Raw genomic sequence first — 144179 nt, 5'->3', positions numbered from 1 at the left:
CTTTACAAACTATAAGGGTAATAATTTTATCAAATACAAGTTATAAATTGACTCAGACTTATTTATTAAATAACTTACCTTGTAATTTGGAGAAACATATATATCATATAAACCATTTTCGTTTTGAAAACATTTACGAATACTTTTGATTTTCAAACCTTTAAAAGGATTGTTATTAAGCTTTAAAATTTAATAAAATTAAACTTATCTTCTCTATCATTAGCTATATTTAATGAGGAAAGGTATGATCCCTTTAGGCTAGTGGTTAAGAGTTAATCTTTTTTTACTCATTTAAAAGTTAACATCTCAATAGACTACGTACTACTTAATAAGGTAAAAGCAAAAATCATAAGATAACATATCGAAACATACATCACACGGCCGTAAATAAATGTAACAAACTAAGATATTATTTAATTATATTTCCTAATCATATTTCTAGGTGAGAAAAATAACAAAACGATAAATCACTTGTTATCATATAATTTTTAACATACAAGTCCAACTAATTAAGTATTTAATTAGCGCATATGTATATTTCATGCCATGTCAATAATTTAGCGGTCTAGTATTTCTAATCATATTTTAATGGTCAAACAAGTTACGGAATTCATATTTAAACATATTCATTAACATTAGCATCACGAGTCTTGTACAATTAAGGAGGGATAGAAGAAGGTCGGGTTACCGAAGTTAGTGAAATAAGTGAATGTGCTTATTAATCCAATTTAATAAGAATTTTTTTCGTTATTAATAAAGTCACAAGTCCGTCTTGAATCCGTCATAAAAGCAGGAGAAGTCCAAGTCCGAATCCCGTCAATCAAACCTTGAATTACGAAAGGTCAAGTTAGTAAATCGGGCCAAACTCGTATCATTTAAAAGGAAGTGACATTGTGACTTAACATAAAAACTTAGAAATCCCCAAATCGATTTAGGGATTTAGGTCACCAACTTGAAACCTGCGGCGGCATCGATGCCAAGGGACGGCAGCAACAACAAGTGACGATGGTGACAAGGAGCAGCAAGCAAGGCGGCAACGGTGGTTTCAACAGCGGCTCTGCAGCGGCGGTTGAAGAGCAGAACAAAGGAGTAAGAGCAGCCTGAACGGAAACAAAAGAAAGAAAAGGAGGAAGAGTTCGAGGAAGACCGACTTACAGAGGTGGTGCTCTGACGATAGTGGTGGCTGGTACGGCGGTGAAGAAGTTCAGCAACGACGGCAACTGTGGGGTGGTCGAAAACAAGGACAAGAGTAAGAGAGGAGTAGGGAAGACGAAAACAAGGAAAGAGCGAAAAAGATAAGGAGGGTGAAAAGAAGGAGGCTCATTGGGGTGGTGTTGTTCTGACGGCAACATGAGTTGTCCTGATGGCAGCTGATAAATGCGCGCGAGATGACAGGGCCGATGGTTGTCTGTTTTCGAAACAGGGTGAAAATAGGGGAGCAAGAGTTGAGGTATGGTGCGGCTTCATCACAACATCATCAAGGCTTGACCTGGTGATCACGGTGGCGTATATGGAAGTGACTGGGTTCTCTGGTGGGTGTCGAAAGGCTCAGGACAAAGGAGGTGTGAGGAGTGTAGTTTAAAGTTGGTGGCGGTACCGATTCGGATTTGGGTAGCTTTAATGGAAATGGAGTGATGACGGTTGCACAATAAAGGATAGAACGAGTGGAGGACGATTGGTGGTCCGGTGGTGGAGTTCGTGGTGGTTAAACGGAGTTAAAATGCTATTTGGTGGTTGTTTAGTCGAAAGGGGATGGTGTTTGGTGTTTGACAGGTTTGTCAATTTTTGTTGTGCTGATGTCGACTCGGATTAGGTAGTTGTACGAAGGTAAGAAATGGTGAGGCTAGGGGACAACGATGATGATGATGATGAAACGGATGAAGGAGATGGTATAAGAGGAGTGCTATTGACAAAAAATATAAACAGGGATGTGTATAGTGTAGTTATAGAAGTTATCGAACACATGTGAAGGGTGAAGTGGTAGTGACAAACTATAAGCAAAGGGAAAGATACATGTGAATGTATAGTAAGATATGTGAACTTGTGAACTTGTAGTGATTTAGTGATGAAGACTATACACTACAGAACGATTGAGTCAAATGTTTGATACACTACAAAGTGAGTGAGGTAAAAGTTTGGGGTGATGTGAAGAAACATTATCGAATAAGGCAACGATTGTCATCGTATTTTTATTGAAGGCAAGCTTTTGATTATAGTTAAAATGAACGAAATCATTTATAAAAATGTGTGTTAATAAATTTAAATTTAGAATGAATTGAGATAAACGTAACTTAATATAATTGGGGAATTATAAAAGGAGTTTTTTAATTGTAATTAAATCAAATTAATTTGTAGCAGTTTGACACGGGGTGTTACATTATGTAAATCTTTTAGATTAAAAGTAAAATTAACTAAATTTCTTGTAAGATGTATGAATAATTCAAATTAAAATGGAAATGTGACGAAAATAATTTAAAATATGGGTGGAAAATTATAAAAGCAGATCCATATATAATTAAGTCAAATTAATCGGTAGTGATTTAATACGGGGTGTTACACTTTTGCCTCATCTAGATAAGAAAATTCAAGGGAGGGGGCAAGGGTTTGAGGTCTACCTTTGGAGAGTTCTTACCCTCAACTTCATCAAGAATGGGTGGTAAAGCTTCGTAGTCCTCTTCCAAATGCTCCCCCGAGCATTTATCCTTTGCATCTTCAATCAATTCCTCTAACATGTCCACTGCATAGACACTCTCAAACATAGGTTATGACATGGCCCCGGTTAAAGAAAATTCAACCACATTTCCTCCCACCTTGAAGGTGAGCTTCCCCTCCTTGACACTAATATTAACATCTCTGGTTTCTAGGAAAGGCCTTCCTAATATGATTGGTGTTTGTTGGTCTTCCGGAATATCAAGTACCACGAAATCCGCCGGGATATAGAAGTTTCCAACCTTAACCGTCGCATCCTCAATCACACCCATCGGTCTTTGGACCGATCTATCCGCAAGTTGTAATGTCATTGAGGTGGGAATCATGTCATAAAGCCCAACTTTCTTTGCAATGGGAAGAGGCAAGATGCTAACACTTGCACCAAGATCACAAAGTGCCCTCTTAATGTTCATATTACCCACCGTGCATGGGATGGAGAAACTACCCGGATCTTGTAGTTTCTCCGGCATGGGATTGAGTAAAATTGCACTACATTCTCCTTTAAGAGGGACTACACCATCTCCTCCAATACTTCTCTTCTTGGTCAAAACATCCTTCAAGAATTTTGTGTAGAGTGGCATTTGTGTCACTACCTCGGTGAAAGGCAATGAAACCTCAAGCTTTTTCAACATATCCACGAATTTGGAGAATTTCCGCTCCTCATTCATGGCTCTACTTCTATTGGGAAATGGTATTGGAGGGTTAATAGTCCTTTCGGGAGTTGTGACTTGCTTAGTGTTAGCTTCTTCATTAACTTCCTTCTCTTTATCTTGGTCTCTTTCAACCACTATTTCTTGGTCTCTTTCAACCACTATCTCTTCCAATACAAAATTGTCATCATCTTCAACATAGTCACCCACTTTCCCTTTCTTGGTATGATCAACCCGACTTGATGGTGAGGAAGGTGGACTCTCCTCACCATCTCTCATCACATCTCTCATCACATCTCTTTTTCTCTTGGCTTCATAGTCCTTGTAGGGATCCTCCAAGTCCTTCCCACTCCTCAAGGTCACCACATGAGCTTGTTGGTGTGGTGGTGGTCCATCCCTAGGATGAGAGCCTTGATGAGGCAATTAGTGAGGTGTCCTTTGAGAGGAAGAAGGGTTTTGGCTTGCCATATATGAATCAAATGTCCTTTGATGTGCTTGGACATTTGATAATTCGGTCTTCAAAGTTTTGAATTGATTATCCACTTTCACATCCATGTCCCTTAGCAATTTCTCATGGGAAGAGTTGGGATTAGGTGGTTCTATGTATTGTTGATTTTGTGAAGGTTGGTTGAAATTTTGTTGTTGTTGATATCCTTGTTATTGGTTGAAGGGTTGATGAGATTGTTGGTATGGAGGATTTTGGTTTTGGTTGCGGTAATTGTCTCTTTGATGAGGTGGGATGTAGTTTGAGTTGTCATGTTGCATTTGGCCTCGATAGTTAGAGCCTTGGCCTTGGTTTTGGTGGTATTGCCGAGAGTGGTCGGGTGTGGATGGAGGCATGTATTGAGCTTGTTGATATTTGGGATCCAACGGTTGTCCCGCACATGAAAGCTTCGGGTCTTGATTAGGAAAGGTACGGTAGAGGGTCTCATGACGTTGGTAGGAGACTCTAGGTGCACCTTGCCCTTGGAGAGCAAAACACTCTTGTTGTTGGCCATCTTCCGGTATAGATGAACAATACTCAATGGTATGCCCCACACCGCCACAATAATCGCAAAACATTTGAGGAGGATAGTGCATAGGTGGAGACCTTGGTTCTTGGACATAATAAACCTTGGAGTTACTAGGTCCACCCTCATTAGTGATAGCAGGGTAAAGTCGTCACACCCTTATCAAAAATAAATTTATAAAGCTCGATACCTAACTAGTAAAGTCGGGTAAGTCGAGGTCGATCACAAGGATGGTGGGGTTAGAATCGGGTTATAAGTCTCGGTCTTTGCTTTAGTCTAGTCAATCAATAATGAGAGGTTTAAACTAAACATATAATTGAAATGATTAAAAACATGAAGTAAATAACAAGACAATTAAATGAACTAACACGAATAAAGCAACTAAATAAACAAGTAAATGAGATTAACCTAATTTAAAAGGTGTTGGAGGATTTACGGGGTTATGCACAAGAAATAACTGTTTAAAGCGAGTAAAAGAAAGGACCAAGTCGGAAACCAAAGTGTGGATAGAGGGTCATGGGACGGAGTTCTCTCGAACCTCCGAGACCCAAAAGAGATAACTTCCCACTCTCATGGTGAAGTCACTCTACTAAGAACCCGGAATAAAGTCTACTCGCTGATAGTAGGGTAAAGTCGTCACACCCTTATCAAAAACAAATTTATAAAGCTCGATACCTATCTAGTAAATTCGGGTAAGTCGAGGTCGATCACAAGGATGGTGGGGTTAGAAATGATTTATAAGTCTTTGTCCTCGTTTTAGTCTAGTCGGTCAATAGCGAGAGGTTTGAACTAAACATCTAATTGAAATGATTAAAAACATGAAATAAATAACTAAACGACAATTAAATAAAACTAAGATGAATGAAGCAAATAAATAAACAAGTAAATGAGATTAAACTTAATTTAAGAAAAATGTTGGAGGATTTACGGAGTTCAAGCCAAGAGGTGATGATTTTCTAAAGGCTAAAAGATAGACAAGAATCAAGGTAAAAGTGTGCTAGTCAAAGGGGTATGGTAGACTCTCTCAAGCCTAACATAAAGCTAGAACAATCGTCCACTCTCGTGACCACAATGGCCCGCACCAAATCCCAACAAAGTCACCACTCACTCTCGTGACAATGGATCCTAAGTCCCCTCTCTTGATTCTCCCTTTCCCGACCCAAGTCTCCTTGCGGAAGGGTAGTGGTATAAAATGCGGGTCCTAGAGGCCTACTAGGTGCATTTAACAAACTAAACAATCAAGAAGGCTAAACCAACCATAAATTAACCTCAAAACTTCTTGATGAAATATTGACCTAGAGAAACCCATACATTCAAGGCATAAAATCCAACCTCCAACAAATAAAACTACTCACTAAACATGTGTAAAACTACACTAATCAAACAATCCACTAACAATATTGTATCACCAAACATGATTAAAACGATAAAGATAAGTACTTTAATCTAAACAAACATGATTGAAACAATAAAGGTAGGAACTTTAATCTAAACAAACAATTAAACTAGATTTGAATTAAAACAATAAAATGAGAAAAGGGAAGAAAGTTATACCATTGATGAATAAAGTAGGAAACTTGGTTGAATATGATGAGGATGAATCTCTTCTCCCTTCAATTAAAACCAATTAATCTAAATGTAAACTATTGATAATTGTGAATATTGAATGAACTAAAGAGTAATTAAATTAATGATGAAAAAAGATAAAGACTTTGATTAATGAAAATTAAAAGAAGAAATATTAAGGTTCTTGTTACAATAAGGGAGAGACTAATTTTTCTAATCTAATTTTGAGAGAGAGAGAGTATTCTGATCTAGGGTAGTCTAATCTAATGTAGTGTTGTAGTTCTAAGGGTAGTTTCTAATTGTATAGTAAGAGTATCTTAATATACTAGTTTAATAATAATAATAATAATAATAATAATAATAATAATAATAATAATCTAAAATCCCATAAAGGGCAAAAGACACCGACTAAAAACAAGGAGAAGGGGGAATGTTAACGGTTATTGAAGCTAAGCAAAACATAAGGGCAAACACGGAAAACGGAGCACGAATTCCAGGCAAAGGGTTTGGGAGCCGGTCCACCGGCCACCGGTCAAGTGACCGTCTGAGAATCCCCTGGAAACTTCAATGAATTTTGATGTGCTCTCAGCCGGCGGTGGTGGTGATGTCGACGGCTGGTGGACCGTCTGGGAGAACACTTGATGCGAGAATGCGTTGCGAGCCGGTTGGCAGGCAGCCGATGGGCCGGCTAGGAGTGCAAATTGTGCTGATTTGTTGATGTTGAGGCTGTCGTGGTTGTCGAAGATTGCAGGTGTTGATGCTGGTGGTGATTTGTCGGAGATGGATGAAGGGTGGACACGAGCAGGTGCCTCGTGATGGTGGTGTGTACTGGTGAGTGGCAGGAATGGCGGAGATCAGTGGTGGAATTGAAGTTGTCCGAGGTTGAGTGATGAAATGATGGTGTGTAGAGGTTGGTTATGGTGTTGATAAATGAATGTCAAGGGTGATAGACAAGAACAACGGGAATGGTGGAGTGGTGAAGCGGAAAACGCAGTTGCTTGATGAGCACAGACGATGCAGGTGATGGAGTCGGGTTATCGGGTTCGGAATTGATGATGGAACCGCTGCTGCTGCTTGATCTTGGTTGCCCGGTGAAGCAACAGACGCGAAATGGAGGTGAAGGAGGTTGTTAATGGTGATGGTGAATGAAAATGGAGAATGGAGGACTGGTTTGGTGATGAAGTGCATGGGGGTGGAGGACGATGATTAAGGTCTAGGTCAAGATTGGCTTGACTTTGACTTTGACTCATCTCCTCTCCTTGACTCGCTAATTCCGTCTTGCAATCCCGTCTTACCTACACATAATAATATTAATAAATAAGTAATACTAATAATAATACTAATGTAATATATACATACGACTAATTATTATAAATTAGTAAATAAAATGAGCTTTTTAATCATTTAAGCACGCAAAATCGAGTCGGAATAAGGTATAAACGTGGGGTAAAAAGCGACTAAAATACTACTCATCAAATCTCCCCACACTTAAACCTTACTCGTCCTCGAGTAAGCTCATTAAATAAACAAAGACCCGTAATATAAGAAACTAGCTAAACTAATAATATCTGATGAAAGGCAATTAACGGGCCTTCTCCGTCCCTTCAACTCACATTGAAAAAATGAGGTATGCATTCAATGCAAGGCAAGTGGGGGCTTGCGGAAAATTGGACACATCTTGACATGAAGCACATAACAAAAAAAAAAAAGATGCATCAACAAAAGTAATAGCCACTTCCTCATCAAATGGCGGAGTCAACTAAGAGGGAACAAATTTAAGAGCATATACTCCGTCACAAATACTAGTTCAACAAATCACTAAGGCTAAGAGGATGGCACTAAATCACCTCCAAATGGTGTTAAACTAGACTACTTTCGTCCTCAATTTCCAAATACTTTCGTCAAGAGCGATCGGATGGCGTGCAATGATGATCCCCATGATGCTAGTAGCATATGACATGACAAGTCTCGAGTTCTCTACAAAAGTAAAGGTCATCACATTCATCAACATGGGAGGTGGGATGCATATAAAGAACAAGCACAAGAATCATTTCCCAAATAACCACATGTATCATAAGAATATGAAAATGAAAATGCATGCACATCATTCTCAATTATGGAGGGAGGGTTAACACGATTTTGTTGAACATTTTGAACATAAGAGGGAGAATCAACCTCAACTTGTGGTTCAATCAATCGTGTCACTCTCCCAAACCCATAATTAGCATCCGTCTTAGCCACTTTCTCAAGCAAAGATCTTGCCTCATCATCACCCAAACTATCAAAAGCACCTCCGGCCGATGCATTTATCAAATCTTTAACGGCATGATGCAAATTGTTAAAGAAAGTTTGTGTGATTAGCCAAATTGGGATCCCATGATGAGGGCAAGCTCTCAAAAGTTCATTTAACCTTTCCAAAGCCTCACTTAAATTCTCAAACTCGCCTTGATGGAAAGTAAAGATCTCATTTCTTAGTTTGGCGGTTTTAGAAGGTGGAAAATATTTGGTAAGAAAGGCTTGAACAAGGTCATCCCAACTAGAAAATGTGCTAGGAAGGTGAGAATATAACCATCTTTTGGCTCCATCCCCAAGGGTAAGAGGAAAGAGCATGAGTTTTATAACATGTTCGGACACACCATTCTTCTTCACCAAAATGCATTTTCTATTAAACCTCTCCAAATGGTCCAACACATTCTCATTTGGTAGACCAAGAAACACATCTTTTTGAAAAATTTCAACCCAATCCGAATGCAAGTCAAGCTTCACATCCTCTCCAATATTAATAGGAGAGGCAAACAAGTTCGGATCGGGTCTACTATAATCACGTAAAGACATGGATGAAGACATTATTGAATGCAAGACACTAAATGCAAGACTTTATATGCAAGTGACTAACAACTATAACTAAAAATGCAAGTAAACAAACAACGTATTTTTTTCTTTTTTCAAATATTCATTTTTTTCTTTTCTTTTTCAAAAGCAATAAAATGACTAATCCTAAAACTAAACTAAGACTTATATCTAACAAGGCACCATCCCCGACAACGGCGCCATTTTAATAGCAGGGTAAAGTCGTCACACCCTTATCAAAAACAAATTTATAAAGCTCGATACCTAACTAGTAAAATCGGGTAAGTCGAGGTCGATCACAAGGATGGTGGGGTTAGAATCGAGTTATAAGTCTCGGTCTTTGCTTTAGTCTAGTCAATCAATAATGAGAGGTTTGAACTAAACATCTAATTGAAATGATTAATGATATGAAATAAATAACTAAATGACAATTAAATAAAACTAAGATGAATGAAGCAACTAAAATAAACAAGATTAAACTTTATTTAAGAAAGATGTTGGAGGATTTACGGAGTTCAAGCCAAGAGGTGATGATTTTCTAAAGGCTAAAAGATAGACAAGAATCAAGGTAAAAGTGTGCTAGTCAAAGGGGTATGGTAGACTCTCTCAAGCCTAATATAAAGCTAGAACAATCGTCCACTCTCGTTACCACAATTGCCGCACCAAATCCCAACAAAGTCACCACTCACTCTCGTGACAATGGATCCTAAGTCCCCTCTCTTGATTCTCCCTTTCCCGACCCAAGTCTCCTTGCGGAAGGGTAGTGATATAAAATGTGGGTCCTAGAGGCCTACTAGGTGCATTTAACAAACTAAACAATCAAGAAGGCAAAACCAACCACAAATTAACCTCAAAACTTGTTGATGAAATATTGACCTAAAGAAAACCATACATTCAAGGCATAAACTCCAACCCCCAACAAATAAAACTACTCACTAAACATGTGTAAAACTACACTAATCAAACAATCCACTAACAATATTGTATCACCAAACATGATTAAAACGATAAAGATAAGTACTTTAATCTAAACAAACAGGATTGAAACAATAAAGGTAGGAACTTTAATCTAAACAAACAATTAAACTAGATTTGAATTAAAGCAATAAAATGAGAAAAGGGAAGAAAATTATACCATTGATGAATAAAGTAGGAAATTTGGTTGAATATGATAAGGATGAATCTCTTCTCCCTTCAATTACAACCCACTAATCTAAAAGTAAACTATTGATAATTTTGGATATTGAATGAACTAAAGAGTAATTAAATTAATGATGAAGAAAGATAAAGACTTTGGTTAATGAAAATTAAAGGGAGAAATATTAGGGTTCTTGTTACAATAATGGAGAGACTAATTTTTCTAATCTAATTTTGAGAGAGAGTATTCTAATCTAGGGTAGTCTAATCTAATGTAGTGTGTAATTCCTCATCTAGGGTAGTGTTCTAATGTGTGTCCTTTTATACTACTAGTCTAATAATCTAATACTCCCTCCAATTTCATTTATTGTTTCCCTTTCTTTTTGCATAAGAAATAAGGGAATCAATTTGGACCACACAATACACATGACCCCACATCAAATTGATTTTGGACCACACAAAGTTGTATAAAAAGGGAAAGAGGGAACAATAAGAAAAATGGATGGAAAGGGAAAGGGAAACAATAAATGAAATTGGAGGGAGTAGTAATAATAATAGTAGTGTAATAATAATTCCAATTCTAATTCTAATTCTAATTCTAATTCTAATTCTAATTCTAATTCTAATTCTAATAATAATAATAATAATAATAATAATAATAATAATAATAATAATAAAAATAAAAAAAAAAAAAAAAAAAATAATAATAATAATAATAATAATAATAATTGATGAATAAAAGTTTGAAAAAAAAAAAAAAAAAAAAAATAATAATAATAATAATAATAATAATAATAATAATAATAATAATAATAATAATAATAATAATAATAATAATAATAATAATAATAATAATAATTGATGGGGCATATTCTACACCCGCTGACCGAGTCAACATATTGAGCAAGGTCAAAGCCAAAAGACAGAGCAAGGTCAAAGATATCCACAAAGAAGTCAACACCTTGACAACTAACCGACGCAAAATTGACTGTCATTGTCACTGGTCTCACTGGTCAATCACCACCGAGACACATCCGCGTACTCACATCCAAGACCCCTCGGCATGGAGTCAATAGGGCCCGCCGGCCTGCCATGGGTCCCCCGGCCGAGGGTAGAACAGTCTTTCCACCTGCTAAAGCCACTTGGCCACTACGTGACAAAAGGTGAAAGTCTATAAATACTCCTCAACCCTCATTGAGGAAAGGATCCGAAAATAATCAATTAAACATACTAATCTGGTATAAACTCCCTTATCTCTCTACAATATACTTTGTGCCAAGTAACACACAACTTAATCCCTTTAAGTTTACTGACTTGAGCGTCGGAGTGAGTTCGCTCGGTACCAAGCCGAGCCCTCAGTTTGTTCATTGTTTCAGGAGAGGCCGAAAAGAAGAGTCAAGCAAAGTCATCATTCTACAAGCTTACGTGGTAACAAATATGCTCTGGAACTACACCCGGAACAATTGGCGCCGTCTGTGGGTAACTCCATACTAAAAGCTAGTTAAATCCCTTACAAAAAAAAACACAAAACAAAACCCACCCAACAAGCTAAGAAGATGTCGAAACAACAAGAAGTAATTGTGACCGACGAAACTGCATTCTATCAGGATGACACACCACAATTCCCGAGATTGGGCGATCCCCACCGGCCGAGTAATTCAACCGCGTACGGGATGCCAATAATACCAAACACCGCGCCAATAAAGCATGTCACTTGTCATGGGACACGTGGTCGATGCAGCCAAACCGAAGTCGCTCCCGGACCTGATGGGTAATACGCCGATCACCCCCGCCGCAACGACGGTGACGGCAAAGACACCCGCAGCGACCAGGGCCCATAAAGTGACTCCGATCAACTTGACCGGAGCAATACAAGGAGCCGAGCATGCAAGGACGCCGGCGGTGCCCGTGGTGTCGATGGCACCAAAGTCCTTCCCCACCTCGCGGGAGGACAGCGTCGCCGCGGCAACAACGAGGCCACCCCGAAGAAACGAAGAAAGGAGCCCGACTCACCGTAGTCGGATAACAAGAAGCCCTTCCCGCTACGGGGAGAGAGAAGCCGGACTAGGAATGCGAGGAGCCGCCGATCGCCGCGTGTCATTCGGCACGTGGTCGACACCCCTCCATTACTACGTCCTCGAAGTTCCGTGCCGACCAAGTTGAAGCCGCCGTCCCTATCGTACAAAGGGGACACGACCCAACCGACCACGCCGAGGCTTTCGAGTCTTACATGTCGGTATGGGAGCACCCGATGAGATATGGTGCCGAGTTTTCCCATCAACCCCGCACGAGATGGCCCGAGTTGGTACAAAGGGCTACCTAATGGCTCGGTGTCTTGTTATGCCGACCTCGGGATAATTTCATAGCCCAAAGACGCTTGCAACAAGCGAAGGGCCGTGGAGACATCGGATTTCCGACTATCCGACAGGGGGATGACGAGTCCCTCCGGAGCTACGTCAAGAGGTTCGACGCTAAGGTTCAGCAGATTCATGAGCTAAACTCCGAACTGGCGGCCTTCGCACTGATGAAAGGCCTGCCGAGGGGCAATTTCAAAAATGAGCTCATCAAGTGCGAAGACCTCAATTTAGCCTCCGCCAGAAAGATGGCCGACCGAGCCATAAAGGTGGAGGACTACCACAAGACTTGGGTAGGCCACAGCGAAGCTGGGCAACCACAGAGGAGGAGCCGCCGGGAGAACACTGACGAAGGTCGCCGTGACAATAATCGGTCGCGACCTGAAAGATCTAACAGGAAACAGAACTCGGCGGGCGCCGGGGGGAGTTCGGGACCATACACCCAAAAGCGGTACCACGGTCTCACCCCCCTGGTAAAATCACCGGCCGAGGTCTTTGCCCTGAGCAAGAATGAGGGGCAGAAGTGGTCAAGGCCCCCCAAGACAAAGGCGGAGGGCGACGCAAGCCAATTTTGCGATTACCACGGCGATCCGGCCATAAGACCGACGATCGTCGGATCAAGAACGCCATCGAGGAGCTGATCCGAAAGGGGGCCCTCAGCAAGTATGTAGCTAGGCCCCCGGAATCAAGCTCCGACGGGGCGAATAGGAAATCGGTGTTCCAGAGGATAGGAGTGATCCAGGTGGTTATCGGAGGTAACGAGAACGGAGGGTCAGCTAATGGGCACAAACGGCACCTAAATGAGCTTTACCAAGCCATCAACTTTGTGCCCACCACAGCGATCCCCGCTTCCACCGTCCCCGATATAACCATCGGAAAGAAAGACTACGAAGGAGTCGTAGCCCCACACAGCGACCCGCTGGTGGTCCACCTTGACATAGCCAACCACTTGGTTAAGAGGTGCCTAGTTGATACAGGCGCCTACACAAACATCATGTTCAGGGAATGCTTCCTCAATCTCGGTCTGAAGATTGAGGACCTGAGCCCCTGTACCAACCCACTATACAGCTTCTCGGGGGCCGGCCTGGTACCCCTAGGATCAATCAAGTTGTTGGTGATGTTTGGCCAGGAGGATGCGGCCAAAAATGTTTGGTCTGAGTTCGTGGTCATTGATGGTTCGTCGGCCTACAACGTTCTTATAGGCCGAGTCACTTTGAGCGAGGCCGATGCTGTAATGTCCATCCGGGCCCTGACATTGATGTATGTCTCGGACCGGGGGGAGGCACAAAAGCTTGTCTCAAAGGACGAGAAAGACGAAATTGTCAATGTCCAAATATCTGCCAGAGGGTGTAACATGCAGTCCCTCAAAGTGGCGAAGAAATCAGAGAAGGGGAAGAGCCCATCCTTACGACAGGAGGGTGATCCGATGAGTACCAACAACGTCAGCATGGTTGAGGGGGCCGAGACCGAGCAAGTGGAAATTGACCCAGGACGCACCGTAACTGTCGGTGTCGGCCTGGAGCCAAAGTTTAGAGCCGATCTCCTAGACCTGCTGAGGAAGAACAAAGACGTCTTCGCGTACTCAGCCGCCGAGATGCCAGGAGTGAGCCGAGAGGTGATCGTTCACAAGCTGAACGTGCTCTCCAACGCTCGCCCTGTCAAACAGAAGATGAGGAACTCCTTGGCCGAGAAAGATGAGGCCATCAAGGTCGAGGTAGACAAACTATTAGAGGCAGACTTTATCATGCCTTGTACTTACCCCGAGTGGCTAGCAAATGTTGTAATGGTGAGGAAGTCATCGGGGGGGTGGAGGATGTGTGTGGATTTTACAAATCTTAATAAAGCATGTCCTAAAGATTGTTATCCCTTGCCTCGAATAGATAGTTTAATAGACGCAACAAAGAAGAGCTACACTATCTTGAGCCCGCTCGACGCCTTCTCGGGTACCATCGTATATTCATGGCCGAAGAAGACATGCCTAAGTGCGCATTCATCACCATACACGGCACATACATGTACAAAATGATGTCGTTCGGTTTGAAAAACGCTGGCGCAACTTACACTAGGCTGGTGGACAAAGTGTTTCAAGATCAAAAAGGGCGAAATATCGAGGCTTACGTCGACGATGCTATTGTAAAAAAGCAAGTCCGACAATGAGCGAAGCGTTAGCCGACTTGAGCGAGACATTTTGTTCACTAAGGAAATACAAGATGAAACTTAACCCAATGAAATGCAACTTCGGTGTCCGGGCAGGTAAGTTCCTCGGCGTGCTTGTCGGTGCTGGGGAATTGATGCCAATCCAGAGAAAGTCCAAGCAATACTGGACCTTCCGGAGCCGAGGAATCGAAAAGAGGTTATGATGTTGACCGGGAGAATGGCGGCTCTCGCCCGTTTCATCTCTCGGTCAGCTGACAAAAGCACCCCATTCTTCAAAGTGTTGAAGGGGAATAAAGACTTCATTGGGGGAGGAACGAGCACGCCTTTCAGCAACGAAAGCTCATCTTCAAACTCTCCCGACCCCGTCCAGCCGATCTTTGGGGAGACGCTATATCTATACATAGCGATTACCTCGGCCACGGTCGTGTCGTAATCGTCGAGAGAAGAAGACAAGCAAGAACACCCATCTACTTTGTCGCCATACATTGTTGCCCGCCGAAAGAAATTACCCACGATTGAAAAAGCGCTTTTCTTTGTCGTTGTTGCTTTAAGGAAATCAAACCTTACTTCGACGCGCATCCCGTGACGGTCTTAACCGACCAACCATTGGAGAAAGCATTGGAAAAATTTGAACAATCCGGCAGCTCATCAAATGGGCAAGAGAGCTATCCTGGCTTCGGATTCAATACAAGCCGAGGCCCTCGATAAAGGGACATGCACTTGCGATTTCCCGGCCGAGTGCATATATCAAGAAGAGCCAAACCCCGGAGTATGGGAAGTATACACCGACGGGTCCTCCACGGCGAACACTCAGAGCCGGCATCCTTATCATCAGCCCAAACGGGGACGAGTTTGAGTACGCCTTGAAATTTACCTTCTCGGCCTCAAACAACGAATCCGAATACGAGGCGGTGATAATCGGAGTCGAGCTAGCTAGAGTCGCCGGAGCGCGAACACATTGTGATGAAGACAGACTCACTATTGGTTACTAACCAAATCGGAGGAGAGTATGAGGCTCGAGACGACGGGATGGTAAGATACCCGGAAAGGGTAAAAGCCGACACGCCTAAATTGAAATCTTTCCAAATCCAATGCGTCCCTGTCCGAGAACAACCGAGTCGACGCTCTCTCAAAACTTGCCGATTCGAGCATCAAGAATGTCACCGGACCGTCTTTGGTGGATATCAGGAATGTTAAAAGCATCACTGAGACCGTCGGCATGGTAGGCGACATAGAACCCGAGACGACGTGGATGACTCCAATAATGAAATTCAAACTTACAAATGAGTTACCGGAGGACCGCAGTCTCTCTCAGAAGATAAGAAGGATCGCCGCAAGGTACTTGGTGTTTGAAGGAGAGTTGTATAGAAGGTCCGTAATAAGGCCACTTCTCGAAATGTGTCGGCCACCGACGCAGAGCTCATACTTGTGAGATTCACGAAGGCATCTGTGGACATCACATGGGGGCAAGAACACTAGCCCACAAAGCTCTCCGAGCCGGCTACTTCTGGCCTACCATGCTTGAGGATTCCAGAGCTAAGACCAAGAAGTGTAAAAATTGTCAGATGCATGCTCCGGTGATACATGCACCTTCTCGAGACCTGCAACCGGTGCTTAGTCCCCTTCCTTTTGCACAGTGGGGGATGGATTTATTGGGGCCATTTCCAACGGCCTCCGGAGGAAGAAAGTACCTGATTGTCGCCGTTGACTACTTCACCAAATGGGTCGAAGCTGTCGCGGTACCTGCCAAGACGACGACGGCCGTAAGAAAGGTAATCTGGGAGAACGTCATAACTCGATTTGGGTTACCCCAAGTCATGGTGTTTGACCACGGCCGAGAGTTTTGGAGTTACATTGTGATGAACTGGCTAGAAGAGCTCGGTATCAAGTTTGCATACTCCTCCGTCTGCCACCCTCAGAGCAACGGCCAGGCAGAGGCAGCTAATAAAACAATCCTAAACGGGCTGAAAAAGAAAGTTGAATATCTGAAGGGAAGGTGGGCTGATGAACTACCCGGCGTCCTATGGTCCCTTAGAACCACGGAGAAAGAAGCAACGGGGTATCGTCCATTCCACCTAGTCTATGGGTCTGAAGCCGTCCTACCAATTGAAGCATCGGTGCCAACATTCAGAAGGCAAACCTTTGACCCAGTCGAGAATGAGGAAGGTCTGAGAGTCTCCCTAGACCTGGTCGAAGAAAGTCGAGACACGGCACGGCTTAACTTGGCAGTATATCAAAATCGAATGAGAAGAACATACAACCGAAGGGTCCACAAAAGAGACTTAAGAGTAAGAGATCTAGTCCTAAGAAAGTCAGCCGCCACCGACAAAGGAAACATCCATGGCAAAATGACGGCCAACTGGGAAGGACCCTACAAAGTGGTTGAAGAAATGAGGCCGGGTACATACCGGCTGACAGACATGGAGGGAGTGCCTCTAATGAGCCATTGGAACACCGACAATCTTAGAAAATACTTCGTATAGCGGCGGAGGTGTCCAAGACCGTTGTGGGCACCCCAACGCTTGATTATATCTAATGAAGAATGTTCCAAGTTTTCTACCAAAATGAAGTGTCCCTCCCATAGTCATACCAAGATATTTACAACAGCAGTCAAAACGTAAACTCGATCACCTCGGCCAAAGCCGGGGGTGACGAGGGAAACGCGACTTGCCCCACAAAGATTGATTCAACATGCTTAGGAACGTATAAGTACGGTTGAGAAACGCAAATCGGACGCCTCGGCATGGCCGAGAGTGAAAGAGGAAGCGATCAACACGTCTCTGAATACGACGCGTTGTCGCGCGAACCCCGATTGCCTCGGCCAGACCGAGAGTGATGAGGACACAACGACCGATACGCTAACATGTTCACAACGGCGGTTGGGAAACGCAAATCTGACCGCCTCGGGCGGTGGAGGAAGCGACCGACACGCCAACATGTTTAAAAACGTTAAGTACAGTTGAGATACGCATTCTAACTGCCTCGGCCAAAGCCGAAGGTGGAAACAGAAAAGAAGTGCTCAATTAATAACGTAAGAAGACAACTCAGATAAAAATGAGAAAAAGACCTCGGCCAAGCCAGAGGTAAAATGAACAAACTCTTATTAAAAATGTTTACAGGTAATACAAAGAAGAAGTCGACGGCCGTCCCCAAAGGGATAGCCTAAACACTACCTACCAAAGTTTACAAAAAAGAAGGAACAGCAAAAGGGTACAGACATAAGACATGAAGTGCCAAAAGATGGCAGGGAGGAAAGGCTTAATAATTGGCCCCCGAACAGCTGAAGCTATCCGAAATGCCGGGTGAACCTGGTGACGACCGCCCGTCTCCCTATGCCTATTGCTGCTCGCCACCGGCGACATCAGCAGCATCATCTTTGGTGGGCGACCCAGAATCTGACTTGGCAGCTTCAGCTTCAGCTGCCTTTGCCATCTCAGCTTCCTCCCTTGCCGCCTTCGCCTTTTCAGCATGGGCCGCCTTCTCCGCAGCCTCCTCTTCCTCCTTCTTCACCTTTGCCTCCTCCGCAGCCCTCTCCTCCGCGGCCTTCGCCTTAGCATCAAGCTTATCATCAAACAGCTCGTCAAATCTTTGCCACGGGAAGGAGCCTTCAGGAAAGAGCTCTTCGATCACTTCCCTGGCAGCTTCTTCGGCCGGGTCCCGGTATTGGGCGCACATGTTAGGGAGGACGACGCTTTGGAGCGTCTCAATGTCCTCCTCCCTCTGGGTGAGGATTGCCTTTGTGTTCCTGTGTGACTTCGCCTGGGTCGAATACAGGCCCTTCCATTCCTCCCTCTTCTTGGCAGTTAAGTCGACGGCAGCCTGAAGGTGGTCACGCTCCTCCAGCAGCTTAGCGGCATCAGCCTCCGCAGCCTCAACCTTGGCTCTCTCAGCAAGGACCGCCTTTTCAGCGTCCTCCCTAAGTTTTCGCTCGCAAGAAGACCGCCTTTTCGGCCTCGACCTTGGCCCTCTCGACTTCCTTCTTCGCAGCAGCCGAGCTCAAGCTCGAGCCGCTCAAGCGTGGGGGCGCTTCGCCATGACCTTTTCTTGCTCCATAATATGAGCACCGGCCATGTCAGCCCACTTCGCCAGCATCTTCCTAATCTGGGCGGGGGAAGGCTTCGGGGAGGAGGAGATGACGGCGGCATCTTTATTACCCGTCTGCGCAGGTCGCTTCTCAATAAGTCGTTCAGTAGGACCGGTAGACGGCGGCGGTTGATCTACAAAAAATGCGGACAAAGCATCCATGTCAACATTCATTGACATGCCGGAGAGCCCGTCATCGAACGCCTAATGAACCAAATAAATCGAGCCACGGTTAGATCCGTACCGATCCTGGGCTTCTTAGACAGAGGGCCGACTGGCCCCTTCCCTTTGCCAGCCTCGGTAGCAGTAGCGGCGGCAGCAGCAGACGCTGTCTCTTTCCTCTTACGCAAAAGAGGAGATTCCTCTGCAACGGTGACCCCCTCATCGGTAATATCGACGACTACCACCGTCTCCTTTTGGACTGCAGGGATTGAAGGTTGAGCCGGAGTTGACGCCGTCGCCGCCATAGATATTGCCTTGTGCTTACGGCGCGGCACTTTACTGGCAACCTTCGCCTGGGCCACCGTCACATCTAGGGCCTTCAACTGCTAATCCATGAGGTCGTTTGGCGCCGGTCTGCGATCACGTGTCTCGGCCTTCGGATGCAACTCAACAACTTTCTTGTCCTTGTCAAGTCCCATCCTCTTGAGAATATCCGCAGACAGGTCCGGGCCAAAACGGTCTGCAAAGGAAACGAAGCAAGAGTTAAGTAAAAGAAATGAATAAAGGTTCAAAAACAGAAACATTAAAAGCAGAGATGGGCCTCAAACCGACCCCACTCACCCTGTTCGAGGGCCGGTATGAGGCCGACGTGGCAGAGCAGCTCATCCTGAAGAATGATCTGCGTCGGGGGCATCCATCCCTTCGGCGTCCCATCATTCTCAGCCTCAAACAGCTTCATCGCCCGCCTTTCGTCCTCATTGAGATGGACCCTAAAGGCATCCATCTTGAGCTTACTCCGGGAGACATATTTCTCACGCTCCCCCCGACTCTCACACCGCAAATTGACGCGGTCTTTGGAAGGACCGGGCAAAGGGATAATCCTTCGGAACCTCGACGTATACCCACCGCCCCTTCCGGTCCTTACAAGATGTAATTTTGGACACGGTAACGTAGCCCGGCTCCGTCTGCACGCTGTACCACCCCGTGCCACCGGGGGTTGATGGCCGAAGATGATGAAGCCGGCGGAACAAGTTAACCGTTGGGGCCTCCCCCTTGAAAAGACAGAGCCACACAAAGGAAACTATAGTCCTAATGGCCAACGGATGCAGTTGGGCCACGGCGACGTTCATGGCTTTAATTATGGCCATAACGTATTCATTCAGAGGAAACCGGAGCCCATACTCCAGGTGTCTGATGTATACGCCGATACAGCCCTTGGGAGGGCAACAGACCGCCTGACCTTCCTCAGGAATAACAATACTATACCCCCTGCCGAAGGAGAAATGATGTTCGAAAAATTCAGAACCAGAACAACTGGCGAACTTGTTGGTCCAAGCACGATCAGGGCCGATCTTACAGGTGTCGCCGTGGTCCAAGACCTGCGGCCTCTCCTCATTGGAACGAGTCGTTTCAACATAATCACCATCATCATCATCATCCAAGAAATCCTCCAAATACTGATCGTCAACCTCAGGAGAAGGAGACCTAGGGCCCCCGGATCTTATCGGGATGGCGGCCAGCGCCTCCTCTTCATCAAGACGCGACGGGGAGCCCCCCGGCGCACGGTTACTAGGTCCAGCATCAGCAGAAGACATGACAACAAATACTTAACAAATAAGAGTTGAAAAATTTGTTTGTTTACCTTGGAAAAGTGTTACGCCGAGTAACGCTTTGAAGACTAGAGAGAAGTTTCGTCAAAGAAGGCTAGAAAGAAGAAATTTTTTGAGAAAATGAGATTTTGGTGGCCAAAATCCCAGGCTAACTGCTCTATTTATAGAGCAAAGCTCATGAAACGGACCAATCAGGGCATACCCCATGAAGCGTCAACCAATCAACGCCGAGCCACGTGTCAAGCATGCAGCCATGGAATGTCAATCGACAAACAGTTACAAAACTTCATCAACACGCTCCTTGACAGAATGCCAATCGACGTATCTTCTTCAACACGCTTCTTGGTATCTACTTGCCAAAACGGCCCGCTGATTCAACCAAGCTTGGCGACCTACTGGGGGGCAATCAAAAGCACACGGCACTCACAACCTCGGTCTCGGCCAGCGCCATTTTCTTTTCCACATTTGATGCCCTTTACACATCCATGTGGAGGGGGATACTGATGCGGCCTAAGCGAACCAAGCCGAGGAAGAAGAAGCGGGCGAAATTTTTACTTGCGCAGAATACGCTCAACACTCATCGAAGGTCCATACCACGGCATAGACTACGCCGAGGCAAATTGATGGGGCATATTCGACCCGCCGACCGAGTCAACATATTGAGCAAGGTCAAAGCCAAAAGACGAGCAAGGTCAAAGATATCCACAAAGAAGTCAACACCTTGGACAAATTACCGACGCCGACGTCGGCTTCGTCATGTCACTGGGTCTCGGTCAATCACCACCGGGAGACACATCCGCGTACTCACATCCAAGATCCCTCGGCATGGAGTCAACAGGGCCCGCCGGCCTGCCATGGGTCCCCGGCCGAGGGTAGAACAGATCTTTTCCACTGCTAAAGCCACTTGGCTACTACGTGACAAAAGGTGAAAGTCTATAAATACTCCTCAACCCTCATTGAGGAAAGGATCCGAAAATAATCAATTAAACATACTAATCTGGTATAAACTCCCTTATCTCTCTACAATATACTTTGTGCCAAGTAACACACAACTTAATCCCTTTAAGTTTACTGACTTGAGCGTCGGAGTGAGTTCGCTCGGTATCAAGCCGAGCCCTCGCTTGTTCATTGTTTCCGGAGAGGCCGAAAGGAAGAGTCAAGCAAAGTCATCATTCTACAAGCTTACGTGGTAACAAATCGCTCGGAACTACACCCTAATAATAATAATAATAATAATAATAATAATAATAATAATAATAATAATAATAATAATAATAATAATAATAATAATAATAATAATAATAATAATAATAATAATAATAATAATAATAATAATAATAATAATAATAATAATAATAATAATAATAATAATAATAATAATAATAATAATAATAAAAAAATAATAATAATAATAATAACGGTTTTTAACCTATGCCCACTAAAAGATGTGGATAAAAACAAAAAAAATGGAAATAAATAAATGTATTTATTGTAAAGAAAAGTAAAAGTAATAGGATATTCCAATTTCCCATAAAAACATCAATTAATTCTTTCCATTTTTATTTTCTTATCCTATGCCTAGTGGGCATAGGTTAGAAAAACCGTAATAATAATAATAATAATTCACCCCAAATCCCCCAAACAAACAACAGAATACACGTGCTTAGAAAACCAAATCCAAGGGGAAGGGGAATATCGTGTAATAAAATACAAAAAGGAGAAAATAAAAAGGGGAAATCGAAAATCACGCGAGTTTGATACGCCTAGCCGGCCCACCGGCCACCGGTCAAGTGACCGTCTGGGAATCCCCTGGACAATTCAATGAATTTAATGGTTCTCCCAGCCGGTGGGGGTGTCGGCGGTCAGTGACCGGCTGGGAATGCAATTTGCTTGTTGCGAGTTGGGAGCCGGTTGGCCGGCAGACGGTTGACCGTCTGGGAGTGACAATTGAATGATGAATTGATGCGTGTTGTGAGCCGGTGGAGGGATCGACGGCTGGTGATGCGAGTTTGTTGCTAGTTTGTTGACGTGGTGATGGAGGTGGTGCTCGGTGGCTGGTGGTTTCACGATGGAAGTGTCAGCGTGGTCGTTGTGTTGCTGCTGTTGTTGGCCGTTGATGCGGCTGTGATGACGGAAGCACGAGCAGGGCGAGCAGCTGGTGATGGTGACGGAGTTGATGATGGAGCTTGTTTGGGGAATGGGTTGCGATGAGGTTGCTACTGCTGTTGCCCGTGGTTGTCGTTTGCAGGGGAGGTCAGGAATGGTTGGTTGTTAATGTGGGTTGAAAAGGTAATGTTGGAGTGTTGGTGGAGATTCAACGGAGGTTGGAAAGGAAGGTGATGAAATGGTGATGAAAATGAAGATGCAGGGATGATGACGGAAGTGTGACTTTGTTCAAGTCAAAGTCAGCCATTAACTTTATCATTTTATTACACTTGCTTCCTTCGATACTGAAATCCGCCTTGCTTTCCATCTCGCCTATACATAATATTAATAAAATAATTATGATACTAATATTATATAAAAAAAATATAATTAATTATTAATTATGATTAAGACGACTAATTATTGTAAATTAGTAAATAAATGAGCAATTTAGACAATTAAGCACACAAAACGAGTCGAAATAAGGTAATAGGACGGGGTTAAACTGTCCTAAATTAGGACGATCGCTCTCACGACAATAGACTCTAAAACCCACCTAAAGTGTGCTCACCGTGCCCTAAATCTCTTTGTCAACGGGGTTACATAAAGAATGAGACGCCTATTGGCCTCTAGGAAGTCTCAAGACAAGCAAATCCACTAAGGTGGTCAATCACACATGATAAGATTAGTGACTAAGCAACATGACTCAAATACCCACTAATTACCCATCATTCTTTGTACAAACCCCAACCTCCAACAAATAAAACAACTCACTAAACATGTGTAAAACTACACTAATCAAACAATCCACTAACAATATTGTGTTACCAAACATGATTAAAACGATAAAGGTAAGTGCTTTTATCTAAACAGACATGATTAAAACAATAAAGGTATGAAATTTAATCTAAACAAACAATTAAACTAGACTTGAATTAATACAATAAAATGAGAAAAGGGAAGAAAATTATACCTGTTCCGGGTGCAATTCCAGAGCAGTGATTAGTTACCACCCGTGGCTTGTAGAATAATGTCTTGAGCTGAATCCTTCTTGCTCCTATCGTCCCACTCGGCCTCTCCTGCAACAATGAACGAATCGAGGGCTTGGTCGTGTGCCAGCGTACTCACTCCCGACGCTCAAGTCGGTAAACTTAAAGGATTAAGCTGTGTTACTTGGCTAGATGCGTATTGTAGAGAGATAAGGGAGATATTACCAGATGAATAGTGTATTTAGGTTATAATTGTGGGATCCTTTCCTCAATGAAGGTTGAGGAGTATTTATAGACTTTCACCTTTTGTCACGTAGTGGCCAAGTGGCCAAGTGGCTAGCGGTGGAAAGACGATCTACCCCTCGGCCGAGGGACCTATGGCGGCCGGCGGACAATGTTGACTCGCCGCCGGGGTCTTGGATATGAGTACGCGGATGTGTGTCCCGGGGCGGTTGTCACGCCGAGACCCGTGTGGCAGCCGATGGGATGCATCGGCTAGGCTATCTAAGTCGTTGACTTCTTTGTGGATATCTTTGACCTTGCTCGGTGTGTTGACTTGGTCGGCGGTGCGGGAATATGCCCCATCAATTTGCCCCCGGCGTAGTCTATGCCGTGGTATGGGCTCCGATGTACGTTGAGCATGTATTCTCGCATCGGCTTCTTCTTGTGCATCGGCGTGGCTCTTGCTAGGCCGTGCCGTATACCATATCCTAGGCCGTGCCGTATACCATATCCCCCCTCCACATGGATGCGTAAAGGGCACTCGATGTGGAAAAGAATATGACGCCGGCCGTGACCAAGGCCGAGAGTGCCGGTTGATTTTGATTGCCCCGGCCGTGCTTCCTAGCTTGGTTGATCGGTGGCGGCGGAGACCGGATACCTAGGAATTTGTTGAGGAAAATGAATAGTTGAAGGGATGTGAACGGGCGTGTTGAAGACGCTTGGTCACTGTTGCATTGATTGACGTTTAACTGTTGCGACGATTGACATTCCGTGGTTGCATGCTCGACACGTGTTTGCTCGTTGATTGGTTGTTGCTTCATGGGCTGTGCTCTGATTGGCCCTTCATTGTGGGCTTTTTTCCTATAAATAGGGCAGTTTTTCCGTGATTTTGGTCACTAATTTCATTTTCTCAAATTTTCTTCAAAATTTTCGTCTTGCTAAACCAAGGGCTTCTTTTTCTTCCAATCTTCGGAGTTTTTGATCCGGCTAGCACTTTTTCCTTTGAAGGTAAACAAACGAATTTTTCTTTTCTTTGCTAGTAATTTGTTGTGAACATGTCTCCGCCGATGCTTGGGGCTAGCACTTCCGCGCCGGGGTTCCCTGTCGCGTCTTGACGAGGAGGAGATTTTAGAGGCCATCCCGCTAAGGTTAGGGGGTCCTAGGCCTCCTTCTCCCGTAGATGACCTGCCCCTCCCGGGGGAGTTGGAGGATGAGGATGATGTTGATCACGGTGATGGGGCTCCGTCGATGGTGGGAGGATGACTGCCGAGTCATGGCGAGGCTCGCACGACCGGCCTCGACCGTGTTTGGACGAATAAATTCGCTAGTAGTTCCGGAGGGACCCTGTTCGGAGATCATTTCTCCTTCGGTGAGGGGTATAAAATTGTTGTCCCGGAGGAGGGTCGAGTGGTCTGTTGCCCTTCCCCGGGCCATATCGGCGTGTACCTTAAGCATTTGGAGTACGGGCTCCGGTTTCCTTTAAACGAGCATGTTGTGGCCATCATCAGAGCTATGAACCTTGCCGTGGCCCAACTACATCCGTTGGCCATGAGGACGATAATCGGCTTTGTGTGGCTCGCCTTTTAAAAGGGGAGGTCCCTACGGTCAACCTATTCCGCCGACTTCATAGTCTTCGGCCGTCGATCTCCCGAAAGGTGGGGTGGTACAGCGTCCAGACGGAGCCTGGATATGTCACCGTAAACAAGCTTACTTCCCGCAAAGATTGGCGGGGGCGATGGGTGTACGTCCAGGTGCCGGAGGACTACCCGTTGCCGAGGTCTTTCCAGGGCCCCGTTCATTTGCGGTGTGAGACCCGGAAGAGTATGAGAAGTACGTCTCCGGGGTAGCAAGGTTAAGATGGACGCTTCTTTTGTCCCCCTTACGGCGGATGAGAAGCGGGCAATGCGGCTATTTGATGCTTTGAGGAGGGATGGCTGCGCCCGACCCAGTTATTCTTCGGGACGAGATGCTCGCCGCGTCGGCCTCATACCGCCCTCGGCCGTGGTGAGTAGGGTCGGTGTGAGGCCCACCTTTACTTGTTATGTTCCTGTTTGGAGCTTTCTTACTTCTTTCATATAACTCTTGTTTGATTCCTTGCAGATCGATTTGGTCAGGATCTGTCAGAGAAGGACTTGGAGAGGCTTGGGCTTGATAAGGACGGAAAGGTTCTCACCCGCCACCCTACGGCTGAAGCACGTGATCGCCGACTGTCTCCTAACGAAGTCATGGAAAGACAGACAAAGGCGTTGGATCAGGAGACGGCACAAGCACGGGTTCTTGGCAACGTCTTTGAAGACCAAAGAAGGCGGCGTCCAAGTCGGCGGGCCGCATCAATGGCAACTCCCTCTTCGACCCCTGTGATCGAAAAGGATCATGTGGAGGTGATCAACATTTCTGAGGGGGAGGTGACCGTTGCTAAGGTCCCTTCTCCGAAGAAGAGGAAAGACCCACCGTCTGCTCCCACCGTTGCCGTGGAGGAGCCTGCTTCCGCCAGCCCTTCAGCTAAGAGGGTTCGAACTGGTACGGATTTAACTTGTGGTTCGGATTTAGCCGCTCGTTGGGCATTCCCGGTGACAGGCTTTCGACGTGTCAATGCACGGTGACATGGATGCTCTCTCAGTAACTTTTTGCGCTTCCATCGTCGGAGACCGCCGTCCTCGAAACGGCAAGGGGAAGCGGCTGAGAAGGCGGTTGAGAAAACGGGTGACCAAAGTGTCACCGTGGACTCCTCACCCCAGAAGCTTACCCCTACCGAACTCGTGGCGGAGGGTGAGAAAATATACAAGAAGTTGGGGAGATGGAACCGCAAGCCGCTTCCCTCATCATGGAGCAAGAAAGGCCACGGCCCTATCCGGGCCGCCGATTGCAAAGCTCAAGTTTGATCTTCTTGCTGCGAGGGGGGGAAGCCGGGAAGGCTAAGCGGATCTCCGTCTTCGCCGAGGGGCGTGCGGAGGAAGCCGAGAAGCCGCCGAGGGCCGAGGGCCAAAGTTGAGGATGCTGATGGCGCCACGGCCAAGATGATGGAGGAACGGGACAGTACAAGGGCGCCTACGACTCGTGGTTACCAAGAGGGACGAGTGGGAGGATCGGTTTCGAAGCAGCGGAGGTGCTCGGGGGCACGCAGGCTATCCTTGCTCAGAAAGAGAAGGATATTGAAATGCTTCAGGATGAGCTCCTTCCTAAAATGTGCGTCCGATTCCGGACCAGCCGAGAAGGCGACCAGGGAGGCGATAAGAAGACTCGTCCCCGAGGGCTCCTTTCCATGGGATAAATTTGATACTCTTTTGGATGAAATGGCGATCTTTGAGGAGGCCGCGGCTACGGAGAAGGCCGAGGCGGCGAAGGCGGCTCGGATAGGCGAGGCCAAGGCGGTGATGATGCGAAAGTGAAGGAGGATGAGAGGTCAAGTTGCTTGAAGATGCTCGGCCTTCAACAAAGCCGCCACCGATGATGCTGCCGTGGCTACTCGACGCAGGGGAGCATCGAGCATAGGGAGACAAAGCGGTCGTCACCGGACTCACCCGGCATCTCGGATAGCTTTAGCTGTTCGGGGGCCAATTATTGAGCCTTCTCTCCCTGCCATCCTTTTGGCGCTTTAATTTCCAAGTCTGTACCTTTTTGCTTTTCTGTTTCCTTGCTTTTTGTAAAGCTCCGGTAGGTAGAGTTTAGGCAATCCTTATGGGGACGGCCGTCGTTTGTACTCTTCTTGCAGTCATTTTAACAAGGTTTTATCTTTTTGGTCCTCGGCTTGGACTCGATTACGATCCTTTATTTGTCTTCTTGTGTCACTGACTGAGGCGATTTGAATGTATGTCTTAACCGTGTAGACATATTGACCGCTAGATTGGCGTCTCAATTGCACTGTATATGTTTCTTCTTAGCGTATCGGCCGACGTGTTCCCCGTCGCTCTCGGTTTTGGTCGAGGTAATCGGGGTTGCGGTTTTGATAGCAATCGCAACTGTGTAGGCACATTGACCGCTAGATTGGCGTCTCAATTGCACTGAGTATACGTTTCTTTTTAGCGTATCGGCCGACGTGTTCCCCGTCGCTCTCGGTTTTGGCCGAGGTAATCGGGGTTGCGGCTTCGATAGCGATTCTTCCCTTCGAGTTTCTGTCTAGTGGCAAATTGTGGAGGGGACAGATACTGATGGGGAACTTTGGGCGATTCACTTGCTTGTTATCATCGTGCGTTGGGGTGTCCACAATGTGTTCGGACACCTCCGCCGCTATACAAAGTATTTTCTCAAGTTATCGGTGTTCCAATGGCTCATCGAGGCACACCTCCCATGTCTGTCGGCCCGGTATGTACCCGGCCTTATTTCTTCGATCACTTTGTAGGGACCTTCCCAGTTGGCCGTCAGTTTGCCATGAATATTTCCTTTGTTGGTGGCGGCCGACTTCCTTAGGACTAGGTCTCCTACTTTTAAGTCCCTTTTGTGGACTCTTCGGTTGTAGGCTCTCTTCATCCGGCTCTGATATACGGCCAAGTTGAGGCGTGCCGTGTCTCGGCTTTCTTCGACCGTGTCAAGGGAAGCTCTAAGGCCTTCCTCGTTTTCACCGGGTCAAAAGTGGCCGTTCAATGTCGGCACTGCCGCTTCGATCGGCAAAAACCGCCGAGCCGTAGACCAGGTGGAAAGGGGTGTATCCCGTGGCTTCTTTCTCCGTGGTTCGAAGGGACCACAGGACGCCGGGTAGTTCATCGGCCCATCTTCCCTTGAGGTCTTCAACCGTCTTTTTCAAACCGTTGAGGATGGTTTTGTTGGCTGCCTCCGCCTGCCCGTTGCTCTGTGGGTGGCAGACGGAGGAATACGCAAACTTGATGCCGAGCTCCTCTAACCAGTTCATTATTAGGTCGCTCCAAAACTCTCGGCCGTGGTCAAATACCATAACTTGGGGCAATCCGAAGCGGGTTATAACGTTTTCCCAGATTACCTTTCTGACGGCTGCTGTGGGTCTTCGGCCGATCATCGCTACGGCCTCAACCCATTTGGTGAAGTAGTCAACGGCAACAATTAGGAACTTCCTTCCCCGGAGGTCTGTTGGGAATGGCCCTAGCATGTCCATCCCCCATTGTGCGAAGGGAAGGGGATTAAGCACCGGTTGTAGGTCCCTGGAGGGAGCGTGTATCACCGGGGCATGCATTTGACAGTTCGTGCACTTCTTGGTCTTCGCTCGGGAATCTTGAAGCATGGTGGGCCAGAAGTAGCCAGCTCGGAGAGCTTTGTGGGCTAGTGTTCTTGCCCCCATGTGATGTCCACAGATGCCTTCGTGAATTTCTGTCAGTATCAATTCTGCATCGGCCGGACCGACACACTTCAAGAGTGGTCTTATTACAGATCTCCTGTATAGTTCCCCTTCGAACATTAGGTACCTGGCGGCGATCCTTTTTATTTTGGCCGAGGGATTGCGGCCCTCCGTAGAATTCACCCGTAAGCTTGTATCTTATTATCGGAGTCATCCATGTTGACTCGGTTTCTATGTTACCCACCATGCCGGCGGTCTCGGTGATGCTCTTCGCGTTCTCGATGTCTACCAAGACGGTTGGTGACATTCTTGATGGTTGAGCTGGCGGTTTGGAGAGAGCGTCGGCCGGTTGTTCTCGGATCCGGGACGCACCGTATTTGGAAAGACTTCAATTTTGCTACGTCGGCTTTTACCCTTTCTAGGTACCTTACCATTCCGTCGTCCCGGGCCTCGTACTCCCCTCTGATTTGGTTAGTAACCAACAGTGAGTCTGTTTTTAACACAATGTGTTCTGCTCCGGCAGCCCTAGCTAGCTCGACTCCGGTTATCACCGCCTCGTATTCGGATTCGTTATTCGAGGCCGAGAATGTGAATTTCAAGGCGTACTCAAACTCGTCTCCGTTTGGGCTGATGATAAGGATGCCGGCTCCTGAGCTATTCGTTGTGGAGGAGCCGTCGGTGTAGACCTCCCATATGCCTGGGTTTGGCTCTTCCCGGTACGTGCATTCGGCAAGGAAGTCTCGCAAGTGCTTGCCCCTTTATCGAAGGCCTTGGTTTGTACTTGAATGCCGAAGCGTAGAGTTCCACCGCCCATTTGATGAGCCTGCCGGATTGTTCGAATTTTTCCAAGGATTTCTCCAATGGCTGATCGGTTAGGACCGTCACGGGGTGTGCGTCGAAGTAGGGTTTTAACTTCCTTGTGGCGACGACGACGGCGAAGGCTGCTTTTTCGATTAGTGGATAGTTTCTTTCGGCGGGCAATAGTGTATGGCTGACGAAGTAGATTGGGTGTTGCTGTTTGTCTTCTTCCCTGATGATCACGGCACTGACCGTGGCCGAGGTTACTGCTATGTATAGGTATAGCGTCTCCCCCATTATCGGCCCGGGACAGAGTTGGGAGAGTCGAAGATGAGCTTTCGATTGTTTGAAAGCGTGCTCTGTTCCTCCCCCACCTGAAATCTTTATTTCCTTTCAAAGACTTTGAAGAATGGGGTGCTCTTATCGGCCGACCGAGAGATGAAACGGGCGAGAGCCGCCATTCTCCCTGTCAGTATCATAACCTCTTTCCGATTCCTTGGTTCGGGCAGGTCTAGGATTGCTTGGACTTTGTCCGGATTGGCATCTATGCCTCTGGCGCTGACAAGTACGCCTAGAAATTTTCCTGCCCGGACACCGAAGTTGCATTTCATTGGGTTGAGCTTCATCTTGTATTTCCTTAGTGAACAAAATGTCTCGTGTAAATCAGCCAGATGCTCGCTGTCGGACTTGCTTTTTACAATAGCGTCGTCGACGTATGCCTCAATGTTTCGTCCTTTTTTATTTTGAAACACTTTGTCCACCAGCCTTGTGTACGTCGCTCCGGCGTTCTTCAGACCAAATGGCATCATTTTGTACATGTATGTGCCGTTGGCGGTGATAAATGCGCATTTAGGCATGTCTTCCTCGGCCATAAACACTTGGTGATACCCTGAGAAGGCGTCCAGCAGGCTCAGCATGGTGTAGCCTGCCGTGGCGTCGATTAAGCTATCTATCCGAGGCAAGGGATAACAATCTTTGGGGCATGCTTTATTAAGGTTGGTAAAGTCTACACACATTCTCCATGCCCCCGATGATTTCTTCACCATTACAACATTGGCTAGCCACTCAGGATAAGTACAAGGCGTGATGAAACCTGCCGCTAGTAATTTATCTACTTCGGCTTTGATGGCCTCGTCCTTCTCAACCGAGGAGTTTCTCATTCTCTGCTTGACTGGGCGGGCGGTGGGCATCACGTTCAGCTTGTGAACAATCACCTCCCGATTCACGCCTGGCATCTCGGCCGCTGAGTATGCGAAAACGTCTTTGTTCTTTCTCAGCAGGTCTAGGAGGTCGGCTCTGAATTCTGGTTCCAGGTTGACACCGACGGTTACGGTGCGGCCCGGATCGATCTCTACCTCCTCGGTCTCTGCTCCTTCGATCATGCCGATGGTCCTGGTCGTTCCGGATCCGGGGTGTACTCTTGTATCCGAACGACTCTAGTTCTGAAGCGACAGCTCTCACCCTTACTAGATACCTTATTGTTTTGTAGTCCTGGGCTTCGCACTCTCCTCTAACCTGGTTGGTCACGAGGAGCGAATCTGTCTTTACCATGATACGTTACGCCGCCCCGCGCTTTAGCTAGCTCAATTCCGGTTATCACCGCCTCGTACTTGGATTCCTTGGGGTCACCGAGGTAAGCCTCAAGGCGTGCTCGGATACGTCCCCGTTTGGGGCGATGATAACCATGTCGGCCTTCGAGCCATATGTCGCGGAGAGGCCGTTAGCGTGAACCTCCCACAAACCGGGATCTTCCTCTTTCTTCGAGATGAGCTTATGTGCCTCCCCCCGGTCCGAGACATACATCAATGTCAGGGCCCGGATGGATATTACAGCGTCGATCTCGCTCAAAGTGATCCGGCCTATGAGTACATCGTAGGCAGGTGTACCGTCGATGACCACGAATTTAGACATGACGTTCTTGGCTGCACCTCCCTCGCCGAACCTTACCGGCAAACTGATTGACCCCAGGGGTACCATGCCGGCCCCAGAAAAGCTGTATAACGGGTTGGTGCAGGGGCTCAAATCTTCCATCCTCAGACCGAGGCCGAGAAAGCATTCTTTATTCATAACATTGGTGTAGGCGCCTGTGTCAATCAGGCACCCCTTCACCAAGTGGTCGGCTATGTCTAGGTGGACCATAAGTGGGTCGCTGTGAAGAGCGACGACTCTCTCGTAATCCTCCTGTCCGATGGTCATATCGGGAACTTTGGGAGCGGGGGTCACTGTGTTGGGCGCAAAGTTGATGGCCTGATAAGGTTTATCCAGGTGCCGTTTGTGCCCAGGAGTGAACTCGCCGCTCTCGTTGTCCCTGACGACGACATTGATCACTCCTACTCGCTCGGGAGCGGGCTTGCTCTTTGATCTGCCGGCATCTGGTTTTTGGCCTCTGGCAACATATTTGCCGAGGTTCCCCATCCGAATCAGTTCTTCAATGGCATCCTTCAGGTGTCGGCAATCGTTGGTTAGGTGTCCGGTGTGGCCGTGGTACTCACAGTACTGGCTCGTGTCACCATCACTTCTCGGCCTAGGGGGTCTTTCCCATTTCTGGCCCTCGTTTTTGCTCAAAGCGAAAACATCGGCGGCCGACGCGACTAGGGGGGTGTGATCATCGTATCGCTTTTTGTAGTATGTCCCCGAGCTCCCCCCGGCATTCGCCGAGCTTTGTTTTCTGGCAGACTTCTCTGGCCGTGACCAATTATTCTCACGGCGTCTCTCATCGGATCGTGACCCATTGTTGTCACGGCGTCTTTCGTCCGGGTTATTCTCCCGGCGGCTATTCCTTTCTGAGTGCTTGGCCTCGCCGGGGCCTTCCCAAGTCTTGTGGTAGTCTTCCACCTTGATGGCTTGGTCAGCCAACTTCCTTGCGGCGTCCAAACCTAGGCCTCCGCACTTGATGAGCTCATTTTTTAAATCTCCTTTTGGGAGGCCCTTCATCAGTGCGAAGGCTGCCAGTTCGGGATTGATTTCTCGAATCTGCTGGACCTTTCCATCAAACCTCTTTACGTAGCTTCGGAGAGACTCGCCCCCCTCCTGTCTGATAGTTAGGAGGTCGGAGGTCTCTACGGCCCTTCTCTTATCATAGAGTACTTGGGTTAGAAAGCGCCCTTCAGGTCGGCGTAGTAGTACACCGAGCCATCGGGAAGCCCTTTGTACCGGCTCGAGCCATCCCATGCGAGTTGTTGGGAAAATTCGGCACTGACCTCGTCGGGCTGCTCCCATACCGACATGTAAGACTCGAAAGCCTCGGCGTGGTCGGTGGATCGCTATCCCCCTTGTATGATAGGGGTGGCGCTTTTAGCTTGTTTGGCACCGGGACTTCTAGGACGTAGGCGTTGAGGGGTTGCCTGACCACGTGTTGAATGACACGTGGCGATCGGCTCCTCGCATCCCTATCTTGGCTTCTCCCCTCGTAGCCGGAGGGGCTCCTTCTTCGACTATGACTCCTTCTCCAACTCGCCGAGTCGGACTCCTCTGGCTCCTTTGGGGTGTGCCTCGTTCGTGCGGCGGGGACGCTGTCCTCCCGCGAGTGTGGGAAGGACTTAGGTCTACCGCGCCCCACTTTGGGCTCCCCGCGTCTTGACCGGGTCAACTTCTCCTAGTGCTCCGTTCGATTTCTCGAGTCACGTTTTGGGCCCTGTTATCCTGGACGGTTTCCGCCGCTCTTGTCGGTGTGACAGTGTGAGCGGGCGTGTTGCTGATTAGGTCCAGGAGCATTTTTAGCTTTGCTACGTCAACCACATGCCCCATGATGGTGACCTGGTTGGTCGGCACCGGCGCGTCGGGTATTATTGGCATCCCGAACTCCGTTGGATTACTCCGCCGGGTGGAGGGCCGCATGACTCCGGAGTTGTTGAAAGCGTCATCTTGGTAGAACGCGGTTTCGTCGGTCACGACTGCGTCTTGCTGTTTCGACATTTTCTCGGCTTTTTGGGTGGGTTTTTGTTTTGAGTTTTGTTTTTGTTTGGGAATGAATGTGACTAGCTTCTAGTGTCTTCCCCACAGACGGCGCCAATTGTTCCGGGTGCAATTCCAGAGCAGTGATTAGTTACCACCCGTGGCTTGTAGAATAATGTCTTGAGCTGAATCCTTCTTGCTCCTATCGTCCCACTCGGCCTCTCCTGCAACAATGAACGAACGAGAGGGCTTGGCCGTGCCAAGCGTACTCACTCCGACGCTCAAGTCAGTAAACTTAAAGGATTAAGCTGTGTTACTTGGCTAGATGCGTATTGTAGAGAGATAAGGGAGATATTACCAGATGAATAGTGTATTTAGGTTATAATTGTGGGATCCTTTCCTCAATGAAGGTTGAGGAGTATTTATAGACTTTCACCTTTTGTCACGTAGTGGCCAAGTGGCCAAGTGGCTAGCAGGTGGAAAGACTGATCTACCCCTCGGCCGAGGGACCTATGGCAGGCCGGCGGACAATGTTGACTCGCCGCCGAGGGGTCTTGGATATGAGTACGCGGATGTGTGTCCCGGCTGGCGTTTGTCACGCCGAGACCCGGTGGCAGGCCGATGGGATGCATCGGCTAGGCTATCTAAGTCGTTGACTTGCTGTGGATATCTTTGACCTTGCTCAGTGTGTTGACTTGGTCAGCGGTGCAGAATATGCCCCATCAATACCATTGATGAATAAAGTAGAAAACTTGGTTGAATATGATAAGGATGAATCTCTTCTCCCCTCAATTACAACCCACTAATCTAAATAAAAACTATTGATAATTGTAGAACTTTGATAAACTAAAAAGGAATTGAAGATTAATTAAATAAATATTAAAACTTGATTAAAGGAGTAATTGATAGATTAGACGAAATAATTAGGGTTCTTACATATTTGAGAGAATTATAGAGAAACTAATTTTCTAATCTAATTTGAGAGAGAGGGGATATTCTAATCTAAGGTAGACTAATTATAATGTAGTGTAATGTGTCTTAATAATAATAATAATAATAATAATAATAATAATAATAATAATAATAATAATAATAATAATAATAATAATAATAATAATAATAATAATAAATATAATAAATAATACTAATCTAAGACACCGACCTATACATCACACTAAACAACAAAAGGGAAATGGATATTATAATCGTGAAAACGGGATTCAACAACAGGGGTATGGGAGCCGGCCTACCGGCTGCCGGCAAGGCGACCGGTTGGGTAGTCTCTGGAAACAAAGGATGAAAATTGATGTGCTCTGAGCCTGTGAGTAGGTCGGCAGACGGTGGACCGTCTGGGAATCAATTTTGATATGATTTGTGCCGCGAGCCGGTTGGGAGGCAGGCGGGTGCCCGGCTGGGGATGCACTTGTGTTGAATATGTATCCAGCTGACTTGGTTTCGATTCCGAGTTCAATATTGATGAATTCGATGGTGACTGATTGTTGTGGTGACGGAGTTGGATGGTGGTTGTGACTGGTGGATGTCGAGATTGATGGTGGTGAATTTCTGGGTTGATGCGTGGTGGATATATGGTGATTGATGGAGCTGCTGGTTGTTGCTCGGAGAAGGGAGAGACGCGAAATGGGGGTGAACTGTGGTTGTTACTACTGGATGCTGCTGCTGCTGCGGGTTGCGTTGTTATCGAATTAGGGAAGTAGATGGTGGTTGAATGGTGTGAATGGTGGTGAATGCGAGGTGTTGTTGTCGCGGGTTGTTGTTTGTTGATCATTGGGAACGGTTGTTGAATGCGGGTTGAAGGAGACGAGGTTGCTCAAGCCACGGTGGCTGTAGGATGTTGGAGATGGTGAAGTTAGTTAATGGTGATGAAATGCGGGGGTGGAGGACGATGATTAAGGTCTTGGTCAAGATTGGATTTACTTTGACTTTGACTCATCTCCTCTCCTTGACTCGCTAATTCCGTCTTGCAATCCCGTCTTACCTACACATAATAATATTAATAAATAAGTAATAATAACAATAATACTAATGTAATATATACATGCGACTAATTATTATTGATGGGGCATATTCTGCACCGCTGACCAAGTCAACACACTGAGCAAGGTCAAAGATATCCACAGCAAGTCAACGACTTAGATAGCCTAGCCGATGCATCCCATCGGCTCCACTGGGTCTCGGCGTGACAACCTGCCAGCCGGGACACACATCCGCGTACTCATATCCAAGACCCCTCGGCGGCGAGTCAACATTGTCCGCCGGCCTGCCATAGGTCCCTCGGCCGAGGGGTAGATCAGTCTTTCCACCTGCTAGCCACTTGGCCACTTGGCCACTACGTGACAAAAGGTGAAAGTCTATAAATACTCCTCAACCTTCATTGAGGAAAGGATCTCACAATTATAACCTAAATACACTATTCATCTGGTAATATCTCCCTTATCTCTCTACAATACGCATCTAGCCAAGTAACACAGCTTAATCCTTTAAGTTTACTGACTTGAGCGTCGGAGTGAGTACGCTGGCACACACCAAGCCCTCGCCTCGTTCATTGTTGCAGGAGAGGCCGAGTGGGACGATAGGAGCAAGAAGGATTCAGCTCAAGACATTATTCTACAAGCCACGGGTGGTAACTAATCACTGCTCTGGAATTGCACCCGGAACAATTGGCGCCGTCTGTGGGAAAGACACTAGAAGCTAGTCACATTCATTCCCAAACAAAAACAAAACTCAAAACAAAAACCCACCCAAAAAGCCGAGAAAATGTCGAAACAGCAAGACGCAGTCGTGACCGACGAAACCGCGTTATACCAAGATGACGCTTTCAACAACTCCGGAGTCATGCAGCCCTCCACCGGCGGAGTAATCCAACCGGAGTTCGGGATGCCAATAATACCCGACGCGCCGGTGCCGACCAACCAGGTCACCATCATGGGGCATGTGGTTGACGTAGCAAAGCTAAAAATGCTCCCCGGACCTAATCGGCAACACGCCCGCTCACACCGTCACACCGACAAGAGCGGCGGAAACCGTCCCAGATAACAGGGGCCAAAACGTGACTCCGAGAAATCTGAACGGAGCACTAGGAGAAGTTGACCCAGTCAAGACGCCGGGGGAGCCCAAAGTGGGCGCGGTAGACCTAAGTCCTTCCCACACTCGCGGGAGGACAGCGTCCCCGCCGCACGAACGAGGCACACCCCAAAGGAGCCGAGGAGTCCGACTCGGCGAGTTGGAGAAGGAGTCATAGTCGAAGAAGGAGCCCCTCCCGCTACGAGGGGAGAAGCCAAGATAGGGATGCGAGGAGCCGATCGCCACGTGTCATTCAACACGTGGTCAGGCAACCCCTCAACGCCTACGTCCTAGAAGTCCCGGTGCCAAACAAGCTAAAACCGCCACCCCTATCATACAAGGGGGATAGCGATCCACCGACCACGCCGAGGCTTTCGAGTCTTACATGTCGGTATGGGAGCAGCCCGACGAGGTCCGGTGCCGAATTTTCCCAACAACTCGCATGGGATGGCTCGGAGCCGGTACAAAGGGCTTCCCGATGGCTCGGTGTACTACTACGCCGACCAAGGGCGCTTTCCTAACCCAAAGACTCTGCAATAAGAGAAGGGCCGTAGAGACCTCCGACCTCCTAACTATCGGACGGGGGGGCGAGTCTCTCCGAAGCTACGTAAAGAGGTTTGATGGAAAGGTCCAAAGATTCGAGAAATCAATCCCGAATCGGCGCCTTCGCACCGATGAAGGGCCTCCCAAAAGGAGATTTAAAAAATGAGCTCATCAAGTGCGGAGGCCTAGGTTTGGACGCCGCAAGGAAGTTGGCTGACCAAGCCATCAAGGTGGAAGACTACCACAAGACTTGGGAAGGCCCCAGCGAGGCCAAGCACTCAGAAAGGAATAGCCGCCGGGAGAATAACCCGGACGAAAGACGCCGTGACAACAATGGGTCACGATCCGATGAGAGACGCCGTGAGAATAATTGGTCACGGCCGAGAGAAGTCTCGCGAAAAACAAAGCTCGGCGAATGCCGGGGGGAGCTCGGGGACATACTACAAAAAGCGATACGATGATCACACCCCCTAGTCGCGTCGGCCGCCGATGTTTTCGCTTTGAGCAAAAACGAGGGCCGAAATGGGAAAGACCCCTAGGCCGAGAAGTGATGGTGACACGAGCCAAGATCGTGAGTACCACGGCCACACCGGACACCTAACCAACGATTGCCGACACCGAAGGATGCCATTGAAGAACCGATTCGGATGGGGAACCTCGGCAAATATGTTGCCGAGGCCAAAACCGATGCCGGGCAGATCAAAGAGCAAGCCCGCTCCCGAGCGAGTAGGAGTGATCAATGTCGTCGTCGGGGACAACGAGAGCGGCGAGTTCACTCCCTGGGCACAAACGGCACTGGATAAACCTTATCGTGCCATCAACTTTGCGCCCAACACAAAGTGACCCCGCTCCCAAAGTTCCCGATATGACCATCGGACAAGAGGATTACGAGAGAGTCGTCGCTCTTCACAGCGACCCACTTATGGTCCACCTAGACATAGCCGACCACTTGGTGAAGGGGTGCCCGATTGACACAGCGCCTACACCAATGTTATGAATAAAGAATGCTTTCTCGGCCTCGGTCCGAGGATGGAAGATTTGAGCCCCCGCACCAACCCGTTATACAACTTTTCCGGGGGCCGGCATGGTACCCCCGGGTCAATCGGTTTGCTTTTAAGGTTCGGCGAGGGAGGTGCGACCAAGAACGTCATGTCTAAATTCGTGGTCATCGACGGTACACCTGCCTACGATGTACTCATAGGCCGGATCACTTTGAGCGAGATCGACGCCAGAATATCCATCCGGCCCCGACATTGATGTATGTCTCGGACCGGGGGGAGGCACATAAGCTCATCTCGAAGAAAGAGGAAGATCCCGGTTTGTGGGAGGTTCACGCTAACGGCCTCTCCGCGACATATGGCTCGAAGGCCGACATGGTTATCATCAGCCCAAACGGGGACGTATCCGAGCACGCCTTGAAGCTTACCTCGGTGACCCCCAAGGAATCCAAGTACGAGGCGGTGATAACCTGAATTGAGCTAGCTAAAGCCGCCGGCGTAACGTATCATGGTAAAGACAGATTCGCTCCTCGTGACCAACCAGGTTAGAGGAGAGTGCGAAGCCCAGACTACAAAACAATAAGGTATCTAGTAAGGGTGAGAGCCGCGCGTCGAACTAGAGTCGTTCCGGATACACAAGACACCCCCGCATCCGGAACGACCGGACCATCGGCATGATCGAAGGAGCAGAGACCGAGGAGGTAGAGATCGATCCGGCCGCACCGTAACCGTCGTGTCAACCTGGAACCAGAATTCGAGCCGACCTCCTAGACTGGCGCCGAGAAAGAACAAAGACGTTTTCGCATACTCGGCGGCCGAGATGCCGGCGTGAATCGGGAGGTGATTGTTCACAAGTCGAACGTGATGCCCACCGCCCGCCCACCAAGCGAGAATGAGAAACTCCTCGGTTGAGAAGGACGAGGCCATCAAAGCCGAAGTAGATAAATTACTAGCGGCAGTTTTCATCACACCTTGTACTTATCCCGAGTGGTTAGCCAATGTTGTAATGGTGAAGAAGTCATCGGGGCATGGAGAATGTGTGTAGACTTTACCAACCTTAATAAAGCATGCCCCAAAGATTGTTATCCCTTGCCTCGGATAGATAGCTTAATCGACGCCACGGCAGGCTACACCATGCTGAGCCTGCTGGACGCCTTCTCAGGGTATCACCAAGTGTTTATGGCCGAGGAAGACATGCCTAAATGCGCATTTATCACCGCCAACGGCACATACATGTACAAAATGATGCCATTTGGTCTGAAGAACGCCGGAGCGACGTACACAAGGCTGGTGGACAAAGTGTTTCAAAATCAAAAAGGACGGAACATTGAGGCATACGTCGACGACGCTATTGTAAAAAGCAAGTCCGACAAATGAGCATCCGGTGATTTACACGAGACATTTTGTTCACTAAGGAAATACAAGATGAAGCTCAACCCAATGAAATGCAACTTCGGTGTCCGGCAGAAAATTTCTAGGCGTACTTGTCGGCGCCGAGGCATAGATGCCAATCCGGACAAAGTCCAAGCAATCCTAGACCTGCCCGAACCAAGGAATCGGAAAGAGGTTATGATACTGACAGGGAGAATGGCGGCTCTCGCCCGTTTCATCTCTCGGTCGGCCGATAAGAGCACCCCATTCTTCAAAGTGCTTTGAAAGGAAATAAAGATTTCACTGGGGGAGGAACAGAGCACGCTTTTCAAACAATCGAAAGCTCATCTTCGTACTCTCCCAACTCGTCCAGCCGATAATGGGGGAGACGCTATACCTATACATAGCAAGAACCTCGCCACGGTCGGTCCGTGATCATCGTGGAAGAAGACAAACAGCAACACCCAATCTACTTCGTCAGCCATACACTATTGCCCGCCGAAAGAAACTATCCACTAATCGAAAAAGCAGCCTTCGCCGTCGTCGTCGCCACAAGGAAGTTAAAACCCTACTTCGACGCACACCCCGTGACGGTCCTAACCGATCAGCCATTGGAGAAATCCTTGGAAAAATTCGAACAATCCGGCAGGCTCATCAAATGGGCAAGGTGGAACTCTCTCGTCGGCATTCAGTACAAACCAAGGCCTTCGATAAAGGGGCAAGCACTTGCAGACTTCCTTGCCGAATGCACGTACCAGGAAGAGCCAAACCCAGGCATATGGGAGGTCTACACCGACGGCTCCTCCACAACGAATAGCTCAGGAGCCGGCATCCTTATCATCAGCCCAAACGGAGACGAGTTTGAGTACGCCTTGAAATTCACATTCTCGGCCTCGAATAACGAATCCGAATACGAGGCGGTGATAACCGGAGTCGAGCTAGCTAGGGTCACGGAGCAGAACACATTGTGTTAAAAATGACTCACCGTTGGTTACTAACCAAATCAGAGGGGAGTACGAGGCCCGGGACGACGGAATGGTAAGGTACCTAGAAAGGGTAAAAGCCGACGTAGCAAAAATTGAAGTCTTTCCAAATACAAAGTGCGTCCCGGATCCGAGAACAACCGGCCGACGCTCTCTCCAAACCGCCAGCTCAACCATCAAGAATGTCAGCCGAACCGTACTGGTAGACATCAGGAACGCGAAGAGCATCACTGAGACCGCCGGCATGGTGGGTAACATAGAAACCGAGTCAACATGGATGACTCCGATAATAAGATACAAGCTTACAGGTGAATTACCGGAGGGCCGCAATCCCTCGGCCAAAATAAAAAGGATCGCCGCCAGGTACCTAATGTTCGAAGGGGAACTATACGAGATCTCAATAAGACCACTCTTGAAGTGTGTCGGTCCGCCGATGCGGGGCACTGATACGTGAAATTCACGAAGGCATCTGTGGACATCACATGGGGCAAGAACACTAGCCCACAAAGCTCTCCGAGCTGGCTACTTACGCCCACCATGCTTCAAGATTCCCGAGCGAAGACCAAGAAGTGCACGAACCGTCAAATGCATGCCCCTTGATACACGCTCCCTCCAGGGACCTACAACCGGTGCTTAATCCCCTTCCCTTCGCACAATGGGGGATGGACATGCTAGGGCCATTCCCAACAGCCTCCGGGGGAAGGAAGTTCCTAATTGTTGCCGTTGACTACTTCACCAAATGGGTTGAGGCCGTAGCAGTATCAGCGAAGACCACAGCAGCCGTCAGAAAGGTAATCTGGGAAAACGTTATAACCCGCTTCGGATTGCCCCAAGTTATGGTATTTGACCACGGCCGAGAGTTTTGGAGCGACCTAATAATGAATCGGTTAGAGGAGCTCGGCATCAAGTTTGCGTATTCCTCCGTCCCCGCCACCCACAGAGCAACGGCAAAGGAGGCGACCAACAAAACCATCCTCAACGGTTTGAAAAAGACGGTTGAAGACCTCAAGGGAAGATGGGCCGATGAACTACCCGGCGTCCTGTGGTCCCTTCGAACCACGGAGAAAGAAGCCACGGGATACACCCCTTTCCACCTGGTCTACGGCTCCGAAGCGGTTTTGCCGATCGGCGACGTGCCGACATTCGAACGGCCACTTTTGACCCAAATGAAAACGAGGAAGGCCTTAGAGCTTCCCTTGACCTGGTCGAAGAAAGCCGAGACACGGCACGCCTCAACTTGGCCGTATATCAGAGCCGGATGAAGAGAGCCTACAACCGAAGAGTCCACAAAAGGGACTTAAAAGTAGGAGACCTAGTCCTAAGGAAGTCGGCCGCCACCAACAAAGGAAATATTCATGGCAAACTGACGGCCAACTGGGAAGGTCCCTACAAAGTGATCGAAGAAATAAGGCCGGGTACATACCGGCTGACAGACATGGGAGGTGTGCCTCTGATGAGCCATTGGAACACCGATAACTTGAGAAAATACTTTGTATAGCGGCGGAGGTGTCCGAACACATTGTGGACACCCCAACGCACGATGATAACAAGCAAGTGAATCGCCCAAAGTTCCCCATCAGTATCTGTCCCCTCCACAATTTGCCACTAGACAGAAACTCGAAGGGAAGAATCGCTATCGAAGCCGCAACCCCGATTACCTCGGCCAAAACCGAGAGCGACGGGGAACACGTCGGCCGATACGCTAAAAAGAAACGTATACTCGGTGGCAATTGAGACGCCAATCTAGCGGTCAATGTGCCTACACAGTTGCGATTGCTATCGAAGCCGCAACCCCGATTACCTCGGCCAAAACCGAGAGCGACGGGGAACACGTCGGCCGATACGCTAAAAAGAAACGTATACTCAGTGCAATTGAGACGCCAATCTAGCGGTCAATGTGCCTACACAGTTGCGATTGCTATCGAAGCCGCAACCCCGATTACCTCGGCCAAAACCGAGAGCGACGGGGAACACGTCGGCCGATACGCTAAAAAGAAACGTATACTCGGTGCACCGAGACGCCAATCTAGCGGTCAATATGCCTACACAGTTGCGATTGCTATCGAAGCCGCAACCCCGATTACCTCGGCCAAAACCGAGAGCGACGGGGAACACGTCGGTCGATACGCTAAAAAGAAACGTATACTCAGTGCAATTGAGACGCCAATCTAGCGGTCAATGTGCCTACACAGTTGCGATTGCTATCAAAACCGCAACCCCGATTACCTCGACCAAAACCGAGAGCGACGGGGAACACGTCGGCCGATACGCTAAGAAGAAACATATACAGTGCAATTGAGACGCCAATCTAGCGGTCAATATGTCTACACTTAAGACATACATTCAAATCGCCTCGATCGGTGACACAAGAAGACAAATAAAGGATCGTAATCGAGTCCCGCCAAGCCGAGGACCAAAAAGATAAAACCTTGTTAAAATGACTGCAAGAAGAGTACAAACGACGGCAGTCCCCATAAGGATTGCCTAAACTCTACCTACCAGAGCTTTACAAAAAGCAAGGAAACAGAAAAGCAAAAAGGTACAGACTTGGAAATTAAAGCGCCAAAAGGATGGCAGGGAGAGAAGGCTCAATAATTGGCCCCCGAACAGCTAAAGCTATCCGAGATGCCGGGTGAGTCCGTGACGACCGCCCGTCTCCCTATGCTCGATGCTCCCTCGCGTCGAGCCACAAAGATCATCGGTGGCGGCTTTGTTGAAGGCCGAGCATCTTCAAGCAACTTCGACCTCTCATCCTCCTTCACTTTCGCATCATCGGCGCCTTGGCCTCGGCTATCCGAGCCGCCTTCGCCGCCTCGGCCTTCTCCGTAGCCGCGGCCTCCTCAAAGATCGCCATTTCATCCAAAAGAGTATCAAATTTATCCCATGGAAAGGAGCCCTCGGGGACGAGTCTTCTTATCGCCTCCCCGGTCGCCTTCTCGGCCTGGTCCCGGAATCGGACGCACATTTTAGGAAGGAGCTCATCCTGAAGCATTTCAATATCCTTCTCTTTCTGAGCAAGGATAGCCTGCGTGCCCCTGAGCACCTCTGCTTGCTTCTGAAACCGATCCTCCCACTCGTCCCTCTTGGTAACCACAGAGTCGTAGGCGCCCTTGTACCTGTCCCGTTCCTCCATCATCTTGGCCGTGGCGCCATCAAAGATCCTCAACTTTGGCCCTCTCGGCCCTCGGCGGCTTCTCGGCTTCCTCCGCACGCCCCTCGGCAAAGACGGAGATCCAGGCTTAGCCTTCCCGGCTTCCCCCTCGCAGAAGAAGATCAAACTTGAGCTTTGCAATCGCGCCCGTTGGGCCGTGGCCTTTTCTTGCTCCATGATGAGGGAAGCGGCTTGACGGTTCCATCTCCCCAACTTCTTGTATATTTTCTCACCCTCCGCCACGAGTTCGGTAGGGGTAAGCTTCGGGTGAGGAGTCCACGGTGACACTTTGGTCACCTCGTTTTCTCAACCGCCTTCTCGTGTCGCTTCCCCGCTTGCCGTTCAGCGAGGACGGCGGTCTCCGACGATGGAACTGCAAAAAAGTTACAGAGAGCATCCATGTCACCGTGCATTGACACGTCAGAAAGCCTGTCACCAGGAATGCCCAACGAGCCGGCTAAATCCGAACCACAAGTTAAATCCGTACCAGTTCGAACCCTCTTAGTCAAGGGTCATGCGGAAGCGTGCTCCTCCACGGCAACGGTGGGAGCAGACGGTGGGTCTTTCCTCTTCTTCGGAGAAGGGACCTTAGCAACGGTCACCTCCCCCTCAGAAATGTTGATCACCTCCACATGATCCTTTTCGATCACCGGGGTCGAAGAGGGAGTTGCCATTGATGCAGCCGCCGACTTGGACGCCGCCTTCTTTGGTCTTCTCAGCACGTTGCCAAGAACCCGTGCTTGTGCCGTCTCCTGATCCAACGCCTTTGTCTGTCTTTCCATGACTTCGTTAGGAGACAGTCGGCGATCACGTGCTTCAGCCGTAGGGTGGCGGGTGAGAACCTTTCCGTCCTTATCAAGCCCAAGCCTCTCCAAGTCCTTCTCTGACAGATCCTGACCAAATCGATCTGCAAGGAATCAAACAAGAGTTATATGAAAGAAGTAAGAAAGCTCCAAACAGGAACATAACAAGTAAAGGTGGGCCTCACACCGACCCTACTCACCACGGCCGAGGGCGGTATGAGGCCGACGCGGCAGAGCATCTCGTCCCGAAGAATAACTGGCCGGGGCAGCCCATCCCTCCTCAGCATCAAATAGCTGCATTGCCCGCTTCTCATCCGCCGTAAGGGGGACAAAAGAAGCGTCCATCTTAACCTTGCTACCCCGGGAGACGTACTTCTCATACTCTTCCCGGGTCTCACACCGCAAATGAACGGGGCCCTGGAAAGACCTCGGCAACGGGTAGTCCTCCGGCACCTGGACGTACACCCATCGCCCCTGCCAATCTTTGCAGGAAGTAAGCTTGTTTACGGTGACATATCCAGGCTCCGTCTGGACGCTGTACCACCCCACCTTTCGGGAGATCGACGGCCGAAGACTATGAAGTCGGCGGAATAGGTTGACCGTAGGGACCTCCCCTTTAAAAAGGCAGAGCCACACAAAGCCGATTATCGTCCTCATGGCCAACGGATGTAGTTGGGCCACGGCAAGGTTCATAGCTCTGATGATGGCCACAACATGCTCGTTTAAAGGAAACCGGAGCCCGTACTCCAAATGCTTAAGGTACACGCCGATATGGCCCGGGGGAGGGCAACAGACCACTCGACCCTCCTCCGGGACAACAATTTTATACCCCTCACCGAAGGAGAAATGATCTCCGAACAGGGGTCCCTCCGAACTACTAGCGAATTTATTCGTCCAAACACGGTCGAGGCCAGTCGTGCAGGCCTCGCCATGACTCGGAACAGTCATCCTCCCACCATCGACGGGAGCCCCATCACCGTGATCAACATCATCCTCATCCTCCAACTCCCCCAGGAGGGGCAGGTCATCTACGGGAGAAGGAGGCCTAGGACCCCCTAACCTTAGCGGGATGGCCTCTAAAATCTCCTCCTCGTCAAGACGCGACGGGAACCCCCGCGCGGAAGTGCTAGCCCCGCATCGCAGCAGACATGTTCACAACAAATTACTAGCAAAGAAAAGAAAAATTCGTTTGTTTACCTTCAAAGGAAAAAGTGCTAGCCGGATCAAAAACTCCGAAGATTGGAAGAAAAAAGAAGCCCTTCGATTTAGCAAGACGAAAATTTTGAAGAAAATTTGAGAAAATGAAATTAGTGACCAAAATCACGGAAAAACGCCTATTTATAGGAAAAAGCCCACAATGAAGGGCCAATCGAGAGCACGCCCATGAAGCAACAGCCAATCAACGAGCAAACACGTGTCGAGCATGCAACCACGGAATGTCAATCGTCGCAACAGTTAAACGTCAATCAATGCAACAGTGACCAAGCGTCTTCAACACGCCCGTTCACATCCCTTCAACTATTCATTTTCCTCAACAAATTCCTAGGTATCCGGTCTCCGCCGCCACCTGATCAACCAAGCTAGGAAGCACCGGCGGGGGCAATCAAAATCAACCTAAGACTCTCGGCCTTGGTCACGGCCACCGTCATATTCTTTTCCACATCGAGTGCCCTTTACGCATCCATGTGGAGGGGGGATATGGTATACGGCACGGCCTAGGATATGGTATACGGCACGGCCTAGCAAGAGCCACGCCGATGCACAAGAAGAAGCCGATGCAGAATACATGCTCAACGTACATCGGAGCCCATACCACGGCATAGACTACGCTGGGGGCAAATTGATGGGGCATATTCTGCACCGCTGACCAAGTCAACACACTGAGCAAGGTCAAAGATATCCACAGCAAGTCAACGACTTAGATAGCCTAGCCGATGCATCCCATCGGCCACCACTGGGTCTCGGCGTGACAACCTCGCCAACGGGACACACATCCGCGTACTCATATCCAAGACCCCTCGGCGGCGAGTCAACATTGTCCGCCGGCCTGCCATAGGTCCCTCGGCGAGGGGTAGATCGCTTTTCCACCTGCTAGCCACTTGGCCACTTGGCCACTACGTGACAAAAGGTGAAAGTCTATAAATACTCCTCAACCTTCATTGAGGAAAGGATCTCACAATTATAACCTAAATACACTATTCATCTGGTAATATCTCCCTTATCTCTCTACAATACGCATCTAGCCAAGTAACACAGCTTAATCCTTTAAGTTTACCGACTTGAGCGTCGGAGTGAGTACGCTGGCACACAACCAAGCCCTCGCCTTCGTTCATTGTTGCAGGAGAGGCCGAGTGGGACGATAGGAGCAAGAAGGATTCAGCTCAAGACATTATTCTACAAGCCACGGGTGGTAACTAATCACTGCTCTGGAATTGCACCCGGAACAATTATAAATTAGTAAATAAAATGAGCTTTTTAATCATTTAAGCACGCAAAATCGAGTCGGAATAAGGTATAAACGCGGGGTAAAAAACGACTAAAATACTACTCATCAAATCTCCCCACACTTAAACCTTACTCGTCCTCTAGTAAGCTCATTAAATAAACTGATAAGTGCATAATTTACATACTTTTACCCCTCATTTTAGCTCGATTTCTATTGTTCATCATACTTTAATTAGTATATATTTGAGTTAATCTTGTGTTCTAGGTGTATTGTTGTGTTTGTTACGGTTTTGTAGGAATCTAAGCATTTAGAGGCTTTTTCCTATCATTTTATACACCAAGTTCACTAAGCTAATCAAGACCAAGGGTTGGACTAAGCATGAAGCATTGGATTGGGTTTTGCATGGAGAAATTGATGGTTTAATATGTGTAATGCAAATGTTGCCAACAATCAAAGTCAAAGCCCAATGTTCAAGTCCAAGTCAAGGTGGAAAGCATAAGATTCCAACATGCTTAGGATGCTTTTTGGGAGCTCTAAAGATGATAGATGGAGCATTTACCCGGGTGCATTAAGGGTCATTAATCACGCTCTTAGGATTCCTCAAGCAATTAAGTGAGGAATTAAGAGAAAATACCCGGAAACGCACGACCCCGATCGGGGCCGCATGCATCTTGCAAGTTTACGTTTCTTTCTCCACTCCTATAAATAGGAGAGGTATTCCAAGGTTTTAGGCATCCAATTTTCACGTCTCATTTTCCTTACATAGCCTTAAGCAAATACAATTATCTCAATAGTTTTCTCATTAGTTTACAATTTAGTTAAGCTTGTAGTTCTTCAAACTTTTAGTCCTTGTTATATTTCAAGCTTTTGGTTATACATTGTTCTTCCATACAAGTTATCTACTTTTAAGGTATTTCTATTTATAGTTTACATCTCTACATTTCTATTTTAGTTACCACATAGTTTATAATCAAGTATTTCATTTTACATTAGCATTATTTCTTCCACGTGTTATATCATCTAATTTATATAAATCGCACAATCATGTTTAGCATTTCTTACAATATAGTTTGCAATTTACATTTTAATATGAGTAGCTAAATCTCCTAGTCTAAGGGTTAGGGGAGCCATGCAAAATCAAATATATATAATATGTTAAAATAGGCTAATAATAATATTGTTCATATTGCTTTTATCACATGCTTGTGCCATAACGTTTAATCTTTGTTTAAGGCCTTATTCAATTGATTAAGTTTGTTCATTCATTCTATAAGTCGAGAGGCACGGAATTGAATTAGACTAAGCATGTATAGTAGGACGACCTAGTCATGGACGAGAGTTTCTCCAGGACCCGGTCTATGGTTGACACTAATATCGTAAGGTGGGTGTCTCTAAACCTAAGCAATTGACAATGTTGTTAGTACCAAGTTTATCATGATCATATGTTTACCTTTTCATGTGTGACCCGAACCCCTTAGACTCCCTTTTAATCATATAACTCACATCATAATTTTATTAGTCAATCAAACAACCAAATCAAACCAAAAACGAAATCGACCTTGATAAAAATCTATCCCATAGAAATTCACAACTTAATTCCCGTTTCCTTGTGGTTCGAACCCTATTACTACATTTACTTGTGTTTAGGGAATTTATCTTTGCATAGGTACGCGATAAGCCTATCAAATTTTGGCGCCGTTGCCGGGGAAACGGTTTTATTACGTTTTGAATTGTTGATTTTTATCTTGTTTTATTTTGTCTTGAGGAACACTTGTTCCTTGAGACCGTTACTTATCATTTTTCTATAAATTGTTGTCTTATACCCAGGTCCTCTCGTAGTGGAGAATTGCTTTCACCGGATTCCGACCCCGAGAAAACCTTTAGGAGAAAACGACGTTTTTGGAAGGAAGTGAAAGAAGCCACTTCTCCCATACAAGTTGAAAGTGCTAGAAAGTCTTACTTAGACGATCTAGAGGTTCTTGAAGAGGAGGAGGTTTCTTATTCATCATCTCCACCACCACCACCATCTACTACCAAAAAGATGGTGAAACTTTCCGATCACTCAAAGCCCACCGCGGCCATGCTTCCGGCCGGAATCACAACCACTCAAATCACCGCACCGTAATTCGAGATCAAGCCGGCTTTCATTAGCCTTGTGGAGAGAAAGCAATTTGGAGGAAGTCCTTTGGAGGATCCCAATTTTCATGTGCAAAACTTTTGTGACTATTGCTCCATGATCCGTCAAACGGGCGTCACCCAAGCCCAAATAAGGGAAATACTTTTCCCTTTCTCTTTGAAGGACAAGGCCAAGCTTTGGATCAATAGCCTTGACCGCACCACCTTGGGAATCACCAATTGGGAGACATTGGCTCTTGCTTTTTATCAAAAGTTTTTTCCACCGGAGAAAACTCAAACTTTGAGGAGCCAAATCACCGGATTCCGTCAACAAGCTCTTGAGAGCTTATATGAGGCTTGGGAGAGGTACAAAGAGCTTCAAAGGCAATTCCCACATCATGGGCTAGATGATTGGTTTCTAGCAATAACATTCTACAATGGATGTTGTGCCGAGTTCCGAAGGATTCTTGATTCCGCCAACAATGGGCGGTTTGATCAAATTGACACCGACCTTGCTCATTCCACGATTGAATCTATGGCGGATTGTGCCACTCAAAGGTAAAGAATAATCCTCCAACAACTCCGTCTTACTAGCTCAAATTGCCTTACTCCAACAACAATTGGTGGAAAGGGATGCTAGAGATTCCGTTCAACAAGTCAATGTCATGTCTTCAACAAGCCAAATCGTTATTTGTGACGGTTGCGGAGGTGCGGATCATTATGCCGCTCATTATCGAGCTCCCATTGAAGAGGTAAATGCTTTTAAAGCTCTAAGACAAAGTTCATATCCATCGGGTACATTTTCCAACACTTATAACCCAAATTTAAAATTCCACCCGAACATGTCTTATACTAGCAACAATGTGCTTAACCCTCAACCCCCACCAAAACAAAATGCCTATGTTCCTCAACAACAAAAGTATAACCCTCCACCGGGTTATCAAAATCAACAAAGGCCCCCACAAAACAATTACCAACAAAATCCACCACAAAATAGCCAACAAAACAATCAAGGAGGTGGTAAGCTTGAGGGCATGATAGTCCAAATGCAAAGGGAATTGTTGGCTCAAATTCAAAAGAATGATCAAGCTCATAGTGCCGCGGTCAAGATGTTGGAACAACAAGTGTCTCAATTAGCCGCTTTTAGCTCTCAAAGGAAGAACAGCCAACTACCTCCCCAAGGTGAGCAACCACATGAAACTGTTAATTCTATTTCCTTGAGAAGTGGTTCAAGTTATGATGATCCATGACTTTGGATGATGAGGTGGTTGTTAAAAAGGCTAAGCTTGGGGGAAATGATAAAAAGAAGGTTGGTGAAGAGCCCCTTGTTAAGGACCGTGTACCATTTCCCCATCGATTGTTGATGCTAAAGAGGAAGAGCAAGTTTGATGCCAAAGATGTTGGGTCCTCTATGCCCAAAGAAAATGACAAGGTAATTGTTGAGGAAGTTTCTTCTAACACTAAGGAGAGTGATGTTGTTTCAAAGAATATGAGTGTTCTCAATGAGAAAGAGAAAGTGAAAGATGTGGAGGATGCTCCTCCCAAGGAAGTTGTTCAAGTACCATTTCCCTATCGTCTAGAAAAGCACAAGGAGGAAGGTAAGTTTGCTAAATTTTTGGAAGTTTGTAAGAATTTGCAAGTCACCATCCTGTTTATGGAATTGTTTACCCAAGTCCCTTCCTATTCAAAGTTTATGAAGGAAATCCTCTCAAAGAAGCGATCCTTCAAAAAGGTTGAGACCATTGCTTTCACCGAAGAGTGTAGTGCACTCTTACAAAATAAGTCTCCCCCGAAACTTAAGGACCCCGGTAGCTATTCTATTCCTTGCACTATAAACAAATATACCATTGATAAGGCCCTTTGCGACCTAGGTGCTAGTGTAAGTGTCATGCCCTATTCCCTTTGTGAAAAACTTAACATGGGTACTTTAAAATGCACAAGTATTACATTGCAAATGGCTGACCGTTCTTTAAAGCGACCTTTAGGTGTCTTAGAAGATGTTCCCGTCAAAGTTGGCAAGTTTTTCATACCCGTTGACTTCCTCATACTTGATATGGCCGAGGACTCACAAACCCCAATTATATTGGGTAGGCCATTTTTACGCACCGCGGGTGCGCTAATTGATGTGAAAAATGGGAGGTTGACTTTGGAAGTGGGTGATGACCGGGTTTCCTTTAGTAAAAACAACACCGTTAGAAGCCCAATGTTACAAGAGTCTTGTTATTTATTTAGCACTATGGACTCTTCTTATGCCTCTACTATGCTTGGATCCTCACTAACGGATCCGTTAGAGGACGATATGGGTGTTGTTTACTTTGTAGGTGACGATGCTAAGAGCACTATGGCTAAGAGTGTCAAGAAGAAAGGGAAATTTTATTTGAAAAATTTCAAATGGTTGCGGAATACAATAGGAGCTATGAAATGGAGCTTTGTTGGTGGCAAGCTCAAGGACAAAACTTGAATCAATTAGCTTCTTACGTCGTGCGGGACGTTAAACCAGCGCTTCTTGGGAGGCAACCCAAGCTTCTTAATTGTTTTTATTTATTTTCTTGTTTTTAATTTTCCGCAATTTACTGTTTTTCGTAGATTAGTAATAAAATACTAGACTTGACGATGTTTGCTTTGTGATTTATAGGTAAACAATGAAGAAAAGGTGATTGTACGCTTCCCCAAGCATGAGACCCCGATCGGGGTCGTAACTTTCAACAAACGGGGAAGCCAAAAGAAATGCGGAAAAGGTCAAATCTGGTAAAATGTAGTCAACCCCGATCGGGGTTGGTGGCCCCGATCGGGGACACAGCTTTTTCCGAAAAAAAAAAATTAAAAATTACCTTATCACTTGCAAACATTATTCCTTCTTCAAATTTTCAATTTTTCGCCCTTTAATTGAATTTTTAATGCAAGGAAGAGTCCCCCGAATTCATGCTAGCTTGGGGGAGGCTAGCAAGTCGAGTAAGTTTTAATTGCTTTGCATTTTAGTTTAATTTCTCGCAACCCATTAGACATGACCTCTAGTCCTTCTTGATTTGTGCTTTGAGCCATTTTTATGATTTCGTTGGGTAGTTTAACTGTAGCATATTGAGGACAATGTTATGTTTAGCTTGGGGGGAGATTGCATTTGCATATAGTGTAGTTTGCATGTAGTGTAGAAAATTTGAAAAATTTTGAGAGAAATTTTTGCTTTGTGCTTGCTTGTAGCCTACTTTCCTCTTTGCTTATCCTAATAATGGCTTATTGCTAATGATTTATTCTTTCATGTTGGGATATTAGCTACATGAGGATGTCTTGACATAGTAGGTGGGAGATGGAGAATGAACCGAATAGGCTTGATCTTGACTAGTGGCAAGCTACAAAATGGTAAGGTAGAGCCTCTTTTTGACCGATGCATCCATATCCGGTCTCTCTTAGGTGAGTGTAGGTGTCTCCTTATAATGTGTGTTTCATCAAAACTCACAAGTATGGTTCTCTTGTCATCTCTTGGTAAGCATGCATTCACTTGTTATAGCATTTTGGAGCCATTCACATGAATATATGATACCTGTCGAAGTGAGTACCAAAAATAATATTTATAAATTCCAAACTACAACTAGCAAGCGGTAGTAAGGGTCGATCCGCAGGGAGGTAGGGAGTAAAGTTGTTTTTATTTCAGTCTATGAATTTCTGGGGGGTTTGATTTGAGTTTTATCTAAATCTAAATGCGAAAATAGATAAACAAATAATAAAAATAAGAGTAAGCAAATGATAAAAAGGAGCTAAGGCGGTTGGTTCACTATAGCTGCGATGGCACATAATCCTAGGAAAGTCCGAAATACAGTCGTGTAGAATGGGTAAAACACGTCCTATCGGTCCAAGTTAACTAGTAGCTCCTTTCGGCCTGTGCTACTAGTCCCTAGGTCTCACTAATACTAGCTCTCGCCCTGAAAAGTGATTCCTAAAGCCTAAATTACTTATCTTTCGATCTTAGCAATTTAGTCGTCTTAATTCATTAATTAATGCCCTCCCCTATCTCTCGATCTACGGGTTGGTCAAAACTAAGCATCTAACAAGTCTCCTCTCGGTCTCATTGTTAAATATTGCACTTAACGAATCAAACGATGCTAATCAAACACGGGTCTGGTCGATCGACCAACTACTTCAGTCGACCGACCACACGGCATAGTCGATCGACCAGTTAAGCCAGTCGATCGACCATGCCCTAATCTGGGGTCACCTATTCTACGCCATCTACGCTATTGCTCCCCTACATATTAGCAAAGGTTATTTAGCTACTCATAATGGTGATAATAACAAGAACTAATTTGATAATAAGCATAATAGATTGCATAATTGAGATAATTGAATGAATAAATTCGCATAAAACTGTAACTAGAGCTTGGGATTCTATCTAGCAAGAACTAAAACTAAAGAAACGAATAAAACAATACTGAAATTAAAGGACTAGAATTACCTAAACAAAGGAACAAGCGATGAATCCGAAAGTAAGGTACGAACTTTATTGAGAATTCTAAACTACGAATAGCTAATGTATTTTATTGTATGTAAACTAAAGATATGTATGATAGGAACTAGATAATCTAAACTACTGATGATGTATTAGCTATTCGTAGTTTAGGCTTTAGGAATCACTTTTCAGGGCGAGATCTAAAATTAGTGAGACCTAGGGACTAGTAGCACAGGCCGAAAAGAGCTACTAGTTAACTTGGACCGAGAGGACATGTTTTACCCATCCTACACGACTGTATTTCGGACTTACCTAGGATTATGTGCCATCGCAGCTATAGTGAACCGACCGTCTTAGCTCCTTTTTATCATTTGATTACTCTTATTTTTATTATTTGTTTATCTATTTTCGCATTTAGATTTAGATAAAACTCAAATCAAACCCCCCCCCCCCCCCCCCCCCCCCCCCCCACAGAAATTCATAGACTGAAATAAAAACAACTTGACTCCCTACCTCCCTGCGGATCGACCCTTACTACCGCTTGCTAGTTGTAGTTTAGAATTTATAAATATTATTTTTGGTACTCACTTCGACAGGTATCAAATTTTGGCGCCGTTGCCGGGGAGGCAACGCAAGTTTTAGTTGTTCCTTTTTATTTTAGTCTATTCTCTAAGTTTAAGGGACATCTGTTCCTTAAACTTTTCTCATATTCTACTTGTAGTTTCTTCTTATGCGCAGGTCACAGGATGGTGAGTTACTACCGTTAAATCCTGAGATCGAGAAGACCCTGCGTGAGTTGAGACGATCATCTAGAGTATTGCCGACAGAGGAAGAGCTGAGTACTCTGTCCAGTTACTACGAGAACGCGTTATTTGAGGAGGATCCACCTTTATCTCCTATTTCTGCCTCATCAGCTGAGACCGTCACATCTCCGATATATGGTCAAGAAGCTAGTATAGCCGATCACTCGAGCCAAAAGGTGATAAGGGGTTCGCGTTGCCAGCTGGGACGGATAGGAAATTCGAAGCGAAACCGTCCTATATTAACTTGGTTGAGAGAAACCAATTTGGGGGAGCTGCAAATGAAGATGAAGCTAAACATATGGAGATATTCACTGATTATTGTTGTTCCATACCCCCACCAGCAGGTGTGACCCAGGACCAGGTAAAAGAGACGATGTTCATATTCTCGCTTTATGATGCTGCTAGGGAGTGGTACCGAGATCTGGATCGAGCTGCTAACGGGATTACTGATTGGAATTCGCTAGCCCTAGCATTTTATAAGAAATACTTCTCTGCATTGAAGACCAATGCGATTATAGCTCAGATCATAAGCTTTAAACAGGGTCCTGATGAAGATTTTCATGAGGCATGGGTCCGTTTCAAGAGGCTGGTGCGATCTATTCCGCACCATGGGTTTGAGCAATGGAGCCTGTGCAATCAATTCTACAATGGGCTTTATGATTATCAGAGGGCTATCTTGGATGCTGCAGCTAATGGTAGATTCCAAGAGAATGTTGGAGAAACTAAGGGGTGGAAAATTATTGAAGATATGGCCACCCATAAAGCTGAGCATGGAAATTCTAGGGGAAATCAAAGGAGAGCTACTGAATCTCCTTCCGTAGCTGCATTAGAGGCTCTTACGGCGAGATTTGACAAGTATGAGTTAGGAGGAGCTTCAAAGGGTGGTATTTATCAGGTAAATGCTGTGTCAGACGGTCCTTTTTCATTCAAGAGGTGTGGAGGAGAAGGACACGTTGCAGATTTCTATATCAGTCCCAATGAGGTTTGTGCTTCTTTTCAACATTATAGGCAGACCAACACTTATTTTGAGCCGAATGTTCACCCAAATTTGAGGTGGAGTAGCCAGAATGTCCAAAATCCGACTCCACCTCCGCAGCAGCAAAATTATGTGCCCCCTCGTAAAAGGCGGCAGAATCGTACTGTAAACCACCCTATGTACCTCGGAACGAGCGGTAGTCTCGAGGTTCGAGGCTTCGAGCTCAAAAACATGTTTCGAGCTTGACGGAATGCTTTGCGAAGGAATCTCGAGGCTAGAGAGGCTAGTACAAAGATGTTGGAAACTCAGATTGCCCAGTTAGCAGGTAAATTTGCTACTAGAGCTTCGGGGCATATACCGTCGCAGCCGGATCAGAAAGAGACCCTGAATGCAATCACATTAAGGAGCGAGTCTACCCTTGCTGGACCCGTTACTGTAGAGGATGAACCCGAAGGAGTTATGGTTGAAAAAGGTGGAAAAGCTGCTGGAAAAGGAAAGAAGAAAAAGAGCGAGAAAAAGACGAACAAAGAATGATCGATCACGGTCGATCGACCGCCTTACCACCGATCGACCACCCCTAATTCCTCAGCGACACTTTCTGATCTTTCTGATCATTCTGAAAAAAAGGAGAGCGGTCGATCGACCGACCCCACTGGTCGATCGACTGATGATGTTACTGATGTCGAACCGTTTCGTCCTCCAATGCCAGATAACTTGAGGGATTTCTTGTTTCGGGGTGAGACGACTCCGAAATTATCGAGGCAAGATCCAAATGCTGATGGGTCATTTCCGGTTCCAAAGTATGACCCTACGATGGTTAATGGTTCATTCCTGAGACGGTCTGAAGAAGGTTCAGCCTAATAATAATAATAATAATAATAATAATAATAATAATAATAATAATAATAATAATAATAATAATAATAATAATAATAATAATAATAATAATAATAATAATAATAATAATAATAATAATAATAATAATAATAATAATAATAATAATAATAATAATAATAATAATAATAATAATAATAATAATAATAATAATAATAATAATAATAATAATAATAATAATAATAATAATAATAATAATAATAATAATAATAATAATAATAATAATAATAATAATAATAATAATAATAATAATAATAATAATAATAATAATAATAATAATAATAATAATAATAATAATAATAATAATAATAATAATAATAATAATAATAATAATAAATAATAATAATAATAATAATAATCTAAGACACCGACCTATACATCATACTAAACAACAAAAGGGAAATGGGTATTATAATCGTGAAAACGGGATTCAACAACAGGGGTATGGGAGCCGGCCCACCGGCTACCGGCAAGGCGACCGGCTGGGGAGTCTCTGGAAACAAAGGATGAAAATTGATGTGCTCTGAGTCGGTGAGTAGGTCGGCAGACGGTGGACCGTCTGGGAATCAATTTTGATACGATTTGTGCCGCGAGCCGGTTGGGAGGCAGACGGGTGCTCGGTTAGGGATGCACTTGTGTTGAATTTGTGTCCAAATGACTTGGTTTCGATTCCGAGTTCAATATTGATGAATTCGATGGTGACTGATTGTTGTGGTGACGGAGTTGGATGGTGGTTGTGATTGGTGGATGCCGAGATTGATGGTGGTGAATTTCTGGGTTGATGTGTGGTGGATATATGGTGATTGATGGAGCTGCTGGTTGTTGCTCGGAGAAGGGAGAGACGCGAAATGGGGGTGAATTGTGGTTGTTACTGCTGGATGCTGCTGCTGCGGGTTGCGTTGTTGTCAAATTAGGGAAGGAGATGGTGGTCGAATGGTGTGAATGGTGGTGAATGCGAGGTGTTGTTGTCGTGGGTTGTTGTTTGTTGATCGTGGGGGACAGTTGTTGTTGAATGCGGGTTGAAGGAGACGAGGCTACTTGAGCCACGGTGGTTGTAGGATGTTGGAGATGGTGAAGTTGGTTAATGGTGATGAAATGCAGGGGGGTGGAGGACGATGATTAAGGTCTTGGTCAAGATTGGCTTGACTTTGACTTTGACTCATCTCCTCTCCTTGACTCGCTAATTCCGTCTTGCAATCTCGTCTTACCTACACATAATAATATTAATAAATAAGTAATAATAATAATAATAATAATAATAATAATAATAATAATAATAATAATAATAATAATAATAATAATAATAATAATAATAATAATAATAATAATAATAATAATAATAATAATAATAATAATAATAATAATAATAATAATGTAATATATAGATATGAGTAATTATTATAAATTAGTAAATAAAATGAGCTTTTTAATCATTTAAGCACGCAAAATCGAGTCGGAATAAGGTATAAACGCGGAGTAAAAAACGACTAAAATACTACTCATCAATTAGCACGCTTCAATTCCCCTTGCTTCTTGGCCATTTTGAATTCCTCTGTCAAGGTATCCAATTTTGCCTTATACTCCATCTCTATCTTCGAGGATCCTTCACTTTTATAATCCACGTCTCTAGCATAACTACTTTCCATCTCGGAAATGTTTTGAATCATTTCCGTGATTTAAGCGTTATTCATTCCATCAAAATTTCCACCGGACGCCGCGACTATCATGTCCCGGAACCTTTGCTCAAGATTTTGAAAGAAGGTTTGGGTGGTCATCCATTTTGGGACGTCATGATGTGGACAAGATGAGAGAAGGTCTCTAAAACTAACGCTTCCAAGCTTCACTTAGAGTTTTCAAGGATTTTTGCTTAAAAGTTTGAATCTCATGGCGAATTCTTGCGGTCTTAGAAGGTGGGTAGAATTTGTTGATGAAGGCCTTGGATAAAGCTTCCCAAGTGGTAAATGTACCCGGCTCATGAGAGTTCAACCACTTCTTAGCATTGTCTTTCAAGGTGATGGGGAAGAGCATCAAGAGAATTTGCTCCTCCGTAACACCGTTATGCTTAATGGAACCCGTTTTCTCTTTGAAGGAGGTGAGATGTTGGTGTGCATCTTCATTCTTCATACCATGGAAAGTGTCTTGTTGCATGTAGTTGATTACATGATGCCGAAGTTCAAACGTATTGGGAGCAAGAGCTCCATAGTTAATAGTCAAACATGCACGGTTGGGGTCCGGTCTATTGTAATAGCCCATGGGTTGGTCCGCCATGTCTTCGTTTATGAGATTGTTTCGTGGAGAGTCGGTTTCGTTTGTATGGTTGGAATGTAGTGAATGGGTTGGTGAAATTTGTGGCGAGTCAATGGGAGAGTTTTGTGGTGGAGAATTGTGTGGAATGTGAAGGGGTGATAGGGTGGAGGAAGAGGGTGGTTGGTTTAGGTTATCTATTATGGAATTTTGGTTGATTGGTGGGTTAAAAATGGGTGGAGATCCTCGAATTGCCGAAACAGCTAATCTTCTTCTTGCCCGGAATGTCTTCTCGATCTCGTAATCAAGTGGGAAAAGAGGTCCGATGTAGCACCTATTCATGCACTTAACAAAATATCAAATAGTCCTAATAAAAGTGTTGCACTAGGACAAGGGAGAAAATAAACAAGCAACAAAAAAAGAGAACTAAGCCTAGATGTAAACAAACAATCCTATCCAATGTTACCGTCCCCGGCAACGGTGCCAAAAACTTGATGTATTCTTTATTTGTAACCTCACAAGTGCACGAGGGTGCCGCGAGTATGTGAGGGTCGAACCCAAGAGACGATATATATGACACTAAGATTGGTTATTTAACTACTAGTTTAATTCAACTAAAAGGGAATTGAGTGATTTAATTAACTAAAGAGAATTACTAAACAAGAAAGATTACACAAGTGTTATGGATGGTGATTAACAATAATTAAGAGACTAGGATATTGGGTTCACTCATATGGTTAAGGGAAGACATGCATAGGGTGATAAATTCGAAAGCAAAAGCATAGAAAAGGCTATATCTCTCGATATGAGGCTAATCCCTAAGTTAAGACCGATTAAGTCCTCACCTAATCAACTCAACTACAATTTTATCATGTTAATCCTACTTACTAGCCAAGTTCTCACTTAATAAACAAAGATAGATAGTGGAAGCACTTAAATCCTAATTCAAGCATTAACACAAACACCTAGCATGCTTAATAAAATTGATATGCTTAAACTCAAGAATTATAATACTATATGCTATAATCTACCCTCATGAATCCATATGAGATCCCCCTCTATCCTAGTAGGGTACTACTCACACATAGTTGTGATAACAAACACAAAAGATGAATACTTTGACATGTAACAAGCAAGAGGAGACATAATATGAAGATGGATTAATAAATAAACTTGAATATGTAAACAATTGAAAGATACAACAATAAGGAAGAGATTATACCAATAATGAAGACAAAGTCGCAATCTTTGATTATATGGAAGAAAAATCTTCACCAATCTCCAATTTACAACCCAATACTAAATGTAAACAATCCAACAATACTAATTCTAAGCTAAGATAACAAGTAGCTAAAGATTGATTGAAGAAAGATTGAAGTTTTGATTAAAGGTTTGCATAAGATTAAGATAGTAATTTCATATCTAGGGTATTCTTCTCAAATGATTAGGAGAGGAGGTATTTATAGGTTTCACCATAATTAGGGTGAAATTACAAATGGGCTTCAAAATGCGGAGGAGGACTCCCAGTCGGGTGGCCAGCTGCCGGTGCTCAGCCCGGCTAGGAGTTCGCTGGAAGAAAATTATATTTTCCAAAGTCATCAGGTGTCATCAGCCGGCGGACCGGCTGTCAGTGCTTGTCCGGCTGGGAGTACCTTGACTTCCTTATTTCCTCGTTGACTTCCTAGCTTCTTCTTGTACTCCCAGCCGGGTAACCGGCTGCCGGTCTTCTGACCAGCTGGGAGTTCTCTGTAACTTCACTTGATTCTTTCTTCCTCTTGTTCTCCCAGACGGGTAGCCGGGTAGCCGGCTGCCGGTGGCTTGACCGGGTGGGAGCTCGGTGTAACTTCTTCCAAATAACCCTGTTGTATACCTTGGAGGGATCCCAACCGGCTGACCGGCTGCCGGCCTACCGGCTAGGGGTACAACTCAACTCTTCTTCCTCCTTCTTCCACACTTAGTCTATCAAATCGTCTTCTTGCTCCAATTCCTCCGTCTCCGCCTCAATTCCTGCAAGGAAGGAATATGTCATAGTCTAGGAAATCGAGGTAGAAAATTCAAGGAAGGACATATAAAATTGACTCAAATTGAGTCGGAAAGTATGAAAATAGAGGAGGAAGATGGTGCAAATGAATCTTATATCAGCAGACACAAACAAAGAGACAACACAACAAAACCACATAAGGTCGACAGGTATAAAGTATACACAACACAAATACAACAATACACACACAACACCTCCTCTAGCCAACCACACACCTCTGACTGCCCGAAGGTCCAGTCTTGCCAGTGGGGGACCGCAACCGTTCCCACCTAAGCCCCGCTTATCTTTCCGAGCGAAAACCAATGTTCTTTAATGAGCACATCCCTTATGTGGCAGGTTCTACAGAAGGCGAATCAAGGGCGTGAAGCCACTCCCGCAAAGTGACTCCACTCAGCCAAGGGCACATCTCGAGAACCACTGACAACAATCACAACCAGTTGTACAAAACAACAATCACCGTCTACTATTTCAACACAATGTTAAGCAACTACCACAACCAATCAACAACAGTGACACTAATCCAATTATACACCAACGATAGACCCTCTAGATAATCAACATTACTGAGTAGGCGAACCTACCTTTAGCAAACTGCAGCGATTTTGTGTCCGATCACAAGATAAAGTCAACCATCAGAGCCACCTATAACAACCATCATAACCCTTTATTACTACTACCATAACCAAAACTGAAATCAAAGATGACGATGATGATGATGATGATGACAACATACCTACATAAAGCAATCCGGCATCAAAACCGTTACCCGACTCGAGCATCCCATCCCTATGGTGTAACCACCCTCAAAGGCCTCAAGGAAGGGACTATGGTGGAGGAGAAGTGAAATGACGGCATTTAGGTTTAGGAGGAAAGGTGGAGAAATGATTTGGGTTTCACGATTATACGATTTATAATTCCCCGCTGCAAACCCTTTACTCGATCGAGTGACGAACTTACTCGATCGAGTGGCATCTACTCTATCGATCTCCCTAGCTACTCGACCGAGTAGCCCCAGCTAGATCGAGTAACACGCATCCCAAGACTCACATCGTCACAAGTCATCACTCTTAAGGTTTCTGAAGGTCAAGGCAGGTGTTTAAGGTCAGTCAATGTCGGTCAACGGATCCCTAAAAGGACGGGTATTACAACTTCAATCAAGATCATCGCAAATCCTAACCCGGTTTTATCATTTAGTAGCAGTATCACAACGGATAAACTCACCTAAGAGACCAACAATTTTTTTCAAACATTTGCCTCGGAATTTGAGAGGTAAATTGACAAGTTTCACTCAAACTGATACATTTTTAACATTATCCTTAGACGAGTCAACATCCGGTTCCCAATTTCAAACAACTAAGGGCTTATTGTCGAAAAGGAAATGCCCATGGTTAAGAACAGCTACTTTACCATGTTCACTTTTAAATCTAACAATAAAAATTCCATTTGGGAGGAAGGATACCTCATCAATGTCCTGATTAGCCCATAGTCGGCGTATGAAGCCATCCGTAATTTCCCAGGGAGGGTTTGCTCCAAGAATGAAGCAATACACAAAAGTTTTCCAAAAGTTATGTTCCTCTTGAATATCTTCAAATGTAAACAACAATAGCTCAGCCGGTTTTCTTCAATACTCTCCAAAACAGGCTTCTTTTTTCGTCCCTGAACTTCCCAAGCTTCCGCATTATTATCTTCATCAGTAACCATAGGATCCAAATCATACGTGGCAATCCCAACGATTTGATTCACATCTCGAGTCTTATCAGTTGGATCCCTAAAAGGACCAATTGAGCCCTTCTTCTTCCTCAATTCTTCAAACTCTTATATTGTATCAGTTAACCCTAAAGTACTAAATCAGTTTGAGTTTTGGTTGGTTTGAGCTATGGGTTGCGGGGTAAGATTTATGGGTGTATACCTTAATAAAACGAGTCGATCGGCCCGAGTAAAGTGTTGACCGGTGCATTTCAAAGTATTTCGTAATTTTGACTTTATTATTAATAACAAATTTAATTTTACATTTTTAAACTACCCGCCTCGTATGCGGGTTTATGAGAAAAAAATTGGGGGGGGGGGGGGGGGGGGGGGGTGTTTGGGTGGGGATGAACTGAAAATGTCATCTTAGCCACAACTCCCAAAAATTGATCGATACGATAATTAACATCCATAATTAATCAAATTTATCAAATCCGTCAAATTACACAATTATGGATGCTAATTATCGTATCGATCAAGTAATAATCCTAATTCATAATTAAATTAGGGTCCGTTCAAGTCGTCGTCAGCGTTAGGATGAGGGATGGCGATCGTCGCCGATGTTGGGCAGATGACGGTACTCGTCGCCTGTTGTGGCGGTGACGTTGGTGGCAGGGTATAGACTATGAGGTAAAGAGGAGCGTCTATTGTTAGTTTGCAGTGAGGCTGGTGGTTGGCGTTGGGGTAAAAGACGATGGTAGTCTACGTGTTGAGGGGTGTGTGTGGCCGCTAACAGTGGTGCCAGGGTTGTTGCCTAGTGGTGGTGGCCAGGGTATGTTAAGGGTTGTAGAAAACCCAATGTTGCGTGTTTACTAACATTCTGCTTGTTTCACTTTTTCATTTTCATTTTTTATTTTTAATTTGTTAAATGTTTTGTATTTTTTTTTTTTTTTGCTATTTTAGTAATTGTTACTCCCTTCACATTTTAATGTTCTTCCCATTTCTCTATTATATGTGAGTAGTATTATAATGAAATGGGAAGAACATAGAAATGTGGAGGGAGTACTATTTTCTTTATTTTTATTTCAGGACTCGGCGGCGGTGAGGGTGGTGGATGGTGGCTAACGAGTGTGGTTGGATGGTGGTACTTAGAGTGAGAAAGAGTAAATGAAGAAGAGAGAGGCTGAAATGAAAAAAAATGGGGGGGGGGGTTTAAAATGAAATCATTAAAACAAAAGGGGTATTAGGGTCATTTACGTCCATGAAAGAATAAAATCCGTGCATGAATGAGCACCACCCAAATTAAGGCCTCGTTTGGTTCATACGGGAATAGAACTCCCGTGTTAATTTGCAATTCACTGGAATCCAACTCCAATATTCAATTCCCATGAATTAATCTTCCGTGTAGTGTTTGGTTGGACAATGTCAATTCACGTGATTTTAATTTCTAATTGCTAATATGCCTTTCCGCAATATTACTAACACCTAATTTGTAGGGGTAAATAGGTAATTTTGAAAGAAATAAGATGAGGGAGTTTCCATCTACCTATGGAGGGGTTGGTAATCAAACTTCTACCTCAGATAGGAGTTGAAAACTCCATTAGAATTGTAAACTCCCTCATTTTGCAATATGAGGGGTAACCAAACAAGTTCCCAAAAAACTCAATTCATGGGAGTTTAGAATCACTAAAACTTAGGAGAGACGGTCTCTCACTAAGTTATTGAGAGACCAATCTTTCGTACCCTTTTATTTATATTTCGTACCCTTTTTATTGTTGATCGTGACATAGTAATTCCGTATCTATTTACATAATAAATGTATCCATTTTATCATTAATCATGATTTGTACCTATTTTATTGTCTTTAGTACCACATTTTCTTAAAATTGTACAATGGTCTCTCAATAAAGCTTATTAAGAGACCGTCTCTCAGGAGACCTACTCATTTAGAATTCTCATGAATTGAGAGGGTAACCAAACAAACACTAAATAACTCTCTCATCCAATTATGTAAGAGGTCTCTTAACAACGCTACTAAACCGTCTTTTTAAAGTTTTTGGGTAATAAATGAGTTACATAAAATATATAAAGGGTATAAACAAAAAGGAAAATGAGTTAGTGGCCAAAGCAACCCACCGCACTTCATTTTAAGTTTTAGTAGTCCCTTACCTTTCTCCTTCTTACCCTTTCTAATTTTCTTTCCCTTTCCCTGCCCCCTTAGTATAGCTGATCTAACGAGTGAAAGACTCAAAGGTTCGATATCGGTCAATGATTTTTTGGTGTTGACCAGGAGTATCCCCTACCGACAGTTGGAGAAATCTCCTTCGGGGTACTGAATCGAAACTCTGACCACTTATTTAATAGATGAGAGCCCTTATCACTCACACCAGTCAACCTCGGTCAATGATGATGAAGCAAACTTCTTAACCAACCGCCTTATCGATATGGACACTGAGCATACCGGTTCAAAATTAAAAAAAAAAAACGTGGTAATGCAACAAGACTACAAAATCATCAAGCAGAGCAGGCGAGTTACCGGCGTCATCTATTGACGCCACACTGCAATAGATCACGTAAATCTTTATTTCTCTCTTGTAATTATTCCTTATTTACGCCTACCATTTTATTCTTCATCATATTTTTGATTAATTTCTTGCTTTATTCTTGTTGCTATTTATAATTTAATTTAATATGTTGTAATTAGCAATTAGCAAGTGTAATTAGCATGAATAGTTTGCAATTTTACTGTATATGACAAACTATTGAATTCTGATTCGGATTTTTAGTAGTTCTTGATTTTAAAGTGCAGGAGGTAATTGTTTTTGAATGATTAATATATGTTTGTAATGTGATTAATAATAGGGAATTTGATGCAGATATTAATCCATACGATTGTTGAAGATTTTGTGTTTGCAGTTTTTAATGTGTAAAACCGTCTTACAATATAATATAAAAGGACCGCCTCAGAGTGTCATTGTTTACCTATTCCATTTTTGGCTGTTCCCTTAAATTGTTTACCTTTTTTTTTTTTTTGAAAATGTCTTTGATGGGCAATTTGATACTCCACCCTCAATTTGGTCCACTTGTCATCCAATAATTGCCCCTCCTCTTTCCTTGGTTTTTGTGCCAAAACCAAAGGTAAACAAATGACCGCCGGAGGGGTATTTTATAATTTGTGTCGTGTTTGAAGTAGGGTTTTGCTTAGTTATTTTACATTGATAGGAGTAGAATTGTTTATATGTCGGTAGCAAACTAATGTCATTGAAATGATCAAATATATTACCGCTGCGTTTTTCCGTTGTTCTTACATGATTTAATACAATTGCTATAAGCATAACTAAAAATAACGCAAATCTTAATCTAATTACCCGGTACAACTTATCGTGGACAGTAAACAAAATTGATGTTTGGGTGAAAGACCGAAAGGTGGTTATAGCAGCAGCAAATAGAACCTTTCCCATATTAGTGAGTCTTCTATGTGACAATCTCACATTATGAGACCAACTTGATTTTTTATGCATTGCTCATTTATTTATAAGGATGATGAGTTGGTCTAATATGTTCGACTGTCTCATATAAGTTTTTGTGTCCCAGAAAAAATTTTGATGTAGAAGTTAAGAAAATTTGCTTCTACATGACGCTTTTTTTTTTTTTTTTTTTTTTATCGTTTTTGGCTTCTGTCGAATTTACTGTCCTCTTTAGTCTATTGGCTTCTTATAGTTTCAAAAATTACTGCTTTTATATCTTCCTTCATTTTCCCTTCCCTTTTGCAGTGACTTATAAAAAAAACTTGTGATTTGCAGATTTTTCGATGACTGAGAAATGTATAACGAATTCCAGATACATATACATGCATGAGACCGGTAAATCACCTCCACAAACTGTTGATATTCACCATGTTGTTGCTAGGAAGAATGATTTGTGGAAAAGCATTGTGTGCTTCTCAGCTTTTGCGTTACTGCTAATTGCTTTCTGTGTGTTACTAGGAGAGGTGTGTTGATGCAATATCTCAGCAACTTTCCTCTCATTAACCTGTTATTTTGATCATGTTCTTACTGTATCTTGTTCAGGCGTTGGTTCAGTTTTTCCCATTGTATATGTGTACTTCGAAGCCTTTGGATTGATCTCTTCATGTGTGGCAGGATAAATCAGCTTCTACACTTTTGTTGTACTCGAGTGTAGGTGCCTTCTTCGTCAGATTGATGCGTCGAAATGTTGTGGAGAAAGGTAGGTCAGTTAAAAAAGCTACACTTGGAAATTGGTATGAAACAACTGTACAGCCGTACAGACATCGCTTTCATTTTTTTTCAACGCACAATACTGTGTTGGGTGTCTGAATCCTCAAAATCAATTTAAATACTCTCATTTGACATCCACCCTGATATTTAAAGTTTAGACAGACAAATTTTCTCATTATTTCCATTGTCATTTTTTACAGAGTCCGTTGTCATTATCCCAGCATTTGGCGTTCAACTTGAAACCCATTATAGAAGGTAATTTTTTATTGCATGCTTATAGTGTAACGCAAGAGCTTAACAAGGGTTGACATTGCTCTCGGATTTTATTTGCTTGCTTGAAAAAGTTCAGGGGAAATTCTATATTATCTGGAGTACTAAGGGTACAAAGATTCAAAAGTAGATGTGTTGAAACCTTTATTACTTTCTCGCCATGCTTCTCATCTATGAGTCAATGAACTAAATATTATGGTTTTGAATGATTGGCGACCAAGAGTGAGTAGTGGATGGACAAGGAGCCTATTCTGCTGCGTACTATACACTTATCTCAATCGCATTCTATCCGATTTTGTAGACAAGTAGTCTCCTGTGCTACATTTTGTCGTTGCTGCCTCCCAATCTTGTGCTGAAACTGAGTATAGAGTGTCACCTATTTTGGAGCTCTTGGAATGTCTCTTTTTATTTTGTGGTAATCTTTTCATGGTTTCGCTTTTAAAAAAATTCTCCCGAATATAAAAAAGGAAAAAGAAAAAGGAACAGTGGGTTTGAATATCATTGCATCCTCGTGGTGGTGGTGGTTTTCTTCTTCCTTTTACACACTTGTTACTCTTCTTACTGTCAATTGTAATCTTGATTTTACATGCTTGCTTCTCCTCTTACTGTCAAGTGTATTCTTTCATGTTTTCGCTTTCTGATTTCATCATGGTTGTTTCCTGGCTTTCTAGTGGAAGAGTTGTCAGATGCTTTGTTCCCATTGACAACATTTTGAAGTCTGTACTAAACGAATGTGTAACACCAGTTACTTGTTACTGGAGCTTAGCTTTGATCCTACGCGAGGAAGAAAAACTAACTCTGGTTTTTAAGGTATCGTATATTTCAAGTTTCTATTTTAGTCTATTCTTTTATTTCTTGACTTCTATGTGATAGTATTGGCCAAGTTTTGATTGCACTGGAACGTAGATACTAATCACTACTGACGATGTCCATGTGACCGATGCTTGCTCAATATGTTCAGGCGTCACGGCCCCCACTTAAGATGCTGCTACCGGTTTGGGAGGCACTTTATGCTGCTACAGAAACAGGAGAAAGCAGAGGCTAGGACTATATGTGAACATGAATTTTGTAGATGAGCACGTCTATTGGCTTTTAGGTGCAGTGTACTGTTATATACGTTCGCTAGCTTGGCTGGGAAATCTCATTTAGCGTTCGACTCTTGACCTAGGTTTGAACCCAGTTAAGATTGTATGCTTTTTGTGTAGCATGGTTTCTTCACAAACAAGAAGCCGATTTTTTCTTATAAAAATTTTAGACATCCTTGCATTATTGTATATGGTTATAATGGCTTTATTCATCTCTGAAAAAAGAAGATAAATGTTGATATTATTGATATTATACCTTTCTGTGTAACTTTGGAACCTACTACTATTACTATTATAAAGATCAAAATTACAGATAATTGTGTATGTCAAACAAGGTAAAAATAAAGCACTATTCACTTACCCATATATACTACGGAGTACTTCCTATTCTATTTGCTGTGATGCATTCTTTACACTCCCTATTCTATTTGCTGTGATGCATTCTTTACACTTTGAACCGAATGAGTTAACCGTCATCCTACAAAGGGAAGAAACAGTGTGTGTGTGTGTGTGTGTGTGAGGTCGTCAGGTCGAAGCACAAGATTGAAGCCTGCCCTCAACGGTACAAGGTACAACAAAGATTTTACACACTGTACAATTTGACGGCAATGGAGCTGAGGTAATTTCTGACTTTGTACCAAACAAGGCGCAAGTTATCTTTCCATTAACAGCCTCTTGCAACATCAAGTCTGTGTTTGGCACGCTCGACATTGATATTGTTCTTATGGAGTCCATGCCATACCATTTTGGAACCCTTACGTGAAGATCCAAGCTGAAGAACCGTCCTGTGTAAGGCCTTCAGATTCACAAGAGGGGCTGTAGTTGGCCTTCCATGGGCACACTGTACAACCAATATTATCTTCATCGCATAACACACATGCTCGAAAAAAAAAAAAAAAAAAAAAAAAAAAGCTATCTGATCTCACCCAGACATAACGTACACGAAACTCACCTGGAAACATAATGAAGTTCGTTTCAGCTCTTCAACAATAAGGGAACATTCAGAAGGAAGAAGCTTGTCCCCAAACATAATAGCACCTTCACAATACAAATCACAAAACAGGAGTCAAGAAAGAGTAAGTGAAGACCGGAACTTCTTCCTATGTAATTGTTTTAGCTCAAACCAAGATTGGAGTGATTGGGAGAGGGGGAATTTATGGATGAAGGAGAGAGTAATAAATAAAGTGAGAGGAAGGAAGATTGTAATGGAAGAAGTGTGAATTTCAATCCATATTTTGATTCAGATTTAGGAAGGAGCAATACAATTCCAGCTTTTCCCATATCCTGCCTCCCAACCCTACTGTTGTCTAAATCTATGTTACTCAACCCTGGCTGCAAGTGTCGGGGTGACACGGTGTCACCACGTCAGAACGTCGGAGACGGCTATTTTTGGGAAAATTAACGCCCTAATGTAAGTGTGTCATCTCGAAGTGCTACACGCAACATGCAATCGAAGTAAAATGTTGAAGTAACACGTCCAAATAAAGGCCTCCCCTCCCCTCCTTCAAGATCATAACGTCCAAATAACCTGTTGTAGTTACGCGTATTTTCAAGAACCTCCCCACTTTGGCTTATTCCAAACCAATTGCCAATACACTGTAGATGTTCAGACAGGTAAGACAGCTACTCCTTCACTCAATTCTTCCTCAAATCTAAGCTATTGAAATGTTTTGATCCCAGAATGAATACATATGATATGAGTAATCACGTACTTTACTCTCCATTCACGTTTTACACATTAAGAATGCAACTGAAGAAAAAGGTGTACAAGGATAGAGATCATACCCCTACATGCTTTGTAGTTTAGGATTCGAACTACAGAAGGCGGAATTGTTGATGATCCGTCAGTATCAGCAAGCTGTTGTAACAACACATATAGGAGGTTAATGGAAAAATTCCCAAGTAACCACTTAAATGAATAAAGAGCAGGATATTACCTGTTCCAGATATTCTAGTAAATCCACGTCTGACAATTTCACACCCAGAACACAAGGTACCTAACAAATCAAACTGTCCATAAGACCGTTGTCTGAAGTCTAAAATATCCTTAGATCAATTATCTGCCCTGTTCCAGATTGCTAAGGCAAAATAGGGAGGATTGATCACTCGGAAGGATGAAGTACGTAATTACCGCAAGAAGTCTGGGATGAGATGCGTGGTCATTCAGAAGATCTAGATTCCTGAACATAGAATAAATAAAAATATTTTAATCACAGTAAAATGACAGCAATCAGTGACTAGTAAGAAAAGATTGTGAAAGCATATGGTGTACAGAAGACTTTTAATTGGATCTGATCAAAGGTCTTCCCTTTGATGTTTCACCCTTTGATGTTTTCCAGATAAGACGAAATAGCATGCCCAGACTTGAACAGAAAAACACCCATTTACCCAGCCTTGTTTTGCTGAGGACACCAGAATCTCTCTGTGCTTACGGACGAGACCAAAAATATGAGAAAAAGAAAGGAATTTGCTGATAATTTATTAAAGGGTTATTTCATGGGAATAATCCAAACTAAGCCTCCTCTTCTCATATTAGCCCAAACTAATGTTTAACTCAGAAAAAACCTAACTACTGCATCATTTATCATTTAACTTGCACCGATCTCGTCCCATCTTTTCATAAACTTCAATGTCGTTTTTATTCACGTGTTTATATCTTTCGTAAATTAGAAAGATATATCACTAGCTGATAGAGAGAAAATATTACTTCGAAAATGAACCCGGCTCCTGACGGAAAATGTTGCATTTCCACCCCCAGTGTTGTATGGATTCAGCATAATTGCACAGCAACTGGTACCCTATCTCAGGCAGTACCTAAATTGACATTTTAATCAGATACAGTTTGCCACAGATGATTAAGTGAGGGATGAAGGTCTTGAAGCCCTCTTTTCTCAAAAACATTCTTACCAATTCTTTTTCTTCTTTCAGATAGGTTATCGACAATAGTTCACCAGAAAGAATCTGAAAATCGAAGTGTCAGTAGGAAATTCAATAATATGTAGATTTTGTAGCATTAAAAAAAAGCTCTATACCTTCTGACGCATTTCTTCAAGTCGAATTCTCTCATCTGCAGCATGCTGAAAAAGATATGAACATGATGTCACAACTTCAGTGGAATTCAGCAAAGTAAACTTCTTAAGACCATCAGGAGAACGATGCAATTTCTAGTTTATGCAACACATCTTAGCAAAGACCTACTTCCCACAATCCCACCCAATTAATATACCTTCAAAGGGTAAGGATTCCAGTGTTAGAAGTTAGAACCCATACATGAAAAAAAATTCCAGTGGATACATAGAGTTTTCTATCATAAAGGGTATAGGTTCACAGCAATCTTTCTTGCCCAAGGTCAAATATGGGATGGGAATTTAAGACGGGCAATTTAAAGCGAAAGCCAAGGCTCTAATCACAAATAATCCCTGCAATTTTTTGCAGAACAACCCCAGGTTGATCAGTGACTCTCTTCCCCATTTCCTACCTACAGCTCTGCTTGTCTTTGAATGTGTGAAACAGTAAAGAGCTACCAGGCACATTGTAAACAAGCATCTCTTTGAAATGAAGCAGAAAATTGCAATCACCCCAAAACCCTAACCCCAGAAAAGCTTTCACGCCTTCATTGTTGTGAACATGCAAAAGAAATAGTGACCATGAGCAGCTGACCTGATCAATCACTGCCAGGATGCCACTTCCTACAACTGGAATGAATTTACTCTCAACCTGCGAAAGCACTTTGGCACTCTCCAAGAAACTTCTGTTGATAGACTTTGGAACTAAGGAGTCGCCAGCAAGATACAACTTACAAGACTGAACATCCAGAATTCTATTTTCTTCTTTAAATTCATCCAAACTATCTCCAACCTGTACCCATAACGTACGCAGAATGCTCAGCAATTATCAGAATAATGCAATGCCAGAATGTGTCGGTTCTTCAACTTTAACTTACACTTCTACAGTTGGTAATGCGCTTCAATGTGGTATCTTGGCAGCCTTCTCGCCACTTGACTCTTGAACTTTCTACATCTTGAACTTCCTTAAAGTATCCTGGAATTTCATAAAGACATACTCAGAAGTAAGAAGATCAGAAGTGAAATAAAAAGTTCCCAAACAAACAAACGGGCACTGAAACAATAAAGATCCTCCAGTAAAACAGGGAAAATGCACGCGGTGCCCTTGAAGTTTCGAATTTTGCCCGAAATACCCAATTTTTTGTTCCGGAAAACTTTAAGCGGTTATAGCTCGTGTCTACGAATTCAGAAAGTGATAATTTTTTTTTTCAAATCGATCATCTTTCCGAGAACTACGATTTGAAAAAAAAAATTGTCGTATTTGGATCCCGTGGCTAGGAGTTTTTGTACGTCAAAGTTTTTTTTACCGTACAAACTTTGAGTGACCATATCTCTTGGTCACGAATTCCAAACACGACAATTTTTTTTTTCAAGTCGTAGGTCTCGAAAAGATAATCAATTTGAAAAAAAAAAATCGTTACTTTCCGAGCTTGTAAACACGAGTTATAGCCTCTTAAAGATTTCCGGATCAAAAAATTGGGTATTTCGGGCAAAACATCAAAGTTCAAGGGCACCGCGTGCATTTTCCGTAAATTGGATTCCAATACGGTCGGCCCTTTGGGAATGTGGTTGTACAAAACCTTCAAAGTTTGGGGACCGGAATTATTAATGTAACCTACTTATCACATGAGTGGGAAAATGGAAGTTTATCTCATCCAGTCATTCCTTACGCTAGACAGCACGACTGTTCAATTTCCCCAAATCATTCCAAATGTTAGCTTTCGACCCTTACAAACAAAAACATACCAACAGTATATCTTGAAAGAAAATGAGCGGGAGGGATAACTATTATCTCAAGGGTACCTTTGTAATCAGTGAACAAGAAATTTGGCATCGAAATGGGTTGCAACTACTTAAAAATAATACAATAAATCATATCTTGTGCCTGGTTAATGATATTGCTGCTTATGTTGCCAAACTGATATTATTGCCATGGCTGATATTATTATTACTTTGTTGTGCTGCGTTTATAAAACACATCTGTAACTATTTTGTTGTTACAATATCATTAGAGCCTCACTATAAAATCTTGCACAGGACCTCGAAATTCTCAGGGACAAGAGAACAAATCAAGAAGAGTAAGAGGAAATTAACAGTAAAGTTGATGCAAACTTCCTTAAGCAGTCCAAAAATTTAGACTAATACTACACCCAATGTTTGCCTGATTATACAAACATTTACAGATGTCCTTTAAAATAATATAAAAACTCAAAATAAAAACACATACGAGTACATAAATACATACATACCAGAGTCATCTGCCTTGACATCTTGAGTCAACATTTTGTCTTGTGAAATAATCGGCTCTCCTTTCAGCTGATGACTGAAAACGCAATAGTGAAAGCATACTAAGCAATGAAGTACTCAAACATAAGTTTCTAAGAAACCAAGTCTAAAAACGAGAAATGCATACTCAGTCCAAAAGTGTGGATCTTCCTCAGGAATCATCTCATCGTCCTGGCTAGATTCATTACATAGTCTTGGTGAGCCACACGAGGGGTTCAGTGTAGCTCTTTCTGCATAAGAAACTAGATGTCATTTCAATTTCAAGAAGACATTGCTACAACAAACATTCCACTTCTCTGAGCTGCAATACCTGACACATTATGAATTTGAGAGTCCGGGTTTAGAACAGGGTTGTCAGTAGCAGGATTCAAACAATCACCTACCGACATAAATCTCCTCCTGCCTGGATAGATTGGAGGAGCTGAATGGCTTCTTCTCGGTCTCTTGGAGAATAGATCGAACTGTTTAGAAGGACTATGACTGGTTTCAAAAGGTTGACAACCTTGGAGATCAATTCGAAGATCTTTACTAATAGATGTGGATGAGAAAGAGTGAGGTGATGGTTCATACGAATTGATGTTACTTCTGAAATCCAAAGGCGATGAAACAGTCTTAGCAATGAGAATATCATCACTGCTAGCAAAGAGAGGGCTCTCAGGATAACGCTTTCCATGACTAGTAAGTGAGCTATCTTTAGTAATGTCGAGAAGTCCCAGAGTTTGACAACTTTGCAGGTCCATTTGGACTCCTCTGTTTATGGGTTCTGGTGGACTCCAGGAGAATGGTGATTCACTCAGCATCATATCACTTGAAGGCGAATTTGTTGCTTTGGCCAACAAAGCGCCATATGCAATAGAGGGTATATCATCAGAACTACAGTTATCAATCGACATTTTCAATGTTCTCCTTTCAACCCCTGCATAGCCACTCTCCTGGATCAGCTTTGTATTTAAAGAGCTCGCAGAAGATAAATTCTCATTCATACACCTATCACCAAAAGCACTCTGACAAAATTCATCTTTTCCATCATCATCACGAATATATAAGCCATAATTTCTCCTTTCAGATGTCCTTTGAACACCATCATTCTTTACAACATTATCAAGATCCCAATCTTTCATATTGGGAAATGAATATTGAATTGGAGAATGCTGACAAAAGTGCTGTTGAGAGTATGATGAACGATATTCACTGACTTCGTCACTCAGATACTTTGGCTGTCTATAAGAAGAACTTGCACACAAAGGTAAAGAATGTGCTTCAATATCTTTCCATCCAAGACTTTTTGTACCTCGTTTTGGCAGTAGCCACGTATTTGCTACATCCCATTGAGAACAAGCCAACTGAAAAACATCAGGATCCTCACAAAGACCATCAACATCTCCACTGCCAGTGGACCTCCTGCTTGTAGCCTCAAAATTATCAAACTGATATCTAGACAGCCGGCCACAACTTGGGGGTGTTTCGAGTGTATTATCCCCCAGAGGACTTCCCAAAAGCAACTTCCTGTGCCTAAGTTTATCTTCAGTTCTGTCATAGTCATGCTTGTACTCAATATCAAATCCACTTTCTAATTCACGGCTCCTAGCACCCACATCATCTCCTGGTATTTCAACCCCCCATCCTGTACGAGAAGAAAACATTTCTGCACAATTGTCATCTCTTTGCATAAAACTATGGCTCCTAGCACCCACATCATCTCCTGGCATTCCAACCTCCCATCTTGTATGAGAAGGATAAGTTTCTGCGCAATTTTCATCACTTTCCACATAATTTTTGTCAAATAGTTCATATTCCCTAACATTGTCACAATCATCATTTCCACAGAGAGAGTACTCCCTTTCTTTCTCTGGTTCCTTAAATTGAAGAGTTTTAGATGTTGATTTTTTGGGTTGTTCACAACTGCTATCCCAGAGAGAGGAGCTGCTCCTGTCCTCGACTTTCATTTCCATGCAACAATGTAAGTCTTCAGAGAATGACTCGACATTCTCAGGATTCTCTGTCCTACGTCTTTTGGTAGTATTTTCACAGCTCTTGAATCGCCAATCTGCATTATAAACCAGCTGATAAATTCATCACATTGGGAGTAGAAGGTACATGTGAAGTTTCAAATACTTTCGGCCTACTTAGTGTAATTTGTTATGAATATGCCACATTCAATACACGATACACTCTTATAGAATTATTAAATAGATTTTAAGTGTCATGATAGACTACACTCAAACCGATTCGCTATTCTCTACAGGTGAAGTTAATTTGGCAACCAGTCTTTAGGTTAATTTTTGTTGTATAAAAACCAATGAGACAGCGTCAACGGAAGTTGATGTCATAGCACACTAACCATATGATAACAAATATAAATTTTAAAGATTATCAAAAAATTCACTATACTTTTTTTTGAGAAAGACGAGTCCGCAGCTAATTTTTCCATCCCATTTGTTTGCATCTCATCCGCTTCGCAGTTAGAGGACTCCCCTAACAAAAAGAAAACCATATGCCAATGTCAATGTCTCTCCGATAAAAGTAGACAAGCAATCAATTACATATATATTAATATACCCTTTCTCTTTTTCTTACTCCAAAAGAGGGCAACTGATTTTTCAATGAATCTGATCACGGGAGTCCAATCCTACAGCAACATAAATAAAAATCAGTCCCATGTTGACTGTAAATTTATGATAAGTTATGCGACAAGATTTAGCATAAGTTATGTGACAAGTAATATAGAAATGAAGAGACAGAAAAGGAAGGGGGGAAACAGTCCAAGCTTATGTGATTGAAAAAACAGATGTGTCCTTGACTTCGAAGTACTGTCCACCCACAATCAACAGAGCAATTGAAATCTTATACATGAAGAGCAATCACTTCAATCATTATGTAATTATGTTTCAGGCTCCCTATTCAAGATCATCAGATTTCAAGAAAACATGCAATCAATTATGGTTTCAGGATTTCAGGTGAGTCGGGTCATCAAAATAAGAGACAAGGTTAAGAACTACACGTAGTCTTGCGCTCAGCACATCTACGAACAAAAATGCACGAGAAACAATGAAGATGGTACCTTAAATTCCACGGACGTCCCTGAAACTCCAAGATTCAAGTCATAAGAAATTCGGGGACAGGCTAGATTTAAACAGTATGATGGACCTGCATGTGACTGAGTTCTCTTCCCTCCCTTGTCGCCCCTGAACCGATCCCAGCACATTTCCGCAAGACAGGTAAGCGCTTTATGTATTGGCCCTTTAACCACAAACCTTGAGTTAACATCTACATATGTTAAGGCCCATCGTATTCAAAGACAGAACTACACTTTGAACTTTACATGAATATGATTTTCAGAGCAATGTCAAAAAAGCTGGATACATATGTATTGAATTGCCTGCAGAACATAATATTCATCTGTGAGAAATCCAGGTTTTAACTCTGACTTGAGCATAAATAAAATCACAATCACATTCAACTAAGTATGGGAGGACAAACCTTTGATGTCAAAAGACTAGAAGGAGAAGAAACATATCCGGTTAGCTTCAATAATCCTTCTGAAAAGCTCAGCTTACATAAACTGGAGGACTCAATGCCAAAATTGCTGCACAGAAGAGATAATGGAGAAGGAGAAGCATGTGTGCAAAGCAATTCATCATCACTGCACATGTACACAATAGAGATAAAAAAATCACACATCATAACCCACAAGATTCTTACTAATGAATGTACAGTGTACATACCTCTCCATATCCACCACTCTGAAGGCGACCTTTGGCTGCACAAGGGCAATCCGGATCACACATTCTCTAACTGCATGTAGAACTTTTTTGGTACTACCAACAAGAATGCATGTACAATATCACCCAAAAAGCAGTAATACAAAAATTTGAAGAACGAATTATGGTAATCAAAAGGGGGAATACCTGGACTGCAATTGCCTTCTACGAACAGGTTGGTTGTAAAATAAATCACGGACAATGACTGTAAACCTTTACACGGTCATTTTCACACTTGAAAAAATAAAATAAAAATAAAAACCCTCGGTAAATTTCTACAGCTCAAACATCATACTCAATAGACGATGTCATACAGAGACAACAGGATTAACAGAAACAAGCACCCCGAAAGACTGTAAGAGTAACGTTGAATGTGAGTTCAAGGGATTTCGATGACAATGTTCTTTGAAGAAGGCTGTTCAAACTAAGCCGACACAGAAATTACAGCAACAGCAACATCAACATTACCTTAGTGACTCGAGGATTTTGCAGATGGTGGGGTACGGAAGGGGTGGGGACAGATGTATGCCAACAACATTACCCCAAACACAGAAATGTATTGCATAATAAAAGGACACACAGACAGCCTACATCAGATGCAAAGACAAACACACATAAACTAAACCTATCAGGAACCAGGGATCTTCCACAGAACTGCCTGAAAATGTGACAAGTAGCACACAGCTCTGTATTGTGCAATTACCTTCGTAAATGAGCCATTTATATTTGAAATTCCAAGTCAAACTATGAAACACGGTTCTTTTGAGCGACAAGAAATAAATCCAGGAACTACACACCAAGTCCATAGCAAGACATGCAGAAAATTGAAGGCAAATCTCACGGTCACCTTTATTCTTATACAGTTTATAATTTGTATATTGGAGTAAATCAATACGAGTAGTAAATAGTATGCTCTATGGACAGCTCTAGACCCCCTAGAAAAAATCTTATGAGCCTGTAAAATCAGGCATACATTAAAATGTGCCAGAAAATGTAGCCAACTAAATAGTTAAATACTACGGAAGGAATCATTTTAGACAACATCGTCTCCCTAGTAAAGATTGTTGTTTGGAATCCTTTAGCCTAAGATGAGTGTCAATGTTGTATAGCTGAGGACTTGTCAAATTTGCTTCAAAACTTAAGGAGAAGATCTCATATTCCCATTTCACTTCAAGTTACGTTTTATATTTACCGTTTCCCGCATAAACTGCAATTATTATCTGAAAAATGGGAACTAAATGATGTTAAAAATACAAGAAAGGACATTCATGATCTGAAAAGGGGGAACTACATGATGGTACAAATACAAGAAAGGAAATTAAAATGCAAGTTTGGAACATCGCCATATAAAGGGATAAGGCATTACCAGTTGTGCCAACATCTTGCTTATCGTCAATGCTGAGATACAGACATCTGCGACCCTGAAGAAGAAACTGAGAATTAGCAAATGACAAGTTGAATATTAAACAAATGACAAGTTGCCTTGGCTATCAAGACTCAGTAGAACAAGAAACTGAGAAATTAGCAAATACTTGCCTTCATAACTTTCCGATACCCATTAGGCCTGCCTTGAATTTTTGTTAGAATCTCAATTAAAGATATATCAGCAATAGAACACAACACCTCTCCACGAAATCCAAAGCTTCCCACAGAATCATCTTCCTTGTTCAAATGATCGACTTTCGATGTTGCTGTATAAAAAAGATCACAATCATCTGCCAAAAGTGCAACAAGTCTTCTACAAAGAGACAACGGACTACTTAAAAACAACAATCGAGAGACCTCCTCCAAAACTGTTTTTCAGAAGCGAAATCTTAAATGAGATAATCATCTTTGGCCCAACAAGAGGCTACAAGAGAGAACTCATAATATAAGATTGGCGACCCTTCATTTATCAATGAAATCATATTTATGATCATCAAGGAAGTGAAAGTCACTTATCCCAAAATTGCCTACTACCAAGCCTTGCAGTCACGTTCCCCCAATAAATAAAGCAACAATAAGAACACGGGTTACCTTTTCTTGGATAATAAGGAGCGGAAGCTTCAACATAATAATACTCCGTAGTAATTTTATTACATATAGGGAAAAGCATTTGAATTATCTACCGTGTTAAGTGAACTCCAGGTTCTAATTTCCTGTTTTTCTTGGTTCAAAATAGGATTGCACAAAGCATTCGGTCATATCTTGTTTCCTATGCTAATCCATAAAACTCACTCCCTATTCAGAGTTATAGGTTGGTCTTATCCACTAACAACTGGATCAAAAATCCAAGATTCGCTTGATGGTACAAAAAATTGTTTTATGCGCACCTTTTCTTTATTCTCTCGCATTTTCTTTATCCTTGCACAATCTAAATGACAAAAGCAAAGGTTCCCAAAGATGTGTCATGTGTGTACCCTTCTCGGACTATATAATCCTTACAAAAAAAAAACCGTGATTACCATATCTTTCTCCCAGCAACATCAATCCATCCCGGTCAATGCCAGAACCTGCATAGGCGCATAACCAACACATATTCAAGAGTTACTTTCACTAACAAGGTGTTCCATCTTTGAAAACATAAATAGGATAACGCTACCAACCATCATCTTCTACTTTGATATAGCCATTGTTGACACCTACCAAGATTGCTACCTGAAGAGCAGCACAAATCCATGCTTGGTTAAAGTTGCTTTACAACGGGGTAAGAGACAGTAAGATAGCATACTCAACAGAGTTCAGATCCAACACCATAGACTACAAAGATATGGATGGAAGTCCATGCAGACAAGACGAGCTCTTTGCATAATGTAACAGAAGATGGAAGCTGGTGAGTATTTTATTCGATTGTTAACTTATCAATAAAGCCTAACTATGGGGATGATTTAGCGGCTAAAATCGCCCATGTAAACTCTAAAACGAGTAATACATGTAGCAACAACCTAAATATCCCGCATGTAACTTAAAAACACCTACAAGTGTCGGACATGAATCATTGTCGACTCGTGCAGCTACTTATGGAAATCGGTCACGTTTTGGTGTAAAATGAATTGTTGAAGTGTCCTGCATGAATATCGGAGACTTGTACATGCAACATGCTACCAGACTAAAGTATCGAAGTAACATAGGATATCTCCACTAAAAAACATTGATGATTTCGATCAGCTAATTGATAACGTATGGAGTTATGGTGCTAATGTCAAATGCTACAATGGCCAAAGTGGGAAGCCACAACATCATTAGTTCCGGTCTCCTGGAGTTTGATTAGTGTTATAGGAAACCAAATTAGGAAAAAAGAAAAGGTAATATGGTTGCTGGTTGTACCTATTCCACCCACAGTGTTCGCTGACCTATTAGAGTTACGATTTGCAAGAAGATAATTATGATAATTATTTCACTTCATTGCATTTTTACACATTCAATTAGTACCTTTATTCATAGCTCGGTCATTGAGAGGAAACTTTACTCCCCAGTCCCCCCATATCACTCAGGTAATCTCTTTATTCATAACTCTCCTCATATAAAAGAGCAAACATGGCTAACCCGATGAAACAGAGGGAGTACAAAGAGGGTCTATACACACTATTCCTGGTTTATTTTTCCTAATAAGTTTTCAGAGATGAAACAGCCATTAATATTTATCAGGGTCCATTAGAAACAGCAGTTAGCAGCAAAGACAGGAAAGACGAAACTCACCTTTTTTGCACTAGCGTCCAGACTGTTATATACGAGTTCTTCGACAACAGTTGACAGGGAACTGATGATAAACCCAGATCGCACAGTGCTTAGAACTGTCTCTGACAAAGGCTTTATGCTAGCCATCAAGATCGCCAGCAATTAATCAACCCTTTCAGCCATACGATCTGCAAATTTAAATAAAATACTGAAAATTCACAAAGGGAAAAAATGATACGCTTAATAGAGATATTTCACTTAACCCACTGACATCAGAGTGAACTAGAACTGTGATTTTCAGTTAACCGCGTCAACCAACTGCCTTTCCTGATGATAATTTAATTGCAGTTGACAGTTTTGACTCACAAAATGCCTTCAAGTCCTACATACAGAACACTAGGAAAGACAAATCCAAATGATCGATCTAGCTGTACAACCTTTTCTACCCCTAGTCATTTTCATAGATATTCTTCTAATTTCGAACTTCACGTATTCCTTCTTTTCGTCATACTCGATTACCAAAGGAAGAAAACATAGATCCTTACATTAAAAGGAACATAGAATCGAATAGTTAACTCATGAATTCACAGGCTAGATACAAAACACACAACTGGGTAATCCCAAATGATTGCCCTACCTACAAAAGCAGAGAATAACTCGCAATATTGCACAATTTGATTGCTCATCAAAACCCTAACCCTTAACCCACAAAATTGTTAAACTTGTTCCTCAATCAACCATTTCCAAACAAAAACCCCATGTCAAATTCGCTATCATTTCCCCTACTCGAACTCTCCGTATCCAAAATTTTCGTAGCTCAAACCACTATATACTCACGCACTGCCCACATCTTCAGAATTAACCCACATTGAAAATAGTCTAAATAGACAATCTCGTAAAACAATCGACAACGCGAATCGAAATAAATTACTAAAATGGGGGCGGATTCGGGGAATACCAAATGCATACAGGTACAAATACAATACAATGCAATACATCCAGAATATTACTCAAAAAAATACAAGAAACAGAAAAACCACGAGGGTTAAAAAATGAAAATAGAAGAAATAATTAAAGTTCATAAGAGAGAGAGAGATTAAGGAATTACGCGTCCGAAATATTGAAATGTTGTTTATTGCGATCAGTAGCTGTTGTTCTTCAGGTTTGTGTATTCGATTTTCTAGGGTTTTGGATGATTTGGTCCTCAGTTTTTTTGGGGCTTTTTTTGGGCGGGAAAAGTCGGTTTGGGGGTAACAACAACAAATGTTATATACTCGTAAGTCGTTGTCGGTCGGGAGATTGAGGCCTGGACCCGCTTGTTGGTTACCTCTTTGTTTCAAAGGAGCGCACCACATAAGAATTGAATCCTCAACCTCATCCCCTAGAGAATAAAAATTCTCTTAGTTTTCTTCTAAAAGACATCTAACTAAATAAGGTAACAAGTAAAAAAAAATTTCATTACATTATTATCTTTCCAATTAATATATGCTTATAATTAAACTCTAATCTTTTAATTAAAATTTATATTTGTGACTTTTTTCATTAAAATGCATAATTTATTATGCAATCATTTCCATTTCCATATATACTATTTTTCATCAGTTACACTCTAAAATTACGCAAACATGTTTCTTATGCAGTCTTTAACATAATTATTGTCATCACTTACACCCTAAAATTACGTAAATCTGTTTCTTATATTATCTTTCATCAGTTACAATCTAAATATGGTGTATATTTTAAAGGACGTAATAATTTTTATGTATTTTTTTAGTTAAAAATAAAAAAAAAACATTAGTCTAATTATTCGTAATTCGTCTTTATAAGTGCGCAGCATACTATTTTTACCTGTTTTTGTCATAAAGTTTATACGCGTTTAAATTAGATTTTACATTTTTACATCACTTAATTGTAATTTAATGTCATAAATTAGTTTCATGCAATGATATATCATTATAAAGTTAATTTTTATAGTAAAGTGAAAATGGTTTAAGACAAAAATAACTTAACTTAAAGTGTCTTTTGATGGTTATAAACTTTCATTTTCTACCTCTTACTAAGATTACATTAGTACATTATAACATTAAAGGTACAGTTAATTTATGCAATTAATTTAATGAGAATGTCTCTTTATAAAATAAAGCTAAAAAATACCGTGCTGTAGCACGGGGATCTATACTAGTGGTAGAGTAAAATAATTCTTATCATTAGAATCTTGTTCTTACGTTTATTTATCCTAAATCACATAATTAATGGCTTATAGGTTTTTAAACTGTAAGTAGATTATACATCCAATATAGTACCGCCAATTCTATAGTTTTTGAGCATTATAATAAAGTTTTTTATTTTTATTTTAAAAATTATGAGTTTTACAATAATTTTTTTGAGTTCATTTGCTTAAACATCAAGCTTAAAAAATTACAAAAAAAAGCTCAAAAACTATTACATATAAGCCTAGTTAAATTTGAGTTTTGACGGAAAAAAATTAAAATCTAACTTATAATAAATTTTAATAAACTCAGAAAAAATATACATATGCTCAAAAACAAGTAAAGTTTGAGGTCATAAACTCAGAAAAAATACACATGCTCAAAAACAAATAAAATCTGAGGTAATACATCCGATGTATGTTCTTTTTTCTCGTTTTTAAATGGGTGTAACACGTTTATACGAGATTAGAAAATGACGATTTTTTTAGTAGATCGTCTTTACAAAAACTAAATTTTGAAAATTTTAAATAAATTGCATTTTGAACTCGTGATTAGAGTTTGTGTGCGTCAAAGTTTTTGTACCGAATAAACATTGACTAACCATATCTTTGGGTCACACCGTTTTATTTTCAAATTTACTATTTTACCAAATATATGCAGGATTGTAGTCAACATGGGTAATTGAGTACGATTGACAACTTTATTAAAGTTTTTGTAACATTGATTTAATTGAATTATACAATTATATAATTTTGGCGCTTGAGATTAAAATTTTAAGTGTTTTAATATTCTCCATATGTAATTTATAGGGTAGGTGTTGTTTGGTTACTTCCCATGTCCACCATTGCCGACTCAAAATTGCTTAACAAATCAATTCACACATATTTGCTTGTATTTTTTGTACTTGTTTGAATGCAATCTATATATGTCATTTGTTAGTCTTATTTAGTTGATTCTTTTTTTTTCTCCTTTGTATTTTTTGTGTTACTCAATAACTAGTTTGGATCCCGCGCAATGAATGCGCGGTATTTATAGAGTTTTTATTTTTATATTATACTTAATCATGCTAAATTAACACTTTATTAATTTTTTATATTTCACATCATTATTGAACTGTAAATTATTTAAGAAAACTGAGTAAAATTGAACTCTGAGTAAAATTGAACTGTATAATAATAGTGGTATCTCATTAATTGTTCATTTTTCTCGTTATTGTATTTTATTTCGAGAAAAAACAATTAAAACTGAAAATTTAATCTAAGATTATTGAGTAATGTGCTGAAATGTATTTTTTTAAAGTATTTTTTATAACACAAAACTAATGATTCCAATTTTTTTTGTCATGAAAGTAATCAAAACTATTTATAGTTTTGTTTTATACATAGTATGAGTCAAATCATTCTCAAATAATAGCATCAATAAAAGATTTAAAAGTTTATAGTTTTATATTATTTATATTTTAATTAAAATACTATAGTTTAGTGTTTAGTGAATATTATAAATTTGATGAAAAGATTTTTTAATGAAAAAAATTATATAATAAAATACATTTGTTCCGGGTATAATTCCAGAGCAGTTATAAGTTACCACCCGTGCTTGTAGAATGACGTCTTTGGTTGAATCCTCCTTGCGGTCTCCTGAAACGATGAACAAACTGAGGGCTCGGCTTTGGGCCGAGCGAACTCACTCTGACGCTCCAGTCAGTAACTTAGAGAGGTAAGTTGTTGTTACTTGGCAAAGTACGTATTGTAGAGAGATAAGAAAGATATTACCAGGTGAATAGTGATTCTTAGGTTAAATTGTGGATCCTCTACTCAATGAGAGTATAGGAGTATTTATAGACTTTCACCTTTTGTCACGTAGTGGCCAAGTGGCCAAGTGGCTAGCAGGTGGAAAGACTGATCTACCCCTCGGCCGAGGGACCTATGGCAGGCCGGCGGGCCCTGTTGACTCACCGCCGAGGGGTCTTGGATATGAGTTCGCGGATGTATGCCCCGGCTGGCTGGTTGGCCCGACGGGACCCATCTGACAGGCCGACAAGCCTCGTCGGTTAGGCTGTCTAAGCCGTTGACTTGCTGTGGATATCTTTGACCTTGCTCAATATGTTGACTGGTCAGCGGGTGCAGAATATGCCCCATCAATTTGCCCCCAGCGTAGTCTATGCCGTGGTATGGGCTCCGATGTATGTTGAGCGTATATTCTGCGCAAGACAAAATTTCTGCCCCGGCTTCTTCTACCTCGGCGTGGCTCTGCTGAGGCCGTACCATATCCCCCCTCCACATGGTTGTGTAATGGACATCCGATGTGGAAAAGGCAATGACGTTGGCTGAGACCAGGGTGGAGAGTGCCGGTTGTTTCTGATTGCCCCGTAGGTGCTTTCGGCTTGGTTGATCATGTTGCCGGCGGAGAAAACGGTACTTAGGAATTTTGTTGAGGAAGATGAACAGGCAGAGAGATATGAAGGGGCGTGTTGAAGACGCTTGTTCTTTGTTGCATTGATTGACATTCAACCGTTTGCAACGATTGACATTCTCGTGGTTGCATGTTCGACACGTGTCTGTTTGTTGATTGGCTGACGTTTCATGGGCTGTGCCCTGATTGGTCCCTCTTCATGGGCTTTCCTCTATAAATAGGGTACTTAGTCCCTGAAATTGGCCACCAATTTCATTTTCTCAAAAATTTTCTTCTTTCTAGCCCTTGTGACGAAACCTCTCTCTAGCTTTCAGAATCATCACTCCGGCGTGGCATTTTCTTCAAGGTAAACAAATAAATTTTCTCTTTTTAACTCAAGTTTTGTTGTAACATGTCTTCTGCTGGTGCTGGACCTAGTAAGCCTGCGCCGGGGGGTTCCCCGTCGCGTCTTGATGAGGAGGAGATACTAAATGCCATCCCGAAAAGGTTTGGGGGCCCTAGGTCTCCGTCTCCTGAAGTGGATCCAAAAGCTCCGGAGGGTTAGCAGGATGATGATGTTGATGATGATTGTGAGGAAGGGATTCCTTCTGGTGAAGAGAGGCCGCATATCCTGGATCACGGCGAGGCTTGCATGACTGGTCCTGACCGTGCCTGGACCAATAAATTCGCCAGTTGTTCCGGTGGAACTCTGTTCGAGGGTCACTTCTACTTCGGTGAGGGGTACAAAATTGTTATCCCTGGGAAGGGTCAGGCGGTCTGTTGCCCTCCTCCGGGTCATATCGGCGTATATATCAGGCATCTGGAGTATGGCCTCCGGTTTCCTTTGAATAAACACGTCACGGCCATCATCAAAGCTATGAACGTCGCCGTGGCTCAACTGCATCCGTTGGCCATTAGGACGATAGTTGGCTTCGCGTGGCTCTGTCTTTTCAAGGGGGAGGTACCTACAGTTAATTTATTCCGCCGGCTTCATCATTTTCGGTCATCGACCCCCGGTAAGGTGGGGTGGTACAGCGTGCAGATGGAGCCGGGCGTCCTCTCTGTTGATAAGCTTTCTTCCTGCAAGGACTGGAAGGGGCGGTGGGTGTATGTCGAAGTGCCGGATGACTATCCGCTGCCCCGGTCCTTCCAAAGACACAAGTCAACTTACGGTGCGAGAGTAAAAGGGAGCGTGAGAAATGGGTCTCCCAGAGTAAGCACAAGATGGATGCCAGCAGGGTTCCTCTTGGTGCCGACGAGGAGCGGGCGATGCAGCTGTTTGATGCTGAGAAGGGATGGGTGCCCCCGACCCAGATTATTCTTCAGGATGAGCTGCTTTGCCGCGTCGGCCTCATACCGGCCCTCAACCAGGGTGAGTAGGGTCGGTGTGAGGCTCATCTTTGCCTATTACGCTCCTGTTTTTAGAGCTTTGCTTTACTTCTTTTATGTAACTCTTGTCTGGTTTCTTGTAGACCGGTTTGGCCAGGATCTGTCGGAGGAGACCTTGAAGAGGTTAGGGCTTGATAAGGACGAGAACGTCGTTGAGCGGCACCCTCAGGCTGACGCGCGTGATCGTAGATTGGCTCCCAACGAACTTATGGACAAGCAGCTGAAGGCTCTGGATCAGGCGGCGGCTCAAGCACGGGTTCTCGGGGGCGTGCCGAAGAGAACATCAAAGGCAAGATCCAGGTCGGCGACGTTGTCGATCCCAACTCCCTCTTCAACCCCAACGGTCCAGAAGGAGCATGTGGAGGTCATCGATGTCTCCGAGGAGATGGTGACCGTTGCGAAAGGCCCTCCTCCTCCAAAGAAGAGAAAAGAGTCAATGCCGGCCTGCGCCGCTTAAAAAGAGTGATTCACCCGGTCCCCCAACTAAGAGGGTCCAGACGGTATGGACCTAACCCGTGGTTCGACTTAGCCGGTTCATTATGCATTCCCGATGACGAGACTCTCGATGTGTCAATGAATGTTGACATGGATGCGCCGTGTAAATTTTTTGTAGATCCGCCGTCGTCGGCGCCGCCGTTTCTTGCGATCGGCAATTAGAGAAGCGACTGAGAAGGCGGGTGATAGGAATGTCACGATTGACTCCGCACTCCGAGAAGGTTCCCCCGCCGAGCTTGTGGCAAAGGGTACAAAAATATCCAAGAGGTCGAAGTGGACTCAACCGGCCGCTCCTACATTATGGAGCAAGAGCAGGCCATGGCCCAGGCTGGGCCTCTGATCCAACGGCTTAAGATTGACCTCTCCGCGGCAAAGGGGGAAGCCGGGAAGGCTAAGCTTGACCTCCTAGCTGCTCGGAAGCGTGCGGAGGAAGCTGAGAAGCAGCTATTGGCCGAGAGGGCCAAAGTCGAGGCTGCTGATGCCACCTCTGCCCAGTTGCTGGAGGAGCGGGACAGGTACAAGGGCGGCTACGACGCCGTTGTTGCCAAAAGGGAAGAATGGAGGGGGATGTATGAGGCTCAGTCGGAGGCACTTGCGGACACTAGGGCTATTTCTTGCCCAAAGGGAGAAAGATATTGAGGTGCTTCAAGATAAGGTCCTCCCTGACTTGTGCGCTCAATTCCGGGATCAGGCCGAGGAAGCGACCAGGGAGGCAATCAAGAGGCTCATTCCTGAAGACTCCTTCCCGTGGGAGAAATTTGAGCAGCTTTTGGATGAGATGGCCGATGCCGCGGAAAAGGCGGTTGCGGAAAAAGAGGAGGCAGCGAAGGCGGCTCAGATAGCCGAGGCCAAGGCGGCCTATGATGCAAAGGTGAAGGAGGCCGAAAAGAAGGCTGAAAGGCTGAAGGCATGTGGAGATGACAAGCTTTCCTCTGGGCCGGCCACCGAAGTTGACGCTGCTGCTGCCGATGATGGGCGGCATCAAGCGTAGGGAGACGGGCGGTCGTCACCAGACTCACCCGGCGTCTCGGATAGCTTTAGCTGTTCGGGGGCCAACTACTGAGCCTTTCCTCCCTGCCATCTTTTGGCGCTTCAAATATCATGTCTGTAATCTTTTGCTTCTCTTTTCCTTGTTTATGTAAAACTTTGGTAGGTTGCGTTTTGGCTTATCCCTATGGGGACGGCCGTCGTCTGCATTCTTCTCGTTTGTAATCTGTTGTCATTAATGAACGTTTGCTTGTTTTGCCTCTGGCTTGGCCGAGGTCTTTTCTTGTCTTCTTGCGTTATTAGTTGAGCGCTTTTCATTTTTACCTTTGGCTTAGCCGAGGCGTATCTCAACTGTGTTTAACGTCTTTTTCCTGAACATGTTAGCGTATCGATCGTTGTGTCCCCTGTCAGGCCTTCGGTTGGCCGAGGCGACTAGGGGTTACGACGCGACAGCGTATGTTGGCGTATCGATCGTTGTGTCCCCTGCCGGGCCTTCGGTTGGCCGAGGCGACTAGGGGTTACGACGCGACAGCGTATGTTGGCGTATCGATCGTTGTGTCCCCTGCTAGGCCTTCGGTTGGCCGAGGCGACTAGGGGTTACGACGCGACAGCGTATGTTGGCGTATCGACCGTTGTGTCCCCTGCCAGGCCTTCGGCGGGCCGAGGCGACTAGGGGTTACGGCGCGACAAAGATTCTTGGGGTGATTTGCCGGCTTGGGCCGGGGCGTCTACCTCGATATGACCGCGGAGGGGATAAACACTTTGATGGAAAAATTGGGTGATCCTTCATTAGATGTAAACATGCGTTGGGGTGCCAACAATTGTTTTGGACACCTCCGCCGCTACACAAAGTATTTCCTGAGATTGTCGGTGTTCCAATGGCTCATCAGAGGCACACCCTCCATGTCGGTCAGCCGGTATGTACCCGGCCTCATTTCCTCAACCACTTTGTAGGGACTCTCCCAGTTGGCCGTTAGTTTACCATGAATGTTTCCCTTGTTGGTGGCGGTCGACTTTCTTAGGACTAGATCCCCTACTTTCAAGTCCCTTTTGTGGACTCTTCGGTTGTAAGCTCTTCTCATTCGGTTTTGGTATACCGCCAAGTTGAGGCGTGCTGTATCTCGGCTTTCTTCAACTAGGTCTAGGGAGGTTCTTAAGCCTTCCTCATTTTCGACCGGGTTAAAGGTGGTCGTTCTGAATGTCGGCACCGTTGCTTCAATTGGCAGGACTGCTTCGGACCCGTAGACTAAGTGGAACGGACTGTACCCCGTTGCTTATTTCTCCGTGGTTCGAAGGGACCATAGGACGCCGGGTAGTTCATCGGCCCATCTTCCCTTTAGGTCTTCAACTGTCTTCTTCAAACCATTGAGGATTGTTTTATTGGGCGCCTCCGCTTTGTCCGTTGCTCTGTGGGTGACAGACGGAGGAGTATGCAAATTTGACACCGAGTTCTTCCAGCCAGCTCATTATTGTGTCACTCCAAAACTCTCGGCCGTGGTCGAATACCATGACTTTGGGTAACCCAAAACGAGTTATGACATTTTCCCAGATTACCCTTCTTACGGTTGCTGTCGTCTTTGCAGGTACTGCTACAGCTTCAACCCATTTGGTGAAGTAATCAACGGCGACAATCAAGAACTTTCTTCCGCCGGATGCCGTTGGAAATGGCCCTAATAGATCCATCCCCCACTGTGCAAAAGGAAGGGGATTAAGTACCGGCTGCAGGTCTCGGGACGGTGCATGTATCACCGGAGCATGCATTTGACAGTTGTTGCATTTTTTGGTCTTGGCTCTGGAATCCGCAAGCATGGTGGGCCAGAAGTAGCCGGCTCGGAGAGCTTTATGGGCTAGTGTTCTTGCCCCCATGTGATGGCCGCAGATGCCTTCGTGAATCTCTGTCAGTATGAGCTCCGCGTCGGCTGGGCCGACACATTTCAAAAGTGGCCTTATCACGGACCTTCTGTATAATTCTCCTTCGAACACCAAGTACCTTGCTGCGATCCTCTTTATTTTCTGCGCGAGACTGCGGTCCTCCGGTAGTTCACTTGTCAATTTGTACTTCATTATCGGAGTCATCCACGTTGTCTCGGTCTCTATGTTACCCACCATGCCGACGGCCTCGCAATGCTCTTGGCCTTCCCGATGTCCACCAAAGACGGTTCGGCTGACATTCTTGATGGTTGAATTGGCGAGTTTTGAGAGAGCGTCGGCTCGGTTGTTTTCAGACCTGGGAATGCATTGTATCTGAAAAGATTTTAACTTTGAGGTGTCAGTTTTGACCCTTTCCAGGTATCTTACCATTCCGTCGTCTCGAGTCTCGTACTCTCCTCTGATTTGATTAGCCACCAAAAGTGAGTCTGTTTTCACAATTATGTGCTCCGCCCCTGCGGCCCTAGCTAGCTCGACTCCGGTTATCACCGCCTCGTATTCGGATTCGTTGTTTGAGGCCGAGAAGGTAAATTTCAAGGCGTGCTCGAACTCGTCCCCGTTTGGGGCTGATGATAAGTATGCCGCTCCCCGAGCCGTTCGTCGTGGAGGACCCGTCGGTGTATACCTCCCATACTCCGGTTTTGCTCTTCTTGGTATGTGCATTCGGCCAGAAATCGCGGTGCTGTCCCTTTATCGAGGGCCTCGGCTTGTCTTGAATGCCGGCCGGGATAGCTCTATTGCCCATTTGATGAGCCTGCCGGATTGCTCAAATTTTTCCAATGCTTTCTCCAACTACCGGGTCGATTAGGACCGTCACGGGATGTGCGTCGAAGTAGGGTTTCGATTTCCTTGCCGACGACGACGACAAAAAGGCGCTTTTTCAATCGGCGGGTAATTTCTCTCGGCGGGCAATAGTGTATGGCTGACAAAGTAGATTGGGTGTTGTTGCTTGTCCTCTTCTCGACGATCACGGACGACCGTGGCCGAGGTAATCGCTATGTCTGATCTGTGTTTCCCAAGATCGGCACAGACGGGGTTGGGAGAGTCGAAGATGAGTTTTCGATTGTTTGAAAGCCGTGCTCTCTCCTCCCCCCAGTAGAAGTCTTTATTCCCCTTCAACACCTTGAAGAATGGGGTGCTTTTGTCGGCTGACCGAGAGATGAAACGGGCCAGAGCCGCCATCCTCCCGGTCAGTATCATGACCTCCTTTCGATTCCTCGGCTCCGGCAGGTCTAGGATCGCCTGGACTTTGTCTGGATTGGCGTCAATTCCCCCTGCACCGACAAGTACGCCGAGGAACTTACCCGCCGGACACCGTTGCATTTCATTGGGTTGAGCTTCATCTTGTACTTCCTTAGTGAACAGAATGTCTCGCGTAAATCAGCTAAGTGCTCGCTGTCGGACTTGCTTTTTACAATAGCATCGTCGACGTAAGCCTCAATGTTTCGCCCTTTTTTATTTTGGAACACTTTGTCCACCAGTCTTGTGTAAGTTGCACCGGCGTTCTTTAAACCAAACGGCATCATTTTGTACATGTATGTGCCGTTAGCAGTGATGAATGCGCATTTAGGCATGTCTTCCTCGGCCATGAACACCTGATGATACCCTGAGAAGGCGTACAACAGGCTTAGCATAGTGTAGCCTGCCGTCGCGTCGATTAAGCTATCTATTCGAGGCAAGGGATAGCAATCTTTGGGGCATGCTTTATTAAGATTGGTAAAATCCACGCACATCCTCCATGCCCCCGATGATTTCCTCACCATTACAACATTAGCTAACCACTCAGGATAGGTACAAGGCATGATGAAGCCTGCCGCCAGTAATTTATCTACCTCGGCTCTGATGGCCTCATCCTTCTCGGCTGAGGAGTTCCTCATCCTTTGCTTGACAGGGCGAGCGGTGGGGAGTACGTTTAGTTTGTGAACAATTACTTCCTGGCTCACGCCTGGCATCTCGGCCGCTGAGTAGGCGAAGACGTCTTTGTTCTTCCTCAGCAGATCTAGGAGTGCGGCTCCGAACTTTGGCTCCAGGTTAACACCGATAGTTACGGTGCGGCCTGGGTCAATCTCTACCTCCTCGGTCTCCGCTCCTTCAACCATGCCGACGGTGGTGCCCATGCGCTCGCCCTCCTGTTGCAAGGATGGGCTCTTCCCCTTGTCTGACTTCTTCGCCACAGACGGCGCCAATTGTTCCGGGTGTAATTCCAGAGCAGTTATAAGTTACCACCCGTGCTTGTAGAATGACGTCTTTGGTTGAATCCTCCTTGCGGTCTCCTGAAACGATGAACAAACTGAGGGCTCGGCTTTGGGCCGAGCGAACTCACTCCGACGCTCAAGTCAGTAACTTAGAGAGGTAAGTTGTTGTTACTTGGCAAAGTACGTATTGTAGAGAGATAAGGAAGATATTACCAGGTGAATAGTGATTCTTAGGTTAAATTGTGGATCCTCTACTCAATGAGAGTAGAGGAGTATTTATAGACTTTCACCTTTTGTCACGTAGTGGCCAAGTGACCAAGTGGCTAGCAGGTGGAAAGACTGATCTACCCCTCGGCCGAGGGACCTATGGCAGGCCGGCGGGCCCTGTTGACTCACCGCCGAGGGGTCTTGGATATGAGTTCGCGGATGTATGCCCCGGCTGGTCAAGTTGCCCCGGCGGGACCCATCTGACAGGCCGACAGGCCTCGTCGGTTAGGCTGTCTAAGCCGTTGACTTGCTGTGGATATCTTTGACCTTGCTCAATATGTTGACTGGTCAGCGGGTGCAGAATATGCCCCATCAACATTATAATTATTAATTTCCTTATTTAATGAATACAATTAAATTATCAATAACTTTCTTATTTATTAACAGAATGTTTTTTGGAGGGAAAACTTGTGAGTTCACATATTCGTTTATAAGATAATTTACTTATAGCAATGATTGATGATTGTTCCGGTTAATTTTGGCAATGATTTTTTACGATATTTTTTTTGAGCTTGCAGATTTGGCCCGGTGTGTTTAGTAGAATGCAAAATTAAAGGCCCAATTAGAAGTTAATATAGTTAGGCGGGAAAAAACGTAGAATCACCTATTCATTTAGTAAATAAGGGATTACCATATCATTTTTTGATAAGAATATATGATGATAATATCATGATGATAATATATGATATAACTAGTTGCATTATTGGCACAAACTTCATACGCGTCAATACAACTTTTAATTGCATTACAAAAGTCGCGTAAATTTGTGTACAAACACAAGTTGCTCAAATAAGTTATGTAGTTACGTACTCGTCGATAGGAGTGTAAATTGGTCCAGGACCCGATCATATTTGAGTTGAACCAAAAGAATTTATTGAACCAGAGACTGAACTGGTTTACTAATATTTTGGACCGAGAAATATTGGTCCAATACTGGACCTTGAATAAGAATTTGTCATTACTTGTGTAGTTGTGTATTTATGTTAACTTCAAGAAGTACCGATTAATTCTATACTTATAAAGATGAATAAACATGTACTATTGACGTGTCATAATGATAAATAAAACATCTTTACACAATATTTATAAATAGTCTCATTTAGATTAATGTAATAAAAAACACTAATCTCGATCTTTCCGGTCCAAACCAGGAAATTGGGTGTGAATGAAACATCTTGTGACAATAATCTTCATATTTTGAATGTTTCATAATTTAATTTGAACTAAGATTTATATAATATTTTTGGAACTGCTTTTGATTGATAAAAAAAAGCGACTAACTTTTAAAATTATAAAAAGTACACTCAATTTGCGGCCGAGACTATAATTTTATCACTTTGAAAATTATTAAGATTAAATCACAACATGAAGAGAATAATAAAATTGGAGCCAAATGACTATAAAGGTGGAATCTAGTGGCTAATTGAAATTCTGAGTGGTGTTAGCTTTGATCTTCCAAGAGCTATCTTCGGAATGGAATTCAACTGTATTAAGAGGTCGTATAGTTTAAGAAGATAGTATACAATGAAATGAATATGATTTCACAGAAGGTATGGGTATCTAAATCCATACTTTCTTAATGTTATTTGGTTGGTTATGAGTTTGTAACGTGGAAATTGAGTTTGAATCCTAGCTATGAGGGGGTGGATATGAGATGCTAAAAGGCTGAAGTAAATTAGAATCAACTATGTATTTAACTCCATTTTAAAACACACAACCAAACAATAAAATGGATCAAACTCATTCAAATCCTTTTTAATGGAGCCAACCAACACTCTAAGTTATTTATGATATGAGATTATGTTATTCTTTAAGCTCGCGTGTAAAAATAATAGTTAGCTTACTATACATAATTGCTATTACATTTATCAAATGCTCACATAGTACACACGAACACATCTAGTAAAAAGGTGGGCTTTTTATAATAAGAGATCATAATAGTAAAGTTATTTTGTTATGAGCTAAAACGTGTGGATCTAATGGAATTCTGGTTGCAGAAACTCTCGCATTAAAAGAGGGACATTTTAGATGCTAAATCTGTGTGTTATCAACTCAATTCGTAGCAATTGACAAAATTTTATGGGAAATCTCAAAGCATGATCAAGGACGATGTGAATTAGATATTCTAACTTTGAGGAAGTGATAGTTCAACATTGCTTCCGAAAGGCCAAAAAGTCGTTACTCATCTGGCCTATGTTGGACATTCTTGTCAACGTACTCTTTTAAAATGGTTTAAAAGTGTTGACCACAACAACTTACATCGCTCATTCGATAGAATAAAATAGGTTGGTCTTATCATAAATTCAATCAATCTAACCTCTTAAATAAAAGAAAAAAAGGTAGACAATGCATTTCATACAAAGATGCCCTAGGGCAAGAACTTATCACATAAATTCTCATATACCACCTCCTCCTATTTGTTGTCCATAATAATAAGATCTTCTTACAACTTGGATTTGCCCTCTTTTCATTTGTATATTTATTTATCCCTTCCCTCCCCAAACCCTAATTTCATTTTGTTGTCTATCCTTCTCACATTCATCAAAGATCAGGTAAATTTCTTTGTACCCACCTCAATTGATCACAATTCTTACCTGGGTTTTTCTTCTTTAGATCAATTGAATCAAACCCACTTCACAATTCATCAATGATGTTACAATTTTTATCATTTTGTTTTTATGATTAAGCTGAATTCTATCTAATCATGTTGTTATAATGTTGTTGCTTAACATTAGAATTAAAATCAATTGATTTGTTGTATTCAATTTGATCGAGATTATTGCCTTAAACCACTTTGCATGATGTGGACTCATTTTCCTGCCCTTTTAGGAATACAATTTAAATTATACTCCCTCCGATTCTTAAGAATTGTCGGCATTTGTTTAAAATAGTCGTTGCAAATCTTAAAAAGTAGGCCAATTCTGAAGAATCGGATGGAGCTATGGTATTGCCTTTTATAGCTCAATTTAGGGTTGGATCATGGATATATAATTTGATTTGGAATTTAGGGTACTTTTTATTAGTACAAGATTTAGATTAAATGGAGGGTTTGTTTTGAATTGATGTTTGATTATTTAGAGTTTGTATTTCTTGCAGCTGTAGTAGCATCAATGTAGTTGTCGTATCGAGAATTGATGCTGTCTATGACTAGATACTGGTGAAAAGGGGTGTATTTTGTCATGGAATCTAGTGGTGGTGATACGAATCATCTTGATGCTGATGTCCGTTTGCCACCTCGAAAGCGTTTGCTAGCAGTGCTGAAAAAGCAAAGCGCTTCAGAGAGTACTTCACAGTCCTCTCAAGAGAATACGCCGAGCCCTAGCTTAAGCCCATCGATTGGTCAAAGCCCAGTTAGCCCGCTGAGCGAATTTGATGTCCGTCTTAATCAGCTGTTGAAATCTTATAAGAATGGGTCGAACATGTCTCCTGAAGAGATAGCTTTAGCTGCTAAATCAGCAGCTGATGCTGCAGGTAAGGCAGCACAAGCTGCGAGAGCTGCTGCTGAGGAGAAGGCTGCCATTGCTGCAAAAGCAGTGGCTGCTGCTAAGAGTGCCTTGGATTTGGTTGCATGTGATGAGACGGGTAGTAGAAATAAGCACCAGAAGAAGAGCAAGTCGAAAAAGCATGTGCCTGTTCAGCTCTTTTACCATGAATACGAACCGATTGAAAATTGTGGAGCTGATGAAGAAATTGCCCGGAGATTGCATCGTGCTATGAATAGCTCTCCTAGAATTTCAAAACATTCACCTAAGAAGCTCAAAATCTCTTCGCCATGTGATAAGAGTGTTGTTTCTAATGGCACTAGCATGAGGAATGAGGATGTGAAGTTCCCTAATGGAGAAGGGAAGGGAGAAGTGGACTGTGAAGGGTCAAATGAAGAGTCGTACGCCGGTGAAGTTAATGAGAAGTTATCGGGATCTAGTAAGGATGATGAGGTAGAGGTGGATAGTGGTGAAGCTGAATCAAGTCACCAAGGATTAGATTGTTTGAGCATCAATGGTAGGAAGAGAGGTAGAAACAAGCAGAAAAGGCTGCCGCTAAGCATAGTATGTAGCTCAAAGGACCAATCGAACCAGAAAGAAGAGTTGCAATTGGCAAACTCGTTGTTAACTCTGGATAGAACAGATAATTCAACTGCTCTTCATTTGTCTTTGCCATCTGTTGACAGTGTGACTCCAATGGAAGTTGCTCCGACATGGAAATGCCAGGATTTCAAAGTGTCAGAGTGCATCAAACAAGACAAACTTGTGCAATCTTGATGTCTGAAACATTATTTGTCGACATTTCATCACAATGGAGCATGCCAATCAAAGCAGGGCTTCATCGTTCTTCTTGTAGAAAAGGTATTTTCTATATTTCGAGTATATTTTAATTTCCTCTTGTTGCATTGTGTTGACTTGTTGTCTACAATGTATATTTTATTGTTCAGCTTTTCATTTTTGCATGTGATATAGGATAGAAAGGTGCAATAAGAGTGCAGTGCCTTCAGTGCTGCACCGGATACATGATTTTCACTTTGTAGATCAAAATGTACAAGACAGTATAATGTAAGATCTTGAAATTATTAATGAATCGTGATTCGAATTGTTTCTCTACATCTTGCTTCTTGTCAGCAGTGTATCGTTTTTTATGGAGTGATTTATCGTTATGAATTATAATGATGTTTTAATGTAATGCGCAGTTTTAGTTTCTAAACTTGCGGGCAACCTTCGTATTGTTATGCCTTGCTACATGTAAACTTGGCTGCAGAAACTTATTAATTGCATGTGTAGAGTACAATGTAGAGATGTTATGTTTCAAATGTCTCTCACACTTAATAAGGCGGCACAGAAGTCAACTAGGTAAAATGATTTGAGTAGCGGTTATCCTGATCTGGGTTTGAAAACCTTTCACAGCCTTAAGATTTCCTTCTGGCCCCTGTTCCACCAGTAAAAAGAAAAATAAAACATTTACAAGGCATTGTCATTGGCCTATCTATTCATTCAGCTTTCTCTGAGGACCCGTGTGAGTTGTCTCTGCGAACTGATATATGGAGACCCTATGAAAAACTTACCGCGTTGATGGGATCGTTTAGGTTTTCTTCTATCTTGAGAAAAAATTCTCCTGACCAAAATGCACCTCGAGTAGCAATACCATTTTTGATTAGTTTTTTTCAGTTATTCATAGAATGTTCCCTTTAAACTGAAATGGCTTTTCTTACCATATTTGGAAGCAAGGTGTCATGGCCAGTGTGTTTGTGCATCTGACATTGTGTTTTGAGGCACATCAGAGCGACAATGCTCAGGATAAAGATCACTAGAATGCAAGTGTGATGCTATGGTCTTCTGAGCATCCCGTTTCTAAACAGACCCATCCGAATAAAAACACCTGTTGAGGGGAATAATGCTCCTACAGTCGTACCCTCCTAACTCCTAAGTTACCCAGACTTGGTTCAGAAACATTGCCTGTCAAAGTTTCGGACTTGGCTATTTTGTAAAAATCCTCCCGTTTTTTTGGTTTATTATGAAGGGTCGTACACATGCCTAAAATTTTGGATACATGTTCGTGAAGTAATTTGAAGAGTCGTGTGACATAGCCTACCCATGATGCGATTCTTTTTAGATGTTAGGAGATACTAGAAACTAATCTTTTCTCGGAGATGCGTCTGTTGTGGGTTAGTTTATGAACCCCTTGCGCAGGATCTTCTCTTTAAGCCTCAAGGTACCAAAGCAAGATATGTGAAACCTTTGACACGTGAGAATACAATCTGAATTCTGAATCTTATTTTTCCAAGTCCAGTGGGAGTTATATATAGCTTTGGAGTAGGCTTGCGTCTTCTTGGGGTAACGCGTGCATGAGTTGCCTCGTTCACACCTTCGTTTGAACAAGGGTCGGATAGGTAGGCACTTGGGAGGGAAAGAGATGGATACAAGTTTGGATGGATAGTAAATTGTGTAGGGACATTACGCGGAATACTAGCCGTCTATTTGGACTAGATTACCTCAGGGATTTCAGATTCAATCAATTTATGGAGTTTGATTAAATTAAATGCAGGAAACTTAGAAATGTCCACCTTTAATTGGAGTGTTATCGTAAACCTCTCATCAACTGGGGCCAAGAAAAACAACCAATTTAAGACAATAATCAAACTTTCGCTACAAGTCTGAATTGTACATTTGTACCAAACGTTCAGGGGACGATGAAAACCGTACAGATCTGTACAAGAGAAAGAGAGTAGTATTCTCCACATTAGTAGTATAAGCCAAAATTTACATTCTTTTGAAGTTATAGTTAGAACCAAAATTCTCGCTGTTGTGACCGCCTCACCAAAAAAATCAATCAAATATATTACATCAGGGATGATGAAAATTTCACATAGAGAAAACAAGGGAGATACAGGAAATCGAGTAATCTTATTAGAGCCAAGGCAAACCCACAACCAAATCTTGTAATTTCCAACTTTTAAGCCACATGGAAGAACAACACACCTTGTATATATGGTTGGTTATCCCGACATTGATTTGCTTAAATCTGAAGGTTCTTCATTCCGACAGATAATTTATCTTTGTTAGAGTTGTCATGCATAGTAAAAACCGGTTTAAGCCACGAGTGTTGTAAGCACTGTTGGGCAGTAGGCCGCTTCTCCGGGGCAAAATCAAGAATTGGGCACAGAAAACTGGCAAATTCCCGAGCTTCTGTTTCAGGGAAATTGTATTTCTCGACAAGGAGACGATCGAGGGACCAGTATTTCAATCTTCTGATCCGCTTGAGATCGCCATACCTGTCAAAGTAATCCTTTGACCTTACTCCCCCATTGGCTATCTGCTCAAGTTTACGCAATCACGTCACAAGTTCTAAATAGCCAAAATGCCAAACAAGTGGTGGAAGGATTAAAATTTCAAATGCTCACCTTCTTAGGCATTTTTCCAAGAAGTTCCTGCATTAGCGCAAGATGATCCTGAAAGATATGAGAATGAAAAGTTTAACACAGGCGCATTCTCATGCCTCATGAGCCAACAACATTCCTAGTGCCTCAAGGACTCGCAAATAGTGAGGTAAGGGGGTCACATGTAAGCTAACGCTATGTTTTCATCACATAAAGATTGTTTCCACAGCCCATAATATGATAATCATGTATGTATGCCAAAACTCTTCTCAATCTATCTGAACAAGATACGATTTCCACCCTATTTATATTGTTCCCATGTGATTTAAAAGGTGAAACAATGTCAATTTTGACCATTATTGCTCTATATACGTAAAATATGATGCAAAATGTCATGTTCGATTTATACGAACAAATATTATCATATTACCATTTGGCAAATGTTGCATCTACTATATATTGTGAGATAATTATGTTCGAAGTCGTCATCATTTGACTATCAAAATCAAATGGGATAATTTAAATAGGGAGGAGGGATTACAACATCAAACTAGTAAAGCAACAACAAAACGCCATATTGTAAAAACCGTATCTCACATACAAACCCAGGAATATCGGAAATGATCTTAAAGGCCATCTTCTATAATCCATATATATGTTTAATTTCACCAGATTATCCAATTCAGTCGAGGTACTATTGCTGTATTAGTAACAATAAATCACCGATTCAAAGGCATAGGCAGGCTAGCAGTATAGAAGATCGGTATTAGAATATAGAAAAAGTATCTGATATATTCTATTGAGAAGACCGGAGATTATCAGGAAAATACCTCATCCTCACTAAAGCCTTGTCCACCTTTAGGAGCAAACAACATGTCACCGGTAGCAAGCTCAAATGCTGTACAAGCAAATGACCACATATCGGCTGAAGCTGAGTAGCCAGAACGAAGAATAACTTCGGGAGCTCTATACTGCCTCGTCTGTATTTCTTCCATGAACTGCTGATCTGCCCAACAAGCACTACCAAAATCTACAACTTTGCACCTCATATTGATCCCGTCCAAAGATCTTTGTGGCTTTGGGTTTTGTCCCATTGAGGCCCTTCTCTCGGAAATCCTGGCCACCACTCTTTTTGCCCTTCTCTTAAGCTTTTTCTCGATAAAATTCATGGTTATTCCACCATTAAGGTTTATTCCTTCGGGTCTCTCGAGAATTGGGGTAAGCTTAGATCTGATGGGATCTTTAGAAGGATCAATGGGAGAAACTAGGAGGATATTTTCTGGCTTTAGGTCGGTGTGAAGTATATTAAGTTCTCGATGAAGATAGTCCAAGCCTATCAAAATACATTTGCAAATTTCTCTAACTTTATTGAAATCTAGACCTTTGTGATGATTATATCGAATCAGTCGGAGTAAGCTATCTCCAAGACATTCAAGGACCATGCACAAATGTTGCCCATTTGGACCCATATGCTTGAAATGATCAATCAATTGGACAACACACTTGGAATTCGACGAGTCTCCATCGGCTATTGCTGAAAGGACTTCAATTTCGTGAAGAGCAGCCTGTGCAAACTGTGGTGCACTCTTTTGAATCTTCAAAGCTACAAAACCCTGAAATAAAGACAACATTCATGAACGGAAAAAACAATACGGTATGCATTATAGAAGCTCTTAGTTGAAAAACATACAAAAGAAGATTGTTGAAGTAGCCTAAGCAGGTACCTAAACTCTCAGTTTTCAATGGACAAGTGGACAACAACAACAACATTACCCCAAAATATCAAGGGCTACAGCAAACGGAAAGGTAAAGAGGTCAGAAGCATGCCACCTGACCTCCTGTATTAACGAAATGAGAAAATCTGGATGACCTATAAATCGAATGACGGCTACATAATAAAAAGAAGCACAACTAGTGAGCCATTAAGCTCTATGTTACAAAATATTGTATGATACTCCCTTTGTTTCAGAATTCCTTCTCTACTCGATACGATACAAGACTTATAAGCTGTACTAGAAATACCAATACTTCTCTACTCGATATGATACTAGAAATACCAATATAAAAAAACTGCCCTTTGTTCCCTTCGAACAAAAGAATTTTTTTCCTTTAAAACGGAGAAGAACATAGAGGTGGTTGAACAAGGCAAAAGTATAGCACAAAGTGAAGAATTTAGCAGATGAATTATCTATGCATCTGCTACTGTCGCGGTAAGCCCTTCTGCAGAATCATTTCTAACAACAGCGTCTAATTGTCTCTTAACGAATAATTGATCAATGAATCAACATTTCTATCAATTGTATCCATCTCCATTTCAACACAGCTAAAACATTCAACATCACAATATCGAAACTGTCTAGATCCTTAATAAGTATACTTTCATATCGGATCAAAGACGAACTCAAAACTCAAGTACCTTTGAGAAGATTTGTTTTTGAAACAAACTGAGAAACTAAGTATAAATTATATATAAGTATATAACCCAACACACAGCTGATCACAAAATGACAACATATGGATCACCAATCACCACCAACTACTAGTATTGGCAGGTAAACCAGTAAGTCAGTAACCCCACATAATAATTCCATTAATTCCTTAGAATACTCAGATCATCATCAAACTACAAAAACCGATATCCATGATTCCAAATCATAGTCCCACAGCCACCACTATGATCCAAGATCATATATCATATACGCCCTCAATCTCGATCATTTGTTTACCTTTTTCATTCTTTGCCATACGTATTTTAATCAAAGGTAAACAAATGATCAGAACATTTAACCAAAACATAGGGACTTCCTAAGCAAAATTTCAGCAGAAATAAAGGATCAACAACAACAACAACAACAAAAAGAAGATAATCAAAGTTAAGAACATACAGAAGTCTGAATATCATAAGCAAGCCAAACAGTGGAAAATTGACCCCAACCCAATTTTCTTTGAGCAATATAACGACCACCATTAAAGGAATCACCAACTCTAACAGCATGATAACCTCCTTTTCTATATGATTCAAACTCCTCCTCCTCTTCTTCTTCTGACCCTGAAGATGATGAACAAGACATCTTCTTGTTTTATAAATTTATTGGTAAAGATTGAAAGTTTATGATGATTATGAGATTGACTTGATCTAAAATAATCTGGGTTTGCTTCAAAATGTGATCTTTGATTGTAAAATGAAAAGGGTAATGTTTAAAATCAGATGATTTGGGCTGAGAGAAAGGGTAAGAAGAAGAAGAAGGAGAAGAAAGGTTTGCTGTTATTGTTGTATATGTGGCCTTCAATACAAGACTTCTTCCACTTTTATCTCTTTTTATTTAATTATTATTTTCACTTGCATTTGCATTAACAAAGTTGGTCGACGTGTGTGGGTGTAGTCGGTTAAAATTTGGGTGAAATTTCTTGGAGAATTATGTTTAAGTCTTTTTAAGAGTAATCTTCTCATGTTTGATAGACTTCGAGCTTGTCACGCTCGAGTGACTTACCTGATAAGGATACCTAATATACGGAATGACTTACCTGATATACGTGGTTTGCAGGTTAATGGTAATGAGTCTAATTTCTTATTCTTGCAAATGAAAAAATCAAGGATACTCTAATCAACACCCAAAAAGTGTTTTTCATTAATATTTCGTCTAGTATAAGACGATCTTATATAATGCAACTATATTAAACAACTTTAATGGTAAAAAATACTCCCTCCATTCAACTCCACAAGGCCATTATTTCTTTTACACACTATTCACAAGTCGACATTCAACTTCAATTTTCTCTCGATACATAAGTGAAAATATATTCATGTGAGATCTTATTTGATTCGTCTTTAAGAGTACATTAAAAATATCTAACTTTTATAATTTTTGCAAATACGTAACTTAAGATATTTGCCGAGTAAAAACCGCGTTGGTAAACGTGATAAAGCATAATGGCCTTGTGGAGTTGAATGGAGGGAGTATGATGTATAGATAGATTTAAATTTGTTTCAGGTTATTTACATAAAATGACTTTATACGGGACTAATAATTCATTTGAGGATTTTTGGAGATCAAATCAATGGTCCACATATGAATTTACCACGAGAAAGTAGATTGGGGAAGGTGGGTTTGTCATACAAAATATACACTTTACTTTGCCTTTTAAATTTTAAGGATATCTTGCTTTACATAGAGGATTTGCTTTGCCTTGAGTATCTACTAATATCAAAGTAAAAAGTTTGAGTAATTTTTTATTTATGTTCCAAATCATAGGAAATTAAAGTTACCACGAACACAGGGGAGTGGTGATGAGTGGATTAATAATAGCCAAGCGTCCAAACAATTAGACAATGTAAAAGACACTTACTTTTACAATAGAGTGGTGCAGCCTCTATCTCAATGAATAATTTACGCTTGTTTTATTATTTTGTGAGAGAAAATATATAAAATAAATGTAAATTATTGATGGAGAGAGAAGAAAGATAACTCCCTAATTAAAATTGTTTTATCCTTGCATGAAATTCGTTACATTAGATAAGATCGTTGTAACTTTGTATATATAATGATTTTATTTAAGTTTTTTTGTTGTTCCGGGTGTAATTGCGGAGCAGGATTTGTTACCACGTGAGCTTGAAGAATGATGACTTTGCTTGACTCTTCCTTTCGGCCTCTCCTGAAACAATGAACAAACTGATGGCTCGGCTTGGAACCGAGCGAACTCACTCCGACGCTCAAGTCAGTAAACTTAAAAGGGATTAAGTTGTGTGTTACTTGGCACAAAGTATATTGTAGAGAGATAAGGGAGTTTTATACCAGATTAGTGTGTTTAACTGATTATTTTCGGATCCTTTCCTCAATGAGGATTGAGGAGTATTTATAGACCTTCACCTTTTGTCACGTAGTGGCCAAGTGGCAGGGCAGGTGAAAAGACTGTTCTACCCTCGGTCGAGGGACCCATGGCAGGCCGGCGGACCTGGTTGACTCCGTGTCGAGGGGTCTTGGATATGAGTACGCGGATATGTCTCCCGGCTGGCTAGTTGCCTAGCCGAGACCCAGTAACAGCCGACAGTGCGTCGGTCTTCGTTTGTCTAATACGTTGGCTTCTTTGTGGATATCTTTGACCTTGCTCAATATGTTGACTCGGTCGGCGGGTGCGAAATATGCCCCATCAATTTGCCCCAGCGTAGTCTATGCCGTGGTATGGACCTTCGATGAGTGTTGAGCGTATTCTGCGCAAGTTGAAATTTCTTCCCGCTTCTTCTTCCTCGGTGGGTTCTCGCTCAAAGCCGTCCAGTATCCCCCTCCACATGGATGTGTAAAGGGCATCAAATGTGGAAAAGAAAATGGCGCCGGCCGAGACCGAGGTGTGAGTGCCGTGTGCTTTTGATTGCCCCGGTAGGTCTTTGCCAAGCTCGGTTGAACAATGGGCCGTTTGACAAGTAGATACCAAGGATCGTGTTGAAGAAGATACGTCGATTGGCATTCATCCAAGGAGCGTGTTGAAGAAGTTTTGTGAATCGTTTGTCGATTGACATTCCATGGCCGCATGCTTGACACGTGGCTCGGCGTTGATTGGTTGACGCTTCATGGGCTTTGCTCTGATTGGTCGGATTGAGTGGGCTTTGCTCTATAAATAGGGCAGTTAGCCCCTCATTTTGGCCTTCCAAATTTCATTTTCTCAAAAAATTTTCTCTCTCTAGCCTTCTTTGACGAAACTTCTCTCTAGTCTTCAAAGCGTTACTCGGCGTAACACTTTTCCAAGGTAAACAAACAAATTTTTCAACTTTTATTTATTAAGTATTTGTTGTCATGTCTTCTGCTGATGCTGGACCTAGTACTTCTGCGCCGGCCACATGATCAACCAAGCTAGGTAGCACCGGCCGGGGGCAATCAAAAACAACCGGCACTCTCAACCCTGGTCTCGGCCAGCGTCACTCTCTTTTCCACATCGGATGCCCTTTGCACATCCATGTGGAGGGGGGATATGGTACGGCCTAAGCAGAACCAAGCCGAGGTAGAAGAGGCCGAGAAAGGAAATTTTTACTTGCGCAGAATATACGCTCAACATACATCGAAGCCCATACCACGGCATAAACTACGCTGGGGGCAAATTGATGAGGCATATTCTGCACCCGCTGACCAAGTCAACATATTAAGCAAGGTCAAAGATATCCACAAGCAAGTCAACGACTTAGACAGCCTAACCGACGCACCCTGTCGGCCTGCATCTTGGGTCCCGGCCGGGGCAACTAGCCAGCCGGGGCAACTAGCCAGCCGGGGCACACATCCGCGGACTCATATCCAAGACCCCTCGGCGGCGAGTCAACAGGGCCCGCCGGCCTGCCATGGGTCCCTCGGCCGAGGGTAGATAAGTCTTTCCACCTGCTAGCCACTTGGCCACTACGTGACAAAAGGTGAAAGTCTATAAATACTGCTCAACTCTCATTGAGGAAAGGATCCACGATTTAACCTAAGAATCACTATTCATCTGGTAATATCTTCCTTATCTCTAGAGATGGCAACGGATCTTGGACCTTATCCAGATCCGCGGATCCGGACCCTGATGGGTAGGATATGGATCCTAATTTTTCGGACCCCGTGGATATGGGTTGGATATGGATCCACTTATTTGAAAATGGATCTGGATATGGATCTGGAAAATTTGGATCCGCCGGATATGGGTCGGATATGGATCCAACGTTGGTGTGGCGGATATGGATCTGGATCCTATCGGACCCTACCCAGATCCGGTCCATTGTCATCCCTACTAACATTACACAAACACAGTACACAAGTTGTAAGTTAGAGATGGCAACGAATCATGGACCCTATCCAAATCCGCGGATCCGGACCCTGATGGGTAGGATATGGATCCTAATTTTTCGGACCCCGTGGATATGGGTTGGATATGGATCCACTTATTTGAAAATGGATCTGGATATGGATCTGCAAAATTTGGATCCACTGGATATGGGTCGGATATGGATCCAACGTTGGTGTGGCGGATATGGATCTGGATCCTCTCGAACCCTATCCAGATCCGCTCAATTGCCATCCCTACTTATCTCTCTACAATATATACTTCGCCAAGTGACAACTTATCTCTTAAGTTTACTGACTTGAGCGTCGGAGTGAGTTCGCTCGGTCCAAAGCCGAGCCCTCAGTTTGTTCGTTGTTTCAGGAGACCGAGAGGAGGATTCAACCAAGGACGTCATTCTACAAGCACGGGTGGTAACAAATAACTGCTCTGGAATTACACCCGGAACAGTTTATTTCATTCTAATAAGTGTTGTGGCTACAATTACTTTCATTACCCCGTCATCATTATTGTTTCTTTCACTATACCTGTATTTAATGATGTTAATTTCATTACACCCGTTATTTTTACTAATACATCCACTAATGTTACTTTAATTATTTAATCAAATTTTATTTTTAAATCAATTTATTACTCCCTCCATTCAACTCCACTTTACATGTATTCCATTTCCGTCCATTCAACTCCACTTTACAGGTTTCCTTATTTGGCTAAAAAAATGACAATTCTATCCTTATTGAAAATCTTTATTTACAAAAAATGTCACCCAAACCCCACACTAACCCACCATAAAACCCCACCTTTATGTGTTTTTAATATTTTTAACCTCTTCTTTCTCTTTCCCCATGTACTTTTAATACTCTTTTTAATCCGCTCCTTAATATCCGTGTAAAAACCAAAGTTGCAAAGTGGAGTTGAATGGAGGGAGTATCTAATAATATATAGATTATGCAATATTTATCCTTTAAAATTTAATTTTTAAATCAATTGATTATCTAATTTTATAAAATATACTCCCTCCAATTCGCCATTTTCTTCCCTATTTCCTAAAACGGTTATTCAGGTTTTCTTCCCCTTTCTATTTTTGGTAACTTTTTACTCTTATTTTATTCATACCTCTCTCTTATTACCCCACCCACCCAACTCTTTTAATCCTATTTTATTCCTTACTTTAATATTGGTGGCCCACAATTCATTATTTAACTCTTAATTATTCATCCCTCTCTCCTATTATCAAACCCCACCCAACTTTTTATCAATATAATACTTCATTTCTTAATCCTTGTGCCCAAACTAAAGAGGAAGAAAATAGAGGATTGGAGGGAGTATAAATTATGGAGTTTGTATCTTTTAAAGCAATTCTAATTTATTTCCATTATATAACCTACTTATATTAATGAGATTTTAGCTAAGAATTAAATAAAGTAAAAAGGCTCAATTACTACTATTTTCGCGTTTTTATATTCCTCCGTCCCAATCAAACTAAACCCGAGTCTCCAACATCATAAATCCCCCCAAATCACTCAACAGCTATTGCAACACAAAAACAATTACAATTCAGAAAACCCTAGGAGAGAGATTGAGCGAGTAATTAGGGAAAAGAAGAGATGGGTAGCAAACGAAGAGGTAAGAAAGGAAAGGGTAAAGGAAACATGAAGGTGGGGGACGAAGGTTCTAGAAACAAGACAGTGACGGTGATGGAGGAGCAAAGTGCAAGAAAGGAGACGGTGGCGGAGACGGAGAAGAAGGAAAGTGATATGCTTTTGTGTGTTTTCTTGGTTCGTACCCGTCAAACAACAACAGAAGAAAAGTCCGTTTCCGTTTTGCGTGGGCCCGTTTGTCGTAAGGAAGATTTCCATTTTATTGACTTAAGGTCCAAATCCGTCATCCCGAATTACTTTCCTTCGATTCTCAACTGTGTCGGACTTGGGACAATGTTTATGTTTAACCACCAAGTTTATATCTTCGGAGATATTAACCAATACCATCAGTTGCCCGTCCAGCACAAGCACAATGTAATATCTTCGGACAACCACATTCACAAACACACGGGTTCGTCTCGCTTATCTTTACTTAAACGTTGGGAGCCCTTTGAAATGCCTGGCTGCAACCGAAATATGGTCAATCCTGTTGCCTTATGCGATAAACTGTATTGCTTCGGTTACCCCTTCCTTCGTCCTGAAGTTCACGACCCTTGGGGATCCAAGGGTTGGAATCCCTTGCTCTTGCCCGACCATCTTGTTGAGAAACGAGTTTCATTTCCGGTACTTCTTGATCCTTTAAATAATCGTGTGATCGTTCACTTTCCCGATATGGGCATGTTGTATGCTTTCTATCCTACCCCTGATACTGACAACATTGACAAGGTTGAAGAAGATGGTTATGGTTATGGTTATGGTTATGGTGGTGATTGGAAATGTCTTGTCCCCAAATTTTATACATGGCATTATAATCTTGCTATTGCAGATAACATCATTTTTTTCCATGATTGCGTCTTAGAACCCGATTTTGCTGCTTATGACATGAACACCTCTACTTGGTTGAATATTGTATGGGATTTAAGTAAGATTGATAGATTTCCTATGGATTTTGATGCCATCTTCACTTTGTCTCATAAGGGGTTGATGTGTTTGGCGGGTGGGTTTGGTACTGATGTTCACTTCCTAAGGTTCCGACTCAAGCGTACCAGTGACAAGGACTTAATACTCACTGCAATTGATTACCAGATGCACAACATTCCTCCTGCCACCGGCATTAATGATATCATCCTTTTTTTGGTAATCTACTTTTTTTTTTCGACACCTCTGGCTTGCTTGTTTGTTCAATCACTTTGTGCATTCTGAATATTTGCCTCTTTTATTTATGTTGCTGCACGGTGTCACTCAATAAAGCTGATTAACATTAAGCGCGCCACTCTTCCGCCACCAATAATAAAAGCATGTAACTGAAACCTCATGGAATAGGAGTTTTAGACATGTATGTAAGGCCTGTGGATTTGGATCTTTGATGATTGTCTTATGTAGCATGCAGTTTCAAAAGGTGATCCAAATTTCTTTTTTTATCGATTTTTTTATCGATTGTCTTATGTAACCTCATGTTATGTCTTGGAATCTGATGTAAGCGGTAAATACTTGCCATGATTCTTAGGTTCTCTGATATGAATATTTGCATTCAAGTGTTTGCAATTTTCAAATGGTTCTTGCTCTTTTCTGATATTGTAAGAAATTTATTGACTCTTCAACAAGAAAAAATCAAAAATATATTAGTACGGAGTAATGTATAAGAATATTATTGTTCATAATTATCAACTAGGCAGATATGAAGTGAATATGATGCAATTTTCAGTTTGTCCACAATGGCGGGTATAATATTTAATATTCATACCCGCGTAGGGCGTCTACCACCCACTTAAACTTTACTCATGCTCTTTCCAATTGGGGCGGATGTGGTGCAGTATCAGCTTAGTCTATCTGATCTTATATGCAGGGTAATGATGATTTACAATGAGGCACTGGTCCGACTTTTGCTCCTCGTATGATTCAAGCTACACTGCGAGTCTAACCTCCATACTGACAGTTGAGGAACTTCATTTGAGATACAAAGTTTAATACCAAGCTATGATCCTAATCGCTCTCAAGTCTGACATTATTTGAGAGAGCTCAACGTTCCCGAGTCCTGCCTAATAGCTCTTAAGTCTGCCAAAGAATAAGCTGAATGCCTGAATCTCTGAGAAACGGAAACCATGAATGGCAGGTTGCTGCTGCAATAACCACCGGGAGGGTTTTTACAGAGATCTTCTTCATTCTCAACAAGACGTGTTCACCTATTGTTTGGTTAGATTTTCCATGTTACCCCTACTTTTAAAACTGTTAGCTTACAGCGTCTATCTTTTGTAGGGAGCATTTGTTGTGCCTCATTTATTTTAACTAAGGCTAGCATGCATGAATGCATGAGTTCACTCGGCTAGTAACTAACACTCTTAAACTGTAAATAATAGTCCCGCTTATAAGAGTAGAAAACAACAATTAGCATATCAAGATGAACGAAACAACAGAGATACTCACTCGTATATTACAGGAATTTGAACAAGTACATATCTACTAATATAAAAAGTGTAGGGTTGTTCACTCAGTGGTCCGGACCAAAGACCAGACCGAACCGAACCATTTGGTCTGGACCAGACCGAACCGAATTTTGTTTGGTCCGGTCCACGGTCCACCTATTTACTCTACTTTGGTCTTCGGTCCGGTCATGGACCAAACCGAATAGACCGCGGACCGGACCATGGACCGAAGTTATGTAATAAAAGAATTTTTAAATTTGTAATATTATTGATTTTATTTCCTACTTTGTTTACACGTATTATAAGATGTGTAATTATGTAGTTAAATCTAGTAAGAAAATAATGTTGTTTAGTTTGATCGTTACGAACTTCTCGTGTTCTAGTTTTATATGCTAAAACATGTCAATGACAATAATATTTGGTCCACTTTGGTCCATTTGGTCCGGTCCGGTCCGGTCCACGTATTTTTATGGTCCAGACCGGACCGGACCAATATTAATATGGTCCGGTCCTCGGTCCACCTCTTAACCCTTCTTTGGTCTTCGGTCCAGAGAGTTTGGTCCGGTCCGGTCCGGTCCGGTGCCGGACCAATGAACACCCCTAAAAAAGTGTGTAATTTTATTATCCGTGTTCCACCCCATAGGCAACAAAAGTTACATATCAACTAATATAAAAAGTTTGCTGTTAATGTTTGTGGACATGCAGGCACTATTTGTTGATGGATCATTTCGAATATCGAATGTTTTACAGATCCAAATTGTTTTGAAAGAATCCAATTAGCCCTATTATACGACGATGCAGCTGGTTTTGTTGAATTGATGAATAACTAAGCATATGATCTTACTCCTCTGGAGGAAGACAGTGGGTTATAGATATATGGACCAAAATGTGTGGGTGGGAGGGATTCTGCCAAATGTGCTGCTGTTGTTGTTGATGCCCAACTTAATAAATATGTTACTAATTCTTGCCTCGAGCATCTCAACTGGATCGACAATAATGCTCCTCTGCATCGTTTCGTTGCAGACAACGCCTTCAAGACTACCTTGTATAATTTTTGAATGTGACAGATAATGCGTAATAATACCACTTAAGTTGCACCATTTTAACAGTCATAGTCCATGTAAATCACCTCCGTATTTAAGTTAAGTTATGTATTTGTTCAAGGACAAATGGCCGAGTTGGGTAAAAGAAGCATCATTGAGGGGTGTTGGTGATAAGTCGGGCAGCAGCAGCAGCAGCAGCAGCACTTCTAGTTGTTTTACTTATCCTTTTTTAGTTGGAACTCTACCATATGTGAATAGGGTCCCAGCGCCACCATTGACACCACCGATATATGAATATCCAATGCTGGCAAATTTGACCGGGGTACACCAACTCCTGAAGAAGACTGCTCCTTATACTGGAAAGATGAAAAGGATTCTGTTTATAGTTCGAGTCAATTGTTTGCGTTTTACACTATGTGCATTGGAGCATATTCAGTTAGCTGGTACAAGGTCCCTAAGGTCCCAATTTAAATAAATTATTACTCGTTCAATATAATTTCGAAAATTACATTGTGTTTAAAGTTTGAGTCAATTCGGACTAGAGGTAACGCCGACACGCACTAACGCGATAAAAAGCTCTGCAAAAGTTTTGGCATCGATTTTCCTTGAATGCACCCCGATAATGGGATTATGTTGTAGTGTTGTACGAGTATTTTTTGATGAATACAGTGTTTCTATACCCACTTTGGTTTTGTCTACCGCATTACATGACATCTATTTTATGCTTGGGCTGCGATTAATCACTTAGATTATTATTTCAAGATGAACTAAACAACAAAGTATTAGTAGACATAAATAGTCGTAGATATTTTTGACCACCACCGGGTTGACCACCCCCGCGTTGCTGGTTGTTCCAAACACCGCCTTTTCCTTTTCCTTTGTAACCTGTCTTTTTGCCATTCCAGTTTCCACCATTGTTGCTGCGTCCAGATTGCCCGGAAGATGACGACCCATTTGACCCTTTCAGACGGCGTGGCTGCAGGAGCGGCCAATGCAGTGGCAGGAGTTTCCTCTTGTCGTGCAGATCGACGATGCTCTTCCAACTGGAGCATACTTCGAGCCGTCTCGAATGTGGGAAGCGTTTGATTTATATATGCTCCGACGGTGTCATACGAGGATGGCAATCCACGGACTAATTGCAACACCAATCGCTGATCGGTGACGGTGCTGCCGACATCAGTTAATTGGGAAGCAATGTCCTTCAACTTCTGGCAATAATCGTCAAGAGACGAACATTTGGCAAGGGACAGGTTTGTGAACTCGTGTTCCAACGCTGCAGCCCGAGCGCCCTTATTATTTTGAAAATGATTCTTAAGACGAGTCCAAGCCTCATAGGCGGTAGAATCCGTCTCAAGTATGCGAACCAGGATATCCTCGGAAACAGATCCGTATATCCATTGAAGAACGTGAGCATCAATCTCACTCCATTCGGCGTATAAGGGGTCGGTCTCAGCAGGAGGACGGGTTCCGTCAATATGGTGAGACACCTTGTAGCCTTTTGCGTGAAGGGTAAATAATTTTACCCATGAGGAATAAGTAATCTTAACGCCGTCAAGCATACGGATTTTGTGGAGTATGTTGTTGACGGAGTACACGGGGTGCAGACTGGGCTTGCCGGTGCCTGCACTGGATTCTTCCGTGCCTGTTGTTGTTGCTCCTACCATGGCCGTGGCTCTTGAGGGAAAGGGAGGAGCGTTGTTTTTCTGAGAATTGTGAAAGAAAAACCTAGACAACTGATACCATATTAATGATTGAATCCCTGATTCATTCTATTGATAAGTTAGGAATATATAGTACATAGTTACAATGTGAACGTATCACAAACCTAACAAGAATATACATGTAAATAGCAACTGAATATCTACAAAAATATCTACGACTATTTATGTCTACTAATACAAAGATACTCGTATATTACACGAATTTGAACAAGTACATATCTACTGATATGAAAGGTTGTGTAATTTTATTATCCGTGCTCCAAATCATAGGCAACAAAAGTTACCACGAAGAGAGGAGAGCCGAGAGCGGTGATGATTGGTTTAGCTTTTATTAGTGGTGACTGGTGAGAATTATTTTTGTGGTGATTGGTGAAAGTCTCATGTAAAACACAAAATCTTATTGAAGACGGTACTATCTGTTACAAGCTGAAGATGGATAGTGCCCCTCTCATAATATGAAAGTGACACTATCTATTGGGTGCTTCATTTCCTCCCACTTGTCCTCTCACTTGCCTTATTGTGAGAGGAGTACTATTCGTCTTCAGCTTGTGACGGATAGTGTCCATCACAAGCAAGACCAATTGCATGTAAAATGGTTTAAGGATCCCGACAATTGGTATGGATATTCCTGATTAAAAACAAAAAATATTTTTCATTCGCATTTTGTGTTTTGTTTAACCCAACTATTAGTGTAAGGCGGTCTTATATAATGTAAGTACATTAAACGATTACTCTCATAATAATTACATTACACTAATACCAGTCATATTTATTGGAAAACGATAAATACAGCCTACTGAGCTGTATTTAAGAAGGTAAAAAGGGAAATAAATATTTGATATTGTTATTAATTGCATCAGTTTTTGTGCAATTTTGTCATAAATCCCTATATATTAATACGGAGTACTAAATTTGGCAGGATTTAACTCCTTAAATAAAATTTAGGGAAATTCTCACTTGTACCCCTCTGGCATTGACTAATCTCACTTGTACCCTTTCTTTCCAGGAAAGCCCACTTATACCGTCTAACTTTCTAGTTATTCTCACTTAGGGTATAATAAATGATAAATGTTGAGGATAAAGTGGAGAAAAATTGTAAAAGATGAATGTTGAAAATGAAGTGGAGTCATATACTCATATAAAATGAATTTGAAGGGAAAAATGATGTTTGTTAAAGAGAAAACAAATATTTCAATTAGGATATGCTTCTTCAAACGACAACTACCACATGTAAATAGGTGAAAGGTGTAGGGGAAGGTAGTGGATTTTCATCCTCAAACTTGGACACCATAGAGAGCTAGGAAGAGTTTAGAGAGAAGGGCGAGAGAGAGAGAGAGAGAGAGAGAGAGAGAGAGAGAGATTTATGGTTTTTGGGAGAGAGGAAAAGTGACTTAGGGTTAGGTGAAAAGGGGATCTCGTGACAAATAAAACGGGTCCTGACGCACTATATTCGGCCTAGTGACACCTAGTCGGTCGAATACAACCTCCACTCGGTCCACTGTACACTGACTGGGTCTAGCATATGTCACACTTGGTCCATTGTCCAGCCGTCCCTCACTCTCTAGTAGTCTTTCATCGGGTTTAAGGGTTCTCTCATGCATTCCAAGGTTTTTTTTTATAGGTCTCAAAAGATCTGAGTATTATAATTTTCCCTCCCTTAGAATGAATTTCGTTCTCGAAGTTCGCCTCACTCTCTCCTTTCCCAAACCAATCAAGATTCTTACCGTCATCATCACCCTCATTATGCCAACATTATTCTCGTCTCTCTCACTGCACACACACGTTCCTCTATTCGTATATGCTCTTTTGTACTCCTCGTACCGTACCATGTTTATTTTATTTCCTTTAAAATCTTAATTATTACACTGTGCTATAAACAAGTTTTTTTTGGTGATCATGCATGCTTGTTTTGTTTCCTTTGAATTTTCAATTAGGCTAAAAAGTTGTTATATATGCAAATAATATACCACTAGTATTATGGAAGACAAACAAAAATTAGAAGAGATTACCCTATATTCAATAATATGACATGGTCAGGTATATCACTTGGAAAAGTGAATACAAAAGAAGCTTTGGACACTTGTATAATTGTATATAATATGTTTGATCGTATGTTAGAACACCAGCTTTGAGTGTTGTATCATCTCGCCTACAAAAAAAAAAGCAAAACGACTTATTAAAACATCACACCCATAAGACTTCTTACTGCAAAAATATCACAAATGCAGAAACTGAATATACCTGATAATAAAATAGAGACCAATGCATATAACTTATATTATATTATGAGAGCTACTGTGAAAGGCAATGGTAAACTAAGGTGTGGTTCTAAGCTATTCATGAATCCCAACGAGAAATATTTATTTGACAACTAATTAGTTTGTACTAAGAATAATCAAATACTATGTAACGTAAGAACCAAATACTATGTAACGTAAGTAATGAGTCATCAATTAAGCAACTTATGTGTTTGTTTTCTAATTTGTGTTTGTCCTCCATGATACTCGTAGTATATTACTTGCATATATAGCAATTTTTTAGTGTCCTAGTGTCCTTGATTTGTTTAATCACCTTTTTAGCCTAATTTTTTTTTTTCTTATTTTCTCCTAAAAAAACATCTTCACAGTTTATTTTCTCCAAGTTCAATTTTAACTCAAATTCAAGTTTATCTTCAAAAATATCTTCCAAATAAATTCATATACCAATTTTCAAATTAAACCCTTTGATAATCATTAATTTTAGAATTCTCAAGGATAAGTAATCATTAATTACTGATTAAATTTGATCTCTTATGTTTGTCACATTTTAACTAATATGTATAACTCTATTTATATTTGTTATAGTATTTTTATAAGGGACATGCTAAATCCCGCACAACATTTTACTAAATTCCGCACAATTATTTCCCTTATGCCAAATATACCCCCTTCATTTCTCATACTCCACCGAGAGGAAACAGAAAAAACCCCCAAAATTATCACCATTCTCCTCTTCGTCTCCTCCCAATCGCCCAACCCCTCTCCCCCACCCCCACCCCCACCCCCCTGCACCGGCCTGTTGGAATATGTGTCCTCCGACAATAATGCGATCACGACTGTTGATCATGATGATCACATGTTTAAATCTCATTTTAAAGAATACAATTGGGAAGTATTTTTACTATCAATTGGTCAACATATATCGGTAATGATTGGCTGACTAGAGTTTGACATTACTTGTCGTGCGGCGGTGGTGATCGGTTGATCCCCTAGGTCATACCTATAGGGCAACACTCTTAATTGATCATTTAATTAATCGTATAATGTTACGAGTTAATTAAATTACTTGAAAAATTGACGGACGATTTTGGAAGTAAAATTTACGTATCACATTGAAATTTGATTAAATGAGATACGGTCTGAGTAATTGAATTGTATCATTGCTCAGATGAAATTATTGTTTAAGGAAACAATTAAATTTGAATGAATTATTATAAATACAATTTGTTGTGATTTATAATTGGTAAAATATTTTGGTACAAGTAATTATGAATTACTAAAGTCAATTTTGTACATGACGTATTTTTATTAATACGTTGATTTTTAATATGTTAAAAATACATAACAAATTTATGTAACATGTGACATGTGACATATTGACAATTGACAAAAATAAAATGGATTCCATGTTATCCATATGTGCCGAAACTATGAGGAAGATTAGGCAAATATTAAGTTAATATTATTAGTGGTAAACAACATGATTACCTACTAAACTAGCCTTGCATACCTATTGCTCATTGTGAAGAACAACTAGGGCATGCATTAGCTCCCTCCCATGCTCTCTTCCACCCGGTTTTTAGAGGCCAAAAACCACTTTGGGTTTTCTTCTAATTTTACCTTATAGACAATAATGTAATTATTATTCAATTCATTCATTCATCTTATCAAATATTTTAGAGAGATAAAATATTTTTCACCTTCCATTCTCCTCTCTCTCAACCGGTTTTGAGAGCAAGAACCAAATATTTTTGGGTCAATTTTTCTTACAAAATTAATATTATCTAGTATACATTATATTAATTTTATTAAGAGTGTGCTTTGGGTATTAATCCTTGGGAGAGATCCTACACTTGGGTCTTTGTTCATCCAAAAGGAAAGCTCAAGAACAAAAGAGAAGGAGATCTCTTTTGTGCCCAAATGAACCGAAATTCCAATGTAAGGATGAATGTTTCTTCTTTTTGTTAATTAGTTTGCATGCATAAGATCACCAATTAATTTTATGATTAAATTAACTTAAAACATATATGAATATGTTAGTATATATATCTACCTTTCCTTCAATCGGTATCAAGAGCCTTGGTTGTTTGCATGCAAATCGGTTATTGTTTTTCCGAGTTATACGATTAACATATAAAACTTATAAATTTGTGTTATTATGATATATCACGAAAATAATTTATGCATGTTAAAGTTTCTGATCCTAAAATGTATTTAGGATATTTTTGTTAATTTATGGATTTTATTGTTCATTTTATATAATATTGGCATTAAAATGTGATTTTTATGATAAAAATGCCATTTTTGGACGAAAATTATCTATACTTCGAATTTTCCAGTGATTTTTGGATATGTTGTCACATATATTATTTTGATATGACCTGTAAATTTTCATAATTTTTGGACATGTTATGCTCGAAAAATGGATTTTTCATTATTAAAATCGATTTTAGGTGAAAAATAGGTTAATATGAGATAAATTTCGAATCTGGTCATAGAAATTTAGTATGTGGTCACATGAAATTTTAAAAGATGTGTGTAAAATAATGGGCTATAGTGAAGTCTTTTTGCATGATTTATGGATTTTTGAAGAAAAATGACATGAATAGTGACTTAATTAGTGAAAAATTAATAAAACATACTCTATGACTAAGGAAAAACATCATATGTTGCATTTTATTATCTTTTTCAGATCTAAAGTTGAAAAATTGATGAATATAATTTTTCCCATGTTTTTATGATTATTTTGTTAAAAACCGATAAACCGCAACATTGTTTTTCCGGAAAAATTTCGAAATTTTTAACCTAAGTTTTTGAACATTATGAGTGTCATGGTATTTTTTCCAGAATGTTCATGAGTTTAAAATTTCAAATTTTGAATTTATTTGAAATTTTGTGATTTATTTGAAGTTTATAGTCTTTTATTGTAATTTTAGGTCCATTAATGAACAAATTTTAGAAATATGAGTTAATTATGTCAAATAATTAGTGAAGACTAAATTTTGTGTCCTAAGAGGTTAGGGTAATTAACTTATGTATAAATATGAATTTATGTAATTTTTGTGATTATAAAATGTTGAAATCACGCAAATCCGTAAAAACCGAGTAATATACGATATTGGCTAATTAAAGGCGATTTAGCATAAAATTGGGCATGTTCATACATATTATAATGCTGCATTTTCTTTATGATTGTCATAATTTAATTTATGTAATTTTTGAATTATGTAATTTTACTTAGTATGGCCTTAGTTTTAATTGGTATTTCCCGAAATGTATGGGAATATCGATTCGGTTGTAATTTATTGTGATCTCGTATCACCGTTTTGTAATTTAATAGATTTATTTTATTTTATCTTAGTTACAAATGTATAATAGGAAATTATGTAATTTTCTATGTAATTTAATTTATCTCGGAGTTCCCAAAGACGAATTTCTTCAAGATGGCGATACATAAAGACGGTGTTACCTCGAGATGCGTGCCACAACCGAAGTTCAAGGGACCAATGGAGTTGGTTTCCGAATATGTAATAGTTAATTAGATTTTCTATTTTAGGAAGGCCATACTAGGATTTAATTTATGCTTTGCATTTTATTTATATGTTGCATGCATCGCTAAATCGCCATAACTAAAACATGCATTATCTTTTTAATCGAGTTTATCGACCGTGTCAATTATAATTATCGTAGTTCACCGCTTTAGTTCACTTAAAACGTGATAGATAATAAATTGACATGACCTCTCGCTAAAACAATCAATTGAGACATAGCCTTACCAAAGAGTAGAAACCATGAAAACCTATTTCGTGAGGGAGTGCACTCGGCCACACCGGGGTACAAACCTTGTTACGTAGGGGAAGTGGGTGATAAATGTCTATCCACCGAATTCATGTTGATGAGGGTTTTATCGGCCACACCGTGCCCAAGTTAATGTGGGTTTGGATCATGGACACATTTATTCGAAATTTGGATTGAACTCAACAAAAGTTTTTCGATAAGGGTTTTATCGGCCACACCGTGCCCTTGTTGAATGTGTTTTGGGCTAAAGATAAATGTTAATGTAATATTATCGACCAAGAGTTCTAAAAGTAGAATCGATTAAAGCGTTAATCCACCGAGTTATATTGATAAGGGTTTTATCGGCCACACCGTGCCCAAGTTAATATGAATTTGGATCTTGGAATCATTTATCATAGTTAGGTAGAGGTCACTATGTAAATGCTATACTTGTTTACAAGTATTATTATAACGATGAATGTGTTAGTTTTCATTATTCCGTCATCATTTTGTTCTATTTCTTTGCCACAATTCATATACGATATCATTTCGATTTTTGACACAAATCTCCATTAAAACATCGTAACTAAAGACAAATATGAATTTGCTTCTAAAACCTCAAATGAACCATTGCTAAGGATCTCTTGTAAAGAGTATAGATTAAAGTTATTCATTATCAAACAGGTTTTTTATTCTTGACTAACACATCTACTTACAATGGATTGTTTTTCATATACTTAATTGAATTAAGTACCTTGAAGCGATAAATTATTTTGGTAATTAGTTTTCTCAGAATTCGTAATTGACCAAAATAGCGCAACCACTTCAATGAAAGTTTTAAGACTAAAACGAACAAATGAAGAGTAATCTTCATGAATTCAATTTTGCTTCTCAAAGCAAAGACTCATTGAAATGAGTGGGAGCATTCTCTTAAACCGTTAAGATGAGGACGAGGTTCAAGAAGTAAAGATTATAATGAAATTGATACAAGGTAATGTTGGAAGTAAAGTTGTTGAGAATAGCAATACTAAACCTATCAATCCCGACCGATAAAGTTTCCATTATCTTAAATGTTGGACACAAGAAAGGAAACTACCCCAAATTATTGAAGAATCAACAAGTTAGTTGTGGGACATCTAATGGGATCTTCTTCTTTAAATGTTTATTTGATTGACATAAATCTTGCTAGAACTACTTCGTCAATATTAGAAACCGGTGGTGGTTTTCATCATTATGTTTGATACATAGGATGATTAGAATATGACGACTAGCAACAATGAAGTCGAGAGATAGAGTCATCGTGTACTAAATCTAGTTTTCGGGTTTGGAGTTGTACTTAATTGTGACTATTAAGTACATAAACTCTAAATAAGAATACAAACTTGTTAAGATACAAAAGAGGTTGCACTTTTGTGACCCTATATACCACAATTTGATGTATGGCTAGCCCATTATCAAGGTGATAATATTCTAAACCAAACTAGAATGATATATCATGAAGATGATGCAAGACTCAAATTGGTAACCCAAGATTAAACCTTAAATTCCGGAATGATGAACGCAAAGAGTTATCGAGTACTCTTGAAACCATTAGATTGTTAATGGTATATGCGTATCTTGTATTCAAAGCAAGATGTCTCGTGCCTTTTGGTTGAAAAGGAGATCGAGATTGTAAATCATCGATCCAAAATAGGTTAATCATTTTCTTTTACCAACGATTTAAGTTGACGCTAATGTGTTCACTTAATAAGGTAAATAGAAAAATCTTTGAAGAAGTTTAAAGAGTTCAAGGAATCACGATTTAGTCGTGATGGGATTATCAAAGTGAAGACTTTGATATAAGCCAAAGGAAATGTGATATAGTATCACAAGTTAATTTCTCTTAGCACGCATTATGAAATAATGTGTGGTTGGATAAGAAATCAAACGCTATTCGATATGGTTTGGACTTCAATCAAGTTACTTTGAGTTACTTGATCCTTTTGGGGATTTTATCCTTTTTGTCTAAATTATTTTTTCCACTAAAACGAATCATATGAGATATGAAATGGTAAGGGTACCATGTTTGTAAGTTTTCACAAGAAACAAATGCTCATTTTTCCCTTTTCAATTATCACGAGTACGACGGGTTTGCGGCTCGTGAAACTGTCTTTCTAAAATACAAGTTTATTTCTAGAAGACAGAGTGGGAGAAATTATTCAAGAGCCACAAAGAATGGTATGTCGCAAGAAACTGGTCTTTCTTGGCTACATGAGACGTCTTGTGTAAGACGTTGTTTCTTTAAAACCTAGGAGGTTAAATTCGTCATTTGTTGAAAATGCTGAATTCATGCTACTTTTAAAGTAAAGAGCTTATAACTTACAAAGAAATTGTTTGATTCAAGTTGATTACTTCTGGAAAGTAATGAACATATGACTTACATAAGAGTGTTTAACTCACAACTCAATACAAGGCTTAGAGCCAAGAAAATCCAAAATAAAAAGGCTTGATTAGTGACAAAGGGTTTTGCACTAATAAAGAGAGATTTCAAGGTTTGATTGGTTGCAAAGGGTTTTGCACCAGTTGAAATGCTTAAGTATATTTGGATCTTCTTAGGGATTGTGTTTCATTATTATGAAATACATAGCGAGTGAATCTAAAACCCACTTCTTCAATTAGAAGGAATGTATTCAATACATGTCTTGAGTTTTGAAGATTCTTGCAATCCTAAGATAATGTGAAACTTAAGAGAGGGTCTTAAGTAGGACATCAATGAGTTGGAATCAACATTTTTGATCATGTGATAAAACATTTCTCGATAAGTCGAGAAGTTGTGTTTATACATGAAGTTTAGTGGGAGTTACGGAAATTTTAATTAGTCTTATATGTGAATGACATATTGATCATCGAGAATGATTTAAGACTCTTGGAGTATTATAATACATCTTTAATATCCGAATTTATGAAGATAAATCCACATGATATTGGCGTCAATAAGAAGTCTTACGTTGATAAGATTCATGACTAGTTCAATTAAATTGAACATATTTGATTGATTCCATTTGCTTCCGCTGCCGGATCAATTAAATAAGTAATGATGTATAACACTTCATATACCTTGAGTATGATGAATTGTTTTCAAAATCGAATTCAAGTAATCTTTACCAAGTAAGCAATAAAGATTACCCTTAAGTGCTTGCAGAAGCATTAAGGAAGTAAAGCAAAGTGTTTATGATGCAATTTTTGTGTAAGGGTGTTACACAAATGACAATTGACAATTGAGATTGCGCATGGTTTCCGACAAAACCATAATCAAAACACATCAGGATGGTTAAGATACCATTGTGGTTATGTTATTTAAGAAATAGATTTTCTAGAATCGTTCTAGACAATAAAGAACAATGAGAGATATTTATAACGGAAATTGAGTACACTTGCAATCATGAGATGTGCAAGATGATGAGTCCCGCACACTGTGAAAACAGTGGGAGCTATTCTTAGGCTAGAGGGCCTATGTCTTGATTGGATCTCGACACGTACTCAGAAAATTTTGTAATGAAAATGTATACATTACAAAGGAAAACGAGTATGTAGTAAGGTTGAGTAATGTACAAGAAGTTGATAAAACCTACTAACCAAAGCCTTTTCATAGGCTTAACGTGATGAGTCATGTCATTTCAATTAAATTGAAATGAACAACTACATACAAGATCAAATTAGATTATAGAACATGAAATAGTAATCAGGCATTGACTATTCATATGTGATAATCGCATTTGTCGTTCGAGTTTTACTTTAAAACTCTTTTATTATACTTTGTTACATCCAAACGGGTTGTAGAGACAATTGAACCCCGTTAAAGTGAACACGGATTAGCATTGTATTCGCCCATAGTCACTTGTATGAGGTGACGTCTCGAAGTGACTAGAGTGTGATGCGATTGATGGCAAGTTCAAGTGCCATAGAGTCATGTGAGATGACTAGTCGATCACATAAGCGGTATTAGGGAACATTTTGTCGGGCCTTATGACCGCTTATAGAGTTCTGCAAATTTATATAGCCTGGTCGTGGCGAGAGCTGCTATAGTATTCAAATGAGTCGATTCTTTTGACTAAAGACTATTCACCTAAGATGGCACAGTTTCAGATTAACTTTGATTTGTGTTACTACGACCTTCGTAAATGGGGTCAAATGGGCATATTTTGGGTTATGATGGCTGTGGCTAGTCGAAGGGAATGAGTGCGATAGGAATTGTCCACCCCTAGTCAGGGTTATAACAATATCTCAGGGCCACTCGAGGAGTAATGAACTGGAAATGCGTGGCCACGCTCGGAAGGTATCTATGATAGATAAATCCGGTCAATCAGTTATTCTCCAGATCGAGGAAACCACTCTCGATATGATCACTTGCAAGTACGACCTGAAAGACACCTTGCATTGAGTGGGAGATAGTAATAGGACAAGAGAATTGGTGACGCACACTTGTAGAGGACAAGTGGGAGATTGTTGGAATATGTGTCCTCCGACAATAATGCGATCACGACTGTTGATCATGATGATCACATGTTTAAATCTCATTTTAAAGAATACAATTGGGAAGTATTTTTACTATCAACTGGTCAACATATATCGGTAATGATTGGCTGACTAGAGTTTGACATTACTGTCGTGCGACGGTGGGGATCAGTTGATCCCCTAGGTCATACCTATAGGGCAACACTCTTAATTGATCATTTAATTAATCGTATAATGTTACGAGTTAATTAAATTACTTGAAAAATTGACGGACGATTTTGGAAGTAAAATTTACGTATCACATTGAAATTTAATTAAATGAGATACGGTCTGAGTAATTGAATTGTATCATTGCTCAGATGAAATTATTGTTTAAGGAAACAATTAAATTTGAATGAATTATTATAAATACAATTTGTTGTGATTTATAATTGGTAAAATATTTTGGTACAAGTAATTATGAATTACTAAAGTCAATTTTGTACATGACGTATTTTTATTAATACGTTGATTTTTAATATGTTAAAAATACATAACAAATTTATGTAACATGTGACATATTGACAATTGACAAAAATAAAATAGATTCCATGTTATCCATATGTGCCGAAAATATGAGGAAGATTAGGCAAATATTAATGATACCTGTCGATGTGAGTATCAAAAATAATATTTATAATTTCCAAACTACAACTAGCAAGCGGTAGTAAGGGTCGATCCGCAGGGAGGTAGGGAGTTCTAATTGTCTAAAATTTAGTCTATGAATTTCTGGGGGGTTTTGATTTGGATTGTATCTAAGTCTAAATGCAGAAATAAAAGGCAAGTAATAAAAACAGGAGTAAGCAAATGATAAAAATGAGCTAAGATGGTCGGTTCACTATAGCTGCGATGGCACATAATCCTAGGTAAGTTCGAAATACGGTCGCGAAGGATGGGGAAAACAAGTCCTCTCGGTCCATGTTAAATAGTAACTACCTCTCGACCTATGCTACTAATCCCTAGGTCTCATTAATACTAACTCTCGTCCTGATTAATGATTCCTAATGCAAACTAAATCACGTTATCTCTCGATCTTAGCAATTTAGTCGTTTTAATTCGTTAATTATTGTCCATTCCTATCTCTCGATCTATGGGATGGTCAAGTTTAAGCATCTATCAAGTCTCCTTTCTGTCTCATTGAAAGATAAAGCACTTAACGAAATAAGCAAAGCAAATCCAGACGCGAATCCAGTCGATCGACCATGGGTACCGGTCGATCGACCATACCGTGAATCAAAATCGCCTATAATTTATGCCATCTACGTTATAGTTCCCCTACATCCTAGCAAAGGTGATTTAGCTACTCATGACTACGATAAAAACAACAATAAGATTAACAACTAAAGCTACTGAATTCATGATTAAACAACTAAATAAACGATTAATTAACATAAAACAATAATTTGGCTTCGGGAGATCTAACCTAGCAATCTTAAACTATGAATTAAAGCAGCGAGTATTAAACGAAAGAACAAAGAAATACCGTAGGGAGAATTGAAGAGGAAAGAACAAAACCGAATGCAAAGAAAACTTTATTGACGGAAAGCTAAACTAATGAATTAACCCTAATGAATTCTTGATGATAAAAACTGACTGCCTATTCTGAAAACTAAAGCTACGTTATATAGGAAATATCACGCAACTCTTATTCCTAAACCTAATATACAATGGGCTCCTAAATCTCGTCTTTAAATCCTCGTCAGACTCATGGAGTGGTCGATCGACCACTTGGACCAGTCGATCGACCAAGAGTGCTGTACAGAATTGCATTCTGACGATTCCTGCAGCGCGCACCGATCTTAAAACAGCTGCCATTTCTTCGTTACTTGGTCAAATCAGGCGTTCTACACGGCGTTGGAAAGCTAAGAGGATAAGATTTCACCTCCAATTGGAATCACTCGATTATCTGCTCTAGAACTCGAGATATAGCCATCTGAAGCAGGCTGCAATGTCGTGAAGTGCTTCTTTGCTCGTTAAACTCGTACGCACCCATGCTTTTGCTATCTTTAGGCCTTGAAACGCGCACCAAGCTCATTCCTTGAGTCAATACTTCATGTCAAATGCAATGCTAAACACTCCGGGACAGATTTGGCCCATTTTCCGCCATATTCTTCACATTCCTACAAAATCACACGAAAAGGAAGAAATACACGAAACAAGGGAAATAGTAGCATAAGCTACTTAATTGAGCTCTGAAATGCGTGTAAAATGAGGTGCAAAACATCATATATTAGACACGCATCAAACTTCCCCAAACCAAACCCTTGCTTGTCCCCAAGCAAGAACTAGACTCGATCCTAAAACCTAATGGAACGAATTCAATCTCAGAGCGAAATGCAAACTGAATAGCCTAAACCAATTTAATGCAACAACCAACAATCAATTAGCAATATGAATCATGCAAACGAGTTATGAAGTCGTTAAAAACTGCTGAACTGTCAACTGTAGAGACTTATCAATTCGGACTCTCACGGGTTGCTCAAATCACACAATGAATACGGGTGAGTATATGTAAAAGATAGAAAGAAGTAGTTTTGTAAAGACTCTCACCTAACTACGACCTATAAGAACATGCCTGCAATCTAATATGAAAATAATCTCTACAACCGTACATATGCATTCCAACCAATCAGATGACCATGACACATGCCGAGGTAAATATGGATATGTGAGGTAATGGGTAAGAAGGGCAAAACAATTATGGTAATGTGGAGGTATAGGCGGCCAAGCTAGTACCTAAACAAAACCATATGGCAACATCCAACTGCTTGCTCAAAATTAACAACAATAAACCCGGTGCTATTTAGAAGCACAAATCTCGCAATCTCCATAATTAATCAACTTCCCAAAGAATATAAATGATAACATGGGAGCAAAAATCGGACTCCAGTCGATCGACCAATGAGTCCAGTCGATCGACCATGTATCGAACTTGTTTCTCTTTTTTTTTTCGAATCATTTTTCTTCTTTTTTTTTTTCTCTTTCTTTTCAACATTCTCAATTCTTTTCCCTCCTTCATTATTTTTCCAAAATCATCTCAATGAGAGCATATAACCAAACCGCAATAAACATATTCCCAAAAACTAAGACTACTAGCTTGACGATGGCAGGCTAAATATAGGATGTAGTTAAGGGACAAAAGGCTAAATTTGGCTATGAGAGGCTCATGGGTAAAATGAATAAAGGGAAACCTCTACCACATGTGTCTACAAACTGTAGACACCTCGTTTCTGCACCTCCCGCAAACCACCCGGTGATGATTGGGCCGCATGTTTGATTCGCGGAACGATTTATGACAGTTCGTAAGTTTATCGTCAAGTGATTGCTCAAATATTAATGTCAACCTCTTAGTTGTCATCTACGTCCGGATACGGTCGTTTTGGCAGTAATTAGAGTACATTCGGAGTCCGGGTCAAAAACCGTCTCCATTTTCTGATAACTGTTAAATCCCGAGTCAGAATGTTCTGGAATGTCCCAGATATTTCTATTCCATATTTCACAAATTTTATCTTTTGGCAAACAATATCCCGTAATATTCACAAGATAATCGAATTATTTTCGTCCTACCATAACTCAAACGCGGAAATCTTTCTTCAGCAGGAAGAAACCTCCTGGGAATGGACGCAGCAGGTGCTGCGCCTCTTCCAAGGGACGCAGTGGCTGCTGCGCCTCTTCCTAGGCCCTTCTTTGCATGATTTACGTATCTTTTTTATATCTTTCCGAGATTCACTTCCAAAGAGTCTCCGAAACCCTATTCCTTCACGTGACTAGTATAAATAGGAGCCTTCGCTCCTCATATTTCTCACGCGAGTGTCCGCCCTTCTCTTCTCCCTTTGCATTCTAGACTTCGTTCTTACTAATTGGCGCCTACGTGCTTGGACTTCCGACCACGTAAGCTCGGATCTTTCCGGGTACCAGCCTCTCCGTTGCATGACCGACCAATTTGACCAACTACACTCAATCAATCTTAATTAATCAATCGTTTTCCTCTTACGAGGGCACTCTCTTTGCATTCGCGTCGAGCATTCACTAGTCGATACTTAGTTCATATCGTTCCGTCAACATGTAAGTCTGAGGGTGTATAATTCTCTTTATTTATTGTATTTACTTTATCGTATCAATTGTAAGGTTTATGTCGAAAACATCTAATTAAAACCGATTTCTAAAAATATGCTTTAAAACCTGTTTTTGCGGATTTCCGTGAGATGACGTCGAGAAAAGACGCAAAGAATCGCTGCGCCTCTTCGAAGGAGCGCAGTTCCTGCTGCGCCTCTTCGTGAGGCTGCCGCAGTTCCTGCTTCTTTTCTTCTTCCTCGTCCTCTGTAATTCGTCTTTCTTATTTGTTTCTGTATGTATTTCGTTAATTCGTTCGCATGATAGTTTAATAATCATATGTATATTTAATCATCATCATGTTCGTGTTTTAATTGTCATAAATCCGACTTAAATCTCAAGTAATCAATATTTGCGGGTTTTCGTCATTAATATTCAATCCGAGTTTTAGAGATTCAATTTCGTCAATATTGAGTTTCTGGAATTTATCTTTGGTATATTTGCATCCATATTCATTGTTAATTCGTCATATTCATCATGTTTAGTCTAATCAATTAATTAGTTTGTTTAGTTGTTTATTGATCTCATTCATTAACATCGTCCCTTCATGTAATTAATTCATTAGCATCCGTCTCATTCATATTTTACTGCTTTTATGACCCCTTCATTTGTAAATAATCCATTAAGTCACTTTTATCCGAGTAATATCATCAATCGATCCATTAAAATTAACAATTAATATTAACGATTTGCAGTTCCGGCTTCACAGCCAGAACTCACCCTTGGAACACAGACGCAGCACTGCTGCGCCTCTTCCAGAGGGCGCAGTTCTGCTGCGCCTGTTCCAGGTTGAGCTCTGTCCCTGAATTCCGTTTCTGCTTTGACCTAGTTTAATTAGCCTACGTATTAATTAACTAATATTCGTATTATCACTTGATTTCTCTTCGTTAATTTATTTATTTGTTTCTTTTATTTCTTTTATTCCTTTTTCTCAAATTATCCGTTTTAAAGGTGTTTTCGACATAAATCGTCTATTTCGTTGTAATTAATGTAATTTTCATTATTGTAATTTCAATTATTGTATTTCTTCTATTCCTTGTATGTTTTCACATGTAATTTAACTTAAATTCCAACTTCGACCCAATTGTATGCTTAATTATTTGTCAACCGACTTAGTCCAATCTTCACATGCTAGGATTAATCTATGGATGTTGCATTGCATGCATTATAGCCGACGATATATCAAGTACGAATAACTTCCCTAATCATTAGTAGAGGCCGCTATCGAGGCGGGCGGGATTAGGTGTTCGATCAAAAGAGCTTCCTAATACGTACCCTCACCCCTTACTCCAGATCTCCGTGAGCACCCGTGTTCATTGGCATCCACGAGAGTCATTCTAGACATAGAATGCTAAGGATAACGATTGCTTAGTGTTCATGTCACTACTTTGTGTCTTGACATGACACGAGGTATTCGAACGGTTCCAATTTCCCATAAAAATTGGTGGCGACTCCATACAAAATGCAAACGCTTGTCCCCGTTTCTCACCAAGCGCCCCCGTGGGCGGCCCGCTGTCCACGGTTTGGCGACTCATTGGGGATCATACACTTACGTGTAGCTAGGGTGAAACTTGAACAAGGTTAGGGAATAAGTTTGTACAAGACAATTGTCGGTTTTCATAACTCGGTCTTCCTAGACCGTTTATTCGGCCTTCCTAGGCCCAACCCAACCCATTCGACCAATTGTCCCGTCTAAACGGTCCTAATTCTTATTTGGGCCTAAGGATGGATAGCGATTGACGTCATCCATACCATGATGCTTACTCTTGTTTGTATCAAGGGCCTTCACTACTTGAGGAAATGGACTAGGAATCGGCCTTATTCTTGTTTGGCACGAGCCTCTCCACAGACTTCGGGTTTGATGGTTCGGTATGGCAACCCACCCTCTTGAACCAAAACCCTTTTAAATGCACTCAGCATCCCGTTATAATGTTTGTATAAATGTGTAAACCTTACGTGATCACCACTTCTAAACAAAACCATGACGAGCTTTCAAAAAAATCAAAATCCTCATTTTCAAACAAGATTTTCGAAAAAGTAGGCCTTTAATTAGCGCAAGATCCGGTCAAAACTCTGTCCGTTTGTCAAGTCAAAATTCGGGCCACAAGCCCATTTCAAAACCCCACTTCGAGTCCACTCCTACAACTACACTACAGTTGACTAGGACACACATTTTCAAAGACCTTGTCTTTCTTCAAAACTCACTCAACACAAGTGGCACGCACCCACTTCACGAGTCAAAACTTTTCTTCTTTTAGCAAGTGTGATAGAATAGTCGATCGTGTTCTGATTCGTCGCCGATCTCTTATCCAGTTTCCAAGATGCCTGGGTCAAGTGGTGAAACAAACCTTCAGCAAATCCAAGAAAGTAATGATCGAATCCTAGCCGCGATAACCCAAATGCAAATCACTCAAGAACAAACCTACGACCGCCTTGAACTTATCGAAGGCCGTATCTTTGATGTAGAGGGAAGGTTGCCTCCCCTTAAAGGTGAAATACTACAATTTTCCGATGACGAGTCTAAAGATGATAATCCTGCCCTAGGGACAACCGCAGCTGAGAAAAGACTCCAATACCTAGAGGAACAATTAATGTACCTTAAGGGGGATGACATCTATAGGGAGAACAATCGCAAATATGAAGCCGTCAATTCCAAATTGCCCACTAACTTTAGCATGACGGATATCCCTTAGTTTAAAGGACATGAGAACCCTTTGAACCACATCCGCGCCTTCAAGGACTACATGTCTATCAAAGGCATCAAACCCGAGATGTTCTTAAGGATCTTTCCTTCATCTCTTGACACCATTCCGAAGCAATGGTTCTACACTTTGGATCACAAAAAGGTCGCTACTTGGGAAGACGCCGCGATCGAATTCTCGAAACAATACGCGGATAATGCCGAGATCCAAGTCAACATGCGTACCCTAGAGGTTCTTACCCAAAATGACAAAGAAGGGTTCACCGACTTCCTAAGTAGTTGGAGGAAGACTAGTACTCAACTAGTTGAACGCCCGGATGAGGCCACTCTTGTGGAAAAGTTCATGGATAATCTCAAGCCCATATATGCCAGTCACTTGAGATATCAAAACATCAAGACTTTCAAGGACTTAACCGTACTAGGGACACGAATTGAAGATGACATCCGCAAAGGACTCTTGTCCAAAACGGTAGGTCGAGGATATCAAGGGTCCACAAGTCGTTCATACGGCTCTACTAGCAAGACCGACGAAGTTAACCTTCTCGAGCCATCCAAGAAAACTAGCCCACCAAGGAAGTTCACAAACCTTGGGGATACATACTCCAACGCTCTAAAAAGGCTAATGAAGCAAGGTAAACTCCAACCCATTGGACCTACTCCCGAACCCGAAAAGAAGTCCAAATTCTGGGATGAAAACTCCTACTGTGAATACCATAGGGGCAAAGGGCACGACACAGAAAAATGCTACAAGTTGAAACACGTGCTTCAAGATATGATTGAAGATGGTCGACTTCCAATTCCACTAGGAGGTAAGCCCAACAACACTCAGAATCCTCTTGGAGTTCTAGTGATTACAAGTGACGAATCTACCTTAGATTGCTCACATCTCATTTCTCCCACCGAAAACGAAGTTCATGCAATTGAGAAAGAAAGGCTCTACTCTACTATCTCCCCTACCATTTCCGACTTCATCGCATGGGCAAGGAGTGTAGATAGACAAGTATGGGAATTAGAAAACATGGTAACGACCTTACGCAATCCCAATGCAATGCCTAAAGAACGTGTACCATTGATCTTCTCTCAAAATGCCACTATGCAAGAAGTAGTCGCCGTGGTCGATGGACTAGTCGATCAAATCATACGACTAGAAAGTGATATCATGAGAATAAAGGAACTAGCTACAGTCAATGGGGTTTGGGCCGATGACGATGAAGACGAATACCTCATTGAAAACTCCTTAGTCAAGGAAATAGTCCAAAATGGTGAAGACCAAGATGTGGATCACCTAACTCGTTCGGGTCGTCCATATCAAAGCACTACTCAAAACGGTCCAACCAACGTCATCACACCAAATGACAACGAAGACGACCCCACTGATCATTTGCTCAAGCAATTACAGAAAACCAAGGCTGATCTTTCAGTCTGGCAACTAGTGGCAAGCTCATTTCCGCATCGCCAAGCTTTACTGCAAGCTTTGGCCAAATTGAATGTAGCACATAACTCCACTCCTGAAGATGTAGTCAACTTGGTCTTCCAAGAACCACCGAGGCTAAGTAATCCTATTACTTTCTCAGATGAAGACTTGCCACCTTTTGGCGCTAGTCACAACCTTGCTCTATACATCACTGTCATCTGTCTAAAGAAGAACGTGCCAATGACTTTGGTAGATGATGGCTCCGCGGTCAACGTCATACCCCTCAAAACGGCATACAAACTAGGTATAAAGGAGTCGGATTGGACTCCCATCAATCAGGGTGTACGTGCATATGACGGTACACGACGAAAAGTGGTTGGACTTGCTAGCCTAACCATAGCCACGGGACCAATCGAGCGAAAAGCTAATTTCCAAATAGTGGACATCGAAGCTTCATTTAACATACTTCTGGGAAGGCCTTGGATTCACGCTTCCAAAGCGGTAACATCCACCCTCCATCAAAAGATCAAGATCCCACTAAATGGCAAAGTTGTGACGATCACTTCGTCACCCATCAAGGCGATAATTGAGAAGCAATCAAACAATCAAGTCCTTGCGGATCCCATATACGAACTTGGGGGCTTCCAAAGTGTGAGCGTCATAGAAAGAGAGTTGGCACCCTTATACTATAATCCCTACTCCAACTTGGTGGTCAACCACATACTCAAATCCCAGGGATACTTCCCTGGAATGCCTTTGAACCCAATCCGGAAGAACACCTTCGCACCATACAAGAAAGGCAACTCGACAAGGATACCACTTGGATTAGGATACAAACCCACAAAGCATATTCTGGTAACTTCCCTACTGGAAAACGTTGCTGATTCGAAACAACTTGGATGTTATGCACATTGAGAAAAATTTTTTTGAACAACTTATCAACACCATCATGGATGTACCAGGTAAAAATAAATTTGACCCTAAGAGTAAAGAAGACTTTAATGAACTTTGCTATAAACAGCCCACATCATCTAGGTTTGTTTTATCATCCGCGGAGAAAAAGGCTCTATGTGACTGGGTTGCTAATTTAAAATTCCCGGATGGTTATGTTTCAGATTTGAGTCGGTGTGTTGACCATAAAAAGATGGTGTTATATTCCATGAAAAGTCATGATTGTCATGTCTTTATGGAACGACTACTCCCCGCTGCCTTGAAAGAGTTGCTCCCGACAGGTCCTTGGAATGCAATAACTGAGATAAGCCAATTTTTTAGAGACTTATGTACTTCTACGATTAGAGTTGATTCTATGGAACGTCTGGAGTCAAACATTGTGGAGATAATATGCAAGTTAGAGAAGATATTTCCCCCATGTTTTTTCTATTCCATGGAGCATTTACCTCTTCACCTACCTTATGAAGCGAAAGTTGGAGGACCTGTTCAATATCGATGGATGTATCCATTTGAGAGATTTCTTAATCATTTAAAAAAAAGATTGGCAACAAAGCTAGGGTGGAGGGTTCAATATGCAACGCTTTTTTGTTAGAGGAAATTTCAAATTTCTGTTCTTTTTATTTCGAAGATCACAATGACACAATAGCCAAAGACTTAGATGTTGGTGTAAATTCCGATGACCAGTTGAAATCTAAGTTACCTGAGTTATTCAATGATGACATGGGAACTACAACCGGGAAATGTATACATAGGTACTTAACTGAGAAAGAGTATGAAGAAGCTCATTTTTATGTGCTAAGGAACTGTGGAGATTTTTTAGAGACTTATGAAAAGTAAGTTAATACTTCATCATTACTCAATTGTTTTTTAATTATCAAATTAGATCGAATTTATAGGTAATTAATACATAACTAAAACATGCTTTCCCTACTTATAGAGAATTTAAGACACATATCAAAATCAATTTTCCTGATGTCACATCCTCTGATGATGTTTGGGCATCACATGACAAAAGTTTTCCGAAATGGTTCCGAAATCAAGTAAGTGATGATACATTTTCTTTGAAATTGAACTACACATTTAGATTTCTTATTAGATATTGAAAAAAATATAACAACTTAATTAACATTTTTTTATTCATAGGTTCATAGATTGAAAGATCATCTAATAATAGTTTTATCATTGGGTCCTAGTAACATGGTCAAGTCTTGGAGACGGTATTCCATCAACGGCTATAAGTTTCGAGCTTTTAAGGAGGGAGTTGATGTTTCGAAGTCTACGTTAAGCAATGGGGTTTCTGTGAATTCAACTGAAGGGTTGGACTACTATGGAACCCTAAATGAAGTAATTGAGCTTTCTTATTATGCCGAGCAAAGGGTTTATAGGGTTATATTGTTTAAATGTGATTGGCTTAATAATTCCCCACAAGGACTTAGTATCCATAAGGTTTATGGACTTGTAGATGTAAACGAGAAAAAGAAACTTCGTGGACATAACCCATTTGTGACAGCTTTTCAAGTCGATCAAGTTTGTTATACTCCTTATCCAACCATTAAGAAAGGTAATCACGGTATTCAGTGGTCCGCGGTTTTTAAAACCAAGGCAAGATCACAAGTTGATGCTCCTATTGAAGAAAGTGTCTTTCAAGAAGATGTGATTGTGAATGATCACTCAATTTCACCGATTTTGTTGGAAGATATAGAGGATGAAGATGTATACGAAGTGGCAATGGAAAGAGGTCAAGGGGAATATGACAGAGACGTCGGAGAAGAAGGGGATGAAGATGAAGTTGAAGAACTTATTAGATACGAAAATGAGGAATCAGAGGAAGAAGTAGGAGTGCTTTTTTCAGAGGATGAAACTGTTTTGATTTGTAGTGACAATGATAGTGAGGAGGACTAGTTGTAATTGTAGAATTATTAATACATTTGTAAAAAAGTTTAAAGTTTAAACATTCAATAAAATTTGCCCTCCGTTTTTTATTATTTGTCGTTCTAGCCTATTTGGTTTTTTGTTTTATACATGTCGTTTTAGCTTAACATCAATAGTGTGTTTCAATTTCCAAGGTTTGGTTATAAGAAAAAACCTCTCAATTCAACCAATAAAATGCATTAAAGAAGAGGCAAGTGGTAATTAGTTCACAGTTTTCCATAGTTAGTGTTTGTTTCAATTGTTTATATATACCCTGCAGAAATGGTTGTTTTGAACTAACGATTTTTTCTTTGAACTAACAATTTGAATTGTTTTCATGTAGTGATTATGCCGAACATTTTTCGCCGTTATTTTGGGAGCAATAGTAATGCATCTCAACATGATCGGGAGGACGAGGAGGTTGAGGATGAGGTGGATCATGATCCTCCATCACAGAGACAGGAGGAGATGCAGGTGACTCTCTCATCGGCCCGTGCTCGGCGAGATCAATTTTGGTAAGTTTATGTTAATTTTTTTATTTTTAAAACTTAACATTTACAGTTTTAATTTCAAATATTTATGTGTTTTTCAGGTGGGATGACGAACCAATCAAGAAATATGTTACTTGGTCGTTCACCCGTAACACAGGAGATGAGTACTTCACTAGATGGGTGTGGACAGCGGGGGGGCCACGGGGGCGCTTGGGAGGAAGAGAACAAGCGTTTGCATTTTGTGTTGGAGTCGCCACCAATTTTTATGGGAAATTGGAACCGTTCGAATACCTCGTGCGATGTCTAGACACAAAGTAAAGACATGAACACCAAGCAATCGTTACCCTTAGCATTCTATGTCTAGAATGACTCTCGTGGATGCCAATGAACACGGATGTTCACAGAGATCTGGAGTAAGGGGTGAGGGTACGTATTAGCAAGCTCTTTTGATCGAACACCTAATCCCGCCCGCCTCGATAGCGGCCTCTACTAATGATTAGGGACATCATTTATACTCGATATATCGTCGATTATATGCATGCAATGCAACATCCAAGTTTTGATCCTAACATGTGAAGAATTAGACTAAGTTGGTTGACACATAATTTAGCATACAATTAGGTCGAAGTAGGATTTAATGTTCAATTACATGTGAAAACATACAATAGATGCAAGAACTACGATAAATACAAATAAATAAAATTACAATAATGAAATTTACAATAATTACATCGGGTTAGGCGATTTATGTCGAAAATACCTTTAAAACGGATAATTTGAGAAAAAGAATAAAAGAAAGAATTAACGAACAGATCAGAAGGTGATAATACGGATAATAGTTAATTATGCGTAAACTAATTAAACTAGGTCAAGCAACGACGGTGTTCAGAGACAAAATTCAACACGGAACAGGCGCAGCAGAGCTGCGTCCCTTGGAATAGGCGCAACAGTTGCTGCATCTGTTCCTGACCTGAGTTCTGGCTGTGAAGCCGGAATTGCATGTTGTTAATACTCGTCGGTAAATTTAACGATTGATTAAATTATTTACTCGGATGAAAGTGATTAATAGGTTATTTACATGTGATTGATAGTCATAAAAGCAATAAAACATGGAGGAAACGGATGCAAACGAATTAATTACATGGATGAACGATTTATTAGTGACATGGGTGAATGAAATAAACTAAACATGACGAATTAACGACAAATGAATGACGAACATGCGATGAATATGACAATAAACAGATGAAAATATATCAATGATGAATTACAGAAACTCAATATGAACAAATCGAACTTCTACAACCCGGATTGAATTTAATGACGAAAACCCGCAAATATGAGATTATAAGGGACTTAAGTCGAATTTTAATGATAAATTACATGTTAATGATGATGATTAGTATACATGCGAAATTATTGTGCTATGATAATAAAGAATTAAAGAACAAACGAAACAAAACAAAGAACGAACGAATTTACAGAGGACGAAGGAAGAAGAAAGGAAGCAGGAACTGCGGCAGCCTCACGAAGAGGCGCAGCAGGTACTGCGCTCCTTCGAAGAGGCGCATCAATTGCTGCGTCCTTTCTCGACGGTTTGTCTTCTGAAAATCCGTAAAAAGAGGTTTTAAAGCATGGTTTTAGAAATCGGTTTTAATTGGTATTTTCGACATAAATCTTACATTAATGATACAAAAAGTAAATAACAATAAATAAAGAGAGATTTACACCCTCAGACTTACATGTTTGACGAAACGAGAAGGACTAAGATATCGATTAGTGATGCTCGACGCGAATGTAACGAAAGTGCCCTCGTAAGAGGAATTAAAACAGATTGATTAAGTTGATTGATTGTGGAGTTGGTCAAATTGGTCGGTCATGCAAACGAGGCTGGTACTCAGAAGGATCCGAGCTTACGTGGTCGAATGTTCAAGCACGTACACGCCAAAAAGTAAGAACAAAGGTCTAGAATGCAAAGGGAGAAGAGAAGGGCGGACACTCGCGTGAGAAATATGAGGAGCGAAGGCTCCTATTTATACTAATCACGTGAAGGATTTAGGGTTTCGGAGAGTCTTTGGAAGTGAATCTCGGAAAGATATGAAAAAGATACGAAAATTACGCAAAAAAGGACCTGGGAAGAGGCGCAGCAGCCACTGCGTCTCTTGGAAGAGGCGCAAAGACACTGCTGCGCGTCTGTTCCCAAGTGGTTTCCTCCTGCGGAAGAAAGATTTCCGTGTTTAAGTTATGGTAGGACGGAATAATTTGGTTTTCCTTAATATCTTATGTGAATATTACGGGAAATTGTTTACCAAAGGATAAAGATTATGAAATATTATAAAATATGGAATAGAAATATCCGGAATATTCCAGAACATTCTGACTCGAGATTTAACGGTTATCAGAAAATGAAGACGGTTTTAGGCCCGGACTCCAAATGTACTCTAATTACTGTCAAAACGACCGTATCGGCACGTAGATGACAACTAAGAGGTAGACATTAGTGTTTGAGCAATCACTTGATGATAAACTTACGAACTGTCACAAATCGTTCCGCGTAGCAAACATGCGGCCCAATCATCACCGGGTGGTTTGCGAGAGGTGCAGAAATGAGGTATCTACAATGGGGTGAAGCGAGTAACGCACAGTGTCAGAAGATGTGGAATTACTTTGTGGTAATTATGTATTTCAATTATAATTTTCTTTAGTTTATAAGAATTTTCTTGAGTTTATAAGAATTTTCTTAAGTTTTATATAACTAATTTCAGAGTTGTTTTTGAAACAGACTCGTGTAAGATCCATCGATCCTGGCTATGATCCTGTGCCTGAGTGGCAGTCGAGGGTAACGAGGCGGATTACCACTCTTATTAATGGACTAAAATATAATAAGAAACCGCCAAAGTGGGTGTCTGTTACTTGGTGGGAGAGACTTAAGAATAGGCCACAAGATCCTACTTTTGCCAAACATTCGAAAATCAACACGACAAATAGGAATTCGGGTGGTAAAGATGGGAAAGCATCGGGCACCCACACTCTTGGTCGGAAGAGTTGCTCCGATGCTTTCAAGGAATTGGTAAGTATTGTTTATATTGCTTTTAAAAAGTGGTTAATATATATGATTGACAAATATATACTTGATTTTACTTGTTTCCATACTAATTTCAGGGCCAAGAGGCCACCCCCCACAAGTTGTTCACGAAGACGAAGAAAAATAAGAAGGGCGAGTGGGTTAACCCTCGAGCGGCTGAGATTGAGGTAAGTTTTTGTATTCAATTTAATATTTATTTTTATTACAAAGAACGATAATATCTTTCTTATAAAGATAGGTATATATATATATATATATATATATATATATATATATATATATATATATATATATATATATATATATATATATATATATATATATATATATATATATATATATATATATATATATATATATATATTTATCATTTCGATTTTCTCTTTTTTCAGCGTGATTTCCAAGCGGAGATGAGTCAGCCATTGCCACCTGGATAGTCTCCCGACGAGATTCGGGCGTACTACAAGGCTGTAGGAGGCTTTGACGAGAAGAACCGGATGTTTGGGACCGGAGATAAAGGGGCCGAAATATGATATGATCTTCCTCCTAACAAAGCTGGCCGACGGTCTTTCTCTTATGCTCCTAGCATGATTTCACAGCTTTCCACCCAAATAAATGATGAGCGAGCCGCTCGAATTGCTCTTGAAAGACAGGTTCGTGAACAGGCTGAACAAATGGCGGCAATGCAAAAGGCTTGGGCTGATATGCAAGCATCTCAACCCCCAAACACGTGTTCACAATTTCCTCCACATAGACGGGATGACTTTGGGATGGTGATGACGGGTTTGGAGGTAGTGGTAGTTTTATTGAGCCTATAATAAGTTAGAGCCTTTAGGTTAGAGCCTTTAGGTTAGAACCTTTAATTTGGTTAGTATTGTCGTCTAGTAGGGAGTATGAAAAACATGGTAAGACAATTCTCTTTCGTGTTTAATTAGTAAGACAATGTACGAATTTGACTATCTTTTTATGTAAAACATTTTGCGTTCAATTCTCTTCTGTTGTCTATTGATTCCCGCATTAGCGGTCGACGTGAAAATGGATTCCCGCTTGGCGGTCGACGATTGTATGTGTTTTGCAGGTTTTGGTTATATTTGAAACGATGCAAAAAATGCATCGTGGCTGTATTTGAAACGATGCAAAAAATGCATCGTGGCTGGACAGCAGGATGCTGTTTCCTGGCCTGTTTTTCGAAAATCCTGACGGAAATTCCGTCAGTAATTCTAAAATACCGATGGAATTTCCGTCACTGCTTTTTCCTCCCCATTTTCCAGATTTAACTAGAAATTGCCACGTGTCCCACAAACTGACGGAATTTCCGTCAGTAAAACATAAAAACTGACGGAAATTCCGTCACATACATCATTTTAGTGTGATTTCAACTGCTACACTGAATTGCCACGTGTCTCAATCACTGATGGAAAATCCGTCAGTAAAACCAAAAAACTGACGGAAAATCCGTCACTGTTGTGCTAGAAATAAAGACGGAATTCCCGTCAGTGTTTTTAAATACCGACGGAAATTCCATCAGGACAGGTTTTTTACTGACGAAATAAGCTGACCCTGGTTCCTGACGGAATTTTCGTCAGGAAATTAAAATACCGACGGAAAAGCCGTCAGTATGGCCTTAATTTTTCCGTCGGTATTCCGCGTTTTCGTTGTAGTGGCAACCTTAATGGTTTTGCTTAAGGACTTGTTTGCAAGTTGCAATTTCATAAAATTGCAAGCCAATAGCTCAACCATTAGTAGCTCTATGGAGCTACTTGCGTAAATGGACCCAGAAGTGTAATTTAACCAATAGGAAAATAGTGAACCTATTAATAAAGTTTTAATTTTTTTTTTTTTTGGAAATTTTGAAATTGAATAAATAAATAGAAGAGTATATTAAGTGGGTCCTATTAAGCTAGTAATAAGTTGGCTAAACCGCTGGAGTAAATTTTATTCCCTCCCATCCAAGCCAAATGTTACATTTGACTTTATTACGCTTGCCGAGGCGCGTTTTACAACGTGAATATCTTTAGTTACACATTATTAAAAATTATAAAAACTTGATACTTTTATAGCATTCGTGAAGATGAATCAAACAAGATCTCGCATTACTATGTTTTCTCTTATACATTATTAATAATACCAAAAATTCTCTACAATCATAAATAGTGTCAAAAAGTCAAATGTAACCTTTGGTTTTGATGGGAGAGAGTAGCTTAAAATGGTTGTAGCTTAAGAAAATGATGTGACAAAGGTAAGCTAGTGGCAACTAGCTCACCATTGTAGATGCTCTAAGAGTAAGTCCAATGGTGTAGTTTAGGGACTTGTTTGCAATTTCTTAAATTTGCAAGCTAGTTGCTACACCATTGGAGAAGGCCAACTAGAATGACTTGGCTTAAGCAACTATCTTTATGAAGATAGTTTAAGCTAACTGCTTAAATGGACCAATTATCACAAATCAACCAATAAAAAATTAGCTAAATAAATTTATGTTTGATCTATTTTTTTTTTTTATTCAATAAAAGCAAAGTTAGAAAGTTATAGTTTACCATTAAAATGGTTTAGTAGCTTAGAATAAGATGTGTAATTGTCAAGCTAGAAAGTTATCAAGCTAGAAAGTTATAGCTCACAATTGGACTTGCTCTAATAATACTCTCCTCGTGCTAGTTATTTGTTTAACTATTTTATTTTTGGGTGTCTTATTTATTGTTTAACTTTCAAATATATTATAAATATTTTTTATGGGTAGTTCGATCATTTGCATAAGCTATGTTGGTTTCAATTAATGTATTATACAACTGGTTGTATATACAACCTATTCAATGTAGTTGAGTTTTGTTATAAAGTTGTCGAACTTTATTAACAAAATTATCGAGCTATGGTACAAAGTTATTGAGTTTAACAGAATAATTATTAAACTCAATACCTTCGTAAAATAGCTCAACAGTTTTGTGTAAGAGCTCGACAACTTTGAGGCGGTTGTACAATGCTATTATACAACTGGTTGTAAGATCCTATTTGTGTGTTGATTTGTCATAACTCTACTACTTTACTTGGCATTTCAACTTTTAAGGATATCTTGCTTTGCATTGAGGATTTGCTTTGCCTTGAGCATCTACTATTATCAAAGTTTGCGTAATTTTATCCATGTTCCAAATCTTATTAGGCAACAAAAGTTACCACAAAGAGAGGACACAACGGTGATGAATTGATGATAGATTTAAGAGCAGGCAGTGTGTTAGAATATGACTCGTCCGAGTCATTTTTTATTTGAGTATGTGAGAGTGAGATTAAAAGATGGAGTAAAAATAAACCAAGGAAATAAGTCAAGTAATGGTGCGTACTTGTTTGCGGGTCACACGCTCTACTGTGTTCAGGGTGTTTTTAGCGTGAAAGATGACATGCTTTTAGGAAATTAGTGGGGTCCCCCACTTTCCTAATGGAAGTAGTTTGTTAGTCATTATACGTGAGGCTTTTGGTCTTTTAATTTATTTGTTTAATTTCCTAATTAGTTTAGGTATATAGTTTTGGGTGGAATAATACTATATAAAGACCCAACTATATTCTAGGTTAATTAAGAGAGAAAGGTAGAAAACTTGGTGAGGCAAGTTTGAGGGCTCGTCTTTTGTAATCTGTAATTCTCTCCCTACATAGTGAAATATTTTCTTGTCCCTTGTGGACGTAGCTATCATATTGATAGTGAACCACGTAAATTCTTGTGTTCTTTATTTTGTTATTGTTTTTGCATCGTCTCAACACGCTTCGGCGCATAACACAGTGATTATAGGTTTAAGAGCAAGTCTCATGTAAAATGATTTTACAGTCCCCATTAAACTAAAAGAACAAGAAATTCTCAATGTTTTTCCGCCCAATTGATTGACATAGTTGTGGGCCATGCTAAAATTATACTCCCTCCTATTCACTATATTCTTCCCATTTCCATTTTGCACAAGGAATAAGAAACCGATTTTGGACCACACAAAATACACTACCCCACATATAATTTAATTTGGACCACACACATCAACCCAAAAAAGGAAATAGGGAAGAAAACCCGAATAATCAAATAAGGAAATAGGGAAGAAAATGGTGAATAGGAGGGAGTAATAATTGTTATTGATTAACAAAATAAAGTGTGACTCCACTACTACAAATCCAGGCAACTACAACGCCCCTTTAACAACGATTATTCACGAAAATCACAATAGACGTTGTAGAATGTATGGCGCGAATTTTACTAAAATCAATTACAACGGGTATGGTTATAAAAACCGTTGTTATTAGTTTTAACAACGGGTTACACATGCACAACCGTTGTTAATAACTTGGTGCAAAATTGGCGCAAAGTTAGTGAAAAGTAATCACAACGGTTATTTTTGAAACCCGTTGTTAAAACTTATTTAACAACGGGTGTTTTTTTACAACCGTTGTTAAAACATATTTCACAACGGTTGTTGTTTAATAACCGTTGTCAATACCTTCCATACTATAAACCACACAAACAGAAGTCTTCTGCAGCCACAAAACACAACCCTTAATACACAAACACAAACACAGCAGACAAACAAACACAAAACACATACACACTCTCTTTCTCTCTTTCTCTATTTCTCTCTTTCTCATCGTCGCTTTATCTTCTCGCCGTCACTGTGATTTCATCGTCTATTACGTTCTGTATTTATCGGGTAAATCTCGCCAAATCACTTTGTTAGTTTCATCGTCATTATTTTCTTTTTCTATTTATTTCTTTTGCATGTATGTGTTTTTATCGACCATTGTGTTATTTGTTTAAGTATTGTTCGCATAATTAGTTACTAAAACAATGAAGAAGCAAGATGAAGAAGTAAGATAAACATAATTAATATATATATATATATTTATAAATACATAAATTAAAAAAAAAATTACATATGTAAAAATGCAGTTCTTATATTTTCATGGAGGATCTTATTGTGCTCTATCGTATCCGTCCTCTCCTCCTTGGCTATTTGGAGGTTCCGTTCGTGATTGCTTGCTATATCGTCATATAGCTGCAATCGCTGCTTTTTTGCTCCGTCAAGCCATCTTCTTTGGCGTGCTTCAATGCGGATCGAGCTTCCGCAAGGTAGCTCCTGAAACTTTCCTCAATATGGAGGAACCGGCGGATGAAGTTGTTGTTGTTCTCGATCATGGTAAGAGTCTTTAGGATGAAATCATTCATTTTCTTAGAGTTTTTGAGTTTGATTTGAAAGATTAAGTAGAGTTTGTTTTAACAGTTAGAGTTTGGAGATGAATATATGAGATAATGGAAATGTTAGTTGAGATATGCAATGTATTTATACTAAGCAATGTGTGGGTTGAGTTAATTGCTTTTTAATTAATATATATGTTAGGAAGTTGTGCCATAATAATCATCATCATATCTCTCAATAATGCTGCTTCAAATCTTATTACTAACCCTTCTCATTCCATATTATCCGTTCATATGTACAAAGATGTCGGTAATAATGCATGCATCGAATTCTAACAGTAGTAATTATGCATGCATCTAGTAATATTTAATTTAATTTTTTTTTATTTTTTAAGAACAAACAACAACGGTTATTTTAAAACAACCCGTTGTCTTTAGTTATAACAACGGTTTTGTATATTACAACCCGTTGTTATAACTTTCCCCCCAAAATTGAGTCACACTTTCCACAACGGGTTTTTATACATAAAACCGTTGTTAATAGTTTTAACAACGGTTTCGTTAAGTAAACCAACCGTTGTTAAAACCTTCTACAACGGACGCTTTAACAACGTCCGCTTTTTTATATAACAACGGTTTTTGACCGTTGTTATAGCCTGTATCTGTAGTAGTGCTCATGTTATTCTATACAAGTTTATTCAACTCAATTGATACAATTTTCTACACTACATTCTTAACTGAGTAAAAAATAAAGTTGGCCCGATTGATTGACTAATAAAAGAAAGTTAATATATGTTTCTGTTTAGATGTGTCATATTATTTTTGTATATATTTCCGTTATAAAGTTAATATATGCGATTTACTTACATTTCGTCCGTTTAGATGTGTCATATTATTTTTATATATGTTTCCGTTATA

The 144179-nt window shown here is 41.6% G+C and overlaps 6 protein-coding genes, 1 long non-coding RNA gene and 2 other non-coding genes across 15 annotated transcripts; 4 read left to right on the top strand and 5 right to left on the bottom strand.

Moving 5' to 3' along the window:
* Positions 1 to 2762: 2762 nt before the first annotated feature.
* On the bottom strand, positions 2763 to 3650 carry LOC141641687 (uncharacterized). Its single transcript, XM_074450341.1, has one exon. The coding sequence runs from the start codon at positions 3648 to 3650 to the stop codon at positions 2763 to 2765; it is 888 nt and encodes a 295-aa protein (XP_074306442.1).
* A 4656-nt stretch (positions 3651 to 8306) lies between these two features.
* On the top strand, positions 8307 to 8413 carry LOC141644865 (small nucleolar RNA R71). Its single transcript, XR_012544468.1, has one exon. It is a non-coding gene; the product is annotated as a small nucleolar RNA R71 (small nucleolar RNA).
* Positions 8414 to 49370: 40957 nt separating this feature from the next.
* Positions 49371 to 49477, bottom strand: LOC141644815 (small nucleolar RNA R71). The gene has a single exon (XR_012544420.1). It is a non-coding gene; the product is annotated as a small nucleolar RNA R71 (small nucleolar RNA).
* A 10181-nt stretch (positions 49478 to 59658) lies between these two features.
* LOC141631320 (uncharacterized) lies at positions 59659 to 62513 on the bottom strand. The gene is made up of 3 exons (XR_012537617.1): positions 61931 to 62513; positions 61053 to 61113; positions 59659 to 60437 (listed from the first exon to the last, which is right to left on the bottom strand). It is a non-coding gene; the product is annotated as an uncharacterized LOC141631320 (long non-coding RNA).
* Positions 62514 to 64339: 1826 nt separating this feature from the next.
* On the top strand, positions 64340 to 67992 carry LOC141643446 (uncharacterized). 2 transcript variants are annotated; one of them, XM_074452613.1, is made up of 6 exons: positions 64340 to 64730; positions 65961 to 66148; positions 66300 to 66384; positions 66596 to 66650; positions 67337 to 67475; positions 67627 to 67992. In XM_074452613.1, the coding sequence occupies exons 2-6, from the start codon at positions 65969 to 65971 to the stop codon at positions 67708 to 67710; spliced, it is 543 nt and encodes a 180-aa protein (XP_074308714.1). In that variant the 5' UTR covers positions 64340 to 64730; positions 65961 to 65968; the 3' UTR covers positions 67711 to 67992. The 2 variants fall into 2 exon arrangements, with proteins under 2 accessions (XP_074308714.1, XP_074308715.1); XM_074452614.1 differs by having other exon boundaries at positions 64692 to 64730; positions 65961 to 66020.
* Positions 67993 to 68007: 15 nt separating this feature from the next.
* LOC141643445 (DNA mismatch repair protein MLH3) lies at positions 68008 to 81881 on the bottom strand. 4 transcript variants are annotated; one of them, XM_074452610.1, is made up of 26 exons: positions 81628 to 81760; positions 80541 to 80707; positions 79448 to 79499; positions 79307 to 79354; positions 78399 to 78553; positions 78229 to 78283; positions 77010 to 77067; positions 76827 to 76919; positions 76582 to 76744; positions 76465 to 76480; positions 76163 to 76368; positions 75661 to 75730; positions 75493 to 75576; positions 73412 to 75148; positions 73229 to 73331; positions 73065 to 73138; positions 71694 to 71791; positions 71411 to 71608; positions 70783 to 70827; positions 70658 to 70711; positions 70458 to 70564; positions 69882 to 69930; positions 69688 to 69747; positions 69536 to 69608; positions 68703 to 68788; positions 68068 to 68591 (listed from the first exon to the last, which is right to left on the bottom strand). In XM_074452610.1, the coding sequence occupies exons 2-26, from the start codon at positions 80664 to 80666 to the stop codon at positions 68415 to 68417; spliced, it is 3987 nt and encodes a 1328-aa protein (XP_074308711.1). In that variant the 5' UTR covers positions 80667 to 80707; positions 81628 to 81760; the 3' UTR covers positions 68068 to 68414. The 4 variants fall into 4 exon arrangements, with proteins under 4 accessions (XP_074308710.1, XP_074308712.1, XP_074308711.1 ...); XM_074452609.1 differs by lacking the exon at positions 76465 to 76480 and having other exon boundaries at positions 68008 to 68591; positions 76563 to 76744; positions 81628 to 81881; XM_074452611.1 differs by lacking the exon at positions 76465 to 76480 and having other exon boundaries at positions 68008 to 68591; positions 75679 to 75730; positions 76563 to 76744.
* A 12820-nt stretch (positions 81882 to 94701) lies between these two features.
* LOC141643442 (uncharacterized) lies at positions 94702 to 96977 on the top strand. The gene is made up of 2 exons (XM_074452605.1): positions 94702 to 94934; positions 95479 to 96977. Exon 2 carries the CDS (start codon positions 95562 to 95564, stop codon positions 96639 to 96641), a length of 1080 nt encoding a protein of 359 aa, XP_074308706.1. The 5' UTR covers positions 94702 to 94934; positions 95479 to 95561; the 3' UTR covers positions 96642 to 96977.
* Positions 96978 to 98578: 1601 nt separating this feature from the next.
* LOC141643441 (uncharacterized) lies at positions 98579 to 102595 on the bottom strand. Its single transcript, XM_074452604.1, has 4 exons — positions 102133 to 102595; positions 100078 to 100860; positions 99272 to 99319; positions 98579 to 99183 (listed from the first exon to the last, which is right to left on the bottom strand). Exons 1-4 carry the CDS (start codon positions 102316 to 102318, stop codon positions 98887 to 98889), a joined length of 1314 nt encoding a protein of 437 aa, XP_074308705.1. The 5' UTR covers positions 102319 to 102595; the 3' UTR covers positions 98579 to 98886.
* A 4882-nt stretch (positions 102596 to 107477) lies between these two features.
* Positions 107478 to 112911, top strand: LOC141643439 (uncharacterized). 3 transcript variants are annotated; one of them, XR_012543704.1, is made up of 3 exons: positions 107478 to 108822; positions 109532 to 109878; positions 112057 to 112911. XR_012543704.1 is itself a non-coding variant. In XM_074452603.1 (2 exons), the coding sequence occupies exons 1-2, from the start codon at positions 107653 to 107655 to the stop codon at positions 109550 to 109552; spliced, it is 1191 nt and encodes a 396-aa protein (XP_074308704.1). In that variant the 5' UTR covers positions 107478 to 107652; the 3' UTR covers positions 109553 to 110078. The 3 variants fall into 3 exon arrangements, 1 of the variants encoding a protein (XP_074308704.1); XR_012543703.1 differs by having other exon boundaries at positions 110814 to 112911; XM_074452603.1 differs by lacking the exon at positions 112057 to 112911 and having other exon boundaries at positions 109532 to 110078.
* The last annotated feature ends 31268 nt before the right edge of the window (positions 112912 to 144179 follow it).

Source organism: Silene latifolia, chromosome 2 (assembly GCF_048544455.1).
Source record: "Silene latifolia isolate original U9 population chromosome 2, ASM4854445v1, whole genome shotgun sequence".
Lineage (NCBI taxonomy): Eukaryota > Viridiplantae > Streptophyta > Magnoliopsida > Caryophyllales > Caryophyllaceae > Silene > Silene latifolia.
The sequence above is the reverse complement of the archived record's forward strand: the minus strand, read 5'-3'. Positions and strand labels throughout refer to the sequence as shown.

Coding starts and splice junctions, on each gene's coding strand:
- LOC141641687 (XM_074450341.1), bottom strand. CDS start 3,650: ATGAGAGATGTGATGAGAGATGGTGAGGAGAGTCCACCTTCCTCACCA.
- LOC141643446 (XM_074452613.1), top strand. CDS start 65,969: ATGACTGAGAAATGTATAACGAATTCCAGATACATATACATGCATGAG. Junction 66,149..66,299: donor TCTGTGTGTTACTAGGAGAG/GTGTGTTGATGC, acceptor CATGTGTGGCAG/GATAAATCAGCTTCTACACT. Junction 66,651..67,336: donor CTTGAAACCCATTATAGAAG/GTAATTTTTTAT, acceptor CTGGCTTTCTAG/TGGAAGAGTTGTCAGATGCT.
- LOC141643445 (XM_074452609.1), bottom strand. CDS start 80,666: ATGGCTAGCATAAAGCCTTTGTCAGAGACAGTTCTAAGCACTGTGCGA. Junction 76,745..76,826: donor AGAGTGGTGGATATGGAGAG/GTATGTACACTG, acceptor GTACATGTGCAG/TGATGATGAATTGCTTTGCA. Junction 70,828..71,410: donor TCCTGGCAGTGATTGATCAG/GTCAGCTGCTCA, acceptor TATCTTTTTCAG/CATGCTGCAGATGAGAGAAT.
- LOC141643442 (XM_074452605.1), top strand. CDS start 95,562: ATGGAATCTAGTGGTGGTGATACGAATCATCTTGATGCTGATGTCCGT.
- LOC141643441 (XM_074452604.1), bottom strand. CDS start 102,318: ATGTCTTGTTCATCATCTTCAGGGTCAGAAGAAGAAGAGGAGGAGGAG. Junction 100,861..102,132: donor CTTATGATATTCAGACTTCT/GTATGTTCTTAA, acceptor TCTTTATTTCAG/GGTTTTGTAGCTTTGAAGAT. Junction 99,320..100,077: donor AAGGCTTTAGTGAGGATGAG/GTATTTTCCTGA, acceptor CATATCTTTCAG/GATCATCTTGCGCTAATGCA.
- LOC141643439 (XM_074452603.1), top strand. CDS start 107,653: ATGGGTAGCAAACGAAGAGGTAAGAAAGGAAAGGGTAAAGGAAACATG. Junction 108,823..109,531: donor ATGATATCATCCTTTTTTTG/GTAATCTACTTT, acceptor TCTTATATGCAG/GGTAATGATGATTTACAATG.